The following is a 144,179-nucleotide window of genomic DNA, read 5'->3' as shown; positions in this document are numbered from 1 at the left end:
GGGCATCACGATCGCTCGATTTCAGTGCCGTGGTCAGACAGCAGCGATCAGAGATGGCTCCGATCGCTGCTGTTAGAGGCAGGTACCGGCTGTGTAACTCAGGCAGCACCCGCCGTAAAGAGCGGTGCGATGGGTCTGCTCGGCAGGGACCTAGCACTGATGATGTGGGTTCAGTGCCTCTTGTTCCGGGCACTATAAAACCAGAGTGTTACTTGATATGAACACTTTGGGGGGCGACGGCCAGGAGCGCAGGTCACACCCCACGTGTCACATACAATCCGGATCTTGATGTCTGCCTTTTTTTTTCTTTCAGATTATTCGCACTTTCAAAATTGAAACCCGTAAAGCGTCCAAAGTGGTGGCACGCAGGAAGGTGAGTGCAGGGAGGACATAAAGGCGCTCTCCGAGATGATCACATGACCTCTAGAGCCCTATATAGAGGTATGCCAGGGGGCTGACCTTATGGGATCCTCAGGAGGAAGGGGCTGCACTCATGTAGCCGTTCACTGTTGCTCCTAGCCACCGGACTGTGCAGGCAAGCCAACGCTCAGACCCCATTCAGGGGACTTATTGTTAAATTTGCGCTGTATCCCCTTATTCCAGGACTGGTGGGACCCCCACAGATCAAAAGGTGAGGGCAAGACCCCTTTAATCAGCTTTCTTTTTTTTTTTGTCTTCAGAATTGGAAGAAGTTTGGAAACTCCGAATTCGACCCACCAGGACCAAATGTAGCCACCACCACTGTCAGCGATGACGTCCTAATGACCTTCATCACCAATAAAGAGGTGAGAGCAGTGACCCTAATTCTCCCTCGCAGAGGCAGAGGGGGGACACTGGATTAGGAACTCGTATCTTGGATGATGACCACCACCACAACAGGATGTGGCGAGTAGAGGAGAGTGAGGATTTTCCCTTCCTACTTATGGAGACATCACCAGTATCATGGGAGAAGTTCTGGGACATTCAGTCTGAGCTTTGTTCAGAGGATGACCCTTTGTGTGGTCATATAATGTCACATTCTGCCCATTTCCGAGCTTTGAATGGTCCGGGTCGTGTATCCATGTGGCTCGGGTCCTGTACCCATGCGGTCCGAGTTCTTAACCCGTGTACACAAATGTGAGGTTTAGCTGACACTATATCTTTTGCCTTTACAGGATCTCAACAATCAGGAGGAGGAAGACCCAATGAACAAGCTGAAGGGGCAGAAAATCGTCTCTTGTAGAATTTGCAAAGGAGACCATTGGACCACAAGATGTCCCTATAAAGACACGCTGGGTCCCATGCAGAAGGAACTGGCCGAGCAGCTGGGTCTATCCACCGCAGACAAGGAGAAAGTGCCGGGGGCTGGTACGTACTGTGCGCATTTCCTGACCCCAGATGGGGAGGACCCTAGAGAGGAAATCTCGGATTAGGGTATGTGCACACGCTGCGGATTCTGCTGGGGATTCGCAGTGGATTTGGCCCTGCGGATCCACAGCAGTTCCGCAGACAGTGTACAGTACAATGTTAGCCAATGGGATTTCAAATCCGCAGTGCACATGCTGCAGATTTTTCCGTGCGGTTTTGCTGCAGTTTTAAATCCGCACCATGTCAATTCTTTCTGCGGATTCCTCTGCGGTTTGCCACCTGTTCCATTGTCCAGGTGTCAATCCGCAGGGGAAAACCACAGATAAACCGCAGGTCACTTTACCTGTGGTTTTAGCTGCAAATCTGGTCGGAAAAATCCGCAGGTGAATCCGCAGCGTGTGCACGCAGCCTTACACGGTGCCCACTGCCATCTGGTGTCACTGGCCCATGGACGGGGGGATTGTCTGCTGGGGAACATCACTAGGAATTCTATTCTTTACTCTGTTCTTGCCTTTTTCCACAGAACCAGAACCAGCGCAGGCTCCAGTCAGCAAGACAGGAAAGTATGTTCCACCCAGTCTGAGAGATGGAGCAACCCGGAGAGGAGAGTCCATGCAGCCCAACCGCAGAGGTACAGATAGTATCGGCTGGATATGGCCGTCGTATATGTTCTCCTGGCATCGGGATTCCTCACGATCCTGACTAGCACACTGCCTACATTAACTCACACAACACTGGCTACCTTAACCATCCCCTTGCAACACTGCCTCCCTGGGGGCCCGTGTGACCCTGCCTCCCTGGGGGCCCGCGTGCAATTCTGACTTCCACCCTGTCTAAAATTCTGACTACGGCTATCTTAACCCTTGCCACGCTGACATATTTCCTTTGCCTTTGTTCATACATTGCACTGTGAACAAGACCTTGAAGGCATGAGGGTGTCTATGGAGAACTGCGGTATTATAAGGACCTTCAGACTTAGAAAATGGGAGGGTAGTACAGTTATATATGGGGGCCCAGTATAAATAAGGGTCCGGACCTGCTCTCTTTGGGGTTGAGGTGACTTCCCTGGATGTCCATGTTCTCTTTGTAGCAGATGACAACGCTACTATCCGTGTTACCAACTTATCTGAAGACACCCGGGAGACCGACCTCCAGGAGCTCTTCAGGCCTTTTGGATCCATCTCTCGCATCTACCTGGCTAAGGACAAAACCACCGGACAGTCAAAGGTAAACCATCCTAAATCTTATTTTCAGATACATCTAAGGGTTAACCATCTTCCTGATCAATGGGACCCCCACCGATCCGAAAGAATTGGAGGGGATGCCAGGGTTGTATATTGGAGGGGGGGTATGCTAACTGTACAAAATGGATACTGTGCTATTCATAGTGCAGGACCTGAGGAGGTGAATCCATGTCATACAGCGCCCCCTCAGGCCAGTAGTAGGAACAGCAGTGATGGTTTCAGATATTGCACCTCATTATGTTTTTTTCCAACATAACTGGTGTCTCCCATTCTTCACCACCAGGGTTTTGCCTTCATCAGTTTCCACCGCAGAGAGGACGCAGCCCGCGCCATCGCTGGCGTTTCTGGCTTTGGTTACGACCATCTAATTCTCAACGTGGAATGGGCCAAGTAAGTCTGACCACAAGGTTTCCTTTTCTGCCATTTTCTTAGGTTTATGACATTTTTTTGCTCCATGAAAAAAGTTGCAAATATTCTCACATGCACAACATTTTGAGACCTTCTTTTTTTTTTTTTTTATATTGCAGAGATATTTACACCCACTTTTTAAACGTGTCAAATGTTTAAAAAGTGGGTGTAAATATCTCTGCAAAAAAAGGTTTAAGTAGGAATTGCAACTTTTTAAAAAGTCACAAACTCTCCAATAGGGGGTTGGGGTAAAATAACATCAAGCAGCCACTATCAAAACGGACCTCGGATATTCCCCTCGGCCGGAATTTGCCTTCAATGAGACGTGGTTATTAGTAAGGGATGAAAAAATGCAGATTGACCCCGTAACGACATCGGGAGTACATTTACGGCAATGTCGGTATCCCCCTGCTTTGATGTGGGCTCCAGCGGTGAGCCAAAAAGTCAAACCGCCAGAATTATGTTTTTTGGTTGCAGCAATATTGCATTAAAATGCAATAATGGGCAATCAAAAGATCATATCTGCACCAAAATGGTATCATTAAAAACATCAGCTCGACACGCAAAAAATAAACCCTCACCCGACCCCAGATCACGAAAAGTGGAGACGCTACGGGTCTCAGAAAATGGCTCAATTTTTTTTTGGTTTTTAGCAAAGTTTGGAATTTTTTTTTCACGACTTAAATAAAAAAGAACCTAGACATGTTTGGTGTCTATGAACTCGTAATGACCTGGAGAATCATAATGGCAGGTCAGTGTTAGCATTTAGTGGACAAAATAAAGAAGCCAAACAAAAAACAAGTGTGGGATTGCACTTTTTGCAATTTCACCACACTTGAAATTTTTTTTCCCGTTTTCTAGTACACGACATGGTAAAACCAATGGTGTCGGTTCAAAAGTACAACTAGTCCCGCAAAAAACAAGCCCTCACATGGCCATATTGAGGGAAGAATAAAAAAAAAGTTATGGCTCTGGGAAGAAGGGGAGCAAAAAAACGCAAAACCGAAAAAAGCTCCGGTCATGAAGGGGTTAAATATGGAGTCTGGGACTGTCCTATAACAAAGGGACTGCAGTCTCTTCCGACGTCTCCACTCCTGGGGCCTCTAAGTATAAATGTGTCGTCAATGCCTTTGTAGGGGAGCATCCAGATAATCAGAGACAGAACGGCTCCTATGGATTTTCTTGCTATGATTGGGTTTTAGGTGAACTAAAAGGAAAAAAAAGTACCCAAAAAGAAAAATTAGAGAAGACTTGTATAAATCTTTATTCAGAATTTTAAAAGACATAATATAAAAAAAACACCTATCGGGAAGGAGAATTTGTAGAAAGAATAACTGTGATATCTTAGTTATACAACCCAGAAGAACAAATAACAGTTTGGCTCCTAAGTAGACATGAAAAAACTCTGTACCATAGAGCAAATACAGTGCAGAGGTCATATAACACCCATATGATAGACTGATGCCCTGGGTCATTTAATATAGAGAACTCTGTAGTAATGTAATAAAATACATCATTGCACAGATATCTAGAGTAATAGCACCACCTAGAGGATGGGGCTGAAGTCACATGTAAGCCAGTTATGACTATAAAGTGCTATAAACAGTGCGTAGTGAAAAAATGGGGAATTCGTTTCTGGGTAATCCACATACGAAAAAAGTCCGTTTTCTCTATCGCTTCATTGGGGGACACAGGAAATGTAGCTCTTTCGATCTTGCTTTTCAGCGGCAACACACGCAAGGATTTCTAGTTTGTTAGGCAATCCCCCTGCATTTGTTGTGGCTGTCGAACAGCAGGGACTCGAGCAATAGTATTTGAGCACCGAAGCATGCTGAGATAACACCTTATCTGAGCACTTTCGCTCATTACTGATGGTTAACGCTGAGCTTAGTATTTTTGTTTTTAGTAATTAACCTTCTGCATCATTCTTCTTTACTCGCAGACCGTCAACCAACTGAGGGGAAATCGGCGCATGCGATTAGAAGACGGGACACTTTTCTTATCTGTCGCTTTATGCTAATAAATCAATTGAACACCGAGGAGTCTCTGCTGTTTCTTGTACCCTCCGCTCCTACCCTGGATTTTGGCAATACAAAGCAACCATGCTAATCGCTGATTCTTCCCCTGTTCTGTTCATATTTTACTATTCAGAGTGGCTTAACACATCAACCAGGTTGGCAAATGGCTGACTACTGACAAAGGAGAATAAAAGGACCACATCAATGTAAACCCCTTCGCCCCCAAGGGTGGTTTGCACGTTCATGACCGGGCCAATTTTTACAATTCTGACCACTGTACCTTTATGAGGTCATAACTCTGAAACGCTTCCATGGATCCCGGTGATTCTGACACTGTTTTCTCATGACATATATATTGTACTTCATGTTAGTGGTAAAATTTCATTCAAATAACTTGCGTTTATTTGTGAAAAAAACGGAAATTTGGCAAAAATTTTGAAAATTTCGCAATTTTCCAACTTTGAATTTTTATGCCCTTAAATCACAGAGATACAGCACACAAAAAACTTGCTAACTAACATTTCCCACATGTTTACTTTACATCAGCACAATTTTGGAACCAAATTTTTTTTTTGTTAGGAAGTTATAAGGGTTAAAAGTTGACCAGCGATTTCTCATTTTTACAACACCATTTTATTTTTAGGACCACATCACATTTGAAGCCACTTTGAGGGGTCTATATGATAGAAAATACCCAAAAGTGACACCATTCTAAAAACTGCACCCCTTAAGGTACTCAAAACCACATTCAAGAAGTTTATTAACCCTTTAGGTGCGTCACAGGAATTTTTTTGAATATTTAAAAAAAAATTAACATCTAACTTTTTTCACAAAAAAATACTTCAGGTTCAATTTTTTTTATTTTACCAAGGGTAACAGGAGAAATTGGACTGCAATAGTTATTGTGAAATTTGTCCTGAGTACGCTGATACCTGTTATGTGGGGGGGAACGACTGTTTCGGCGCATGGCAGAGCTCAGAATGGAAGGAGCGCCGTTTGACTTTTTCAATGCAAAATTGGCTGGAATTCAGATCAGGCGCCATGTCACGTTTGGAGAGTCCCTGATGTACCTAAACAGTGGAAACCCCCTACAAGTGACCCCATTTTGGAAACTAGACCCCCCAAGGAACTTATCTAGATATGTGGTGAGAACTTTGAACCCACAAGGGCTTTACAGAAGTTTATAACGTACAGCGGTACAATTAAAAAATCATATTTTTTCCACAAAAATGATCTTTTCACCCCAATTTTTATTTTCCCAAGGGTAACAGGACCCTAAAAGTTATTGTGCAATTTGTCCTGAGTACGGTGATACCCCACATGTGGGGGTAAACCACTATTTGGGCACATGGCAGAGCTCGGAAGGGAAGCAGCGCCATTTGACGTTTTTGGCTGGAATTGAGATCAGACACCATGTCGCGATTGGAAAACCCCTGATGTACCAAAACAGTGGAAACCCCCCACAAATGACACCATTTTGTAAACTAGACCCCCCAAGGAACTTATCTAGATGTGTGGTGAGTAGTGTTGAGCATTCCGATACCGCAAGTATCGGGTATCGGCCGATACTTGCTGTATCGGAATTCCGATACCGACTTCCGATATTTTTTCAATATCGGAATTCGGAATCGGAAGTTCAGTTGATTGACAGCCTGACGTCATCATGATGCGCGGTGTGTGCGCATCATGATGCGCCGTCATTTCGGGCCTTCCGAGGGTCTCTGCCGGCCTGCCGGGGGGCTGTGCCGGCCTGCCGGGGGGCTGTGTGGACTGCCCGGGGTCTGTACCGGCCTGCCGGGGGGCTGTGCCGGCCTGCCGGTGGTCTGTGCACCCTGTGGGGGTCTGTACCGGCCTGCCGGGGGGCTGTGCTGATGTCCGGGGGTCTGTGCAAGCATCGTCCGATGGGACTTACAAGTCCCATCGGGCGATGCCTGCTACCATGACAGTGATTGACACATTAGCCAATGATGGGACAGTAGTAGTCCCATCATCCGGCTAATGTGTTAAATGTTAAAAAAAAAAAAAAAAATACTACATACATACTACATGCATGCTACATACATACTACATGCTACATACATACTACATATATACTACATACATACTACATGCATGCTACATACATACTACATGCTACATACATACTACATATATACTACATACATACTACATACATGCTACATACATACTACATGCATGCTACATACATACTACATGCATGCTACATACATACTACATATATACTACATACATACTACATACATGCTACATACATACTGCATGCTACATACATACTACATACATACTACATACATACTACATGCATGCTACATACATACTACATATATACTACATGCATGCTACATACATACTACATGCTACATACATACTACATATATATTACATACATACTACATACATGCTACATACATACTGCATGCTACATACATACTACATACATACTACATGCTACATACATACATGCATGCTACATACATACTACATGCATGCTACATACATACTACATGCTACATACATACCACATACATACTACATACATACTACATATATACTACATGCATGCTACATACATACTACATGCTACATACATACCACATACATACTACATACATACTACATACATACTACATGCTACATACATACTACATATATACTACATGCATGCTACATACATACTACATGCTACATACATACCACATACATACTACATACATGCTACATACATACTACATATATACTACATGCATGCTACATACATACTACATGCTACATACATACCACATACATACTACATACATGCTACATATATACTACATGCATGCTACATACATACTACATATATACTACATGCATGCTACATACATACTACATGCTACATGCATGCTACATACATACTACATACATACTACATGCTACATACATACCACATACATACTACATACATACAATACATTCATACAATACATACATAGACATACAGTACATATAACATAGAGTAACATACTTACCAATACTTGTCACATTGTTCCCCGAAGCCATTGTCTTTTCCGGAATAAATATTAACATAACAAACCACAAAAATACTCACCCACGATCCGAAGCAGTCCACGAGTGTGTCCCACGACGATCTTGGGTAGAGAACTGCAGCATCAGATGATGCTGCCGTTCTCTACGGGCTGCAGGAATCCAATGACGGAAGGTAGGTATCCTTCCGCACTGTATTCCTCCGCCACTTAAAAAAAAAAAAGTCCCTAGTCTCACTTTATGCCATTGCTGTGTGGGAATTTCCCACACAGCAATGGCATAAAGTGAGACTAGGGACTTTTTTTTTTTTTAAGTGGCGGAGGAATACAGTGCGGAAGGATACCTACCTTCCGTCATTGGATTCCTGCAGCCCGTAGAGAACGGCAGCAACAGCTGATGCTGCAGTTCTCTACCCAAGATCGTCGTGGGACACACTCGTGGACTGCTTCGGATCGTGGGTGAGTATTTTTGTGGTTTGTTATGTTAATATTTATTCCGGAAAAGACAATGGCTTCGGGGAACAATGTGACAAGTATTGGTAAGTATGTTACTCTATGTTATATGTACTGTATGTCTATGTATGTATTGTATGAATGTATTGTATGTATGTAGTATATATGTGGTATGTATGTAGCATGTAGTATGTATGTAGTATGTATGTAGCATGCATGTAGCATGCAGTATGTATGTAGCATGCATGTAGTATATATGTAGTATGTATGTGGTATGTACAGTGCCTACAAGTAGTATTCAACCCCCTGCAGATTTAGCAGGTTTACACATTCGGAATTAACTTGGCATTGTGACATTTGGACTGTAGATCAGCCTGGAAGTGTGAAATGCACTGCAGCAAAAAAGAATGATATTTCTTTGTTTAATTTTTTTTTAAATTGTGAAAAGTTTATTCAGAGGGTCATTTATTATTCAACCCCTCAAACCACCAGAATTCTGTTTGGTTCCCCTAAAGTATTAAGAAGTATTTCAGGCACAAAGAACAATGAGCTTCACATGTTTGGATTAATTATCTCTTTTTCCAGCCTTTTCTGACTATTTAAGACCCTCCCCAAACTTGTGAACAGCACTCATACATGGTCAACATGGGAAAGACAAAGGAGCATTCCAAGGCCATCAGAGACAAGATCGTGGAGGGTCACAAGGCTGGCAAGGGGTACAAAACCCTTTCCAAGGAGTTGGGCCTACCTGTCTCCACTGTTGGGAGCATCATCCGGAAGTGGAAGGCTTATGGAACTACTGTTAGCCTTCCACGGCCTGGACAGCCTTTGAAAGTTTCCTCCCGTGCCGAGGCCAGGCTTGTCCGAAGAGTCAAGGCTAACCCAAGGACAACAAGGAAGGAGCTCCGGGAAGATCTCATGGCAATGGGGACATTGGTTTCAGTCAATACCATAAGTAACATACTCCATCGCAATGGTCTCAGTTCCAGACGAGCCCGTAAGGTACCTTTACTTTCAAAGCGCCATGTCAAGGCTCGTCTACAGTTTGCTCATGATCACTTGGAGGACTCTGAGACAGACTGGTTCAAGGTTCTCTGGTCTGATGAGACCAAGATCGAGATCTTTGGTGCCAACCACACACGTGACGTTTGGAGACTGGATGGCACTGCATACGACCCCAAGAATACCATCCCTACAGTCAAGCATGGTGGTGGCAGCATCATGCTGTGGGGCTGTTTCTCAGCCAAGGGGCCTGGCCATCTGGTCCGCATCCATGGGAAGATGGATAGCACGGCCTACCTGGAGATTTTGGCCAAGAACCTCCGCTCCTCCATCAAGGATCTTAAGATGGGTCGTCATTTCATCTTCCAACAAGACAACGACCCAAAGGACACAGCCAACAAAACCAAGGCCTGGTTCAAGAGGCAAAAAATCAAGGTGTTGGAGTGGCCTAGTCAGTCTCCTGACCTTAACCCAATTGAAACCTTGTGGAGGGAGCTCAAGATTAAAGTCCACATGAGACACCCAAAGAACCTAGATAACTTGGAGAAGATCTACATGGAGGAGTGGGCCAAGATAACTCCAGAGACCTGTGCCGGCCTGATCAGGTCTTATAAAAGATGATTATTAGCTGTAATTGCAAACAAGGGTTATTCCACAAAATATTAAACCTAGGGGTTGAATAATAATTGACCCACACTTGTATGTTTAAAATTTATTAAAATTTAACTGAGCAACATAACTTTTTGGTTTGTAAGATTTATGCATCTGTTAATAAATCCTGCTCTTGTGTGAAGTTTGAAGGCTCTAACTTATTTGCATCTTATCAAACCTGCTAAATCTGCAGGGGGTTGAATACTACTTGTAGGCACTGTATGTAGCATGTAGTATGTATGTAGCATGCATGTAGTATGTATGTAGCATGCATGTAGTATATATGTAGTATGTATGTAGCATGTAGTATGTAGCATGCATGTAGTATATATGTAGTATGTATGTAGCATGTAGTATGTATGTAGCATGCATGTAGTATATATGTAGTATGTATGTAGCATGTAGTATGTATGTAGCATGCATGTAGTATGTATGTAGCATGCATGTAGTATGTATATGGTATGTATGTAGCATGTAGTATGTATGTAGCATGCATGTAGTATATATGTGTTATGTATGTGGTATGTATGTAGCATGCATGTAGCATGCATGTAGTATGTATGTAGTATGTATGTAGTATATATGTAGTATGTATGTAGCATGTAGTATGTATGTAGCATGCATGTAGCATGCAGTATGTATGTAGCATGCATGTAGTATATATGTAGTATGTATGTAGCATGTAGTATGTAGCATGCATGTAGTATATATGTAGTATGTATGTAGCATGCATGTAGTATATATGTGTTATGTATGTTGCATGTAGCATGCGTGTAGTATATATGTGGTATGTATGTAGCATGTAGTATGTAGCATGCATGTAGTATATATGTAGTATGTAGCATGTAGTATGTATGTAGCATGCATGTAGTATATATGTGTTATGTATGTTGCATGTAGCATGCGTGTAGTATATATGTGGTATGTATGTAGCATGCAGTATGTATGTAGCATGCATGTAGTATATATGTAGTATGTATGTTGCATGTAGTATTTATGTAGTATGAATGTAGCATGTATGTAGTATGTAGTATGAATGTAGCATGTATGTAGTATGCATGTTGTATGTATGTAGCATGTAATTTTTTTTTTTTTTTTTTTTTTTTTACATTTAACACATTAGCCGGATGATGGGACTACTACTGTCCCATCATTGGCTAATGTGTCAATCACTGTCATGGTAGCAGGCATCGCCCGATGGGACTTTTAGTCCCATCGGACGATGCCTGCACAGACCCCCGGAGCCTGCACAGACCACCGGCAGGCCGGCACAGCCCCCCGGCAGGCCGGCACAGCCCCCCGGCAGGCCGGCACAGCCCCCCGGAGCCTGCACAGACCACCGGCAGGCCGGCACAGACCACCGGAGCCTGCACAGACCCCCTGGCAGGCCGGCACAGCCCCCCGAAAGGCCCGTACAGACCCCAGAGAGGCTGTACAAGGGCAGGAAAGGGTTTTTCTTATTCCGATACCGGAAGTCCCATAGACTTGAATGGGACTTCCGGTATCGGAATCGGCGATACCGATACTTTTTTTAAAGATCGGCCGATACCATCCGATACGATACTTTGAAGTATCGGACGGTATCGCTCAACTCTAGTGGTGAGCACTTTGAACCCCCCCCCAGTGCTTCACTGAAGATTATAACGCCCGGGCGTGAAAATAAAAAATTCATATTTTTTCCACAAACATGATCTTTTAGTCACCATTTTTTTATTTTCCCAAGGGTAACAGGAGAAATTGGACCCCAAAAGTTGTCCAATTTGTCCTGAGTACGCTGATACCCCATATGTGGGAGAAAACTACTGTATGGGCACACGTCGGGGCTCGGAAGGGAAGTAGTGACGTTTTGGAATGCAGACATTGATGGAATGGTCTGCGGGTGTCATGTTGCCTTTGGAGAGCCCCTAATGTACCTAAACAGTGGAAACCCCCCACAAATGACCCCATTTTGGAAACGAGACCCCCTAAGGAACTTATCTAGATGTGTGGTGAGCACCTTGAACCCCCAAGGGCTTCACAGAAGTTTATAATGCCCGGGCATGAAAATAAAAAAATCGTATTTTTTGCACAAACATGATCAATTAGTCCCCAATCTTTTCATTTTCCCAAAGGTAACAGGAGAAATTGGACCCCAAAAGTTGTTGTCCAATTTGTCATGAGTATGCTGATACCTCATATGTGGGAGAAAACTACTGTATGGGCACACGTCGGGGCTCGGAAGGGAAGCAGTGACGTTTTGGAATGCAGACATTGATGGAATGGTCTGCGGGTGTCATGTGCGTTTGGAGAGCCCCTAATGTACCTAAACTATTGAAACTCCCCACAAGTGACCCCATTTTGGACACTAGACCCCCCCACGGAACTTATCTAGATGTGTGGTGAGCACTTTGAACCCCCAAGTGCTTCACAGAAGTTTATAACGCTCGGACGTGAAAATAAAATAATCTTTTTTTTACACAAAAATTATATTTTTGCCCCCAATTTTTTATTTTCCTAAGGGTAACAGGAGAAATTGGACCCCAAAAATTGTTTTGCAATTTGTCCTGAGTACGCTGATACCCTACATGTGGGGGTAAAACACTGGGTGCATGGCAGAGCTTGGAAGGGAAGGAGCACCATTTGACTTTTTCAACGCAGAATTGGCTGGAATTGAGATCAGACGCCATGTTGCGTTTGGAGAGCCCCTGATGTGCGCAAACAGTGGAAACCCCCAATTCTAACTCCAACCCGAACCCCAACACACCTCTAACCCTAATCTCAGCCCTAGCCCTAATGGAAAAATGGAAATAAATACTTTTTTTAATTTTATTATTTTTCCCTAACTAAGGGGGTGATAACGGGGGGTTTGATTTACTATTTATGGCGGTTTTTATGTTTGGCAGCTGTCACACGCTAAAAGACGCTTTTTATTGTAAAAATAGTTTTTGCATCACCACATATTGAGAGCTATAAGTTTTCCGTATTTTGACCCACCGAGTTATGTGAGGTCTTATTTTTTGCGGGACGAGTTGACATTTTTATTGGTACCATTTTCGGGCACGTGACATTTTTTGATCGCTTTTTATTCCGATTTTTGGGACGCAGAATGAACAAAAACCAGCGTTTCATGAATTTCTTTTGGGGGGGTGCGTTTACACCGTTCCGCGTGCGGTAAAATTGATAAAGCGGTTTTATTCTTCTGGTCAGTACGGTTACAGCGATACCTCATTTAGGTCGTTTTTTTATGTTTTGTCGGTTTTATGCAATGAAAACTATTATATAAAAAATAATTATTTTTGCATCACTTTATTCTGAGAGCTATAACTTATTTTTTCGCTGATGATGCTGTGTGGTGGCTCGTTTTTTGCGGGACAAGATGACGTTTTCAGCGGTACCATGGATATTTATATGCGTCTTTTTGATCGCGCGTTATTACACTTTTTGTTTGGCGGTATGATAATAAATCATTATTTTTTGCTTCGTTTTTTTTTATTTTTTAAGGGGTTCGCTAAAGGGGTTAACTAATGGGACAGTTTTATAGGGCGGGTCGTTACGGACGCGGCGATACCTAATATGTGTACTTTTATTTTTTTATTTCCAAAAAATTGATTTATTTGGGGGAATATATTTTTTTTTTTCTAATTTATTTGACGATTTTTTTTTTAGTTATTTTAACACTTTTTTATTTTTTTTTTAAATTTATTAAATAGTCCCAGGTGGGACATCACTGTCCTGTGACAGATCGCTGATCTGTCACATCACAGATCACTGTGACAGATCAGCGATCTGTCACAGGCATTGAAGAAGACTTCCTCTTGCCTGCGCTTTGCAGGCACTGAGGAAGCCAGCTTCCTGCAGGCCCCCGTCGCCATCTTGGATTCGGGGGCCTGCAGGAAAGGAGCCCCCAGCAGCAGCGCTGCACATTGCGCTGCCGTGGGGGGCTCAGGGAAGCACGGAGAGAGCCCCATCCCTGCCGATGCTTCCCTTTAACCCCCGGTACACCGCGATCGTGTTTGATCGTGGTGTGCAAGGGGTTAACGTGTCGGGGGCGGTCCGTAACCGCCCCTGACACATTGTGCCGGGTGTCAGCTGTGATAATCAGCTGACACCCGGCCGCGATCAGCGGCACTCACCACGTGGGCGCCGCTGATCGTGGTAGAAGTACTATCCCGTCCATGGACATAGGGGCCCGGGTCCCATGGACGGGATAGTATGTCTGATGTCAGGAAGGGGTTAATGCTTATGCTGGGAAAAGCTTTTTTCAACCGTCACCCAGAAACCAGTCTTCACCCTCCTGACTAGGCCAATCTACAATTCTGACCAGTGTCACTTTGGGGTTATAGGTCTGGAACGCTTCAACGGATCCCGGTGATTCTGACATTGTTTTCTCGTGACATATTGTACTTCATGTTAGCAGTAACATTTCTTTGATATGACTTGCCTTTATTTGTGAAAAAAAATTGGAAATTTGGCAAAATTTTAAAAATTTCCAATTTTTAAACTTTTAATTCTTATGCCCTTCAATCAGAGAGATATGAAACAATGGTTTATTTTGTTAGAAAGTTATTAGGGTTAAAAGTTGACCAGCGATTTCTCATTTTTACAACACCATTTTATTTTTAGGGACCACATCACATTTGAAGTCACTTTGAGGGGTCTATATGATAGAAAATACCCAAAAGTGACACCATTCTAAAATCTGCACCCCTCAAAGTGCTCAAAACCATATTCAAGAAGCTTATTAACCCTTCAGGTGCGTCACAGGAATTAATGGAATGTGGAAGGAAAAAAATAAACATTTAACTTTCACAAAAATTTTCCTTTACACCTATTTTTTTTTTTTTTTACTTTTGCAAGGGTAGGGCTGTATGCACACGCTGCAGATTTTTCCGCACGGACTTTGAAAAATCCGCAGGTAAATCCGTGGATTAGCCTGCGGTTTGACACCTCTACAATGGAAAAGATGTGAAGCTGCTGCGGATTCCGCACAAAAAAGTGACATGCTGCGGATTGTAACCCGCAGCAAATCCACGAGGAAAAATCCGCACCGTGTGCACTGCGGTTTTTGTTTTTCATAGGTTATAATGGTACTGTACACCGCAGCCCGCAGGGCCAAATCCGCTGCGTATCCGTAGTAGAATCCGCAGCGTGTGCACAGAGCCTAACAGAAGAGAATGGACATAACATTTGTTGTGCAATTTCTCCTGAGCATACAGATACACCCCATATGTGGGGGAAACCCACTGTTTGGGCGCTTGGAAGGGAAAGAGCGCCATTTGTCTGCATTTTGAATGCAAAATTTTGTTGGAATAATTAGTGGATGTTGAGCACTGAAAAAAAAAAATCGAATTTTTCCCCACAAAAACCTTTTTTAGTTCTAAATGTAGCATTTTCACAAGGGTAATAAGAAAAAATGCTCCATTCAATTTGTTGTGCAATTTCTCAGTATGTCGATACCCCGAATGTGGAGGAAAGGAACTGTTTGGGCGCATAGCAGGGCTCGGAAGGGGAGGAGCGCCATTTGTCCTTGCAAAATTTGATGGAATAATCACATTTGCAGAGCCCCTGATGCGTCTAAGCAGTGGAAACTCCACCACAAATTACACCATTTTGGAAATTAGACCCCTTTGGGGCTTTATCAAGATGTGTATTGAGCACCTTGAACCCCTAGGTGCTTCACAGAAGTTTATAACGTAGAGCCGTGAAAATAAAAAAACACTTTTTTCCCACAAAAATCTTTATCTCCAAATTTTGTATTTTCACAATGGTAACAGGAGAAAATGGACCCCAAAATTTGATATGCAATTTCTTCTGAGTTCACCGATACCCCATATGTGGTCAAAAACTACTTTTAAGGCACAGTGCAAAGCTCAGAATGGAAGGAGCGCCATATTACAGTGCAGATTTTGTTGCACTTGTTTGAGTGCGCCATGTTACATTGGCAGAGCTCCTGAGGTGCCAGAACAGCAGAACCCCCCATAAGTGACCCCATTTTACAAGCTAAACCTCAATGAATTCATCTAGGGGTGCAGTGATTATATTGACGCCACAGGTGGGCCACAAACATACCATTGGGCAGTGGAGAAAAAATCATTTACATTTTACTCTTTGCCATAACAGCACCCACTTGGAGAGAGGGATCCGCCCATAGGAACAGGAAACCTACAGAGATGAAAGAGGGCGGTCCACCTCTCCTCAGTTGGTTTCCTGTTCCTATGGGAACCACAGGATTCGCTACAGTCTTACCTGGGCCAAGGAACCGCCTGTTCAGTATCTGCCGGAACGGCAGGGGTTCCGGTCTGGAAGCAGCGACGGGGGAGTGCTGGCATTCGGCTCCCTCCTCGTCTGACACAGCAGCAGTGTGAGCAGAAACTCCGGTGCCGGGTGAGGCCGACCAGGGGTTCCCCTGCAGGGTCACACGCCACCGGGATTGCGGGAGGATCCATCCCAGTCCGTGTGGGAGCGCGGGAACGGGAGGAGAGGACGGTAACCTCTGGTGTCCCGACAGGAAGGGGTAAGGAGGAACTTCCGGGTTACCGGAGGTTCCTCAGCTCAGGGCGCACGCGCGGCTGCAAGGGAAATATTGCGAGCGCACAGGCATGTAGGAGCGCTCCCCGCCCCCTCCAAAGAAAGGGAAAAAAGACTATTTAATTTGCAGAGCGCCGGCGGTGGTATTCCGGGCCGGGCGCATACTAATTAGCCGCAAGCAGGCGCACCTGGAGGGGGAGGTACCAATCTAATGAAGGGGCTTACAAAAGGCCGGGGGTGATATGGGTACGGCGTGCAATCATGTCTTCACCAAGACAGGATACGCATCCCCAGGCAGGCGATACAGCTGCAGTCAAGGATCACTCACGCTGAGGTTCCTCGGATAGAAGCCACTCCAACAAGACTCCTTCTCAGCCTCCTGAACCGGTACCTACAGCTTCTATGGTTGAGTGGACGACTCTCTGCCTATCAAGCTGATATATATCTCTCTTTCTCTCCCCCGCTACGTCTCCACCTCAGGCTAAGAGAAAGGAAAAATAAAAAAATAATGTGCCCTTTGTACACGTCCCCTACTGGACTTACACAAAAAGGCTGTGCAAAAAATGCATTAATGAAACAGCAAAACAGGCATCAACATCAGCCACAGACATAAGGGCTATAATAAGGGAAGAATTACAGGCCCTAACCCAGTCCAGCATACCTATAAATACTAAGGCTAACAAGCCAGCTACGGTTAGCATAGAGACTGATGAGGACGAAGCGATACTCTCTGATACTTCCAATGCATCCACATCATCATCTTCCACAGATTTGGAGGGGCATTCGTGTTTTCCTTTAGATAACATAGACAACTTGGTGAAATCCATGAGGAACACCATGGGGTGCACAGAGGCAAAAGAGCCGCAAACGACACAAGAAATTATGTTTGCGGGGCTAACAGACAGGAAAAGGAGAGTTTTTCCTGTTATACCAGCTATAAAAGCTCTGGTTAAGAAGAAATGGGAGAAGCAGGACCAGAGAGGTTATCTCCCCTCAACCTCAAAAAGAAGGTGCCCCTTCAGCGACGAAGAACTGTCATCATGGTCTAAGGTCCCGAAAGTGGATGCAGCAGTCGCCTCCGCCTCAAAACAATCGGCCTTACCAGTGGAGGACGCAGGGGTTCTAAAAGACCCACTTGACCGAAAAGCTGATGGCTCATTAAAAAGGGCATGGGAGGCGGCTACCGGCAATAGCTAGTACTTGCACAGCTCGTTCTATGCTGGTCTGGATTGATCAACTAGACCAGCAGATAGACCAAAAGATCTCCAGAGACAAGCTACGAGCCGCTATACCACTGATCCGTGGCGCAGCGGCATATATAGCAGATGCTTCGGCGGATTCATTACGCATGGCAGCCAGAACAGCAGGCTTACTTAATAACGCCAGACGCAGCTTAAAAGCTGGAGAGGTGACACCTAATCCAAGGCAAAGCTTCGTGCCATTCCTTGCGAGGGTGAGTTCTTGTTTGGAAAAGCCTTAGATGAAATCTTGACTAAGGCAAAGGAAAGAAAAAAAGGGTTCCCTAACCCCTCTCTCCCATTTTATAGGAGGGCGTTTAGGAGACGACCATTTGGCAGAGGAAGACCAGCAGAAAATCAAAATCGCTGGGCCACGAAGGAAGAAAAAGGCAAAGGTGCCATGTTTAGAGGATCCTCCTTCCGCAGGGACAAGAGCTAAGGAGCCAGCCCCTCCAGTAGGAGGGAGACTAAAATTTTTTCTTCAGGAATGGGAGAAGGTTACGGCCAGCCGTGGGGTCTGGGTATTGTTAGAGAAGGGTTAAAGATAGAGTTCCATCACGTACCCCGTAACTCAGTTATCATAACATCTTTCAGCTCACAAATCCAACAGCGGGCCCTGGAGGCTGAGATTTTGAGTCTGTTGGACAAAAAAGTTTTGGTGCATGTGCCTAAAGGGCAGGAAGGCAGAGGATTTTACTCCCCTCTTTTTCTGGTACCTAAACCAGATGGCTCATTCAGGACTATAATCAACCTGAGGAAGCTAAATTCATTTATAATCATAAATTTAAAATGGAATCTATTAGATCTACAATTAAGCTCCTCTTCCCCAAATGTATGATGGCAGGCTTGGATCTGAAAGATGCTTATTATCATCTTCCCATCCAGTACAGATATCAGAAATACCTCAGAGTGGCGGTCTTCCTCAAGGGTACCATACAACATCTCCAGTTCACAGCCATGCCATTCGGCCTCTCCATCGCACCACGAGTCTTTACAAAGGTGATGCTGGAAGTGATGGCCTTCTTACGCCAGAAGGACACACTGATAATACCCTAACTGGATGACTTTTTAATAATAGGGAACGCAACTCGACAATGTAATGGACGAGTTGCTGACTCAATCTTGTCTCTACAGGCTCTATGTTGGATAATAAACTTCAAGAAGTCCAGAATCGAGCCGCAATCCGTTCAGTCCTTCCTGGGTCTCCAACTAGACTCCATAATTTCAAAATGTCTGCTGCCACAGGTAAAAATTTCAGCAATTAAAATAAAGATCAGGTCAGCAATAGACAGGCCACACATATCCTTAAGGGATGCAATGTCCCTCCTGGGGTCCCTGGGTCCCTGACTTCCTGCATTCCGGCAGTTCGATGGGCACAGTTCCACATGAGGGAATTACAGCATCAAATTCTCTTAGAAGAAACCCATGACCGTGGGAATTTGACAATGAAAATTACTTTATCCCAGACGGTCCTAACCTCCCTAGCATGGTGGCTAGAGGATGATAATCTATCGGGGGGAGTACATGGGTGATAACACCCTCCCGTATAATTACTACCGATGACAGCCCCACAGGATGGGGGGCTCAAATGGGAGACACCTTCACCCAGGGCCTATGGGATATAAGTGAAGATTAGGATTCTTCAAACTTGAAAGAGCTAAATGCGGTTAGTCATGCATTATATCATTTTCTTCCACAGTTACGAGGGGAAAATGTGAGAATCCTTTCAGACAACACCACAGTGGTCGCATATCTGAACAGGCATGGCGGGACTCGATCAGTCGCCTTAATGTCTTCCACAAGAAAGATCTTGTCCTTAGCCGAAAAACATTTTTTGTCTCTCTCGGCCCTCCATATAAGAGGGAGAGAAAATTCGGAAGCAGACTTTCTAAGCCGCCATACACTACGGCAAGGAGAGTGGTGCCTGAGCCAGCAGATATTCACACGCATCGTGTCACTATGGGGTCTTCCTCAGATAGATCTCTTCGCCACCGGGAAAAACAAGCAGGTGCGAAGATTCGCCTCTTTGAACGTGACAGACAGTCCGGAAATCCCATGGCGGTTCAAACTAGCATATGCATTTCCCCCAATCATACTATTGCCGCAGGTGATCAGGAAGATCAGGGCAGAAAAGGCACGAATAATCTTGATAGCGCCATTCTGGCCCAGGAGGCCATGGTACTCTTGCCTCCAGGCAATGTCAGTGACAGACCCTTGGGTACTTCCTTCAATCCCCAAGCTCCTCTCGCAGGGGCCATTCTTCCATCCTCAAGTGGACAACCTCCACTTGACGGCTTGGAACTTGAAAGGGAAATGTTGAAGGCAAGAGGATTCACGGAAGGGTTATTCAATACTCTCCTACAGAGTCGAAAATGGACGACAAAAATTTACACCAGGGTATGGAGGAAATTCCTAGAGTTCCACACAGCTCCCGACTCTAGAAAAATTCCGATAACATCGATCCTAGAGTTTCTGCAAAAAGGGAAAGAGTTGGGACTATCTGTTAACACACTGAAGGTCCAGGTGTCTGGTCTAGGAGCCCTCTATAGTTATAATGTGGCAGGCAATAGATGGGTAGCCAGATTCATCTCGGCCTGTTAGCGAAGCGAACCGGTACACATACCTAGAGTTCCTCCCTGGGACTTGAATCTCGTACTAGAGGCCCTTACACGTTACCCCTTTGAGCTATTAGACTCGATATCCCTTAAGCACCTATCTCTCAAGACAGTGCTACTAGTTGCACTAACCTCAGCTAGAAGAGTTAGCGACATACAAGCACTCAATAGAACCCCCTTTTCTATTGACATTCCAGGATCAGCTAATATTAAAACCAGACCCCTCATACCTACCAAAAGTAGCAGGGAAGTTTCATAGGTCACAAGAGATTCACCTCCCCTCATTTTTTAGTAACCCTTCTACTCAAGAAGAAAAGTTTCATACACTAGACGTTAGAAGAGCAGTATTACAATACATCGAGAGGTCTAGCAGCTGGAGGAAGAGTAGGGCTCTATTTCCTTTCAGGGCCAAAAGAAGGGATATGAGGTCACAAGGGGTACCCTGTCTCGATGGATCAGAGACGCGATCAGTCTGGCATACTCCGTGAGCAATGAAAATCCTCCGGATGGTATCAGGGCACATTCCGCCAGAGCTATGGCTTCCTCATGGGCAGAGAGTGGAGACGTCGCAATCGAGTCTATATGTAAGGCTGCAACTTGGTCAACGCCCTCTACTTTTTATAACCACTATAGGCTTGATTTATCATGCTCATCTGGAGCGGTCCTCGGCACGGTGGTCCCTCCCAGGTGAAGGTCTCTGAAAGTCTCTCCAAGTGGGTGCTGTCGTGGCGAAGAGTAAAAAGCCGGATTACTTACCGGTAATGCTCTTTTAATGAGTCCACGACAGCACCCGTTCACTACCCTCCCTAGAAGTTAACAATGTATATACACCTTCTTAGATGTAAAATAAATAAAATTTGAATATTGAATAATATAATGGCCTAATAATTGGCGGTCCCCCGGGTACTCTGAAATCCAACTGAGGAGGAGAGGTGGATCGCCCTCTTTTATCTCTGTAGGTTTCCTGTTCCTATGGGCGGATCCCTCTCTCCAAGTGGGTGCTGTCGTGGACTCATTAAAAGAGCATTACCAGTAAGTAATCCAGCTTTTTTGCCACCAAGATTGTGTGTTAGCCCCAAGTTTTACATTTTCACACTGGGAAATGGGTAAAAATGGCACCAAAATTTGTCCCACAATTTCTGCCGAATATAGAAATACCCCATATGTGGATGTACAGTTCTACTTTGCCATATGGAGAGACGGAGCGCTGTTTGCCTCCTAGAGCACAGATTTTACTAGAATAGTTTGCGGACTCCATATACAGAGCCCCCTAAGTGCTAGAAGAGTAGAATCCCCCCTCTAGTGACCCCATTTTGGAAATTATACCTCTTTAGAAACTTATCTACAGATGTAGTGACGATTTTGACTCCAAGGGTGTTTTCCAGAAGCAGGCAGCAGTGGGTGTTGCGAGTGAAAATTGCAAACTGCCGTTGTAGTGACCAGCATCTTATGCCTCTGGAGACACGCATCTGTAAATTGGGAGGGCTCTCATCACTACAGAAATGCTAAATGTGGTTTAGACACACTGGGGAACAGAAGGGAGAGTGTTGGGGTTTGGGAGTGCAGAATTTACTGAATTTCTTTTGGGGAGCGAAGAGCCATTTAGCTTTCTCGCTTCATTGGGGGACACAGGTTACCATGGGTGCATGCTGCTGTCGCTAGGAGGCTGACACTATGCAAATAAGAAAAAGTTAGCTCCTCCCCGTCAGTATACACCCACCGACAGGCCCAAATTTCCCCAGTTTAAGCTTAGTGTCTGTAGGAGGCGGACCTGGATCTAACGCAGTGTTTTTTCTTCACAGGTTTTGTGTGTGTTTATTAATAATTTCCCCTTTGTTTTTCAGATACAGCTCATCGGGTAACAGGGTGCAGATTTCTTACCCTGTTTTCCCACATTTATGCGACCGAGAGAGCAGTGTGGTATCACCCACATCGCCCACTCTCGGACCCGCTGGCAGCACTTTGTCCCCTGTCACCCTTAGGGGTGTTTCAGGGTGACTATTGGTGGCAAGTCCTTGCCTTTTCCCCTCCTCACCCCTCTCCTCGGAAAGGGCTGAGAGGAAGAAGGTGGTCACCGGTGGTGGCCTTCCCCCTTTTTAATAAGGGGTCTATACCGTCTTCTGTACCATCCGGAGACGGTGCGGGAAGGAGAATCTCTGTACCAGGACCCTCTCTCCCGAGGGATCCTGATGCGATTCTCAGAGATGAAGAGGAGCCGGACTCTAACAACGGAGGTATATACCCCTAAAACTCTCCCCTACCCCAGGCGGCAGCAGCGCTCACCGATCACAATAGACCCCCTGCTTCTTGCACCTTGTTTTCGAAATCCGCGCCTTTTTTTCCCCCTTCAGCGCGCGGTCTCCGCCATTTTTACAGGCTTCTCTTTCCCAGGTGAAGACTTTTCTTCAGGGCGTCGCTCACATAGCGTCTCCTTACCAGTCTCTTGTCGAGTCATGAGATCTAAATCTTGTTTCGAGCGCCCTCCAGCGTGTGCCCCTTTTGAGCCGATTCAGGATATTTGTTTTTCCCTCCTCTCGTGGAAGGTGGCCTTCCTAGTCGCCATATCATCTATTGGGAAGGTTTCAGAGTTGGCAGCATTATCCTGCCGTTCTCCCTTCCTAGTTTTGCACCAGGATAAGGTAGTTCTCAGACAGGTTCCTGCCTTTCTGCCAAAGATAGTCTCTGTCTTTCACATCCATGAGGACATCGTCCTCCCATCTCTGTTCCCCTCTCCAACTCATCCTTTGGAGAGATCCCTCCACAAGCTGGACTTGGTCAGGGCAATTCGAGTCTACCTTGCTAGGACTGCTTCCTTCCGTCAGTCCGATTCCCTGTTTGTCGTCACTGAAGGTCGTCGGAAAGGATTTCCAGCCTCCAATTTCACCATTGCTCGTTGGATTCACTCAGCGGTTACGGAGGCATACCGTATCCAGGACAAAAAGCCTCCACCGGGAGTGAGGGCTCACTCTAACTGGGCTGTAGCAGCTTCCTGGGCCGTTCGTCACCAGGCTTCGGCCTTGCAGGTTTGCAAGGCTGCTACTCTCCATACTTTCGGGGATTTTACAAGGTAGATACGCCTCTGCTACGCAGGCTCGGCTAGGAAGATACTGCAGTCGGCGGTCTTCCACCGGCCGACCTAAGTACCCTTCTCTCAGCAATTCTTTCCCACCCTTGGGACTGCTTTTCGACGTCCCATGGTAACCTGTGTCCCCCAATGAAGCAAGAGAGAAAGAGGGATTTTTGGTACTTACCGTAAAATCTCTTTCTTGGAGCCTTCAATGGGGGACACAGCACCCTCCCTTAATGTTGTACCGTGTTGGCCAATGTGCCGTTGTTTGGTTGGTACATAGGTTGAGTTCTTATGTTGCTCCTACTACTGCTTTAGCACCAACTGAGGAATTTTGGGCCTGTAGGTAGGTGTATACTGCCGGGGAGGAGCTAACTTTTTCTTATTTGCATAGTGTCTGCCAACTAGCGACATCTAGTAACCTGTGTCCCACAATGACGGCTCCAAGAAAGAGATTTTATGGTAAGTACCAAAAATCCCTCTTTTCCAGAGCCTTTGTGCTACCAGTAACAAGGAAGCCCTCTATATTTCCGTTAACAGATGCCAGATCTGAGTGAGGACTTGTTTTTTTTTGTGAATTGAGTTGAAGCTTTTATTGGGAACATTTTACATAACATTTGGGATCACATTTATCCTGCACTGCGATCTTTGGTAGGCAGAATGAACAAATCAACAGCAGGTGAAGATTTGGTTTTATCTATTTTTTACACCGTTCCTCATGCGGTATAAGGGATTAGATGACTTTGACTTTATTCAGGTTTTTAAGTTTGGCTGCTGTCACACACTAAAAGAGGCTTTTTATTGCAAAAACTAATTTTTGCATCCCCATATTTAGACGGCTATAATTTTTCCATATTTCATCCGACAGTCATGTAACACTAACTGCTTATTTTTTGTGACGTGAAAGTTGACGTTTTTATTGGTACATGACATTTTTTGATCGCTTTCTATTCCGATTTTTGGGAGATAGAATGGACAAAAACCAGCAATTCAGGAATGGTTATTTAGGAGTTTTATTTATACCGTTTCGCGTAAATTGATCACATTTTCAGACAATGCAAAGCTAGGAGTGATAGCTAACACTAGAGAAGACAAAGAAAGGATTCAGAAGGATCTAGATAAGCTTGAACAATGGGCAGCGACTAATAGAATAGTATTTAATGGAGAAATGCAAGATTCTACATCTGGGCAAGTAAAACGAAAATTACATCTATAGAATGGGATGAATAGAACTAATCAACAGCGCGTGTGGAGAAGACTTGTGTGACGAACGAGAGCCAGGGGGATACAGATATCCCACCGCCATCACTAATCTGTGACGGAGCTTACACAGTCATAGCTCTCTGGCGCCCCCTTACCCTCATGTCAGGGAACTGAACCTAGGATAAGTAGTCACCGGAGAGGCTGCTCTGTTATGGACTGTTATCAAGGCACTCTGCGGTGAGGGCGGTATATATATCGCCAAGCTGGGAATATATACACTGCTCAAAAAAATAAAGGGAACACTCAAATACCACATCCTAGATCGGAATGAATGAAATATTCTCATTGAATACTTTGTTCTGTACAAGGCTGAATGTGCTGAAAACAAAATCACACAAAAATCACAATGGAAATCAAATTTATTAACCTATGGAGGCCTGGATTTGGAGTCACCCACAAAATTAAAGTGGAATGTAATGTCTTTAAAACAAGTCAAAATGAGGCTCAGTAGTGTGTGTGGCCTCTATGTGCCTGTATGACCTCCCTACAATGCCTGGGCATGCTCCTGATGAGGTTGTGGACGGTCTCCTGAGGGATCTTCTCACAGTACTGGAATAAATCATCCGCCAACTCCTGGACAGTCTGTGGTGCAACGTGATGGTGAATGGAGCGAGACATGTCCCTGAAGTGCTCAATCGGATTCAGGTCTGGGGAACGGGCAGGTCAGTCCATAGCTTCAATGCTTTCATCTTGCAGGAACTGCTGACACACTCCAGCCACATGATGTCTGGCATTGTCCTCCATTAGGAGGAACATAGGGCCAACCGCACCAGCATATGGTGTCACAAGGGGTCTGAGGATCTCATCTCTGTACCTAATAGCAGTCAGGCTACCTCTGGCGAGCACATGGAGGGCTGTGTGGCCCTCCAAAGAAATGCCACCTCACACCATTACTGACCCACTGCCAAACCAGTCATGCTGAAGGATGTTGCAGGTAGCAGATCTCTCTCCACGGCATCTCCAGACTCTGTCATGTCTGTCACATGTGCTCAGTGTGAACCTGCTTTCATCTGTGAAGAGCAGAGGGCGCCATTGGCAAATTTGCCAATCCTGGTGTTCTGTGGCAAATGCCAAGAGTCCTGCACCATGTTGGGCTGTGAGCACAACCCCCATCTGTGGACGTTGAGCCCTCATACTGTACCATCCTCATGGAGTCAGTTTCTACTGTAACCGTTTGTGCAGACACATGCACATTTGTGGCCTGCTGGAGGTCATTTTGTAGGGCTCTGGCAGTGCTCCTGTTCCTCCTTGCACAAAGGTGGAGGTAGCGGTCCTGCTGCTGGGTTGTTGCCCTCCTACGGCCCCCTCCATGTCTCCTGGTGTAGTGGCCTGTCTCCTTGTAGCACCTCTAGCCTTTGGACACTACGCTGACCGACACAGCAAACCTTCTTGCCACAGCTCGCATTAATGTGCCATCATGGATGAGCTGCACTACCTGAGCCACTTGTGTGGGTTGTAGAGTCCGTCTCATGCTACCACTAGTGTGAAAGCACAACCAACATTCAAAAGTGACAAAACATCAGCCAGAAAGCATTGGTACTGAGATGTGGTCTGTGCTCCCCACCTGCAGAACCACTCCTCTATTGAGGGTGTCTTGATAATTGCCAATAATTTCCATCTGTTGTCTATTCCATTTGCACAACAGCATGTGAAATTGATTGTCAATCAGTGTTGCTTCCTAAGTGGACAGTTTGATTTCACAGAAGTTTGATTTACTTGGAGTTACACTGTGTTGAGTAAATGTTCCCTTTATTTTTTTGAGCAGTGTATATAAACCTCTGCTCTGTCACTGCCAGGATCCCCTAATAACACCAGAACGGTATACTGCCACCAGTTCCTCGTTATGTATAAGCCCGGTCCATTAACAAGCTTATATCAGGTCAGGCCGCAACCGGGGGATGGCAGCAGCCGGGAGAGGGAGCGGACAGGCTGCGGCGGGCTCGAGCTCAGCGGTAACGGCCAAGGATGACCGGGGGCGGATCATAACCCGGGATTGGGGTGAAGAGGCAGTCCCCTGTCGGTAAGCTCAGCGCCTCTTTCCTGAGGGCCACTGCGGATCTACCCTCTGCTGCTGGTCTCTTCTCTCAACTATCAGTGTCCTTCCCGCTCTCTCACGCCCCCTCCGTCTCCTGCTCCGTGTCTGACGTATCACCAACTGACTCCTCTGCGCGCTCCCTGTCCCTTTTATACTCGCCACTCCCCTTGCTGTCCTGTCACTCTCAACAGTCCACTCTCCTCCTCTGTTCCCCGGGTACTGTTTCCTTAGGAACTCAGATGGCGGCCCCCTTGGTTCCAGCCCAGACACTCTGTGGGGGTCCTCCTCCCTACAGTATATTGGACTTAACCCCGAGATGCACAGTACTCTCATAATTCATTTGTATGCGTCAGTGCTTAACTGTCTATGCCTTCCATTGATTGATTTCTGTACAAGGCAGCCGGCTGACAGCAGGGGGAACTTGCTCTTTTCCTCACATTAATTAACTTGTGGCCTCTAAAGCCCCCGTTACACACTGCGATATCGCTAGCAATATCGCTGTAAAGTCACCGATTTTGTGACGTAGCAGCGATATTGCTAGCGATATCGCTGCATGTGATACTTACCTCCGACTGGCTCCCCCGCTGGTTATTGCTGGTTGTGTGAGAAGGTCCTGGATCATTTCTCGTCGGGCGCTTCCTGTGGCGCCGACTAGAGACGCGTGGACGCGGGCGGGAGGATGTCAGGATTGCTGCGTCTGACAGGTAAGTAACGACCCCCGACCCCTGCGATGTCGCTGGTGAGATCTACCTGTGTGGCAGCTCACTAGTGACCACTTAGCGATGCACCAGCGATCTATATAGTTGTCGGGATCGCTGTTGCATCCCTAAGTGCAACGGTACCCTAATTCTCTGGCCATATAGAACATTCCTGTTCTTTTGTGAATTTGTGTACTTATCTCAAGGGTGGGGGCCACAGTTCGGGAGCAGAGTTAGATCTCTGGATTACATATTGAGCCGGAAACTAATAAATCAAAATGGAGTCTCCCTCATCCCTCACAATTTGGGTATACTAATAGATCACAAACTGCACGAGTCAACAGTGTAATGCAGAAACAAAAAAAAGGCAAACAGTTTTAGGATGTATTAAGAGAATCATAGAGACTAAATCACATGAAGTAATTATCCCCCTCTCCTCATTCGTGGTCAGTAGAGTTGAGCGAAACGGGTCGAAAAAATTCAAAAGTCGGGTTTCATGAAACGAAACCCGACCCTAGGATGAGGTCGGCCACGAGGTCGGCGACTTACGCGCCAAAGTCGCGTTTCAAAAGTTTGTTTTGCGCTCTTTTTCAGCCAATCAGGATCCACGGACACTGTGGGCAACGTGATGACATAGGCAGGGGTCACCACCATCTTTCAGAAGGGCATGCAAGTGATTGGCTTGCTTTGGTGGGCGTCACAGGGGGTATAAAAGGGCGTGCACGCCGACCGCCATTTTACTTCTGCCGATCTCAGTATAGGGAGAGGTTGCTGCTGATTCTGTAGGGAGAGCGTTAGGCAGGGAAGAAGACAAAAAAACTGCTTCTGCTGCTAGCGATTTGGCCTGCACAACACACCAGTCACTGTGTGTGCAGTGCAAGGGGAGGCTATATAGTGGTGTATCAGTGGTGTTGGTTGTTGGGCTGCCTTCTAAGGCTTCCTGACATTCCTGCATTGCTGTTTACCCACTGCTCCGCAAACTGCTTTTTTAAAAGCAATCCCAATTTTTTTTTTTTGTCCTGCTGAGAAGAAAAAAAAACTGCTTCTGCTGCTAGCAATTTGGCCTGCACAACACACCAGTCACTGTGTGTGCAGTGCAAGGGGAGGCTATATTGTGGTGTATCAGTGGTGTTGGTTGTTGGGCTGCCTTTTAAGGCTTCCTGACAGGCTGGCATTGCTGTTTACCCACTGCTCCGCAAACTGCTTTTTTAAAAGCAATCCAATCTCCCTTATCCTCTAGTCACTTTTGTCACAGCTGTGCCATCGAGCCTGTCACATAGCGCTCAGATATCAGTGGGCCTCACACAATCCAAAAGTGTCCAGTGTCCAAAAGTGTGTGCAGAGATTCAAAATCTCCCTTATCCTCTAGTCACTTTGGTCACAGCTGTGCCATCGAGCCTGTCACATAGCGCTCAGATATTCATTGGGCCTCACACAATCCAAAAGTGTCCAGTATCCAAAAGTGTGTGCAGAGATTCAAAATCTCCCTTATCCTCTAGTCACTTTGGTCACAGCTGTGCCATCGAGCCTGTCACATAGCGCTCAGATATTCATTGGGCCTCACACAATCCAAAAGTGTCCAGTGTCCAAAAGTGTGTGCAGAGATTCAAAATCTCCCTTATCCTCTAGTCACTTTGGTCACAGCTGTGCCATCGAGCCTGTCACATAGCGCTCAGATATTCATTGGGCCTCACACAATCCAAAAGTGTCCAGTGTCCAAAAGTGTGTGCAGAGATTCAAAATCTCCCTTATCCTCTAGTCACTTTGGTCACAGCTGTGCCATCGAGCCTGTCACATAGCGCTCAGATATTCATTGGGCCTCACACAATCCAAAAGTGTCCAGTGTCCAAAAGTGTGTGCAGAGATTCAAAATCTCCCTTATCCTCTAGTCACTTTGGTCACAGCTGTGCCATCGAGCCTGTCACATAGCGCTCAGATATTCATTGGGCCTCACACAATCCAAAAGTGTCCAGTGTCCAAAAGTGTGTGCAGAGATTCAAAATCTCCCTTATCCTCTAGTCACTTTGGTCACAGCTGTGCCATCGAGCCTGTCACATAGCGCTCAGATATTCATTGAGCCTCACACAATCCAAAAGTGTCCAGTGTCCAAAAGTGTGTGCAGAGATTCAAAATCTCCCTTATCCTCTAGTCACTTTGGTCACAGCTGTGCCATCGAGCCTGTCACATAGCGCTCAGATATTCATTGGGCCTCACACAATCCAAAAGTGTCCAGTGTCCAAAAGTGTGTGCAGAGATTCAAAATCTCCCTTATCCTCTAGTCACTTTGGTCACAGATGTGCCATCGAGCCTGTCACATAGCGCTCAGATATTCATTGGGCCTCACACAATCCAAAAGTGTCCAGTGTCCAAAAGTGTGTGCAGAGATTCAAAATCTCCCTTATCTTCTAGTCACTTTGGTCACAGCTGTGCCATCGAGCCTGTCACATAGCGCTCAGATATTCATTGAGCCTCACACAATCCAAAAGTGTCCAGTGTCCAAAAGTGTGTGCAGAGATTCAAAATCTCCCTTATCCTCTAGTCACTTTGGTCACAGCTGTGCCATCGAGCCTGTCACATAGCGCTCAGATATTCATTGGGCCTCACACAATCCAAAAGTGTCCAGTGTCCAAAAGTGTGTGCAGAGATTCAAAATCTCCCTTATCCTCTAGTCACTTTGGTCACAGCTGTGCCATCGAGCCTGTCACATAGCGCTCAGATATCAGTGGGCCTCACACAATCCAAAAGTGTCCAGTGTCCAAAAGTGTGTGCAGAGATTCAAAATCTCCCTTATCCTCTAGTCACTTTGGTCACAGCTGTGCCATCGAGCCTGTCACATAGCGCTCAGATATTCATTGGGCCTCACACAATCCAAAAGTGTCCAGTGTCCAAAAGTGTGTGCAGAGATTCAAAATCTCCCTTATCCTCTAGTCACTTTGGTCACAGCTGTGCCATCGAGCCTGTCACATAGCGCTCAGATATTCATTGGGCCTCACACAATCCAAAAGTGTCCAGTGTCTAAAAGTGTGTGCAGAGATTCAAAATCTCCCTTATCCTCTAGTCACTTTGGTCACAGCTGTGCCATCGAGCCTGTGACATAGCGCTCAGATATCAGTGGGCCTCACACAATCCAAAAGTGTCAAGTGTCCAAAAGTGTGTGCAGAGATTCAAAATCTCCCTTATCCTCTAGTCACTTTGGTCACAGCTGTGCCATCGAGCCTGTCACATAGCGCTCAGATATTCATTGGGCCTCACACAATCCAAAAGTGTCCAGTGTCCAAAAGTGTGTGCAGAGATTCAAAATCTCCCTTATCCTCTAGTCACTTTGGTCACAGCTGTGCCATCGAGCCTGTCACATAGCGCTCAGATATTCATTGGGCCTCACACAATCCAAAAGTGTCCAGTGTCCAAAAGTGTGTGCAGAGATTCAAAATCTCCCTTATCCTCTAGTCACTTTGGTCACAGCTGTGCCATCGAGCCTGTGACATAGCGCTCAGATATTCAGTGGGCCTCACACAATCCAAAAGTGTCCAGTGTCCAAAAGTGTGTGCAGAGATTCAAAATCTCCCTTATCCTCTAGTCACTTTGGTCACAGCTGTGCCATCGAGCCTGTCACATAGCGCTCAGATATTCATTGGGCCTCACACAATCCAAAAGTGTCCAGTGTCCAAAAGTGTGTGCAGAGATTCAAAATCTCCCTTATCCTCTAGTCACTTTGGTCACAGCTGTGCCATCGAGCCTGTGACATAGCGCTCAGATATCAGTGGGCCTCACACAATCCAAAAGTGTCCAGTGTCCAAAAGTGTGTGCAGAGATTCAAAATCTCCCTTATCCTCTAGTCACTTTTGTCACAGCTGTGCCATCGAGCCTGTGACATAGCGCTCAGATATCAGTGGGCCTCACACAATCCAAAAGTGTCCAGTGTCCAAAAGTGTGTGCAGAGATTCAAAATCTCCCTTATCCTCTAGTCACTTTGGTCACAGCTGTGCCATCGAGCCTGTCACATAGCGCTCAGATATCAGTGGGCCTCACACAATCCAAAAGTGTCCAGTGTCCACAAGTGTCTGCAGAAATTCAAAATCTCCCCTGTCCTATAGACACCTTGTACCTTGTTTTACATTACTATATAGTTTGTTGGATTTTGTCTACATTTCTACCAAAAATGAGGAAGGCTGGTGGAAGAAGCCGTGGAATTGGGCGGGGGTTGGCAGCTGGTAATGATGGTGTTGGTGGTGGATCTGATGGTAGTGGCAAGAGCAAAATAGGACCGAATGCAGGAGGTGTTGAGCCTGCGTCATCGTCTGGCTACATAAGGCCTCGAACGCTTAGTTTTCTAGGAGTTGGCAAACCGCTTTTAAAGCCAGAGCATCAGGAAAAAGTTTTGTCTTACATTGCTGACTCAGCCTCCAGCTCTATCGCCTCCTCTTCTTCAGTTGTAAAAAGTAAAAGCACTGAGTCGTCATTGGAGGCTCATGTTCATGAACCACACCTTTCCTTGTGTCCTTCACCCCAACCAAGATTGAAGGATGACGCAGGCCATACTACTGATTACTCCATGGAGCTGTTTTCACATACCATGCCTGGATTATCAAGTCAAATGGTGAATTACCCAGGCCAAGATGAATCTGACATGGAGTGCACTGATGCACAGCCGCTGATGGATGATTCTGCTGGTACATTCACTCAGAGCACTACATTGTCCTCGCAGTGTACAGAGCCAGATTCTGACCCTGATGAGACTCAGGTGCCCCTTCCCGCACACTATACCACCATACACGGTGACACAGAGGAAGGTGCACATGACATAGAAGAGGAGGTGATGGATGACCCAGTTGTTGACCCAGATTGGCATCCATTGGGGGAAGAGGGTGCTGCTTCCAATAGCTCAGATGAGGAGCATCCACAGCAGACATCGACATCGCAACAGCTGTTATCTGGCAGGCCCTAAGCACTCCAAAGACAGGTTCCAAACATCAAAAGAGTTGCTGGACAGCTTGTCCAGAGGGTCAAAAGATCACAGCGTGCTAGGCCGCAAAATGTCTGCCAAAGTAGGAAGAGTGCAGTGTGGCACTTTTTTGAACAAAATCCTCATGATCAGGCCAAGGTTATCTGTAAGAAGTGCGCAAAGACCTTTAGCCGAGGGAAAAATCTGAAAAATTTGAATACCAGTTGCATGCTTAGACATTTAACCAGCATGCACTTGCAAGCGTGGACACAACACCAAACCTCAAGTGCCACACGTGCAACTGATCACAACGAAGGTAGTCAGCAACGCTACATTGTTTCCCCCACTGTAAGCCCACCGGTTAGCACAGCAGCAAATGTTGAGGTGTCGTTGCAAGGCCACAGCAGTCAGGGAATCCCACTGTTATATCAACGAAAGACTGATTCTAGGCCATCAGAAAGAACACCAACTCCATCACCATCATCAACCCTCTCTCAGTCCGCCCTGTCCACCGCTACTTCCACCATATGCAGCTCTCAAGTCCAGCTCACCCTCCCAGACACTATGAGTAGGTCAAGAAAGTACTCAGTCTCTCATCCGCGTACACTGGGTTTGAACGCCCACATTGCCAAACTAATCTCGTTTGAGATGATGCCCTTTCGGTTGGTGGAAAGCACAGCTTTCCGCGAACTCATGGCCTATGCAGTACCACGCTATGACCTACCCAGTCGCCACTTCTTCTCTCGCAAAGCCATCCCAGCCCTCCACCATCATGTGAAAGACCGCATTGTCCATGCACTCAAGCAGTCAGTGAGCGGAAAGGTGCACCTCACAACTGATGCATGGTCCAGTCGGCATGGCCAGGGCCGTTACGTGTCCATCACTGCGCACTGGGTTAATGTGGTGGATGCAGGGTCCACAGGGGACAGCGGTGGTGGGACAGTGCTGCCTAGCCCACGGTATAGGAAACAGTTGGCTGTAGGCGTTCGACCCTCCTCCTCCAGAAGCGAAAGCTCGTCCACAGAGCGCAGTCGTACGAGCACTCCATCTGCAGCTGCCACTGTTGCACACGATGTGTCCCCCTATCGAGCAGCTAGTGGAAAGCGTCAGCAGGCTGTGTTGCAGATGATGTGTTTGGGCAACAGACACACCGCCAAGGTGCTAGCCGAGTACTTGAAGCGACAAACTGAGTCATGGCTGGGCAGTGTACATCTTGAGGCAGGCAAGGTAGTTAGTGATAACGGCCATAATTTTGTGGCAGCCATAGCCCTTTCAAAACTCAGCCACATACCTTGCTTCGCTCACACCTTGAACCTGGTGGTGCAGTGCTTCCTCAAAAATTATCCGGAGTTAACAGCCCTGCTCCAGAAGGTGCGAAGACTGTGCGCGCACATCCGCCGGTCGCCTGTACACTCCGTTCGTATGCAGAAGCTGCAGCGATTGCTCCACCTTCCCAACCACCGCCTCATTATCGACATTGCAACAAGGTGGAACTCCACCCTGCACATGGTGGAGCGGCTGTGCGAGCAGAGGCAGGCCATAATGCATTTGTGGGAGGATACACGGCCAGGCACTTTGAGAGCAGACATGGAGTTGACAGGCGTGCAGTGGTCGAAGCTGAAAGACCTCTGTAAAGTCCTTCAGTGTTTTGAGGAATGCACACGGCTGGTAAGCGCAGACGACGCCATCCTAAGCATGAGCATCCCACTTATGCGTCTGCTCATGCAAACTTTGACGCACCTTAAGGAGCAGGCGTCTGCAGCCAATGTTGATGAGGAGGAAGAGGAGGAGGGAATCCTTGATGACATTCAGCCATTGTCTGCTCAGGGACCTCTCCTGGACGAGGTGGAGGAAGAAGAGGAGGAGGAGGATGATGGGGATGATTACTCAGGGGAGGAGGATGCATCTCGTGGGGCAAGTGAAAATGTTGGCGTGGCAAGGTCTGGTACAGGGTTTGTGCGTGACTGGAGGGATGTGGATTTGCCAGAAAGTGCTCCTCCACCCAGCACTCGCAGTGCATCATTGACACCGGGAACATTGGCCCACATGTCAGATTATGCCTTGCAGATCCTAAAAAGGGACCCCCGCATTGCCAAAATGATGAACGATGACGACTACTGGTTGGCCAGCATCCTGGATCCACGCTATAAAGGCAAATTACAAAACATCATGCCACAGGAGAACCTTGACCTAATATTGGCTAATAAACAAGCAACTCTGGTAAATCGGTTGCTTGAGGCATTCCCAGCACACAGCAGCAGTGATGGTTCTCGCACGAGCCGTACGGGCCAGGGGCAGCTTGGCAGAGGTGTTCGTGGTGCACACAGCAGAAGTGGCGTTGGAGACAGGGGTTTCATGACAATGTTGTGGACTGATTTTTCAAATACCGCTCACACAACTGGTAATACTGCATCGATGGAAAGTGACAGGAGACAGCAGTTGTCAACTATGGTTACAAACTACTTTTCCTCCCATATCGATGTTCTCCCACACAGGTCATTCCCCTTTGACTATTGGGCCGCTAAACTGGACACCTGGCCTGAATTGGCCCAATATGCCTTACAGGAGCTCGCTTGCCCAGCTGCAAGTGTGCTATCGGAAAGAGTCTTCAGTGCAGCTGGATCAATCCTGACAGAAAAAAGGACCCGTCTGTCAACCCAAAATGTGGATGATCTAACCTTCATTAAAATGAACCATGCATGGGTTTCCAAGGATTTTGTCCCACCTTCCCCTGATGACACATAGGGTGACAGAAAAATGGCTTGCTTTGGTCCACCTCTTCCTGGGACTTCACCTATTTCGCCTTTTGCATCAGCTGAATGTCCAACATCAACATATGCCACTTTCTAAAACTCCCTAACTGTGCTGCCTCCCCCCCCATGGCCGTGGTCACCACCTAGCGCACGACACCGTGCGAGTGCCGTTGCCCTGGACAGGTGGGTAGGCCGACTCTTGGGCGCGGGCACTGGCACAGGGTCCCTCATAGTGCAATCAAGTGTCTCTGACGGTGGTGGTGCACACCCGCCGTCAGACACACCGCCGTACTATGAGGGGCCCAGTGCCAGTACCGACGCCCACGAGTGGGCCCCCCTTGCTTGGGCAGGGCCCCAGCATTTGCAATCTTTACCTCTCCCTGCTCCTCCGCTGTGTAATCTGGGCCGTCAAATCCATACTGTGCCTGACACCGTCTGAGCCTGCCTCCTGATGTATAGACATATATTTTGAATGTGTACGCTATCCATACATGTTATCCAGGGATACGGTACCCTTTCTAACCTTTGTGCAATCACGTGCAATCCATACTGGGCCTGACACCGTCTGAGCCTGCCTCCTGATGTATAGACATATATTTTGAATGTGTACGCTATCCATACATGTTATCCGGGGATACGGTACCCTTTCTAACCTTTGTGCAATCACGTGCAATCCATACTGGGCCTGACACCGTCTGAGCCTGCCTCCTGATGTATAGACATATATTTTGAATGTGTACACTATCCATACATGTTATCCGGGGATACGGTACCCTTTCTAACCTTTGTGCAATCACGTGCAATCCATACTGGGCCTAACACCGTCTGAGCCTGCCTCCTGCTGTATAGACATATATTTTGAATGTGTACGCTATCCATACATGTTATCCGGGGATACGGTACCCTTTCTAACCTTTGTGCAATCACGTGCAATCCATACTGGGCCTAACACCGTCTGAGCCTGCCTCCTGATGTATAGACATATATTTTGAATGTGTACGCTATCCATACATGTTATCTGGGGATACGGTACCCTTTCTAACCTTTGTGCAATCACGTGCAATCCATACTGGGCCTGACACCGTCTGAGCCTGCCTCCTGATGTATAGACATATATTTTGAATGTGTACGCTATCCATACATGTTATCCATGGATACGGTACCCTTTCTAACCTTTGTGCAATCACGTGCAATCCATACTGGGCCTAACACCGTCTGAGCCTGCCTCCTGATGTATAGACATATATTTTGAATGTGTACGCTATCCATACATGTTATCTGGGGATACGGTACCCTTTCTCACCTTTGTGCAATCACGTGTAATCCATACTGGGCGTGAGAATGGCTGGCGAGCTGTTAAGCAAGCTATAGCACCTGTGGTTTGCACACGTAAGTTTTTCATTTTTTCAGGAATGACGGTTAGGCCTAATTCCGGAACTGCGGTTGACCTGCACTTACTGGGAAATCATTGTTCGCGGGTAATAATTGTAATCAGTGATCCCCATCACTAACGTTGTTCAGCGGGTTATCTGCACCTGTAAGCGACAAACGCTGGCCTTTTCAGTGTAGCGCACATGCAGCCACGGACATGTAAGGGCATGACACACCAGTTATTGGCCAATCTCATGTGCCAGAGCCTCACGTGTCCCTCTAGTAAGCCGGACTCGGACCGCGGGGCATGACGGAGTCTCGTTCGTTAACGGAATTAAGCTTGCAATGTGTGCATCTGTTCTGTAGCTGGCATGGTTGAGGTTTCCCAGGTGGAGTCGAATTTAACCGTAGGCTCCACTCCTGGTGGTGCCCTTCTGGACATTCCTTTAAGGTTCAGCTTTGCAACCATACTGCCCACGTAAAACAAACACTTTGCCTTCATGAACGCTGTTTGGAGGGTCATGACTCGTGGGAATAACGCCGCCCAATCAGTTAACCTGCTAGAGAGATCCTTTGTTGCTCCCAAGCATGACATCACACTCCCTAGGAAGAAGGTAATGCCACTGTGGCGACCGTACTCCTGGGGGCGACACAAGTGCACTGATGCCCAGCCACTGCTCGATGAATCTGCTGGTACATTGACCCAGACCACTACATTCCCCTCGCACGCTACACGACCTGAATCTGACTCTGATGAAACTCAGGTTACCCTTCCCATATACAGTTCCATCTTACACGGTGACAAAGAGGAAGCTGCAGATGAAAGTGCAGGTTCGGCCCACCCGCCATCAGACACACCACCGTACTATCAGAGGCCCTGTGCCAGTGCCGTCGCCAACGAGTGTGCCCCCCCTGCTTGCTCAGGATCACAGCACTTGCAAAGTTGAAATACTGTGCAGTGAGATGGAAGATGGGGACGACGAGGAATCCAGACAAGTACAGGGATTCCCTAGCGAGGAGACTTATTTGATTGTTTTCAATGTTGGGACAGCAATTTTTGGGGAGCGCTATACTCTGGAGAATGATAGATGGGGCCCACCATACACTGGAACATTCCAAAGGTGGACATCAGACACTGGAGCAGCATTTACAGGGCCCATTATACACTAGAGCATTAGAAATGGGGCCCATTATGTTTGGAGCATTATTTGGGCCCATAAGACAGTGGAGCTTCATCCATGGGGACCAACATATACTGTAGCATTATGTGGAGCTCATCATATACTGTTTCAAACATTATCTGGGACCAATGATTCTGTATGGAGAAATAGATGGGCCTCGTCATGAGATGTAAAAAGTGAGGTATTTTTCATTGTACTATACCGCTATTTCTCTGCCGTATCGGAGCATGATGAGTTGTGGTATGTGTTAAAGGGGCGCTCTTTCGCCCAGGGCACATGATAACCTGCAGCCAGCCCTCCCCCCCCCACAACTTTAGCCAAATAACCCCCATTTTTCAGTGCGTAACTTGTATTATGAAGTTAATTAAGGTTGACAAGCTTAAGTAAGAAGAATTGATGCTTTTGGCATTCAAATGGGCACTGTAGGTGTGTTTCCTGTCCTCCTCTCACTGCCGACTTTTATTCCCCATTGACTTACATTGGGTTTCGTGTTTCGGGACGACCCCGACTTTTCCCTATAATCGGACGAACTTGCTCGACCCGGGTTTCACGAAACGAAACTCGACCCTAAAAAACCAAAAGTCGCTCAACTCTAGTGGTCAGGCCTCTTCTGGAATACTGTATCCAGTTCTGGGCAGACATTGAAAAATTGGAGCAAATATAGAGAAGAGCTACCAGGATAGTGAGCAGACTGCAAAGTATGTACTATGGGGAACGGTTAAAGGATCTGGGAATGTTTAACTTGCAAAAAAGAAGGCTAGGAGGAGACTTAATAGCTGTCTACAAATATCTAATGGCTGTCACAGTGTAGAGGGATCATCATTCTCATCTGCACATGGAAACATGAGAAGCAAAGGAAGGAAACTGAAAGGGAGACGATACAGATTAGATATTAGAAAAAAAAACTTTGACAGTGATGGAGATCAATGAGTGGAACAGACTGCCACGAGAGGTGGTGAGTAGAGGTGAGCGAATTTGCTCAGGTTCCTGCTTATTCAGCAAGCTATAGCGCTTACCGAATAAGCTGCAGAGGGAACCTGGCTTCCTGGATTGCGCCAGCTGAGCAGCTGTTCGTCTCCGCAGCTGCATGTGTCACGACTGTGTGACAGTCACAGCACATGCATGGAGAGCCCAACACACAGGCTCTTTCGCAAAGCAGAAACGCATCGGGGTGGACGCCGCCTGGACTGAGTTACCTGATCTCGCATGTAAGTTGAGCGCCCTTTTACCCCCTTTAATAGCACTTTACCTGGTATAGTATTATTGGTACCGCATGCATATAGACTGCCCTATTATAAACCACTAATGTCACTTTTTGTATGCATATCAATATGTGTCTTATTTCTTGGCCATTTGCACTGCACTTTACTGAGATATTAAGATGGCGATTTCCTGCTAGCACATCAGTGAGATACCTAGATGATAAATTGGTATATTTTGTGCACTTTGCACTTTATATTTTATAATTTTTTATGTTAATATAGTAGTGATTATTTTCTTTTTTTTATTTATAAATAATTGCTTTATATAGTTTTTATATCTTTGGACAGAATTTATTTATTTATCTTTTTGTGCACTAACATGTATTGTACCGGCTGGGTTTATATGGCAATATCTTACTTGTGTATGATTACACTTTATGAGATTTCTTCATTTATGAGGCTTCTCTACTAATTTTCTTAGTCCGTGTGTGCGTCCTCGTCTATGTTTTTAATTGTTTAGGAAATAAGATTTTTTCATAGATGTTTCCATTTACTAATTAAATAATAAAGAGTATATTATTGGTCAGACTGTGGGATGTTTTTGGTTGTTTTTTTTCCTCCTTTTCTTGTTCACACTTAAATGTTTCAGATCAAACAAATGTACATATTAGACAAAGATAATACAAGTAAACACAAAATGCAATTTATAAAATGAAGGTCTTTATTAAAAGGCTAAAAGAAATCCAAACCAACAGGAATCTGTGTGAAAAAGTGATTGCCCTGCCCCTCCTTAAAACAAATCAACTGCGGTTTATCACACCTTTGGGAGGCGGAGATCAAATTCCCTAGCCAAACGTAGTCCTGATTACTGCCACACTTGTTCTCAATCAAGAAATCACTGAAATAGGACCAGCCTGACAAAGTGAAGTAGGACCAAAAGGTCCTCAAAAGTTAAACATGCTGCACTCTAAATAAATTCAAGAAAAAATGAGAAACAAACTAAGTGAGATCTAACAGTCTGGAAAAGGTTATAAAGCCAGTTCTTAAGTTTTGAAACATCAGCAAACCACAGTGAGAGCCATTATCCACAAATGGTGAAAACATGGAACACAGGTGAACCTTCCTAGGAGTGGTCGACTGACCAAAACTATCCCATGAGCACAGCGATGACTCATCCCAAAAGGTCACAAAAGACCCCACAACAACATCCAGACAACTGCAGACCTCACTTGGCTCAGTTAAGTCAGTGTTCATGGCTCAACCATAAGAAAGAGACTGGGCAAAAATGGCCTGCACGGAAGAGTTCCAAGACGAAAGCCACTGCTGAGCAATAAGAACATATAGGCTTGTCTCGGTTTTGCTAGTAAACATCTTGATTATCCCCAAGACTTTGAGGAGAATACTCTGTGGACTTATGAGACAAAAGTTGAACTTTTTGGAAGGTGTATGTCCAATTACATCTGGCATAGAAATAACAGCATTTCAGAATAGGAGCATCATACCAACAGTAAAATATGGTGGTGGTGATCTGAAACATTTAAGTGTGACAATCATGCAAACGAATAGGAAATCAGGAAGGGGCAAACACATTTTCACACAACCGTATGTGTCTGCATGTTCTGGAGGTATTAGGAGATAAGGACTGAGCATGAGGCAGAAGGGTATTTGGGGGGTAGATGTTACACACCGACAAGGGGCCGAATGTTTTACACCAGGAATGAGGGGGGAAAAAAGAAGTTACACAAGGGGGGCAATAGGACCAGATGTTATACATCAGGGGCTTCGGTGCTGGGTGTTATACATCGGGGGCAATAAGGCCAGATATTTTATGTCTGCTGCTTATCTACCAGTTCTCTGAATGCTGAGCCCAGTATGACCCTGCCCGCACCACTGATTGGCAGCTGTTTACACTGTGGAGAGGCAGAAAGCTGCCAGTGGTGGGGGCAGGGTTATACGTTGATCTGGATTATGGAAGACTACATGGCGGCAGGTTGATTAGTTCTCTAGTGTGATAAAGCAATGGTTTTACAAAAACTACATTAAGCAGCCCAGTAAGTGACACATCGCAGGAATCAGTGTCTCTGACCCTACAACACTCTGCACTTAGATTAGGTGGCAAAAACCTGGCGATTGATTTAACTTTAAAAGAGAAGGCACCATCACAAAATACATTACACTGCACAGCAATAGCAAATAAAAACTTCAAGAAACCTAGCAGAGAAAGGGCAAATCTATTTAGCAACATGAGTCACAAAACTACTGCACTTACATCCTGCAGCATCTTTGTGAGCTGTGTTGGTAAATAGAGCTCTCTTTTTTATCTGCTAGTCTTTTTATGTGAAATGTATTTGTAAATTTTTGATATTTTTCTGCCATTCCATATTATCAATAATAAAAAGACACAAATTTTGAAGTTTTCACACTGGCCACTAAGCCCAATATTAGACTTGTGCTTTCTGTACTTTTCAGAAGCCACGTGAACATATGTAGCAAACAAAGAGTAGGAAAAGAACCTGTATAAATACCCATACAATAGATTTTATTAATTAAAGATAAGCAAATACAAACTATGCATCTTTCCCAAATACATACTAAAAAAGAAGGGCTAAGATTAAAATATTACACTTACATGTATGTCACAACATCTGCTGTAGTGTTCCCACCGCCCCAACGCACGTTTCGTTAGGTCTTCATCAGGAGACATGTGTAGAATTTAATTTTAATCAATAGATCTTGGAATAATAATGATTTCCACAATTTGATGTGTTGCATAAAATGTTCCTGTGCTGAGATAATCTTATAAATGTGCCCCTGCTGTGTATTGTGTAATGGCTGTGTCTGACCATACAGGGACATGGTCTGATCATACCACAGCTCCTGGGCAGGGGAGGAAGCAAAAGAATATACAGACAGTACAGCACAGGATCGAAGCTGATTCTTTTTGAGGCAAAACTTTTTGCTGCCTATTTTTAAAAAAATGTTTTACTTCAAAGAAAGAATAAGCTGTAATTCGTATTGTAATGTCTGTACACTCCTTTACTTCTTCCCCTGCCCAGGAGCTGTGGTGTGATCAGACCATGTTCCTGCATGGTAAGCCACGGCCATTACTCAGTACACAGCAGGGGCACATTTATAAGATTATCTCTGCACAGGAATGTTTTCTTATTTAAACACATTCAATTGTGGAAATTATTATAAATCCAAGATTTATTGATTAAAATGTACTTTTGTTCATGGGAAAACCCCTTTAAAAGGGAAGGTGCCATCCAAGAAAATTTTTTGCAGCAATTGAAAAAAAGGTGAAGAATTAAAGTTTACATTTTCTTAAAAAATATCATTTGTTTTTAATTTTGTAACATATGAAAAATAATTTTAAAAAGTTTGGCATTTCCACTTGTTAACACTAGGGGGAGCAGCTACTGAAATTTGGCACAAAAACCTAGTGTACAACTAGCTCACATTACTGCCCTGCAGTAATTATGGGCGGAATCTGCTGACATGGGTGTGATGTCACTCCTCTCCTCCCCTTCTGGGTGTTTGCTAAGGGAAAAGAGAGGATGACATCTAGGGTATGTGCACACGCTGCGGAACCGCAGCGGTCTTGGCTCTGCGGGTCCACAGCAGATTCTGCTGCGTTGTACAGTACCTTTATTTCCTATGGAAAAAACACTGTGCACATGCTGCACATTTTTCCGCAAGTTACAATCCGCAGCATATCAATTCTTTGTGCGGATTCCGCTGCGGTTTCACACCTTATCATTATGAGGTGTGAAACCGCAGGCAAATCCGCAGATCCAACAAAATCCGCACAACCAAAAAAACTGTACTTACCCTAAGGAACACAGTGAGCAGCCATATTGATGGGGCCTGCAAAGTTACTGTCTTTACATGCAAAGTCTGGATCAGAACAGGTCATCAATCAGCAGATATGTTTCCGGGATTTCTGTGGAGCAAACAAGAAGACGGTCCATCCATGTGTATATAACACAGTGCTCTATGTACAATCCCTGGCACCGAACAGGGCGCCCCCCATAGACCAGCACACTGCTCTCCTGAAATACTCTGTGCTGCTGTCACCCTGCTCCTCCACCATATATCTCCCTCTGTGCCCCCCATAGACCAGCACACTGCTCTCCTGAAACACTCTGTGCTGCTGTCACCTTGCTCCTCCACCATATATCTCCCTCTGTGCCCCCCATAGACCAGCACACTGTTGTCCTGAAACACTGTGCTGCTGTCACTCTACTCCTTCCACCATATATCAGGCCCCTGTCGCCTCGCTTTCACACATCGCCAGGACAGGATCTGAGGTGAGGAATGGGGTCTTCAGTCACCGAGGATGGCAGGCAGCAGGGATTCTGGGAGCAGGGTGACAGCAGCACAGAGTATTTCAGGAGAGCAGTGTGCTGATCTATGGGGGGCACAGAGGGAGAAATATGGTGGAGGAGCAGGGTGACAGCAGCACATAGCATTTCAGGAGAGCAGTGTACTGGTCTATGGGGAGCACAGAGGGAGATATGGTGGAGGAGCAGGGTGACAGCAGCACAGAGTATTTCAGGAGAGCAGTGTGCCGATCTATGGGGGGCACAGAGGGAGATATATGGTGGAGGAGCAGGGTGACAGCAGCACAGAGTATTTCAGGAGAGCAGTGTGCTGGTCTATGGGGGGCACAGAGGGAGATATATGGCGGAGGAGCAGGGTGACAGCAGCACAGAGCATTTCAGGAGAGCAGTGTACTGGTCTATGGGGGGCACAGAGGGAGATATATGGTGGAGGATCAGGGTGACAGCAGCACAGAGCATTTCAGGAGAGCAGTGTACTGGTCTATGGGAGGCACAGAGGGAGATATATGGTGGAGGAGCAGGGTAACAGCAGCACAGAGTATTTCAGGAGAGCAGTGTACTGGTCTATGGGGGGCACAGAGGGAAAAATATGGTGGAGGAGCAGGGTGACAGCAGCACAGAGTATTTCTCTAGTCACCTTCCATGACAGCCACCTTGGAGGTTGTCTCCCCACCCTAATGGGGGACAGGAAACACAAAGAGGTTAAATAACCCTCCCCTTCCTGCTACCTCCAGTGTTTTTCCTGTCCCCTATCGGGGCATGAAGAGGTTACAAGGGGCTGCCGTGGCCAGCAAGTGGAGGCTCTATATACTTACAGCTGGGCAGCCAAGGTCAGGGGGTTCGCCTCTCCTCAGGGCGCTGCTCCCGTCTCCACCGCTGGTGTGACTCGGGACGTCCTCCGTCCCTCCCGCGCCCTCCGGGGTAAAGCGAGGCGGTATGGTGCCTACCGGGGTCCTCCAGCAGCTCCTCTGCTTCCTCCTTCCTCCCACGCTGCGGCTCAGAGGCCGCGCGCACGTCGGGGGGGCGGGCTCTCGACCGGAAGTGACGGCGGTGCGCACTTCCGGTTTGCGTCCCCCAGCGTTCCTGTGATGGGAAACGCGCGCCGGCAACCGAAGACCCGGGGGAGACCCTCACAAAGGATCCTATGGCAGCAGGGGTCAAACGATAGTTCCTCCCCAGGGACAGGAGGAAGGAGGAGCACCAAACAACCCGACGCTGCAACACCCACATAAGGGTGCCACTGCTCCATGTAAGCGCAGTGTGTCTGTGGTGTGACTGCAGACATGGATGGTGAAAAGCCCTCAACTGCTGCATCTGCGGAGCCCAGCGTTCCACCTCCTACAGTGAGTAGCAGGGCCGGTCCCTTATCTGTCAAAATTGGTGGCACGGGTCTGAGAAGCCTTCTCTCTCTTCTTGCAGGAGGACAAGGCCTCTGCCCCAAGAAACCCCTGCAAGTGTGGTATATGTGGTGCCAGGTTTCCTTCTGATTATAAAAAGAAGTTTTGCCAACCCTGTACGCAGAATATCCTGCGCACCGAGCAACCCTCCCTGTTTGACAGCATAAAGACTCTCATTAGACAGGAGGTTCAGACCTCCATGGTAGCCCAGACCCCGGTGACCCAGGGCCCTCCTCCAAAAAAGAGGAAAAGGGTGCCTACGGAAGCCGACTCAGATTCGGGGGAAGTCCGTTCTTCAGGGTCGGAGGATATTTGGGAGAATGAGGGCTCCACTTCCACCTTCAAACATGACGCAAAAAAATACTATTTCTCCTCTGAAGATATGGAGAAGTTAGTCTCCATGGTGAGAAATACCATGGGAGTGGAGGAGGAGGAGGTCAAGCTCTCAGTCCAAGATGAGATGTTTGGGGGGTTGAAACCCAGAGGTAGGAAGGGTTTCCCGGTTCATGAAGTTATACAGGATCTGATAGCTCAGGAGTGGTCCTCCCCTGAGAAGGCACTCAGTGTGCCCTCTGAACTAAAAAAAAAAATCGCTTTCCCCTCGAAGGTGACAACTATGTGGGAGATCCCTAAAATAGATGTTCAAGTCTCTAAAGTTGCTAGGAAGACGTCCCTTCCCTTTGAGGATTCTTCCCAGTTGAAGGATAATATAGAACGCAAGATAGAAAGTCATCTTAAAAAATCCTGGGAAGCTTCTGCGAACCTGCTCAAATCAAATATTGCGTCCACTTGCGTAGCCAGATCTCTGTTCTTCTGGCTGCGTACGCTGGAGGACCACCTCTCAGGGGGTACCCCCAGGAAGGAAATCTTAGATTCCCTTTCAATCCTTCACAAAGAAACAGGTTATTTAGCCGATGCTTCAGGAGAAACAGTGCGGGTAGCAGCAAGGTCCCTAGTCCTTTCAAATTTGGCCAGAAGAGCCTTGTGGCTGAAGTCATGGGAAGGCGACATCACCTCTAAGACAAAACTCTGTGCCATCCCCTTCCAGGGGCGCCACATGTTTGGGCCAGTCTTGGATGACATCCTTGAAAAGGCTTCCGACAAAAACAAATCACTGCCGGAGCAGAGAGCCACTAAAAGACGATTTTTTTCGTCCCTCAAGAAAGCAGACCCCTCAGAAGGAATTCAGAGGGAAAGGCAAGACAGGACGATGGAGCTACCCGAAAGGGGGTAAAGGGAGAAACATCCTTGTGCCCAGCAGCAACAGCCCCCGGATAAACAGTGACTCCCAGGTCAGGGATCATCTCACTCAGTTTCTCGCCCAATGGCAGGCCACGACCTCGAACCAGTGGATCTTGCATACTATACAATTTGGGCTGAAACTGGAGTTCGAGCACCCCCCCCCCCCAATGCTCTAAGAATCACCCCTGCACAGTCCCCAAGTCTCCAAAAGGTCCTACTTCTTCAAATAGAAGATCTATTACGGGAAAGAGAGTGATCTCGTATGTACCTCCACAAGAGGTTGGAAGAGGACATTACTCCTGCCTGTTCCTGATAAAAAAGCCCTCAGGAAAGCACAGGCTTATCGTAAATCTGAAACCCCTGAATCGCTTCACCAAATACCGAAGGTTCAAGATGGAGTCAGTGAAATCGGCAATTCCTGTTATCGGATGGGGCTGGCAGATGGCTACAATAGACCTAAGGGACGCTTATTACCATGTCCCAATTCATCCGGATCACCGGAAGTGCCTGAGGTTTGCGGTCTCCCACGACCAGGGGATCAGCCATCTCCAGTTCAACGCCCTGCCATTTGGCGTATCCCCGGCACTAAGGGTATTTATGAAAATCATGAGGGAAGCAGTCATTTCTATTCGTCTTCAGGGGATATGCATTGTGCCACATCTAGATGATCTGCTGATCGTCGCTCCGTCGGTATCCAGGATGAACCAGGACGTATCGAAGGCCCTGCAGATGCTCGAATTCCTAGGGTGGATACCGAATCTCCAGAAGTCGGCCCTCTATCCCTCCCCAAGGAAAAAATTCCTGGGGATCCTCTTGGAATCAGAAAAAAGGTCGTCCTTTCTCCCCGAAGATTGTCAAGCAGACCTTCCTCAGAGAATAGCCCGATTCAGAGAGCAAAGGGCACTGACGCTGAGGGACGCCATGCCTGGGTTCCCTGACATCGTGCATTCAGGCGGTATCCTGGGCACAAGCACACACACGAGTCCTCCAGTCATACATCCTGGTAAATGCAAGGAAGTATCCAAACAACCTGTCAAAAAAGGTTCCACTTACAGGACATGTAAAATCAGCCCTCTTGTGGTGGCTGAATTACCGAAAATTGAGGCGAGGAATAAGCTTGGACCAGCTTCCACTAAAAATACTGTGTACCGATGCCAGTCTGAGAGGTTGGGGAGCCGTGGTGGAGGAGACTTACTTCCAGGGACAGTGGCCCCAGGACATAAGATCCAAATCCTCGAACCTAAGGGAATTGAAGGCAGTGGAAGAATCACTGAAAGCCACATCTTCCCTTATCAAGAACCATCACGTTTGGATATACTCCGACAACGTAACCACGGTGGCATATCTCAAACACCAGGGGGGCACGAAGTACGCCAGTCTAAAGAAGGTGGCAATAAGGATCTTCCTCTGGGCAGAGAAGCACCTGTTATTCATCTTCGCGGTACACCTGAAGGGGTCGGAAAACATCCAGGCGGACTTCCTAAGCAGGAAAGACGTCCATCCGGGAGAGTGGTGTCTGAACCAGGAGGTCTTCCAGGCTCTAGCCTCGAGAATAGGAGACCCAGAAGTTGACCTATTTGCAAGTGCGCAAAATGCTAAGACGACAACCTATTTCTCCCTCAGTCCCATGTACGGAGCCCGGGGGACGGATGCATTCGCTCATCCATGGGTCTTCAAACTGGCCTACGCCTTTCCCCCAATCCCTATGCTGGCAAGAATATTACAGAAGATCAGAGTAGACAGGGTCACGACAATCCTGGTCGCTCCTATGTGGCCAGGACGAAGCTGGTACAGCGCCCTGTTGGACATGGCCCAGGAAGGTCCCTTGCTTCTACCCCAAAAGACCGACCTTCTTTTCCAGGGTCCCTTACTGCACCCAAACCCCAGCAAGTTATGTCTAGTGGCTTGGTTATTAAGGCCAATATTCTAAAAGTCAAGGGGCTATCGGATGAAGTAATCCGAACCCTTCAAAAAAGTAGAAAGCCGGTAACCAACGCCATTTACGGCAGAACGTGGAAAAAATTTTCTTCCTGGTGCTCTCCAGGGGCCCCTGATCCCGCCCATCCCAATATTTCCCAGGTCCTAGATTTCCTACAAAAAGGGTTAGATCTAGGACTTACTCCAAGCACACTAAGAGTACAGGTATCTGCCCTTAGCTCCTTTTTTGACCATGACCTAGCCAAACACCGCTGGGTCAAACGATTCATGACCGCTGCAGGCAGAATTCACCCTTTGCTCCCTAGTCGAGTTCCCCCCTGGGATCTTAATATAGTGCTCAATAGCCTAACACAGGCCCCGTTTGAGCCCCTGTCAGAAATTCCATTAAGAATTCTCACACTCAAAACAGCCTTTCTTGTAGCAATCACCACGGCTAGACGGGTGGGGGAGCTACAGGCCCTATCGGTACAGGAACCATACCTCCTGCTCAATTCGGACAGTATAGTACTGCGCCTAGACCCCTCCTTTATGCCCAAAGTGCTGTCAGACTTCCATAGAGGTCAGGATATCGTGTTGCCCTCATATTGCCCAAATCCTTCTAACTCGAAGGAAGAGAAATTTCATACCTTGGATGTCCGCAGAGTGGTTCTCCACTACCTCGAATCAACCAGGGACTGGAGAATTGATCGGAATCTGTTTCTTCAATATTCAGGACGGAATAAAGGGAAGAAAGCGGCAAAAAACACGATAGCGGGTTGGATCAAACAGTCCATCTCCCTGGCATATTCTTCAAGAGATCTCTCTCCTCCCGAGTCGCTAAAAGCCCACTCCACTCGATCAGTCGCTACATCCTGGGCAGCAAGGGGGAACGCGTCTTCGGAACAGATATGCAGAGCTGCTACCTGCCCCTCTGTACACACCTTTACCAGACACTATAGGTTACATTTCAATAGGGATCTAACATTCGGCAGACGCGTCCTGCAGGCCGTAGTCCCTCCCTAAGAAATTTGCATTGGTATAACTCCAAATGGCTGTCGTGGAAGGTGACTAGAGAAAATACAGTTGTGGCCAAAAGTATTGACACCCCTGCAATTCTGTCAGATAATACTCAGTTTCTTCCTGAAAATGATTGCAAACACAAATTCTTTGGTATTATTATCTTCATTTAATTTGTCTTAAATGAAAAAACACAAAAAGAATTGTCCTAAAGCCAAATTGGATATAATTCCACACCAAACATAAAAAGAGGGTGGACAAAAGTATTGGCACTGTTCGAAAAATCATGTGATGCTTCTCTAATTTGTGTAATTAACAGCACCTGTAACTTACCTGTGGCACCTAACAGGTGTTGGCAATAACTTATCACACTTGCAGCCAGTTGACATAGATTAAAGTTGACTCAACCTCTGTCCTGTGTCCTTGTGTGTACCACATTGAGCATGGAGAAAAGAAAGAAGACCAAAGAACTGTCTGAGGACTTGAGAAACCAAATTGTGAGGAAGCATGAGCAACCTCAAGGCTACAAGTCCATCTCCAAAGACCTGAATGTTCCTGTGTCTACCGTGCGCAGTGTCATCAAGAAGTTTAAAGCCCATGGCACTGTGGCTAACCTCCCTAGATGTGGACGGAAAAGAAAAATTGGCAAGAGATTTCAACGCAAGATTGTGCGGATGTTGGATAAAGAACCTCGACTAACATCTAACATCCAAACAAGTTCAAGCTGCCCTGCAGTCCGAGGGTACAACAGTTTCAACCCATACTATCCATCGGCGTCTGAATGAAAAGGGACTGTATGGTAGGAGACCCAGGAAGACCCCACTTCTTACCCCGAGACATAAAAAAGCCAGGCTGGAGTTTGCCAAAACTTACCTGAAAAAGCCTAAAACGTTTTGGAAGAATGTTCTCTGGTCAGATGAGACAAAAGTAGAGCTTTTTGGGCAAAGGCATCAACATAGAGTTTACAGGAGAAAAAAAGAGGCAAAGAAAAAAACACGGTCCCTACAGTCAAACATGGCGGAGGTTCCCTGATGTTTTGGGGTTTCTTTGCTGCCTCTGGCACTGGACTGCTTGACCGTGTGCATGGCATTATGAAGTCTGAAGACTACCAACAAATTTTGCAGCATAATGTAGGGCCCAGTGTGAGAAAGCTGGGTCTCCCTCAGAGGTCATGGGTCTTCCAGCAGGACAATGACCCAAAACACACTTCAAAAAGCACTAGAAAATGGTTTGAGAGAAAGCACAGGAGACTTCTAAGGTGTCCAGCAATGAATCCAGACCTGAATCCCATAGAACATCTGTGGAGAGATCTAAAAATGGCAGTTTGGAGAAGGCACCCTTCTAATATCAGGGACCTGGAGCAGTTTGCGAAAGAAGAATGGTCTAAAATTCCAGCAGAGCATTGTAAGAAACTCATTGATGGTTACCGGAAGCGGTTGGTCGCAGTTATTTTGGCTAAAGGTTGTGCAACCAAGTATTAGGCTGGGGGTGCCAATACTTTTGTCTGGCCCATTTTTGGAGTTTTGTGTGAAATGATCAATGTTTTGCTTTTTGCTTCATTCTGTTTTGTGTTTTTTCATTTAAGACAAATTAAATGAAGATAATAATACCAAAGAATTTGTGTTTGCAATCATTTTCAGGCAGAAACGGAGTATTATCTGACAGAATTGCAGGGGTGTCAATACTTTTGGCCACAACTGTAGAATTAGACTTACCGGTAATTCGGTTTCTAGGAACCTTCCATGACAGCACTAATTTCCCTCCCAATATAATATGTTTACCGGGTGATTCTTGCTCTACTGGCGGTAACTATTCATGCTAGTATGTCCAGAAAAAACACTGGAGGTAGCAGGAAGGGGAGGGTTATTTAACCTCTTTGTGTTTCCTGTCCCCCATTAGGGCGGGGAGACATCCTCCAAGGTGGCTGTTGTGGAAGGTTCCTTGAAACCGAATTACCAGTAAGTCTAATTCTATTTTCAGGAGAGCAGTGTACTGGTCTTTGGGGGGCACAGAGGGAGATATATGGAGGAGGAGCAGGGTGACAGCAGCACAGAGCATTTCAGGAGAGCAGAGTACTGGTCTATGGGGGGCACAGAGGGAGATATATGGTGGAGGAGCAGGGTGACAGCAGCACAGAGTATTTCAGGAGAGCAGTATCACACGGGATAGGATTAGATACACGGCTCAGCAGTCAGTATTACACTGGAGGGGATTAGATACACGACTCAGCAGTCAGTATCACACAGCATAGGATTAGATACACGGCTCAGCAGACAGTATCACACAGGATAGGATTAGATACACGGCTCAGCAGTCAGTATCACACAGGATAGGATTAGATACACGGCTCAGCAGTCAGTATCACACAGGATAGGATTAGATACATGGCTCAGCAGTCAGTATCACACAGGATAGGAATAGATACACGGCTCAGCAGTCAGTATCACACAGGATAGGATTAGATACACGGCTCAGCAGGCAGTATCACACAGGATAGGATTAGATACACGGCTCAGCAGGCAGTATCACACAGGATGGGAATAGATACACGGCTCAGCAGTCAGTATCATACAGGATAGGATTAGATGCACGGCTCAGCAATCAGTATCACACAGGATAGGATTAGATACACGGCTCAGCAGGCAGTATCACACAGGATAGGATTAGATACACGGCTCAGCAGACAGTATCACACTGGAGAGGATTAGATACACAGCTCAGCACACAGTATCACACAGGAGAGGATTAGATACATGGCTCAGCAGTCAGTATCACACAGGATAGGATTAGATACACGGCTCAGCCGACAGTATCACACAGGAGAGGATTAGATACACGGCTCAGCAGTCAGTATCACACAGGATAGGATTAGATACACGGCTCAGCACACAGTAACACACAGGAGAGGATTAGATACACGGCTCAGCAGTCAGTATCACACAGGATAGGATTAGATACACGGCTCAGCTGACAGTATCACACAGGGTAGGATTAGATACACAGCTCAGCAGTCTATCACACTGGAGAGGATTACATACACGGCTCAGCACACAGTATCACACAGGAGAGGATTAGATACACGGCTCAGCAGACAGTATCACACAGGATAGGATTAGATACATGGCTCAGCCGACAGTATCACACAGGAGAGGATTAGATACACGGCTCAGCAGTCAGTATCACACAGGATAGGATTAGATACATGGCTCAGCCGACAGTATCACACAGGAGAGGATTAGATACATGGCTCAGCCGACAGTATCACACAGGAGAGGATTAGATACATGGCTCAGCCGACAGTATCACACAGGAGAGGATTAGATACACGGCTCAGCCGACAGTATCACACAGGAGAGGATTAGATACACTGCTCAGCAGTCAGTATCACACAGGAGAGGATTAGATACACGTGTCAGCAGTCAGTATCACACAGGAGAGGATTAGATACACGGCTCAGCCGACAGTATCACACAGGAGAGGATTAGATACACGTCTCAGCAGTCAGTGTCACACAGGAGAGGATTAGATACACGTGTCAGCAGTCAGTATCACACAGGAGAGGATTAGATACACAGCTCAGCAGTCAGTATCACACAGGATAGGATTAGATACACGGCTCAGCAGTCAGTATCACACAGGATAGGATTAGATACATGGCTCAGCCGACAGTATCACACAGGAGAGGATTAGATACATGGCTCAGCCGACAGTATCACACAGGAGAGGATTAGATACATGGCTCAGCCGACAGTATCACACAGGAGAGGATTAGATACACGGCTCAGCCGACAGTATCACACAGGAGAGGATTAGATACACGTGTCAGCAGTCAGTATCACACAGGAGAGGATTAGATGTCCAGCAGATGGCCAAGTGTTTTGAAACAGCAGGGGCAGCAGCTGGTCGGGGGTTTTGGAAAGCGCAGCTCGGTCTCCAGGAGCTCGTCCTATATCCTCTCCTGCAGCTGGTATGTGCAGAGTGAACATCCAAGCCCTGTTATGGTGGAACAGTACAGCATCAGTGATAACAGGGCTTGCCATAGAGTGTAAATGGAGCTAAAAGGAAAGCACTGGGCTCTAATAAGATGGCGCCAGGCCACACCTACAGCTGTGAATTGAGCTGCCCACAGAGGCGTGGCCAGTTCACTCCTGATGCAGCTGCAGTGAAAGAGCAGCGGATTTTACCGCGCAGAAACGTTGCATATCCGCATTGTGATGTACAGTAGCATGTTAATCAATAGAAAAAAAAAACGTTGTGCAGACGCTGCGGATTTTCCGCGCAGTTTTCTTGTGGTTCAAAATACACAGCATGTCACTTCTTTTGTGTGGTTTTCCACCTGCTCCATTCTCCAAATCCGCAGGGGAAAACTGCACAAAAACAGAGAAGAAATCCGCAGGAAAAATGCAGATCATTTGACCTGCGGATTTCTTCAATTCTGTGCGGAAAAATCCGCAGGGCAAAAAAGTACGTGTGCACTTAGCCATAGGGTCGGGAGCCGACTGTTATGTCTTATGCCTAGGGACTGCCGTAAATGAGCATGGAAAGTGTCGTTCAGCAGCCAGAGAGGTAAGATGGCAGCCCCCAGTGGCTGCATTACTACAGAAAAAAAAAATCCATACACATCACTGAGTCAAGCTTAGGGACAATATCTTTTTATACTATTTTCTTTTTTACATTAAATTATGAAAAAACACGCCACCTTCCCTTTAAGTAGTAAATGTCTCCCAGCTATTGGCTGGAGACACTTTAGGAGAGTGTGCACTGTCTCTAAGAGACAGGGAGCGCATGCGCGCACCCTAAGGGTGTGTGCACACGCTCCGGAGTCTGCTGTGGTTTTTTTCTTCACATAAACCGCAGCTCTTGCCAGAAAACACATGTGCGTTTTTTTGAGCGGTTTGGGGGATTTTGGTGCGGTTTTTCTGGGGTTTTTAGTGCAGTTTTTGGTGCAGTTTTGTCAGCAGTTTTCAAAGCAAAAAACATTCATAAAGTTTGTCAAACTTGACTGAGGAAAAAAAAAAATGTAATTTCCTTGTCCAACCCCGCCCCCCCTTTCTCCATTTTGGTATCCAAAAGCAAGTATGAGTAGTACAAACATCCAGCATTGGAGCGCCCACCATGCCGCGCAGCGGCCTGAGAACCAGATCACACAGCGATGCCTGCTCCGCAGGCCATATAGAATCCTTTTGATGTGGTTTATGCTGCAAAACCTTTATCGGCACAGAGAGGAGGTAAGGCTGGTTTCACATTAGCGTTTTATCACGCAGCGCATCGTGCGCTATAGATCGCATGCGCAATGGTCCCCTATATTTAACATTGGCGGACGCGGGGTCTAACGCTTTCACGCGTTCATCAGCGTTTTTGTGCCCTGCGCATTTTCCAGGCGTGCGCCCAGACGTGCTAGACACTACATGTATTTTTGGTACCGCCCAAACTCTTTAAAAAAAACCCCTCCTATGCACTCCTATGGTATTTCATATTGATAGCGGCAAAATACGCAGCATGACCATTCTTTTAGCGTAATCGTGGCGATTACGTCGCCATAGGAATGCATTGAAACGGTAACGTTACGCATGCTGCTATGGCCACCATGCGTAAATTTAGTGCTTCATGTGCGGATGGTACCCAGGGTCTGGAGTAGTGGATACTGTGTTCCAGGCCCAGGATAACATAATCCGGTTAACAATAGAATAAATAAAAAAAGGAATATACTCACCCTCCGGCGGACAGCGGAGTCCTTCCAGCCTGTCACCACGCTCCCGGCATCTTCCGTTCCCATAACGGTATGTGCAAATTAGTTCTGATGACATTGCGTTCTCGCAAGCGAGACGTCATTTCAGATCATTTGTGAAAAGGATTGGGAGACGAACATGCCGGAGCGCCGTTGAGCCTATTCAGGGCCGTTGGAAGGTGATAATAACAATTTTTATTGTTTGCATTATTTTGAACATGCTGTGTTTTAGTACTGATGCAGAATAGGCAGCGGCGGGAGTTTATGAATTTTTGATGAACTTTGCCCAGCTGTTACGCTACGTGTGCACATCGCCTTAATGTTTTTTGTCATTAACATTTATTTATATTTTAGTTGCAGGGGCGACGAAGGCGGAAGCGAAACAGAAGAATGTGGGTGCACCCGCTTGTAGCTGAGCGACAGGAGAAGCGGCATTTTTATGTCCTTTACCAAGATTTGAGGAGGTAAGGTCACAATATCTTTAATCCGTGTCAAAAAAAAATATAAACAGGAAAGAACCATTGTTTTCATGTTCTAATTTCAGATTTCCGGACAAATTCATCTTGTTCTGCCGGCTGTCCATCCCAGCATTCAACCGATTGTTAGATATATTAGCACCACATCTGACCTTTGCGGATACCATAATGAGGAAGGTGATCATTGCTGATGAAAGGCTGCTCATCACCTTGCGGTAAGTGTACAGTTTTTTGTATGTATGTGATTCGGCCTCTTTCACACGTCAGTGTGTCCGGTCCGTGTGAAGAAAGTTTTCACATGTACCTGAGACACTGACACACGTACACCCACTCCAATTAATGGGTCTATGCACGTCAGCCTGTTTTTGTGGCCCGTCTGTCCGGGTGTAAAAAACGCTGACATGTCGGATTTAGAACAGTTGCACGGTCCACAAAGTGTCACGCACACATGTATACAGACAACACACATTAATGTCCTCTGTGTGACACGCATTGAACAGGTGAACAAGCGCTGCATAAAGCGCTGTTCCCTGGCATCAGGTGCTGAAGATGCTGCCATCATTCTCCCCTTCTCTGCCGGATTTCATTGCCATCAAGGAATAATGGGCTTTTTCTTCACCACCTGACACTGTGTCTTTGCTTCCTGTTGCACTTCTTCCCTGGCAGCCATCCGTGTGGGAATGATACAGCGCATGGGCAGCAGACGGTTGACATATATCTGCCGCACGCACACTGACACATAGATGGACATGGATATCTTTTGGACAGTTTTTCATGGTATCTCAAATATCGGGATATGTAAAATACGCACGTAAACGGTCAGCATTTGGTGCTGCTGTAAGATGCGGCCACTGGCTTTAATGAAACCCCACGGTTAATGCCATACCACTATCATACTTTCTTCATCGCTCTACTGCGCAGGCGGACTTTTGTGTCCTGATGACGATAGGCCAAAGTCCGGAGGTGTGCATGCGCTGGTCCTCTCAGACCTTTCTTGCCGCTTGCTCAATACATAAATTTGGTCAGCCATCAACTGTCCACATAAGTACGGGTGAGCAGTAGAGCGTTGAAGAAAGCAGGAGGGGGGAAGTGGTGCAAAAACATGGCCGTGTCTGGACACAGACCTGCAGCTCCCATGTGACATTACCGCCCAACGCCGTTGCGTGAATTTGTGACCATTTGTGTCACCCCAGTCTTTGCTGGTGACACAGTTGGGGATTTATTCAAAATTGAAGGCATACTGAACCAGCATGGCTACCACAGCATCTTGCAGCGGCATGCTATTCCATCCGGTTTGCGTTTAGTTGGACCATCATTTATTTTTCAACAGGACAATGACCCCAAACACACCTCCAGGCTGTGTAAGGGCTCTCTGACCAAGAAGGAGAGTGATGGGGTGCTACGCCAGATGACCTGGCCTCCACAGTCATCAGACCTGAACCCAATCGAGATGGTTTGGGGTGAGCTGGACCGCAGAGTGAAGGCAAAAGAGCCAACAAGTGCTAAGCATCTCTGGGAACTCCTTCAAGAATGGTGGAAGACCATTTCCGGTGACTTCTTCAAAGCAGCCATGAAAATAAAGAAAACTCTTTGAATGAGAAGGTGTGTCCAAACTTGTGGTCTGTGCTGTTTTTTGTTTTTTTCAACTTACCTCCGCAATGTCCGGCTGGATATGAGAAATTGGAGCTCTGCATAGTAGGGGAAGGTTCGGCTGGTTGGAGATGCCCCACTTTTTTGGCAGCTTGCCAGGAATTTGTTAAAGCGGTCACGAACCGCCAGAGTTTACCGGAGTTGGATTACTGCAGACCAGGTTTTTTTTTTTTTTTATATATAACACCGAGGGGAGCGAGGGCTTCGGGGAACAAGATGGCCGGGCCTGTATGGCGAGTATATAGAATATGTTTTCTGTTGTATGTCATGTCTGTTACATGTGTTGTATGTAATGTATGTCATGTATGTTACATGTATGTTATGTGTTTTGTTATGTGTTTTTCACTGTACAATTGTGCTCGGTCGCCGCAGGGACTACTCTCCCATCCGATAGCCGGATGGGAGCAGCAGTCCCATGCGGCGATTGAGCACAATTGTCGCACTACCGTCGCATGGAGACACACACAGACAGACACACAGACAGACACATACATACAGACATACATACCATGTCAATCAAACGTCAGACGTCCATCTCCATGCGACGGTAGGCCTCCATCTTCCTGCAAATATGGTGACTGGACACTACACTTCCTCCCGCCTGACATAATTTCCCCCCATTCTGCAGCGGTTTTTACACCCCAATCCGCATTAAAAACCGCAGATAATTTTCTCTCTGCGGTTTTTCGGTGGATTTTCCGAAATCAATGGAAGTCAATGGGTGCAGAACCGCAAAAAGAATTGACATGCTGCGGAAAATAAACCGCAGCATTTCCGCACGTTTTTTTTCCGCAGCATGTGCATAGCGGTTTTCAATTCTCATTGATTTAAATGGTACTGTACACCGCAGCAGTTCTGCTGCGGTTCCGCAAGGCCAAAACTGCTGCGGAACCGCAGCAGAATCCGCTGCGTGTGCACACACCCTAAGCCTGCTGCCAAGAGAGCTGCCAAGGGTGGCAGACCCTGGAGAGGGGAGCAGAGGCAGGAGACGGATGGGGTGGTAAGTCAGCGTTCTTGCAGTGGAAGGGAGCAGATGCACGCTAGAATGCCGGCGCTACATAGGCCTAGAAAATTGCAAGATTTCTGAACTAATAGTTATTTTAGAAATTGAATAAAGTATTAAAATTTAAAAATATATTTTACATAAAAACAGATTTAATAGCTCATTTTCTGATGACACATTCCCCTTAAGCCTGGACTAATAGGTCACAATGGCTCTGGAAATAAGCACCTCCCCTGAGAAACCATCTGCTTTGGATATAGAAAATGTAAACCCACCATTTATGTGGGCAGAAAATTCACTAAGCCTCGGACAACTGTACTGTGCACAAGTTGCTGGAGGGATAAAAAAAAAATTAAAATTAATGCTAACTCAATAAAAATGCAAACATTTATTTATTTATTTTACTCGGCTATATAGCGACATTAATTTCCTCAGCTCTTTACAGACATTACAGTTTAATAATGGATAAAGGTCCCAATAAAATTAATTATAATCATTTATCATTAGACATCAATCACATAAACAAGATGACAAATAAATGTAGATGAAGAGGTTGTCCAGGATTAGAAAAACATGGCTGCTATCTTTCAACAACAGCGCCACACCTATCCCTGTGTTGTGTCCGGTAGTGCCTTTTCCCCCTCTAAATAGAGCTTGGCTGCAATACCCGACCCAACTTCTAGACAGGGGTGGTGCAGTTTTTAGAAAAAGAATAAAATAATCCAAGGGTAATCCAGCTCTGATCACTCACGCATCACATGAGTGAGTGGAGTTGGTGATGGCACATCTACAGGTGTTTACTGGCAAGTGACGGGCATTCATTCGCCTGCGAGTGTACAGGGATCTCTAGACGTGACATGACCAGCCGATGCGGAAGTGATCTTAGCCAGATTACTCCTTCAGTGCAGTGTGAACCACTAAACAAATTTTGTGGCAACAACAATTTCAGACTCACATATACAAAAATACCATGGCTTTACAAGCCTCCTACTGACATTGGTTGCTCGACTTTGCCTTAGATACATCTAATGATCAAGAATATTTTTCGGGAATTGTGTTTAATTTCTACGTTCTGCTCAACGACAGTCAAGTCCCTTGACTTTTTCTTCATCCCTCTCCTCCCCACCCATGTTCCTTCCGTCCACCAGTTGTCTCGTCCTTGCATCCGTAAGGTTTGAGGCGGAGTTCTTGCCTCTTCCACCTTACAAGATTTAAGGTTTCCTAAATGGATTCATATTACAGTCGGATTTCCTCTGGTTTTTTCTCTACATGTTTTTGGCAGCATCCGAGCCTCGCCCTAACATTGTCCACGACGGAGGTATACAACAATGGATGAATGCAAGGGTTCAAGGCCACCAAACCTCGGGTTATCTGGAAACCCGAGTGGACGTAAGATGACCACGCACAGGATGTTGGCTTCAGTCTGTTTGCGAGGTTGAGGTTCCTCAGAATGTGATAAGGCAAAAATGAGATTGAGTAAAGGGCCACCACAATGCACACCATAGTGACCACCTTCCTTTTATCTCTTGACTCGAGCCCATGGCTTTTACAGACGGCCCTCGCGATGCCAATGTATGAAAAAAGAGTGATCACAAATGGGAGGCCACAGCCGAATGCGGCCAGAAACAGGCTATATGGCAAGTAAGTGGGCAACATGCTATCAACAGCCGTTCCTATGCACTCCGTCACATGAAGTTCATGCTTTGTGGTGGAAAATTTAAAGACCGGGGAAGAGATGGTGGCTACGATCAGCCACACAATCACACTGGCCACCTTGGCATGCTTACTTTCTACCTTTCCTCTGGCATAGAATGGGTACACTACACCCAGGCATCGGTTGGCGCTGATACAAGTTATGAAGAAGATACTTCCGTAGAGATTACAATTGAAAAGAAACCGCTCCACTTTACACAGGGCCAGGCCGAAAACCCAATTTTTGCCCATAGCGTAGTAAGCAATTAAAAGAGGCAACGACAATGCATAGGCCAGGTCACTGACTGCAAGGTTCAGGGAGAAGATGATGCCGGCGTGGCTTTTTTTGGATCCTCGTGGCACCAGTAACCAGATGGCAAATCCATTTCCGAGCAAAGCTAGAAAAAACTCCACCCCATAGACTGGGGCCAGGTACGTAATCTGGACGTGGGAATAGGAGGTGTTACACTTGAGGGTCTCCATATATCAGCAATCTTCTGTATAACTAGGGGAGGCCTGCAATGCAGAGAAAACAAAAAGGACACCATAAATCATCGAAACATATACAGTGCAGTGTGATTATTATCAGTATATATAGATATATCATTATACAGTACGGTGTGATTATTATCAGTACATATAGATATAATAATCACACCGCACTGTATAATGATATATCTATATGTACTGATAATAATCACACCGCACTGTATAATGATATCAGTGTATATAGATATATCATTATACAGTGCGGTGTGATTATTATCAGTATATAAAGATATATCATTATACAGTGCGGTGTGATTATTATCAGTATATATAGATATATCATTATACAGTGCGGTGTGATTATTATCAGTATATATAGATATATCATTATACAGTGCGGTGTGATTATTATCAGTATATATATATATATCATTATACTGTGCGGTGTGATTATTATCAGTATATATAGATATATCATTATACAGTGCGGTGTGATTATTATCAGTATATAAAGATATATCATTATACAGTGCAGTGTGATTATTATCAGTATAGATAGATATATCATTATACAGTGCGGTGTGATTATTATCAGTATATATAGATATATCATTACACAGTGCGGTGTGATTATTATCAGTATATATAGATATATCATTACACAGTGCGGTGTGATTATTATCAGTATATATAGATATATCATTATACAGTGTGGTGTGATTATTATCAGTGTATATAGATATATCATTATACAGTGCGGTGTGATTATTATCAGTATATAAAGATATATCATTATACAGTGCAGTGTGATTATTATCAGTATATATAGATATATCATTATACAGTGCGGTGTGATTATTATCAGTATATATAGATATATCATTATACAGTGCAGTGTGATTATTATCAGTATATATAGATATATCATTATACAGTGCGGTGTGATTATTATCAGTGTATATAGATATATCATTATACAGTGCGGTGTGATTATTATCAGTATATATAGATATATCATTATACAGTGCGGTGTGATTATTATCAGTATATATAGATATATCATTATACAGTGCGGTGTGATTATTATCAGTATATATAGATATATCATTATACAGTGCGGTGAGATTATTATCAGTATATATAGATATATCATTATACAGAGCGGTGTGATTATTATCAGTATATATAGATATATCATTATACAGTGCAGTGTGATTATTATCAGTATATATAGATATATCATTATACAGTGCGGTGTGATTATTATCAGTGTATATAGATATATCATTATACAGTGCGGTGTGATTATTATCAGTATATATAGATATATCATACAGTGCAGTGTGATTATCGGTATATATAGATATATCTATATATACTGATAATAATCACACCGCACTGTATAATGATATATCTATATATACTGATAATAATCACACCGCACTGTATAATGATATATCATTATACAGTGCAGTGTGATTATCGGTATATATAGATATATCATTATACAGTGCGGTGTGATTATTATCAGTATATATAGATATATCATTATACAGTGCAGTGTGATTATCGGTATATATAGATATATCATTATACAGTGCGGTGTGATTGTCGGTATATATAGATATATCATTATACAGTGCGGTGTGATTGTCGGTATATATAGATATATCATTATACAGTGCGGTGTGATTATTATCAGTATATATAGATATATCATTATACAGTGCGGTGTGATTATTATCAGTGTATATAGATATATCATTATACAGTGCGGTGTGATTATTATCAGTATATATAGATATATCATTATACAGTGCGGTGTGATTATTATCAGTGTATATAGATATATCATTATACAGTGCGGTGTGATTATTATCAGTATATATAGATATATCATTATACAGTGCGGTGTGATTATTATCAGTATATATAGATATATCATTATACAGTGCGGTGTGATTATTATCAGTATATATAGATATATCATTATACAGTGCGGTGTGATTATTATCAGTATATATAGATATATCATTATACAGAGCGGTGTGATTATTATCAGTATATATAGATATATCATTATACAGTGCAGTGTGATTATTATCAGTATATATAGATATATCATTATACAGTGCGGTGTGATTATTATCAGTGTATATAGATATATCATTATACAGTGCGGTGTGATTATTATCAGTATATATAGATATATCATTATGCAGTGCGGTGTGATTATTATCAGTATATATAGATATATCATTATACAGTGCGGTGTGATTATTATCAGTATATATAGATATATCATTATACAGTGCGGTGTGATTATTATCAGTATATATAGATATATCATTATACAGTGCGGTCTGATTATTATCAGTATATATAGATATATCATTATACAGAGCGGTCTGATTATCAGTATATATAGATATATCATTATACAGTGCAGTGTGATTATTATCAGTATATATAGATATATCATTATACAGTGCGGTGTGATTATCAGTATATATAGATATATCATTATACAGTGCGGTGTGATGATTATCAGTATAGATAGATATATCATTATACAGTGCAGTGTGATTATTATCAGTATAGATAGATATATCATTATACAGTGCGGTGTGATTATTATCAGTATATATAGATATATCATTATACAGTGCGGTGTGATTATTATCTGTATATATAGATATATCATTATACAGTGCGGTGTGATTATTATCAGTATATATAGATATATCATTATACAGTGCGGTGTGATTATTATCAGTATATATAGATATATCATTATACAGTGCGGTGTGATTATTATCAGTATATATAGATATATCATTATACAGTGCGGTGTGATTATTATCAGTATATATAGATATATCATTATACAGTGCGGTGTGATTATTATCAGTGTATATAGATATATCATTATACAGTGTGGTGTGATTATTATCAGTATATATAGATATATCATTATACAGTGCGGTGTGATTATTATCAGTATATATAGATATATCATTATACAGTGCAGTGTGATTATTATCAGTATAGATAGATATATCATTATACAGTGCGGTGTGATTATTATCAGTATATATAGATATATCATTATACAGTGCGGTGTGATTATTATCTGTATATATAGATATATCATTATACAGTGCGGTGTGATTATTATCAGTATATATAGATATATCATTATACAGTGCGGTGTGATTATTATCAGTGTATATAGATATATCATTATACAGTGCGGTGTGATTATTATCAGTATATATAGATATATCATTATACAGTGCGGTGTGATTATTATCAGTATATATAGATATATCATTATACAGTGCAGTGTGATTATTATCAGTATAGATAGATATATCATTATACAGTGCGGTGTGATTATTATCAGTATATAGATATATCATTATACAGTGCAATGTGATTATTATCAGTATAGATAGATATATCATTATACAGTGCGGTGTGATTATCAGTATATACAGTGGGGAAAAAAAGTATTTAGTCAGTCAGCAATAGTGCAAGTTCCACCACTTAAAAAGATGAGAGGCGTCTGTAATTTACATCATAGGTAGACCTCAACTATGGGAGACAAACTGAGAAAAAAAAATCCAGAAAATCACATTGTCTGGTTTTTTTTCATTTTATTTGCATATTATGGTGGAAAATAAGTATTTGGTCAGAAACAAGCAATCAAGATTTCTGGCTCTCACAGACCTGTAACTTCTTCTTTAAGAGTCTCCTCTTTCCTCCACTCATTACCTGTAGTAATGGCACCTGTTTAAACTTGTTATCAGTATAAAAAGACACCTGTGCACACCCTCAAACAGTCTGACTCCAAACTCCACTATGGTGAAGACCAAAGAGCTGTCAAAGGACACCAGAAACAAAACTGTAGCCCTGCACCAGGCTGGGAAGACTGAATCTGCAATAGCCAACCAGCTTGGAGTGAAGAAATCAACTGTGGGAGCAATAATTAGAAAATGGAAGACATACAAGACCACTGATAATCTCCCTCGATCTGGTGCTCCACACAAAATCCCACCCCGTGGGGTCAGAATGATCACAAGAACGGTGAGCAAAAATCCCAGAACCACGCGGGGGGACCTAGTGAATGAACTGCAGAGAGCTGGGACCAATGTAACAAGGCCTACCATAAGTAACACACTACGCCACCATGGACTCAGATCCTGCAGTGCCAGACGTGTCCCACTGCTTAAGCCTGTACATGTCCGGGCCCGTCTGAAGTTTGCTAGAGAGCATTTGGATGATCCAGAGGAGTTTTGGGAGAATGTCCTATGGTCTGATGAAACCAAACTGGAACTGTTTGGTAGAAACACAACTTGTCGTGTTTGGAGGAAAAAGAATACTGAGTTGCATCCATCAAACACCATACCTACTGTAAAGCATGGTGGTGGAAACATCATGCTTTGGGGCTGTTTCTCTGCAAAGGGGCCAGGATGACTGATCCGGGTACATGAAAGAATGAATGGGGCCATGTATCGTGAGATTTTGAGTGCAAACCTCCTTCCATCAGCAAGGGCATTGAAGATGAAACGTGGCTGGGTCTTTCAACATGACAATGATCCAAAGCACACCGCCAGGGCAACGAAGGAGTGGCTTCGTAAGAAGCATTTCAAGGTCCTGGAGTGGCCTAGCCAGTCTCCAGATCTCAACCCTATAGAAAACCTTTGGAGGGAGTTGAAAGTCCATGTTGCCAAGCGAAAAGCCAAAAACATCACTGCTCTAGAGGAGATCTGCATGGAGGAATGGGCCAACATACCAACAACAGTGTGTGGCAACCTTGTGAAGACTTACAGAAAACGTTTGACCTCTGTCATTGCCAACAAAGGATATATCACAAAGTATTGAGATGAAATTTTGTTTCTGACCAAATACTTATTTTCCACCATAATATACAAATAAAAAGAAAAAAAAACAGACAATGTGATTTTCTGGATTTTTTTTTCTCAGTTTGTCTCCCATAGTTGAGGTCTACCTATGATGTAAATTACAGACGCCTCTCATCTTTTTAAGTGGTGGAACTTGCACTATTGCTGACTGACTAAATACTTTTTTTCCCCACTGTATAAAGATATATCATTATACAGTGCGGTGTGATTATTATCAGTATATATAGATATATCATTATACAGTGCGGTGTGATTATTATCAGTATATATAGATATATCATTATACAGTGCGGTGTGATTATTATCAGTATATATAAAGATATATCATTATACAGTGCGGTGTGATTACTAGCAGTATATATAGATATATCATTATACAGTGCGGTGTGATTATTATCAGTATATATAGATATATCATTATACAGTGCAGTGTGATTATTATCTGTATATATAGATATATCATTATACAGTGCGGTGTGATTATCAGTATATATAGATATATCATTATACAGTGCGGTGTGATTATTATCAGTGTATATAGATATATCATTATACAGTGCGGTGTGATTATTATCAGTATATATAGATATATCATTATACAGTGCAGTGTGATTTTATCAGTATAGATAGATATATCATTATACAGTGCGGTGTGATTATTATCAGTATATATAGATATATCATTATACAGTGCGGTGTGATTATTATCAGTGTATATAGATATATCATTATACAGTGCGGTGTGTGTTATGATTGAGTCACCGTAGGAGGCAGACAAAAATAGAAGCTACGTCCAGAAAACCAGAGAAGTTTGCAACTATCAGATTGCAGACCCCTGAACCTATCAACACAACTAGCAGTAGCTGTGGGGGGTTCCTACGATGCCCTAGACCCCTCGATCACATCCGGAGCGCTAAATAGTCTAAAGACAGAAAAGGAAATCTAAACTGCCCCAGAGCAGACCCCAAAGTAAAAGGCAGCCCCCGACATATAATGACGGTGAAGGAAGATGAAAAAACACTCACACAGATAGAAAGATAGGCTGAGCAAACGATGGGGCCCAAGCTAGCTAAACAGAACAGGAAAGGAAGGTTGCTGTCTGCAATCTGCCAAAACCCTATCAAAGACATAAGCCAACAAGCTGATATGAAAAAGACCCTGAAGCAGCTAGGCTTCAAAAACTAAATCAGCACTCAGGTATTTTCAGAAGACAGAGCTAAAGGAATTCAGCACACCCCAGCAGGGAATGGCAGAAATCCAGAAAAACAAAGCAAAACAAAGTCTAAGCACAAATGCAAAAGGCCGAGCAGAAAACTTAGCTTTAGAGGAGCAGGAATTCAGACTGGTCTCCAAGGATCCCACAGAGAAATCACCCGCAGGGCAGAAGGGCGTCGGCAGCCTTATATCCAGTCAGTAACTCCACTCAGCCAGTCATCATCATCAGACTCAGGTGTTTGATAATCAGGCTCACCATCTTTCTTTACCAGAAGAGGGAGTTCCTCGGGCCTCAGTAGTGAAGGGGAAAATGAACTCACAACAGGTGTGATTATTATCAGTATATATAGATATATCATTATACAGTGCGGTGTGATTATTATCAGTATATATAGATATATCATTATACAGTGCGGTGTGATTATTATCAGTGTATATAGATATATCATTATACAGTGCGGTATGATTATTATCAGTTTATTTAGATATATCATTATACAGTGCGGTGTGATTATTATCAGTATATATATATATATATAGATATATCATTATACAATGCGGTGTGATTATTATCAGTATATATAGATATATCATTATACAGTGCGGTGTGATTATTATCAGTATATATAGATATATCATTATACAGTGCGGTGTGATTATTATCAGTATATATAGATATATCATTATACAGTGCGGTGTGATTATTATCAGTATATATAGATATATCATTATACAGTGCGGTGTGATTATTATCAGTATATATAGATATATCATTATACAGTGCGGTGTGATTATTATCAGTATATATAGATATATCATTATACAGTGCGGTGTGATTATTATCAGTATATATAGATATATCATTATACAGTGCGGTGTGATTATTATCAGTATATATATATATATATATAGATATATCATTATACAGTGCGGTGTGATTATTATCAGTATATATAGATATATCATACAGTGCGGTGTGATTATTATCTATATATATATATATATATAGATATATCATTATACAGTGCGGTGTGATTATTATCAGTATATATAGATATATCATTATACAGTGCGGTGTGATTATTATCAGTGTATATAGATATATCATTACATAGTGCGGTGTGATTATTATCAGTATAGATATAGCATTATACAGTGCGGTGTGATTATCAGTGTATATAGATATATCATTATACAGTGCGGTGTGATTATTATCAGTGTATATAGATATATCATTATACAGTGCAGTGTGATTATTATCAGTATATATAGATATATCATTATACAGTGCGGTGTGATTATTATCAATATAGATATATCATTATACAGTGCGGTGTGATTATTATCAGTATATATAGATATATCATTATACAGGGTGGTGTGATTATTATCAGTATATATAGATATATCATTATACAGTACGGTGTGATTATTATCAGTATATATAGATATATCATTATACAGTGCAGTGTGATTATTATCAGTGTATATAGATATATCATTATACAGTGCGGTATGATTATTATCAGTATATATAGATATATCATTATACAGTGCGGTGTGATTATTATCAGTGTATATAGATATATCATTATACAGTGCGGTGTGATTATTATCAGTATATATAGATATATCATTATACAGTGCGGTGTGATTATTATCAGTATATATATATATATATATATATATATATATATATAGATATAGATATATCATTATACAGTGCTGTGTGATTATTATCAGTATATATATATATATATATATATATATATATATATATATATATATATAGATATATCATTATACAGTGCGGTGTGATTATTATCAGTGTATATAGATATATCATTATACAGTGCGGTGTGATTATCAGTGTATATAGATATATCATTATACAGTGCGGTGTGATTATTATCAGTGTATATAGATACATCATTATACAGTGCGGTATGATTATTATCAGTATATATAGATATATTATTATACAGTGCAGTGTGATTATCAGTATATATAGATATATCATTATACAGTGCGGTGTGATTATTATCAGTATATATATAGTAGATATCATTATACAGTGCGGTGTGATTATTATCAGTATATATAGATATATCATTATACAGTATGGTGTGATTATTATCAGTATATATAGATATATCATTATACAGTGCAGTGTGATTATTATCAGTGTATATAAATATATCATTATACAGTGTGGTGTGTTTATTATCAGTATATATATAGATATATCATTATACAGTGCAGTGTGATTATTATCAGTGCATATAGATATATCATTATACAGTGTGGTGTGATTATTATCAGTATATATAGATATATCATTATACAGTGTGGTGTGATTATTATCAGTATATATAGATATATCATTATACAGTGCGGTGTGATTATTATCAGTATATATAGATATATCATTATACAGTGCGGTGTGATTATTATCAGTATATATAGATATATCATTATACAGTGCGGTGTGATTATTATCAGTATATATAGATATATCATTATACAGTGTGGTGTGATTATTATCAGTACATATAGATATATCATTATACAGTGCGGTGTGATTATTATCAGTATATAAAGATATATCATTATACAGTGCGGTGTGATTATTATCAGTATATATAGATATATCATTATACAGTGCGGTGTGATTATTATCAGTATATATATATATATATATATATATCATTATACTGTGCGGTGTGATTGTTATCAGTATATATAGATATATCATTATACAGTGCGGTGTGATTATTATCAGTATATATAGATATATCATTATACAGTGTGGTGTGATTATTATCAGTGTATATAGATATATCATTATACAGTGCGGTGTGATTATTATCAGTATATATAGATATATCATTATACAGTGCGGTGTGATTATTATCAGTATATATAGATATATCATTATACAGTGTGGTGTGATTATTATCAGTATATATAGATATATCATTATACAGTGCGGTGTGATTATTATCAGTATATATAGATATATCATTATACAGTGCGGTGTGATTATTATCAGTATATATAGATATATCATTATACTGTGCGGTGTGATTATTATCAGTATATATAGATATATCATTATACAGTGCGGTGTGATTATTATCAGTATATATAGATATATCATTATACAGTGCGGTGTGATTATTATCAGTATATATAGATATATCATTATACTGTGCGGTGTGATTATTATCAGTATATATAGATATATCATTATACAGTGCGGTGTGATTATTATCAGTATATATAGATATATCATTATACAGTGCGGTGTGATTATTATCAGTATATATAGATATATCATTATACAGTGTGGTGTGATTATTATCAGTATATATAGATATATCATTATACAGTGCGGTGTGATTATTATCAGTATATATAGATATATCATTATACAGTGCGGTGTGATTATTATCAGTATATATAGATATATCATTATACAGTGCGGTGTGATTATTATCAGTATATATAGATATATCATTATACAGCGCGGTGTGATTATTATCAGTATATATAGATATATCATTATACAGTGCGGTGTGATTATTATCAGTATATATAGATATATCATTATACTGTGCGGTGTGATTATTATCAGTATATATAGATATATCATTATACAGTGCGGTGTGATTATTATCAGTATATATAGATATATCATTATACAGTGTGGTGTGATTATTATCAGTATATATAGATATATCATTATACTGTGCGGTGTGATTATTATCAGTATATATAGATATATCATTATACAGTGCGGTGTGATTATTATCAGTATATATAGATATCATTATACAGTGCGGTGTGATTATTATCAGTATATATAGATATATCATTATACAGCGCGGTGTGATTATTATCAGTATATATAGATATATCATTATACAGTGCGGTGTGATTATTATGGTTCCATGACAATTGTGTACAAGATAATTGTGTACGGACAATTGTGTACAGACAATTGTGTACAGGGCAATTGTGTACAAGGACAATTGTGTACGGACAATTGTGTACAGGGCAATTGTGTCCAAGGACAATTGTGTACGGACAATTGTGTACGGACGATTATTTACAGACAAGTATAGGGAAAACAAAAAATTAAACGTCCAAAAAAAGAAAATACTATATTCATCATTGATTTTAACTTAAGATTGCTTATTGAATAACAGTTTCAAAGCTTCTTCTATTCTTATTCTACAAATATTGCTGGTCTTGTCTATCGTGCCTGCATGTTGCTGATCGCTCGTAGATACCGCAGCTTGTCTCCTTGATTGTGATAATCAGCCACTTTCACACGCAGTCGTTCAGCTAGCTGGACATACTTGCTTCGTGGATGCTCAACATTCAGTACCTCAGCATTCTGGGCTGTAAGTCTATGAATTGCCATGTCACTAATGAGTCCGTTGAACAGTTTCCACACGGTAGGATGAGCACAAAGAAAGAGTGCTTGTAAGGCGTTATGAAACCCCTCGCAGCAATTCGTGGTCTTGGGAGCAGAGGCCAAAGCGTCAGCATAATGATTCCAGACCTCTGGAGTAAACCTTGCGTTTCGAAAGCGTCCATCTACTCCTGGCCCCCTAACGTAGGTATGCTCAAAGTAGGAGAGGAGCTGATTGGTAGCATCATCATCAGGGAAGATTTGGGCTAGTTCGTCATACCTTGCACTTACTTCGGCTGGTGGGACAAACGCCAAGGAGGCCAAAGATTTTACCTTGAGATTGAACTCTCCATCCTCAGCCTCAAATTCAGCCTTTAGGCCCAGCTCATTGACCTTTCGAATAATGGACTGGCTCAGATGAAAGAAGCAGCCAGAAATCGCTGCAGCTGGAAACTCATCTTGGAAAGCTGACATTGCTGCCATCTCAAAGTCAAGAAGAATTTTCTGGGGATTTGCACCTGGCATCAACCCTTTGAGCGCCGTGATCATTCGACGATAGGTTGGACCAGTCTTGTTTGGCAGCAGGCAGTAGATCAGGGGAGGATAGGAGTTGCCGACTTTTGCATGGAGAGAATACAGCTGAAAGAACATGGTTGGCTCCACCTTGAACGTTCCATCGCCAAACCATGTGTCTCCTCTTTCGAAATAAGGCAACAGTTCATTGCTACCAATGACAAGAATCCTTTGGGGGTCATCTCTTGCAGAGTCATATAAAATGATGTCGCTGTATTCCTGGGGGATAGCAAAATTGATGCTTTGAGGAGGAGCCAGCATGGTGTTTGCTCGCTGCCTGACCCGACGTGTATTTCGCTCAACGTCACTTCGCTTGGGCATTCGAGACAACACGTCATCAGACCTGTCTCGAAGAACCTGTCCAACAATGCTTCTAGTAGATGCTTGAGAGCTGATTGCTTCTTGCCTCAGAGCAGCCATTGTAGCTCTGACTTCAGCTTGAACTGGATCTGCAGAGTGACTGTGCTCAGTCGGCTGTTTAACAATCGCGGCTCCAGATGTGTGCATGCGTGCGGGACACTTGAATTTGTTGACTTGCCTGCACCGCCATTCTTTGATGCTGTCATCACGTGTCCTGTGCAGGATATACTCATGTCCCCCAAGCCTAAGGACATCTTTGTCTTTTTCAGACTTGCTCATAGTAAAAGTCATGGTGAAAGTTGCAAGGGGTGAGTAATGAAACCGAAAGTAAGCGTCAGTGTGAAAGTGGCCTGTACAATTATCTTTGTCTTTTTCAGACTTGCTCATAGTAAAAGTCATGGTGAAAGTTGCAAGGGGTGAGTAATGAAAGTGAAAGTAAGCGTCATTGTGAAAGTGGCCTGTACAAGTGGCCTGTACACAACAAGTAAAAGTCATGGTGAAAGTTGCAAGGGGTGAGTACTGAAACCGAAAGTAAGCGTCAGTGTGAAAGTGGCCTGTACAAGTGGCCTGTACACAAATAATTGCCTTGTACACAATTGTCCGTACACAATTGCCTCTTGTACACGGTTCCATGACCTTGTACACAATTGCCTTGTACACAATTGCCTTGTACACAATTGCCTTGTACACAATTGTCCGTACACAATTGCCTTGTACACAATTGCCCGTACACAATTGCCTTGTACACAATTGTCCGTACACAATTGCCTTGTACACATTTGCCTTGTACACATTTGCCTTGTACACAATCGCCTTGTACACAATCGCCTTGTACACAATCGCCTTGTACACAATTGCCTTGTACACAATTGTCATTGTACACAATTGGCCTGTACACAATTGTCTGTACACAATAGTCCGTACACAATTATCTTGTACACAATTGTCCTGTCACCATTGGGACATGGAGGAGGCACATGACACCTCAGACGTTCCAGTAAGTCCACTTTCCCCACTCTCCAGTACCATTCTCCATCTGTACATGCAATATGCACGTATATACCGAGACTTGACCTCAGGTATAATGTGTCTTTTCCTTTTGTGTGAGATTCATCATGAGTGTGCAAAAATGGAAAGTAAAATGTAGCACATTGTGCCAACAATTACATCTACTGATCACAACCCCATCACATCCTGAGACTAACTCCACAAAAGCAAATCTGCACTTTACATGTTATACAACTGAAAATAAAAAAAGCCCTTAATATGTACTGTGACATAGGCGTGTTATCCCTGTACTGTGACATCACCGTATGTGTGCCAGCTCTGTGACCTCTCTGCATGTGTTATCCCTGCACTTTGTCTCTTCAGAGAGGAAGAGGACTAGAACTCTAGATCCACCTATAGGAAGTAGAAATCCTAAAAGTCAATATCGCCCCTCTAATAAGCCTGGTCACATGACTTATGATAAAAGCCCCAAACAAAATCTTAATTTGCCGACACTGTTTCGGAGTACTGCCCCTCATCAGTGCAAAGTGTGAGATCAAGTTTGGCTGGATGAGAGGCGTCTGACCAGAATCCAAGGGGTAATGTTTCTCCTTACGGAGAGTGACTTGTCAAGCTTGACATGCCAAGGCGAGGAGATTTTTAAACTGCAATGCTCCTCTGGGAATTATACAAATTGTCTCTTCAGGCAGGAAGAGAACTACGGCGCCACCTATAGGAAGTAGTAATCCTAAAAGTCAATATCGACCCTCTAATAAAGTCTTGTGTATATTGACTTTTAGGCTCATTATCCTGATCTCTGTACTGTCTTCTCATATATTTGTACAGTGTAATAAGATCGCCCCTAAAGCCCTCTTCACACATAGCGATATCGCTAGCAATAACGCTAAAGCGTCACCAATTTTGTGACTCAGCAGCGATATCGGTAGCGATATCGCTACATGTGACACTTACCTCCGACACAGCTCCCCGCTGGATATCGGTGATCGCGCGAGATCAGCCTGGTCCATTCCTCGCCGGCGGCTTCCTGCTGGCACCAACGAAAGACTCCATGGACGCGGGGGGAGGACGTCATCATCGCCGCGTCTGACAGATAAGTAACGACCTCTGCTGCATTGCTGGTGAGATCTGCCTGTTTGGCAGCTCACTAGCGACCATTTAGCGATGCACCAGAGATCCTGACCGGGTTATATCGTGGTCGCGATCGGTGGTGCATCGCTAAATGTAACGGGACCTTTAGCCTTCGTTTTTCCAAACTGAATAACCCCAAACATGATAACCTGTCTTGTTCCTGCAGTCACCCATTCCCTTAATAACCTTGGCTGCTTTTCTGGGCACCCGCTCTAGTTCAGCTACGTCTTCTTATACAATAGAGACCAAAATTGTCAAAATTGTCCCCAGTATTCTCAGTGTGGTCGCACTAGTGACTTTTATAGAGGCAAAACTATGTTCTTGTCATAAGCTTCTAAGCCTATTTAATACATCCCATTATTTTATTTGCCTTGGCAGCAGCTGCCTGATACTGATCTCTAAAGTGGAGCTTGCCATCCATCCAGGTCTTTTTCAGCTACAGTTTTACTGAGTGTTTTACAATTTAGTACGTAATTATGCATATAATTTCCTCCACAAAAGTGCATAACCTTATATTAAATTGAGATTTCTCAGTCCAAGTCTCCAGCTTACGAAAATCCTTCTGAAATATTAAGTTATCCTCCTCTGCAGGGTGCAGAGTTTAGTATAATCGGCAAATATTGTAATTCTACTCTGTATGCCCCCTACAGGATAATTAATAAATATGTTAAAAAGAAGAGGGCCCGATACTGACCCCCTGCTAACTGTGACCCAATCCCAGTGTGTTCCATTAATAATCACCCTCTGTTTCCTATCACTGAGCCAATTGTTAAACCACTTACACATATTTTCCCCTAGTTTTGTTTTTCTCATTTTATATACCATGCTTTTGTGTGGTGCCACATCAAACCATTTTGGAAAGTCCATATAGACAAAATCCATGGCGTTTCCCTAGAACTTACGCCCTCATGTTATCCTTGTACTGTGGCCGTGTATGTAAAGTACATACCAGCCATGTGAGGCAGCTGACAACTTTGGGAACTAGAGAAACTGTCAAGAACAAGTAACAAGTGCAGCCTCTCCCACCATCAGCTGGTTGCTTTTATTAGGGGGCCTTCAAACTCCAATTTTTCACAGAGATGTGAAGCCAAAAAGTAAAAATATTAAAAGGGGTTTTCTAGGCTTAACATCATTTTCTGTAGTCAGCATGGGTGTAAAGATCGTGGTCACAAAGGGTGTAACCGAGACCGGGCCAGTGGGAGTGCGGGACCCGTTGCAGTCAGCTCTAGAGGACACACCTGCAGTTGAAGACTGGCACTGACTCTCTGCCCCTCACTTACTCTGCAGCCACAGGCCTATCGGAGGTCCACAGCTGCAGGGCATGCTGGCATTATGCCCCCTGTGGCACCAAAGTGCTCTGCAGCTGCAGAACTCTGATAGACCTTTGACTGCTGAGTAAGTGGTGGGCAGAGAATCATTCGGGAGGAGAAGGAGCATAGAGCTGCTCTTCAGAGGACAGAAGAGAGATTGGTTTGTTTTCTTCAATAGTAGTGTGGGGGCAGACCATGGCAGCACACTAATTTATAGGGATCACGTTATCACTTTATATAAGTTGCATGGGGTGACTAATATATGTGGGCCACATTATTAATTTATGAGGGCCAGAATTGAGGGGCATTACTATAATATGGGCAGGGCCAGCATTTGGGACAGGCAGACCAGGCAGATGCCTGGGGCCCCACCTACAAAAGGGGCCCCTGCATCTGCCCAGAAGGAGTACAGCAGTGAATAACGCTGTGCGTCCTCTGTAGTCCCGGAGTTTCTCTCACACACCCCCCTGCAGCCCCCCTTTCATCCTCCCTGCAGTCAGGTCAGGTTAGACGTTGAGCGTGAGAGGGAGGGGCCGATTACAGCACAGCAGACAGAGGTCAGAGCCCGGCCAGACAGGAAGTTGCCTGCAGCCCTGTGTGTCTGTTATCTACTCCTGAGTCCTCATCATGGCTGCTCCTAGCACTGTCCTGAGAATGGATCTGTACAAGTGAAGCCGCAGAACCTGGTAAGTATATGTATATCTGTGTGTGTACATGTGCATTATATAGTGTGTGTGTCTGTAAATGTGTATGTAGTATGTGTGTGCATATATGCAGTATATATTATGATTGTGTATATCTGGTGCATGTGTGTGTGTGTGTAATAGAATATATATTTAGCTATGAGCCTGTTCTACGCCCAGCTGGCGAGCATTTTTATTGGTATATGGTCTCCTATCCTGGTATGTGCTGCCATCCTCCTATCCTGGCATGCATGGCACCCCTCATTCCTATCCTGGTATGCATGGTCCCCTCACCCCCTATCCTGGTATGCATGGTCCTCTCACCCCTCAATCCTGGTAGGCATGGTACTCCCTCATCCCTATCCTGGTATGCATTGTCCCCTCACTCCCCAATCCTGGTATGCATGGTCCTCTTATCCCCTAATCCTGGTATGCATGGTAACCCTCACCCACCTATCCTGGTATGTATGGCCCCCTCACCCCCCTATCCTGGAATGCACGGTACCCCTCATCCCCCAATCCTGGTATGCATGGCCCCCCTCACCCCCTATCCTGGTATGCATGGTACCCCTCATCCCCCAATCCTGGTATGCATGGTACTCCATCCCTATCCTGGTATGCATGGTCCCCTCACCCCCCTATCCTGGTATGCATGGTCCCCTCATCCCCCTATCCTGGTATGCATGGTACCCCTCATCCCCCAATCCTGGTATGCATGGTACCCCTCATCCCCCAATCCTGGTATGCATGGTACCCCTCATCCCCCAATCCTGGTATGCATGGTACCCCTCATCCCCCAATCCTGGTATGCATGGTCCCCCCGCATCCCCCAATCCTGGTATGCATGGTCCCCCCGCATCCCCCAATCCTGGTATGCATGGTCCCCCCGCATCCCCCAATCCTGGTATGCATGGTCCCCCCTCACCCCCCTATCCTGGTATACATGGTCCTCTCACCCCCCTATCCTGGTATGCATGGTCCCCACACTCCTATTAAGACTACACACATACAAAAAAAAAAAAACATTTATACTCACCCTTCTTTCCTGTCACGTTCTGCTGCAGGCAGGGGCAGCAGTGAGGCCGAAATCACGCATGCCCATAGCACTGTCCGGCGCCATATTGCTGAAGACACACACTGCAAATGTGTCTTCAGTAAAATAGCGCCGGATCGCGCTATGCGCATGCGCGATTCCAGCCACACTCCTGCCCCGGTCTTCGGCCGAAGAGAAGAGCCGCGGCAGCGCTCCTCCCGGTCAGGTAAGTATGTAAGTATGGCGTCAGAGATGGCGGTATGCAGTGTGTACGGTACCACCATCTCCGGCGCCATACATACTCCTCACCGCTGGCCGGGAGCATCGCTGAGGCCTGGAGACGCTGCGTGGGATGCCGGAAGGTGAGAATATGACGATTTTTTATTTTAATTCTTTTTTTAACAGAGATATGGTACCCTGGGCCTGGAGGAGTGTCTCCTCTCCTCCAGATGCTAGGGGTACCATCTGCACATTTTCCGCTTAGTTTGCGCAAGGTAGGCACAGCCACATGTGGAAAGTAAGCTCAACAATGAATTCCTATGGGTGCGGAATTCCCGCGATTCCACACAAAGAATGAGCATGCTGCGGATTTTTCCGCCGCAGAAAAATATGCAGCATTAGCACAGCATGTGCGGAATGCCATAGGATTGTATGGTATGCTTTTTTTTTTTGCATTTTCTCGGCAAAACTGCATGTTTAAAAATGCAGCGAAAACACAAAAAAAACTCTACATGTGCACACAGCCTGGAAACACTGGTGACACAGACATCAGTGTAACATGTACGTGTTTTATATGGACGGGCCCCACTTTGAATTTTGTCTAGGGCCCCAATTTGTCTAAAACCGGTCCCGAATATGGGGTTAATATAGTGGGATATCATTCATTTATGGCGACCACAGAGGATTATCACTACTTTGTTGGGGCCATGGTGAGAGATGTAATATCTGTAGGGGGAATCTTCACGTCGCTCCAGTCCTCATGCTAGCCGTGAGGCGTCGCTCCGGTCTCCATGCCATTGGCGTTACACTATGACCACATATGAGGCTTGGTAAATTTGAGTTGGGAGTTCTGCGGTCAGCCCACAGATTGCCGACCACATTCAGACTATGAAACACGCCTCTCACGCCTCTCTGAACCAGACCTTAAAGGGAAGTTGTCACCATAACCTGCAGATTTGGGTTAATCTGCAGGTTAACAACATTATAATGCTGCCAGGCGCATGCACGCAGCCAAACGCTTTGGGGAGAAAATTAACTTTATTCTCCTTGGCAGCGTTCCCGTTACAGTCACGGGAGCGGCACTGGTTCAAGTACAGCTCAGAGAGTACACCGTGCCCTCGACATTAGGGCTGGCCATGCGTCAGGGGACTCGGATAGAGCCGTTGAGCAGTGAGTGACCATCGCCGTCCCTTGACTGAAGCGGGAATGCTGCCGGGGAGAATAAAAGTTTGTCTTCTCCCCGAAGCGTTAGACCAGTGTTCCCCAAATCCGGTCCTCAAGAGCCACCAACAGGTCATGTTTTCAGCATTTCCTCAGTATTGCACAGGTGATGGAATTCTTGCCTGTCCAGGTGATGCAATTATCACCTGAGCAATACTAAGGAAATCCTTAAAATATGACCTGTTGGTGGCTCTTGAGGCCTGGAGTTGGGGAACACTGCGTTAGACTAAGTTCCGGCGCCGGGCAGCATTATAGCCTCCAGATTAACCCCATAGCTGCAGGTTAATACAGACTTTTCCTCGTGACAGGTTCCCTTTAAATAACAGGACTTACAGAAAGCTCTAGATATCGCTCACGCACCAGCACTACTTTCTTTCATTTATCTTCAACACTGAGAAAAACCAGAAGAACCTCATACGTAGGTGAGAGTGATCGGGGTCCCAGGACATTCTCCCAGGGGCCCGCTAATAACGTGACACCAACCGGAAGCGAGCCAGAGTAAGAGGTGTGTGCACACACTGCAGATTCTGCTGCGTTGCATAGTGCCCTTTTAGCCTATGGAAAATGAAATCCGCAGTGCACACTGTGCGGAATTTTCAGCGCGGATTTGCTGCGGTTTCAAAACCGCAACATGTCAATTCTTTGTGCGGATTCCACAGCAGTTTTACACCTGCTCCATGGCAGGTGTCAAACCGCAGGGGAAATCCACAGGCAAAAACGCAGAAAAACGGCAGATAAACCGCAGGTTTTTTTGATCTGCGGATTTACCTGCGGTTTTTCTAAAATCCGCACAGAAAAATCTGCAGAGCAATCCGCAGCGTGTGCACACAGCCTCAGAGTTGTGATTGCAGGGCTCCCGGGATGTGAAAACTATTGTGTATAGGGAAGAGCTCTGCTTGCTGTCATTGAATAGGAAAACCATCTGAAAACACGCCGGCTTATAGTCATTGGCTTCAGGTATGAGACAGTTAACAGCTGTGGTTTTGTTACACTTGCATCCAATTCTCTGTTAGCTTAGGACATTCAGTCCGGATAGTTTGTTACATCCGATCGGTGCAGGTAAAATGGATCAGCCAGGAGCCCATACTGGTGGGATTAGGTTTTGTAGAGTTTTTTAGCCTCTGGACATTAAAAAAAAAAACCTGAGGTCCAGAAACAGCTGAGAACTTTCAGAATACGCCTTTATGCCAAGTTCGGATGGACAAATGTCATGGACCATGAAATACGTCCATCATCGAGACATTCTGAGAGTTGTACTGTAGTTTTCCAATTTCTACATCACTCAAGTTACTCTTAACATTAGGGAATTGTTTTCTAAGCAATGCAGACATGCAGCCGCGGGAACTGGAACATAATATTCGAGCACGCCGAAGATACTCGGTTAGCACCCGAGCATGCTCAGATAACACCTTATCCCAGCATGCTCACTCATTATTTATCATATAGGACCAAAGACGACTTACCTGGGTTTCAGCGGCGTCTCCTGCAGAGTTGTAAGTTCCTTTTAGTTGCCACTTTTAGGTTTTCTTCGTTTTCAAGTCACCACATTCCTCCTCCCTGTGTGTTTGTGAGTGTGATTCCTCTCCACCCCCTCACAGTACAGACTCTACGCTCTCACCCGCCCTCCTTTTCTTCAACCTCCTCCACATTTGGGCACATAAGGTTCCTCCTGCCAGACACACACACACACAGGATGGAGCACAAATTACACATTTATTTTTCATTCAGTATTTTCATTCCGTAGAATTATATACCAATAAGTGATGGAAAGAGAGAGAGGAAAAAAAAAAAGATAGAACAAATTAATTAATAACAAATTAAATAGAGTATTAAAACATATCAAAGAAATATATATATATTTATATAACTAAATTGAAAATTGAGAAATAACAATAACAACATATAAAAAAAACGTAAAACAAATGGAAATAAAAATATGAACGAAAAATGAAAAGCCTAAAACAAACAAATACTATAATAAAATTTAAAAGTAAACACAAAAATGATTAAAAAAAATTAGGAATAAATTGATAAATTAAAAAACATCATCCCCAAAAATTCTGTTTTTGTGGTCTTTTTCTCCATGAATTTACTTCTTTTGTTTGGGAGGGACCTCTAAAGTCGGAGGATTCAGGCAAACCCTGTGGCTCCATAGAGAAAAATCTAACCATTATTACACCGGAATCCCTGGCTCTTATTTTATAGCCGAGCTCGATAAGGTATTGTTTGGCAGCTTTTGGTCCAGATTCATCATTGCTGTTTCCCCACTTTTCTGCAGAAAATTGCTCTCTATTAATGGCTTTAGTAATTGCACCTTATTTTTTTTTTTACACGTTTGGCTCCATTTTTTATGTTGTCTTTCTTTTTTTAAGGGTATGTGCACACGCTCCGGATCCGCAGCAGTTCCGCAGACAGTGTACAGTACAATGTTAGCCAATGGGATTTCAAATCTGCAGTGCACGTGCTGCGGATTTTTCCGCGTGGATTTGCTACAGTTTTAAATCCGCAGCATGTCAATTCTTTCTGCAGATTCCGCAGCGGTTTGACACCTGCTCCATTGTCCAGGTGTCATTCCGCAGGGGAAAACCGCTGGCAAATCCGCGTGGAAAAATCCGCAGGTGAATCCGCAGCGTGTGCACTCACCCTAAGTATTTTTTTTTACTTTTCCTCAACAGCTTCGCGTTTCCATATTTTCGGCACAATCGTGAAATTATGCGACTTTCACAAAATGTCGCATTTTGCTTGGTGCATCCTACTCCAGTCCCTGCCTGGAGCAAGGTTTCTGGAGGAGACTAATGTGTGACATTTTAAAGGATGATGTGACTTTTTGAGTTAAAAAGTCCCCAAAAACGGTTACAGACAAAAATAAAGAGCATTTCTTTAATTTTACACAGGGGTCTAAGGGGTAACGTTTCTCCTTATGGAGAGTGCTAAGCCTGGCATGTCAGAGTGAGGCCATATATGCTCCTCTGGTAAATTAAGACCACCTATTGGAAGCATCAATCTTAAAAGTCAATATTAACTCTTTAATGAGCCTGGCAATATGACATAGAATAAAAGCCAAACCAGAATCTCAATTTGCAGACACAGTGTTTCTGGGTTTTGCCCGTCATCAGTGCAAAGATTGAAATCTGATTTGCCTGGGTGAGAGGCTCTGGACTGGTGTCTAAGGGGTAACGTTTCTCCTTGTGGAGAGTGAACCCCTTTAAACCCTCACCTTGCCAAATCAGATTTCACATGCTGTCCCCACCCTGAAATGGATAGTCATCAGGGACCACCTATTTAGGGGATGGGCTATTCTCTGCTATACTGAGCATGTACCGGTTGCCAATACTGACACATGCTCAGTATGCTATCCCTGGTCACCACTGTGTCACTTTCATTGCACTCCCTCGCTGGCTATAGAGAGAAGTTGATCAGCTGGCCAGCTTATCACTTCTCTTTATAGCTGCCGAGGGAGCGAACTATCAGTCACAAGCTGGCAAGAGAACTCTAAAATTTGGATTCACTACTGGAAAATGTGTGACCCTTCATAAACTGATCATTTGTTAGGTTCTTAAAAGAGGAGTTCATTATGCCTGTGCTTTTCCCGAGCTCCTGTTTTGTTAGAAGGGTACCCTAAAAATAAGCTCATGATAGGATATCCAGATGCTGGGATCTCTAGTGATCGGCAGGACCTGGCATCAAGTATGTACTTTCCTTGCAGTGCCACCTCTGGGCAAAGAAGGTATTACATAGTGCCTATTGCTATCACAGGTATTCTTTAATAATAATAATAAATATTATTTCTATAGCGCCGACATATTCCGCAGCACTTTATATTTCAGAGGGGACTTGTACAGACAATACAAGCATAACAATAATCACATAGATCATAACAGATACCAACAAGAATGAGGGCCCTGCTCGCAAGCTTACAGTCTATGCGGAAAAAAGGGAGACACGAAAGGTGGGTGGTAACAATTGCCCTGATTGTATGGACCAGCCATAATGTTAAGTGTGTATCAGTACAGACACAGAGGGCTAATGGATACATAAAGCATGTGGAAACATGATGCGGGGAACCTGGTTATGGTAAAAACTTTTGGCTGTGCCACATAGGGATAGATTAGGTTAATGTGTTGAGGCGGTAGGCCAGTCTGAATAAATGAGTTTTCAGGGCACGCTTAAAATTGTGGGGATTGGGGAATAATCGTATTGACCTGGGAAGTGCATTCCAAAGAATTGGCGCAGCACGTGTATAGTCTTGGAGACGGGAGTGGGAGGTTCTGATTATTGAGGATGCTAACCTCAGGTCATCAGCAGAACGGAGGGCGCGGGTAGGATGGTATACTGAAACAAGGGTGGAGATGTAGGGTGGTGCTGAGCCATGAAGAGCTTTGTGGGTGAGGGTAATAAGTTTGTACTGGATTCTAGAGTGGATGGGTAGCCAGTGTACTGACTGGAACAAGGTAGAGGTATCGGTGTAACAATTGGTGAGGAATATGATCCTGGCAGCAGCATTCAAGACAGATTGGAGAGGGGAGAGTTTGGTAAGAGGGAGACCGATTTGAAGAGAGTTACAATAGTCCAGACGAGAATGAATAAGAGAAACAGTAAGAGTTTTTGCGGAGTCAAAAGTAAGAAAAGGTCGAATTCTAGAAATGTTTTTGAGGTGCAGATAACAAGAGCGAGCCAGTGATCGTATGTGGGGGATAAAGGAAAGCTCGGAGTCAAGCATGACCCCAAGACAGCGGGCATGTTGCTAGGGAGTAATAGTGGAACCACATACGGAAATGGCAATGTCGAGTATAGGTACATTAGTAGCGGGAGGAAACCCAAGGAGTTCAGTCTTTGACAGGTTCAGTTTCAGATATAGTGAGGACATGATGTTAGACACAGCGTTTAGACAATCGCCGGTGTTTTCTAGAAAGGCTGGCATGATGTCAGGAGAAGAAGCGTATAATTGGGTGTCATCAGCATAGAGATGGTACTGGAAACCAAATTTACTGATTGTTTGACCAAAAGAGGCAGTGTACAAGGAGAAGAGGAGGGGACCTAGGACTGATTCTTGAGGAACCCCAACAGTAAAGGGAAGGTGAGAGGAGGAGGAACCGGCAAAAGATACAGTAAAGGAGCGGTCAGAGAGATAGGAGGAGAACCAGGAGAGAACGGTGTCCTTGAGGCCAATGAAACGGAGCATAATGAGGAGGAGCTGATGATCCACAGTGTCGAATGCTGCAGAGAGATCCAAGAGAATTAACATGGAGTAGTGACCATTTGATTTAGCTGGTAGTAGATCTTTAGAGACTTTAGTGAGGGCAGTTTCAGTAGAGTGTAAAGAGCGGAAACCGGATTGGAGAGGGTCGAGAAGAGAGTTATCAAAGAGATAACGGATAAGATGGGAGTGGACCAGGCGTTCCAGGAGTTTAGAGATGAAGGAAAGATTAGAGACAGGTCTATAGTTAGTGGCACAGTTTTGGTCGAGGGATGGTTTTTTAAGTAGTGGATGTATGACGGCATGCTTAAATGAGGAAGGAAAGATACTAGAAGATAGAGAGGTTAAATATTTTAGTTAGGTGAGGGGTGACAGCAGGGGAAAGGGACTGGAGGAGATGTGACGGAAATGGGTCACTGATGCAAGTGGTTGGGCGAGAAGATGCAAGGAGACTGCTTACTTCTTCTGTGACTGGTTCAAAATCAGAGAGTGAGCTAGATGCAGTGGGGGAAGGAAGACAGTGCATGGTATGAGGTGATTGGGAGATAATTTCCTGTCGGATCTGGTCAATTTTTTCTTTGAAGTAATTGGCCAGATCGTCAGCTCGAAGCTCTGTGGTTGGGGCCTGTACTCTTGGTTGAGTAGAGAATGAAAAGTGTCAAAGAGACGTTTAGGGTTATTGGACAGTGAGGTGATGAGGGTATTGAAATAGGTTTGTTTTGAGAGGTGAAGGGCAGTGTTGTATGTTCGAAGCATAAACTTTCAATGGATGAAATCTTCGTGTAGATTGGATTTTCTCCAGAGACGTTCGGTGCACCTGGAGCACCGCTGCAGGAAACGTGTTTGCAGGGTGTGCCAGGGTTGTCACCGTCTGTGTTGTGGTGTTCTATGTATAGGAGGTGCAAATTCATCCAGGGCACTTTGAAGTGTTTCATTGTAATGCTTCAATGCAGAATCAGGACATGAGAGGGAGGAGATAGGGGCCAATGAAGAATGCAAGTTCTTCATAAGTTTCTGGGTGTTAATGGCCTGTATGTTTCTATAAGTCTGGACAGAATGTAATACATTATACACTGTTAGGAGTCGGATTTCTGCGTTTACTCCGCAGGGATCCAGACCCTCACATTCTGCAGTCTCCTGCTGTTTATCTACTGCAGAGGAGATTGCAGAGGAGATTGCCTTGCAGCAAAATCTCTCCTGAGGCTAAGTCCTTCTGTCCTCCTACTGAGCATGCTCATGGGACGATCTCCCATTGGAGATCGGGAGTCATGTGCTCAGGTCCCGCTCCAGATCTCATTGGTCCATATCAGAGATCTGGAAGCTTGCGGAAGGTCCCGGCTGCTATAAAAGGCACGCATGGCTGTTCCGCCATGCGCTAGTATAGACTTACTTGCTGCTGTGTGTATGAGGACGGATGTATGATTCCGGTGAATGACTCATTATGAAACCCCTTCCCTCTGATTATTATTATTATTATTATTATTTATTATAGCGCCATTTATTCCATGGCGCTTTACATGTGAGGATTCTGATGAATGACTCATTAAAAAACCCCTTCCCTCTGATATTATGGGTCGCCCTCCCAGGGCAGTGGGGTACTCGGTACCGGGCTGGTGTCAGGGGGATGTGTCACAACAGCAGTGACCCGGTCCGTGGCCCTGGGCGCCCAAGTAATGGGGGGATGTAGTTAATGGAATGGAATAGTTTGTGACGCCACCTGTGGTGTTCGGCAAGGGAGATGTTAAGCCGACGCTGCGGACAGCTACGCTGGGACAGATGGTGTGGTGCAGCAGTGATGGTATAGCCCTCCACAGGCAGGGCTAATGTCCCAGGGCAGTGTAGCAGTGGTTGGCATGGTGCTGAAGCAGTGCCGTAAGGGTGGGAAGCAGACAAGACACAGCGGGGTGCAATTTCTGTACCTTTACTTGATAACTGCAGTCCAGGATCCTGATTACAGATGGTATTGGAGCAGGCTAGCCTGGAAGCAACTCAGGGATTCTCTCTCACAGACGGGCTGTGCAGTCTCCTTCCTAGCGCCTTGTGGTGTGAAGCACTCCAGTACTTAGTTACTCTAGAGTTCCTCCTGTCAGAACCTCACTTGCACGGCAGACAGCTGTAGCCTCTCTCGGGGACTTCTCTTTCTCTAGTCCTGGCTCTCTATCCAAGCTGATGTTGTGCCTCAAGTCTTAGATGGGAGTAGGGCATTTACAGCCTCCTACTCCTCTGGTATCTGCTGTAGGACCGTTGGTATCCGTACAGCCGTGGAGACCAGGCTCCAGTTCGTGCGCTCTCAAGCTGAGGGAGCTCTCCTTCCAAGCTCAACCTCCAGCTTCCTTCTACCCATCTGTACACTTCACCCTCCGCAGACTAACTGACCACTCCTTCCTCCTGGCCCTCAGAGAGCACCCCTCCCCTCCATCCTGGTTCAGAGTTCCCCCTGGTGGCCTGAAGTGGAACTGTGTTGCATGTATGGATTGACTGCGAGAGAGAACCATCATTGCCTCCAAGCCTGGTATTACCCTCCCCTGGAGGAAGGCAAAGCCACTGTGGCGACCATACTCCTGGGGGCGCCACATTCCCCCTAGTGCAAGTCAGCACTCCTGGGCTGAACAAAAGAAAACATGAATAACATATAAACAATTGAAAAATAATAATTGTACAAGATTTGAAAAAGGGAAAAATGTACAAAAACCAAGAGCTCAAAAATGGTCCTATGATGATAAGGCCAAGCATCAATGTCCATGGTCCATTCCTGGGCAAATGGTAAAAGTTTTTGACCACACACAAGTCCTGTCGTTCAGTGTCCATAAAGAAAACTCCAAAGGAACTCTTACAGGTTACCTGTAGGCACAAAACTTGAAAAAACAGTTACATATTTACACAATTTCAACAATTACATTACTTTATATATGGTATCTAACTGGTAGTATGCCTTGTGTGGTGCGGGTAGACCTGCGTACTACTGTTGTAGACGTAGTGGTTAATGTACTGGATACACTACTGGGGGTTCTATGTAACACAGGGATACTAGACTGACTGTGACCTCTTAGATTCACCAAAGGTACAACAGGTTCACCACTGGCAGGGCAAGGGTTCTCTAGCTCCACTGCTGGTGTGGCATCTGCTACCCGATTTTCCTGATTCTCTAGAGTCACATCTTCCTGTGCTACCAATTGGGGAAACAGCAACACTGGCACCACTATAGCATCGTTCACTCTAGTCCAATTCGCAGGGAATTCCCTAAGCACTGTGCTGACCTTCTCTTCTTCCACCATGGGTTGGATGTTATCTAGTACTTCTTTCCTTTCCTTCAACTGGTCAGGACACAACTTCAAATGATCTCTTGATACCGCTGCTGAGGTCTCTCCTCCATCTTTACTCACAAGGCAATACTTAGTATTATCAAAGTTCAAGGGCAGAATGGTATAAGGTTCAGCTTCCCACTGATCATCCAATTTGTGCAATCTTCTCTTTCTTTTCAAGACCTGTTCTCCAGGCAACAAAGGACTGGCAGGTGCATTTTGATTGTAAAGCTTCTCCTGCTTCTGCCTTGCCTGGGCCAGACTCTTCTCCACACATTCTTGAACCCTCCTGTACTGTTCCTGCCTTTCCGTGTCCCAATCAGCATCTGGGACGCTACTTCAGGTGTTAGGACTCCCATGTCTAAGTCAATAGGCAGCTTACCAGGTCTTGCTCTCATTAAATAGGCTGGGGTACAATTGGTGGAGTTCACTGGGATATGGTTGTAGAGGTCCACCAGATCGGGCAACTTCTCTGGCCACAGATTCCTCTCCTCCAAGGGCAAAGTCTTCAGGAGGTCAATCACTACCTGGTTCATCTTCTCGCACATGCCATTGGTCTGTGGGTGGTACGGTGTTGTCCGGATCTTCTTACAACCATACAGGTTACACAATTCTTGGAACACTTCTGCTTCGAAAGCTGGACCTTGATCTGTGAGCACTCTTTCAGGATACCCATGTGGTCTACAGAAGTGCTGCTGGAATGCTCTGGCTGCTGTCCTGGCAGTCTGATCTTTGACAGGCGCAACTACCAGGAATCTTGAGAAGTGGTCCACAATGGTAAGTGCATAGATATAGCCTGACCGGCTTGGAACCAGCTTCACATGGTCCAGGGCTACCAGCTCAAGGGGCTGTTTGGTGATGATTGGCTGTAGGGGAGCTCTCTGGCTGTCTCGATCCTTTCTGTGCAGGTTACACTGTCCACACTCCCGGCACCACCTCTCAATGGCTTTCCTCATACCAGCCCAGTAGAACCTCTCTCGGAGCAATACTTCCAACTTCTTCCATCCGAAGTGTCCAGCTCCATTGTTGCATGCTTCCAGGACCATTGATGCCTCCCTCTTCGGGATTACCACCTGCCAAACCAGCTCATGAGTGCGGGCATTGATACTCCTCCGACACAGCTTCCCTTCATAAATGAACAGCCGGCCTCTCTCCTTTCACAACTGCTGAGTTTCTTCAGGAGCATCCGACTCTGGACGTGAGTCAGCTCGTGTCAGCAGCTCCTTCACCAGGCAGACTGCAGGGTCACTATCTTGCGTTTCTGCCCAATCATGATGGGGCAATGGGTTCAGGGTGACCGCCTTCACGCCAGACCGTCTGTTTCTCACTCCTTGAGCATGCTGGGCTGCAAGTGGCCGGTGGAAGGGAGGTAGCTCTATCTCTTCAAGAGCCTCAGGGTCTTCTCCGGCATCTGGTAGGTTAGGCATCCTGGACAGCGCATCAGCATTGGCATTCTTGTGCCCTGCCCGGTACTTGATAGTAAACTCATAGTTCGATAGCCATCCATCGCTGTTCCAGTGCACCAAGTTTTGCAGTGTTCAAATGCGTCAACGGGTTGTTGTCCGTGAAGATAGTAAACTTGGCAGAGGCTAGGTAATGTTTGAACCTTTCGGTGACAGCCCAGACTATGTCAAGGAACTCCAGCTTGAAAGAACTGTAATTATTAGGGTTCCTTTCAGTGGGGCGCAGCTTCCTGCTGACAGGAGATCACTCTTTCTTTCCCATTCTGTACCTGCGACAGTACTGCTCCTAGTCCCACGTTGCTGGCATCTGTGTACAGCACAAAGGGTTTGTCATAATCTGGGTAGGCCAGAACTTCGTCTCCTGTGAGAGCCATCTTCAATCTGGTGAAGGACCTTTCCAACTCTTCAGTCCATTCAAAGGTGGAATTTTTCTGTTTGGTCTTCTTGGACTGCCCCACCAGGAGATTTTGCATAGGGGTGGCTATTTCAGTAAAGCCTTTGATGAATCTTCGGTAGTAGCCTACCAGTCCAAGGAATTGGCGTACTTCATGGAGGTTGCTGGGCTTCGGCCAGTCCCGGATGACTGTGACCTTATCAGGATCTGGTGCCACACCTTCTGCACTGACCACATGACCGAGGTACTGCTCCTTGGGCTTCAGGAGGTGACACTTGGAGGGCTTCACCTTCAGGCCGTTGAAATGTTCCTGGAGCAGTGCAGAGCCCAAATGGCATATAATTGAACTCACAGAGACCCATTGGAGTGGTAAATGTGGTTTTCTCCTTGTCTGTATCTGCCACAGGAACCTGCCAATACCCGTGAGATCCAAGGTGGAAAAGTAATTAGCAGTTTTAAGTGCAGGCAATGATTCCTCAATTCTAGGTAATGGGTAGGCATCTTTATGTGTAATGCTGTTAATTTTCCTGTAATCAACACACATTCTCATGGTACCATCCTTTTTCTTTACAAACACTATTGGAGCTGCCCAAGGGCTACAACTGTCTCTGATAACCCCAGCCTCCTTCATCTCTCTCAACATACTCTTAGCACACTGGTACTGTGTTGGGGGTATAGGTCTGTATCTCTACTTTATGGGTGGATGGTCTCCCGTGAGGATATGATGTTGAACCCCTTTTGCCTGCCCAAAATCTAGTGGGTGTTTGCTGAATACTCGCTCATACTCTTGTGTTACTCTGTAAACCCCATTTTTCTGGTATGAAGGTGTAGAATAAGTTCCCACCTGCAGTTGCTGACACCACTCCCCTGTCTGCTTCACAGAGCCATTGTCCTCCGCCTGATCAGATGAGACCAAGGGCTCTGCTGCCTGCAAAGAGTTGTTATTGACAGTGAGCAGCTTGGCAACTATGGCGTACCGAGGTATTGTGGCTTCCTCTTCCCCACAATTCCTCTTCCCCACAATTCAAAAGACGTACAGGTACTCTTCCTTTTTGTACATCAACCACCCCTCTGGCTGTCAGGACAGTGGGCCTGCTCTCAGAGTATACTGGTTCTACCAACGCCTGGTAATCTCTCCCTCTAAGAACTATAGCTACCCGACACCAAACCAACATTTCACATCTGGGGGGTATTGCAATGGGGAAGGCATCACTCACTCTGACGCTGCCAATCTCTCCGCCAGAGAGTTCCACCTGTTGTCTTTGCATAAGGGCTCGGATCTCCTTATGCAGGACTCGTTGTTCTCCGGAACCAGCAGTCTCAGCCACCTGTTGCAACAAGACAATAACCTCGGACAGACAGTTTTCAATTACATTTGTACCAAGAGTCATCATGGGATTACATTCACGTCTATCAATATCGACAACTATCAGGCCCTGAGATTTCAGCTCTACCCGACCCACTTTGACAGTAATCTCTTTACACCCAATCTGTGGCAAAGACTGACCGTTACTGGCAACTACTCTCAGTTCATCAGTTGGGCCACGGGTAAGCTCTGAATCAGCCAAATATCTCTTGTACAGAATGTACGGAATAGTGGTCACCTGGGAGCCAGTGTCCAGCAAAGCGTTCATCGGGATGCCGTCAATCACCACAGGAAGGATTGGTCTCCCTCCCACATACTTGGCTCTCCAGTTTCTTGGGCCTGGGGATCCTACTCCTGGGGGTTGGCCCTCTGCCCCAGGGGTTGCTCGTTTAAAGGACAATATCTTGCAAGGTGACCTGCCTTGTGACAGCGACAACAGATGGGACGTCCATCCTGGTCATAGCGATCATTGTTCCTTCCTCGAAGTGGCGGGGCTCTCCTCCTCTGGAGCCACGGGACATCCTCTGGACTGGAAGCAAGCTGGATCTTGTCTTTGGAGGACACTTGCAGGGACTGCACAGTTTTGGTGAGTGCAGCCATTCCTTTGGTCAACTCCTGGACCTGAAGACGCAGCTCCTCAGTGGGATCTTTATCCAGAGTTTGGGCATCAGCCTCCACAGGGATGGAAGGGAAAGATGGGGCTTCCTGATGGTAGGTGATCGCTAGGCGCCTAGGGGGCGCTGGACCGCTGTCATTGGATTCCTGCAGTACCCAAATAGCCCTGTCTTTAAATTCAGCAAAGTCCAGATCAGGGTTTTGCAAGGTGATGATACGCAACTGTCCTCTGTGGGTACTGGACAGGAGTCCTTCAATGAACTGCTCCTTCAACAGTTTATCTTCTTCCTTTACGCTGTCAGGATCAACTTGCTTAACTGCCCGCAGCACCTCCTGCAGGTTGAGAGCATAGTCCTTGATACTGTCCTGCGCCTTCTGTTTACAGCCAAAGAACCTCATCTTGATTTCAGCTGCAGTGCCGGTGTCAAAGGTGCTCTTCAGTTTGGCCAGGACCTTTGCAACAGTCTCTTTATCAGTGTCCTGCCAGGCTTTCACTTCTCTCAGCGCTGCACCCGTTAGCTGCCCAATCAGGATATTCACTTTCTGGCTTTCAGACAGAGGGTAGACTTTGAACAAACTGCACAGTCTCTCTTTAAATTCACTCAGGGTGTGTGACTCACCCGAGTACTGCGGTAGCCAGGACATTCCCGGTATGTAGGGCATGGATATCGGCATTATGGGGACCGCTGCGGCGGGCGCTCCTCCTAGCGGTGCAGCGGGGTTTGCAGCGGCGTCCGCCGCTACATTGGCTTTTGGCGCAGACATTCTCTCCCCCCTAGTTAACGTTAGCCAGGGCCGGGGGTTGCAGGAGCTCACCGGCGGCCGATTCGCATGCCCGACGCTCTGGGTTGTAGGCCTCAGCTCCTCCTCCTCTCGAGCGCTGTCCTCTCTTCCCGCGTGGCACTTCACTTCTTCACGCTCTGCGGCAGACTCCGCCCACAAAGGCCCGCCTCTTTCTTCCCACGCGTGCCAGCGCGGCAATGGCGGCAACTGGCGCCAATTTTCACACACAGTTCACAATCACAGTCTATGGCACACAGGACCCGGGGATACCGGGCTCCGTAATCCTGTTCGTGATGCCAAATTGGGTCGGCCTCCCAGGGCTGTGGGGTACTCGGTACCGGGCCGGTGTCAGGGGGATGTGTCACAGCAGCAGTAACCCGGTCCGTGGCCCTGGCGCCCAAGTAATGGGGGGATGTAGTTAATGGAATGGAATAGTTCGTGACACCACCTGTGGTGTTCGGCAAGGGAGATGTTAAGGCGACGCTGCAGACAGTTCTGCTGGGACAGATGGTGTGGTGCTCCAGTTCATGCGCTCTCAAGCTGAGGGAGCTCTCCTTTCTAGCTCAACCTCCAGCTTCCTTCTACCCGTCTGCACACTTCACCCTCCACAGACTAACTGACCACTCCTTCCTCTTGGCCCTCAGAGGGCACCCCTCCCCTCCATCCTGGTTCAGAGTTCCCCCTGGTGGCCTGGAGTGGAACTGTGTTGCATGTATGGATTGACTGCGAGAGAGACCCATCATTGCCTCCAAGCCTGGCATTACCCTCCCCTGGAGGAAGGCAAAGCCACTGTGGCGACCATACTCCTGGGGGCGCCACAATTACGTATGTGGTTAGGGACTGAGTTAGAATCAGCGCCAGCGCTCCTCTGCTGCAACATCCACAGCGGCTAGCGTCCGACATTGCGCTTGCGACTTAGCCTTGTCATTTGGAGGCAGTGTCCATGCCGCACTGCAGTAGCAGCCCCTTTGCGCCCGCAGTTGCGACGCTCCGCACACGGTAGGTCTAGACGGACATAGTGCCGCCGTCTTGGGCTACTCCTGTGACCCTATACCGTGTGTGCGTTTTTACTGAGTACTGTGACCTCAACAGGCTCAGTCTTTTGTGTTTGTACTTATTTGGCGTCTCTGTGAATTAACTGAGATTGCTCTGCGCACCTGGGTGAAGTTTAACCCTGTGCGCATTTCCGCGATATTGCTCCTGCCACCACTCAGCAGCGGTTATATCACCTACTGCACGGTGGACCCCGAGCGGCGAACGCACTTTATTATTATTTTTATTTAGTGCGTTCCGCCGTTCCTAACATTATACTAGCGCCAGGGTCTGGCTAGTGATGGCAGAACAGCAGCAACTGTTACAGTGTATTCGGCAGCTTGAGGGCCGCTTGGCCACTCTTGAGAGGGCTCTCTCAGCTGCACAATCCACTGAAGCTGCTGTAAAGGCAATCACAGACGCGGTTTCCCGTATGTCCACGTTCTCCCTCGCGCCGACAGTTACCCGCCTCCCGTTGCCCGATAAATTTTCTGACGATGGCGCCTCCTGTAGGGGTTTCGTCAGCCAGTGCTCTATTCAGCTGGAGCTACTGGTTGCGCGATTCCCTACGGAGCGGGCCAAGGTGGGGTTTATTGTTTCCCTTCTGTCGGGCAAGGCGTTGGAGTGGGCTACGCCATTATGGGAGCGTGGTGACCCAGAGGTTCGGACTGCTGCTCAGTTTCTAACAGCTATTAAGCAGGTCTTCCTCGGTCCATGGGTCATGCACGACACCTCTCTTCAGCTTCTTGCTTTGACTCAGGGTTCTCTCTCGGTTAGTCAGTATGCTGTCTGTTTTCGGACACTGGCTTCCGAGCTGGAGTGGTCCGATAAAGCCCTCATCCCTGTGTTTTGGAGAGGTTTGGCAGAGCATGTTAAAGCTGCTCTCTCCACCAGAGAGGTTCCTGCATGTTTGGAAGAGCTGATTGCCATTTCCACTTGCATTGACCTTCGTTTTTCAGAGCGCGGTATGGAGCGTGCTCAATCCAAACGGAAGGTTACCTTGGCTCCCAATTTTTTTGAGCCTTTGGAACTACCCGAGCCAGAGGTTCCACCCCCAGAGCCCATGGAGGTGTCGCGCGCCGTTCTCCAGGCGCGTCCGGCACAAGACTCCAGTTGCGGTTGTATTTGTCACCACGCTGTTTCTCAGAACAACAGTGCCCCGCAACGGAAAGAATCTGTGCTGCCGGGCAAGACCCTTGTTCCTCCCCGCCTTCAGCCGAAGCTTCTCGCGTGGGCACACGTGTCCAGGAGGAGTGGTCACTGTGGCTATATGCAGACCACAAAACTCCTGGCAGGGTCTTACTGGTGGCCGCACAGGGCTCGGGATGTTAAAAAATATATTCGGGCCTGCGCCTTTTGTGCTCGGAATAGCCTCCTTAAACGTAGGGTGGAGACGCCTGCCGACACACGGTGGCGTTCCACTTTAACTTCTGCTCCCGTTGTCTCCCACGGGTCTCTTCTCAAACCTGGCGATCTTGCCACCATTTGTCCCGGGTCTCCCTGTCACTTACCGGGACATCAGACTTACCTTCGGACGAGTCTGAGGCCTATATCTCTGATGGGCACAAGTTGGTGGATTAGAAGGCTCAGGGAGGGGGAAGCCCTAGGAGGGGGGGTAATGTTAGGCGTCGGATTTCTGCGTTTACTCCGCAGTGATCCAGACCCTCACATTCTGCAGTCTCCTGCTGTTTATCTACTGCAGAGGAGATTGCCTTGCAGCAAATCTCTCCTGAGGCTAAGTCCTTCTGTCCTCCTACTGAGCATGCTCATGGGACGATCTCCCATTGGAGATCGGGAGTCATGTGCTCAGGTCCCGCTCCAGATCTCATTGGTCCATCTCAGAGATCTGGAAGCTTGCGGAACGTCCCGGCTATAAAAGGCATGCATGGCTGTTCCGCCATGCGCTAGTAGAGACTTACTTGCTGCTGTGTGTATGAGGACGGATGTATGATTCTGGTGAATGACTCATTATGAAACCCCTTCCCTCTGATTATTATTATTTATTATTATAGCGCCATTTATTCCATGGCGCTTTTACATGTGAGGAGGGGTATACATAATACATACAAGTACAGTAATCTTAAACAATACAAGTCACGACTGGTACAGGATGAGAGAGGACCCTGCCCACGAGGGCTCACAATCTACAACGGGATGGGTGAGGATACAGTAGGCGATGGTAGAGCTGGTCGTGCAGCGGTTTGGTGGATCGGTGGTTACTGCAAGTTGTAGGCTTGTCGGAAGAGGTAGGTCTTCAAGTTCTTTTTGAAGGTTTCCATGGTAGGCGAGAGTCTGATATGTTGTGGTAGAGAGTTCCAGAGTAGAGGGGATGCGCGGGAGAAATTTTGTATGCGATTGTGGGAAGAGGAGATAAGAGGGGAGTACAGTAAGAGATCTTGTGAGGATCGGAGGTTTCGTGCAGGTAAGTACCGGGAGACTAGGTCACAGATGTATGGAGGACTCAGGTTGTGGATGGCTTTGTATGTCATGGTTAGGGTTTTGAACTGGAGTCTTTGGGTGATGGGGAGCCAGTGCAGGGATTGACAGAGGGGAGATGCCGGGGAATAGCGGGGGGACAGGTGGATTAGTCGGGAAGCAGAGTTAAGAATAGATTGGAGGGGTGCGAGTGTGTTAGAGGGGAGGCCACAGAGCAGGAGGTTGCAGTAGTCAAGGCGGGAGATGATGAGGGCATGGACTAGGGTTTTTGCAGATTCTTGGTTGAGGAATGTACGGATCCGTGAAATATTTTTGAGTTGAAGTCGGCAGGAAGCGGAAAGGGCTTGGATATGTGGTTTGAAGGAGAGATCAGTGTCAAGGATAACTCCGAGGCAGCAAGCTTGTGGGACTGGAGAGAGGGCAGCCGTTTTCTTTAACGATATTACGTATGTGGTTAGGGACTGAGTTAGAATCAGTGCCAGCGCTCCCCTGCTGCAACATCCACAGCTGCTAGCGTCCGACATTGCGCTTGCGCCTTAGCCTTGTCGTTTAGCGGCAGTGTCCACGCTGCGCTGCAGTAGCAGCCTCCTTTGCGTTTGCAGTTGCGACGCCGCACACACGATAGGTCTAGACGGATGTAGTGCCACCGTCTTGGGCTACTCCTGTGACCCTATACCGTGTGTGCGTTTTTACTGAGTACTGTGACCTCAACAGGCTCAGTCTTTTGTGTTTGTACTTATTTGGCATCTCTGTGAATTAACTGAGATTGCTCTGCGCACCTGGGTGAAGTTTAACCCTGTGCGCATTTCCGCCATATTGCTCCTGCCACCACTTAGCAGCGATTATATCACCTACTGCATGGTGGACCCCGAGCGGCGAACGCACTTTATTATTATTTTTATTTAGTGCGTTCCGCCGTTCCTAACAATACACTATGCCCTTTTACATTATGCCCTCATGGTGGGGAACATTACACATAAGCCAAGAGGGTGGAGAACCTTACATACAATGGCCACAATGTGCCACTTTCCCTTTTGAATCCCAATTAGTTGGCTAAATTTACTTTAAAAAGTGACACAAATAGGAAAGGACAATGTACATACAGGGAAGGTCTGGCCAGGATATCCCCAGGGGGCTAAATTCCGCACATAACTCTCACTTTTGGGCCCCTTCCCCCAGCATTCAGTGTTTACTCCCCCCATGTTACAGCTGCTGATTGTGTCCACATGGAGATGTAGAGTGATAGGAGATGTCTCCTGCTATACACTGGGGGAAGGAGGGAAGCATAACATTGGCTTTATTAGTGACCTCCCTCCACCATCCTGTCTTTGATCATAAAACACAGAATGTCATACCTTTAGGCTATGTGCCCACGTAGCGTTTTTCAAGCGATTTTTTCCTGAGCAGAAACGCATGACCTTGCCAGGAAAAATGCATGCGGTTTTTGACACGCGTTTTTGACGCGATTGTCAAGCGTTTTTGCATGCGTTTTCCCATGCGTTTTTGCCCATATAATTGATGGTATTCGGAATCGCGGGCGATTCAGCAAAATTAATGAACATGCTGCGTTTTTTAATGGTAAGCGATTCCGCAGCGGTAAAAAACGCACCATTGGCACAACATGTGCGTTTTCTATTACAAATGCACGGAATGCTTTTTTTAAGCGTTTCCGCAGCAGAATCGCGCGTTTAAAAATGCCGCGGAAACGCTTAAAAAACGCTACGTGGGCACACAGCCTTAATCAGTCCCAGGGCCCAGTTAGGGGTCACAGTCCGAGGGGAGGGCTTACAAAGTGACTCATATATAATCCTTACCGACTCTGCAAACTTTGCACACATAGGCTATACTATCAAAGCGACAGTTAAAGACCGTCCATTACTTCTGAGAGACCCCTTTGATATAGTATTTTCATCTCAGAGATGCTCTGTGTGTTTGATGGATTTGGGTCCTACCTCGGGATCAGGGTTGGGGAAAAAGAGTCCCAGGGAGCCTCTCTTCCATTTTGGTTTTTTTTTTTCTTCAATTTCCAAGATCTATGACTTTTTAAATTTTTGGTTGTTGGAATTGTATCAGGACTTGTTTTTTTTACGGTACAAGATGTAGTTTTTATCACTGCTATTTTGAGGTCCATATGCCATTCTGATCATTTTTATTCCAGTTTTTAGGAGAACAAAGTGACCAAAGACAGCAAATCTGCCATTTCCATTTCTTTACATTTTTTTTTATTAATTCTCCCAGGGAACTTAAACCTGCAATCACTTTTACAATACACTGCAATACTGTAATATTGCAGTGTAATATAAAATTACCTATCTCGTATGAAGCCCAGACACAGGTACACATGGGTCTACAAACATGGCATTCATAGGCTCTATAGTAGGCTCCTCCTGCTGCCATGACATTGGCACCCCACAATCATGTTGCGGGGAAGAACTGGCATGTTTGCTGGATGAGACACCTTTTCCCATTTCTAACCACTTGAATGCTGCTGTCCTGATTGATTGTGGCATCTAACAGGGTAAATTGCTATGATCAAAGTTAGCTCCAGTCATAGAATCAAAGAATGGTAGAGTTGGAAGGGACCTCCTGGGTCAACGTGTAAAACCCCCTGCTCAATGCAGGATCCACTAAACCATCTCAGACAGATGTCTGTCCAGCCTCTGTTTGAAGACTTCCATTGAAGGAGAACTCACCACCGCTCGTGGCAGCCTGTTCCACTCACTGATCAACTTCACTGTCAAATTTTTTTTCTAATATCTAATCTGTATCTTATCCCTTTCAGTTTCATTCCATCATTGCGTCTCATGTTTTCATGTGCAAATGAGAATAAGGATGATCCCTCTAAACTGTGACAGCCCTTCAGATATTTGTAGACGGGTCCTCTTAGCCTTCTTTTTTGCAAGCTAAACATTCCCAGATCCTTTAACCGTTCCTCGTAGGACATACTTTGTAGTCCGCTCGCCATCCTGGTCGCACTTCTTTGAACTTGCTCCAGTTTTTCAATGTCTTTTTTAAAATGTGGTGCCCAGAACTGGACACAGTATTCCAGATGAGTCCTGACCAAGGAGGAGTAGAGGGGGGAATAATTACTTCATGTGATCTAGACTGTATGCTTCTCTTAACACATCCTATAACTTTTATGGACCCGTAGAAGCGCCAGCAAGGTGTGAAACGGACGTAGTACAGCAGGTCTCACTGTTCATGAAAAAACTCCCCTGAAAAAAACTCCCCTGACACCTCCGTAAATATCAATGTAACCAATTTTATGGATTAAAACCATCATGAAAGAAGGATCAGGTGAGTGCTATTTTTCTTGCTACCTTTTCCGATATAATCCATCCTAGAACTGTGTTTGCCTTTTTTGCTTCTGCATTACACTGTAGACTCATATGCAATCTGTGATTTATTAGTCTTTTTCACACGTGCTGTTGCTTAGTTCTATTCCTCCCATTCTATAGATGTAATTTTTGTTTTTGTTGCCCAGATGTAGAGTCTTGCATGTCTCCCTGTTAAATACCATTCTATTAGTCGCTGCCCATTGTTCAAGCTTATCTAGATCCTTCTGAATCCTTTCAATCTTCTCTAGTTTAACTATCCCTCCTAGCTTTGCACCATCTGTAAAGTTGATTAGTTTACTTTCAGTTCTCTTATCTAGATAATTTATAAAAATGTGGAACAACACTGGGGCCAGGACAGAGCCTTGTAGTACCCTACTTAAAATACTTTTCCAATTGGATGCTCAACCATTTATTACCACTTTTTGAGTACAATCACTGAGTCAGTTATGAATGCACCTAATGTGCAATTGTCGATCCCATGCTTGGTCATTTTTTTCAATAAGGATAGTATGAGATACTTTATCAAATGCTTTGCTGAAGTTGAGATATGCTGTCATAACTCATTTTTGGAGTTCTGACAGCTCTGGTTCTGCTTTAATTTAAACATGGTTTATACTTTTGGGCCAGCAAGGGTTAATGTCAGTTTCCTTGCTGGCAGCTGCTGTGTTGCTGGTCAGCTGATGTGGGTGGTGACCACTCCCATCATCCTTTAAATAGTCACATGATGTCAACTGGCTGTTGGTAATAGAGTTTGCCTCTGAAGACCAGCCTAGGAGTTTGGAGCTTTCTGGTGCCAGCAGTTTATCAGCTGCTTTGATGGAGTTCGAGGTCCTGGTTCCGTATCTTCTGCTATGTGGAGTTTTGCAGCAGAGGCTTGAGCTAAGTTTTCATTGTTCCTTTCCTCGTCTGTCTCGTACTTGTTACTTCCCCCGTGTTGATACCATCTGCAGTGGTGAGGCTAGCATCCTTGCTTGCCAGTGCACTATTCAAGGTATATAGTGAGGTGAAAGTTAGGCATGTGATGTCGGTGGGGGGAAGGACCCAAATAGGGCATTAGGGATGTTTAGGGATAGGCTCAGATTGTTGTTTGGAGGTGCCCCATCCCTTGCTCCCCACTGCTAGGGCCTTCCTCTTCCTTTTTCCATCCCGTTGTGTGTGTGTTTTACAATCCGCTGGACTTTCCCATCCCTAGCATGACATATACTATATCTACCACATTTCCCTGATCCACCCAGTCAGTGATTCCATTATAGAAGGAAATTAGATTAATCTGATGACTTGTTTCCTACAAACCTAAGCTGGCTCTGGTTAATTATCTCAGCAGCATGACTTGGTACCAACTGTGTCACACAGCTCTTGTGCCCGCTTGCTACATTCATTGTGCACATCAATGGGCAATGTGGGCCCCCCATGCACTATAGGCACTTGCCCAGGTTTGGCGAGTGTTGGCTCCCGCCCTGTCTGAGACCTGAACCAGTCTCTAGAAGAAGGTTTCCCCCGACTTTGTGGTTGATGTGCATGGAGAAGTAGCGGTGCATGTGTGTCTCTCCATCCACTTCTACAGGAGTTTTATAGATTGCATGCGCAGTGACCTCTGCTTACAAAACACCGTAAGCCCTAATGTGGGTCCCAGAGGTGAACATTTATGACATATCCTGAGGGCAATAATAGATGATCAAAGAATAGATGATATCATGAGGATTGATTGTGGTCTGACCACTGTGACTTCCCCTCCACCAATCTAAGCTAACCTGCTGGAATGGAGGTAGCTGCAACTATACACCACCACTCCATTAATTCTCTATGGGACTGCCACTTCATGGGTGGCCACTGCTCTATTTCATAGGCACTCCTGGACCATTTTATCTGGATCGGTGGTGTGCAGGATTTACCTGTCTCGGGCATGCACAGCCACCACTCTACTTTGACAGGCATTTCACAGACCCCTTCTCGGGATATTTGGGGCACTTCACTATCTCTGGCATGTGTGGCAACTGCTCTACTACTCATATGGAGCATTTCAAAGTTCTGTTCTTGGTATCGGGTGGGGGTGGGGTGCTATACTTGGCTATCACTGGCGTGCGACCCACTGCTCCACTCTTAACAGGGTATTTCAGAGTATCATTCTCGGGATTGATGGGATACTGTATTCAGCTATCAATAGCATGCAGGGCCACTACTCTATGCTGATGAAATATTTCTGAGTCCCATTTATGGGATCATTGGGGCTCTGTACTTGGCTATATCTGACATGTGTGGCCACCATTCTACACTGATTGGTCATTTCAGAGACCCTTTCTCAGCTATCTGTGGAAGGGCAGGACAACCGCTGTACTCTGATAGGGCATTTCAAAGGTCCATTCTCAGGATCGGTGGGGTGCAGAACTTGTGTATCCCTGGCGTGGAGGACCACTGCTCTATACTAATGTGGAATTTCAGAGTCCCTTTCTTGGGATCATTGGTGTGCTGCAATTGGTTCTCTGGCAGAAGTGGTCACCACTCTATGCCGACATGTGGTGTCGCCACTCTATACTGGTGATGAGGCATTTCCATTTCAGAGTCCCATTCTCAGGATGAAATAGCTGAAGCCATAAAAAGGCATGTACTACCTGGATCGCCCTCACCCAGGGCGGCGGGGTAATCGGAGCCGGGTCCGGTGGATTTCAATGGGAGATGTCACGATAGCTGTGACCCGGTCCGTGGCCCTGGGCGTCCATTGTAAAAGGGGAATGTTGAGTGTGTGGATTATGCTTAAAGTTTATTAGTGAGTGATTCGTGACGCCACCTGTGGTGTTTGGCAATGAAGATGTTAAGCCGACGCTGCAGACAGATCCTCTGGGACAGAAGGTGTGGTGCAGCAAGGATGGTGTAGCCCTCCACAGGCAGGGCTGTAGTCCCAGGGCAGTGTAGATGAAGTGACGGTGAGGGGAGACGTGGATGGTGCATTATTAGGCACAAAGGTGTAGCAGTGCTGAGTGGGTTGGCGGAGGAATAAGTGGAGGACACCAGGGCATGCAGTTCCAAAGCTTTACTCACAGTCTGTTGTGCATACAGGTGCCGGCATCCGTACCATGTCCTCCGGGCCAGAAGCTCAGTCAACCTTCAGGCAAGATGAAGTACTCCGTTCCAACACTCCGCCAACATATGTGCCTTTTCTGAACGTCTCCCTTCTTGCACCTATAATGAAGTACTCACAGTACTGAGTTACACTGGAGTTCCTCCTTTCAGATGTTCTTAGAACTCTACTTGTACGGCAGACAGCTGTAGCCTGCTTCGGGGACTCCTTACTACCTAGTCCTGGCTCACTCACGTTGCTGTTGTGCCCCCAAGTCTTGTGTGGGAATAAAGTGGTGACAACTTCTATTCCTCCGGTGTCTGTCGCAGGACCATTAGTATCCATACAACCTCGGGGACCGGACCCCGGCCTTGCGCTGTGAACTTGGGAAGGGTTCTGCTCTAACCCTAATCCTTAGTCCTCTTCTCCTTATGTTGCGTACTAATCCTTCTTCCTTATGGAGAGAGTCAGGCTTTCTCTCAATGTTCCTTTTCTGTGCCAGCGGACCCAGGTCACTGAGGTCGGCTGCAGCACTTCCTTCATCCATCCCACTCAGGGGATCTTCACTCTCCTCTGACTCTGTCAGACTGACTAAATCCTAAACTCTTCCCACTCTTTTGGTGCAGACTAAACTCCACCCGCCTCCCAGCGCGCTTCGTGTTCCAAGCAGGGAGCCACCAAAGGGTGCTTTGCTACACTAATGTGTTGTGTGGGATGCAGGTGTTGGAGCGTGGGCAGGGGTCTCCACCTTACCTGAATTGTGGGGTACCACACCTCAGGAGGAGGTGCAGTACCTCTGTGGTGACTGAACCCTCAGAGGCGCCACATACCCCCCCGTTAAACACAGCACGTCCGCGGGCTGCAAGTGAAACAAAGTTAGACAAAACAAGGAACATACAAAAATTTTTTGAATGCTTATTAAACAATACTTATCTAAACTTCCCGATGTGGGAGGCACTCACTCTTGAACGTTGCAAACAATTTAACTAACTATCTATGTCAAAATATAGTACCTAATTAAAGTGCTATGGGCAGTAAACTCACTACCAGTTCAAGTATTATCATTAACACATTTCTTTCATTTTTTTATCATCACTTCTAGACCCTAGGTGACAACCGCCGATGCCTGGTTCGTCACCTGCATTTTCAAATCTTCATTCAAATTTTTCATCTTTATTCACACATTAACATGAGTCTAAACTCTGTAGAACATTCACTGTTCCTAGATAAAATCTGTTCTATTTCTTTATTAAACATTACCACTATTTACTTTTTCTATCAAAATGCTAAACATTATTATTAAGTGCAATTACGTAAAGTAGACATTGATGCAGCCAAGATGTCTTGAAATGTCCCTATTAAAGCAGGTCTATGTAAAACCAAGAGAAGACACCTTAAGAGGTGCAACTATTTACAGGACAGTTCTGGATCATTTATAGCCCATGATCTCCACAGTTCAAATATAATAGGCTGCCTAAAAAATTGGGCAAACTAGAATCAAAAGAAAAACAACATGATGAACAAAACAAGAAAATGAAAAAGGCATAACGGTGCCTATACCCTCCTGGGTAACAGTAAGTTATTACTTCTTAGTGCTGGTCCCCTCCCAGGGTGGTGGAAGCTGGTCTCTTGGGCTGCTTCCAGGGGAGAACAGAAGGACATCCTCTTCTTGCTGATTGTCCACAAATTGCAGGTATTCCCTCTCCTAAAGAGTTAGGTTAGTGGCTGCCTGTGTAGACAGACTGGCAGCTGGTGGAACTGCTGCCTGTGAGGGTGGCTCTTCAGCTGCTGCTGGTGGTAGCTCTGCTGCCAATGATTCTGCAGGAGTTGCAGCTGGGACCAATGGATGTTGTTCCCCAGTTTCAGGTGGCACCACAGTTAGCAGTGCTGCTCTCGGTTGCTGTTGGCACGGCGCAATTTGGGTGCTGCTACTCGATATCCGAGCAATCACGGGACCATTTCTGTCCATGGGAGTAGTCCCCAACACCAGGATCATGGCAGGGGCAGTGATCCTACCTGGTGATTCCTGATGACGTTCGGGCTCCTGCGCGGGTACGGGAGGGTGGATGGTGGCAGCCACCACCTCCGGGGCTGCCTGATGAGCGTCCGACAGCTGGGTCGAAGCTGTTGCCGGATCGGCGCCTGCCAAAGCATCCGGGATGGACCTGTGCGGTTGCGCCAGGTCCAAGTAGGGCCTCAGCCCCTGCTCTACCGCTTGCTCCAGAACTCTCATATACCTCCTCCTGGCAGGCCTCATCCAGTGGCAGCATCGGCTTGGAGGTGGAGGTGGGCGCTGTAGATGGTATCGCATCGGCCTTACGCCCCGCAGGGGCAGCTCGGGAGTAAGTGGTTTCTCTCCATTGCATTCTCCTGTCCTCCGTCCTTCTTCCTTCAAGGTGTTCTGGCGTTCTTCCTCCTTCCTGGGCTCCTTTCCCGCCACCGGGTCTCGCTCCTCCTTCTGGGGGCGGCGTCTTCTTCCTACTCCTCCATACCAGGCCAATATACAAACCCCTCGGGGGGTGGGCCATGTTGCAGTTGCATAGAAGTTCAGGCAGGGGAGGCCCAGGACTGTTCGCGGTCTTTTCTTAGGACCACCCATGTTGTCACGCCCTTCTTCACTGCGCTGGTGGCCATTTTGAGAGTCCATTTTACAGTCTATTAATTTGGTTATTCTGCACATTCTCAGCAATGTTCAAGTCCAATAAACTCAGGCACACAGAACCCGGTGGCACCGGGATTCGTCATCCTGTTCGTGACGCCAAAAATGTATTGCCCTCACCCAGGGCGGCGGGGTACTCGGAGTCGGGTCCAGTGGATTTCAATGGGAGATGTCACGGTAACTGTGACCCGGTCCATGGCCCTGGGCGTCCATTGTAAAAGGGGAGTGTTGAGTGTGCGGATGATGATTAAAGTTTATTAGTGAATGATTTGTGACACCACCTGTAGTGTTCGGCAATGAAGATGTTAAGCCGACGCTGCAGACAGATCCTCTGGGACAGATGGTGTGGTGCAGCAAGGATGGTGTAGCCCTCCACAGGCAGGGCTGTAGTCCCAGGGCAGTGTAGATGAAGTGACGGTGAGGGGAGACGTGGATGGTGCAGTATTAGGCACAAAGGTGTAGCAGTGCTGAGTGGGTTGGCGCAGGAATAAGCGGAGGACACCAGGGCATGCAGTTCCAAAGCTTTACTCACAGTCTGTTGTGTATACAGGTGCCCGCATCCGTGCCGTGTCCTCCGGGCCAGGAGCTCAGTCAACCTTCAGGCAAGATGAAGTACTCCGTTCCAACACTCCGCCAACATATGTGCCTTTTCTGAACGTCTCCCTTCTTGCACCTATAATGAAGTACTCACAGTACTGAGTTACACTGGAGTTCCTCCTTTCAGATGTTCTTAGAAATCTACTTGTACAGCAGACAGCTGTAGCCTGCTTCGGGGACTCCTTACTACCTAGTCCTGGCTCACTCACGTTGCTGTTGTGCCCCCAAGTCTTGTGTGGGAATAAAGTGGTGACAACTTCTATTCCTCCTGTGTCTGTCGCAGGACCATTAGTATCCATACAACCTCGGGGACCGGACCCCGGCCTTGCGCTGTGAACTTGGGAAGGGTTTTACTCTAACCCTATTCCTTAGTCCTCCTCTCCTTACGTTCCGTACTAATCCTTACTTATGGAGAGAGTCAGGCTTTCTCTCATTGTTGCTTTTCTGTGCCAGCGGACCAAGGTCACTGAGGTCGGCTGCAGCAGTTCCTTCATCCATCCAACTCAGGGGATCTTCACTCTCCTCTGACTCTGTCAGACTGACTAAATCCTAATCTCTTCCCGCTCTTTTGGTGCAGACTAAACTCCACCCGCCTCCCAGCACGCTTCGTGTTCCAAGCAAGGAGCCACCAAAGGGTGCTTTGCTACACTACTGTGTTGTGTGGGATGCAGGTGTTGGAGCATGGTCAGGGGTCTCCACCTTACCTGAATGGTGGGGTACCACACCTCAGGAGGAGGTGCAGTAACTCTGTGGTGACTGAACCCTCAGGGGCGCCACATACCTTTATTAATAATAATAATTGTATTTCTATAGCGCCAACATATTCCGAAGCACTTTACATTTTAGAGAGGACTTGTTCAGACAATAAAAGACATTACAGAATAATAATCACATAAACAACAGATACCAAAAGGAGTGAGGGACCTGATCACAAGCTTACAATCTATGAGGAAACAGGGGAGACACGAGAGGTGGATGGTAACAATTGCCTTCATTGTTCTGATGAGCCATAACGTAATAAATCGGGTGTTCATCTAATGCTGCATGAACCGGTTATCAGCCAGAAGGTGTAAAAGTACAGACACAGACGGCTATTAAATGCATAAAGCGTGTGAGAACCTTTGCTCTATGCTAAAAACCCAAACAAAGAAAATATATCAATCAGTCCACAAAAAACGCTGCACATGTACCAGAAGGGATGGCCTGATACAGACAGCTGACGGTTTAAGAAGAGCCCATGGTGAAAAAAAGCCCACAAAATGTTTATCACTGGTGAGGAGGAAACATTATGATCGCAGATGGGTATACGTGGTGAAAGATAAAAATGACAGCTAATAAAAAGTGTATAGAAAGTACACAGACTCTTCAAAATCCTGGGGTGGATATAAAATCAGGCTGCTTTCAATAAGAAAAAAATGATTGAAATAATAATAATATCGGTGGGGCATTTCAGAGTCCCATGGTCAGGATGAGTTGGGTGCTGTATTCGGCTGTCTCTGACATTGGGGCCACCACTCTATATCGGTGGGGAATTTTAGAGTTCCATGGTCAGGATGGGTCGGGCGCTGCATTCGGCTATCTCTGACATGGGGGCCATCACTCACTATCGGTGGGGCATTTTAGAGTCCCATTGTCAGGATGAGTTGGGTGCTGTATTCGGCTGTCTCTGACATTGGGGCCACCACTCTATATCGGTGGGGAATTTTAGAGTCCCATGGTCAGGATGAGTGGGGTGCTGCATTCGGCTATCACTGACATGGGGGCCATCACTCACTATCGGTGGGGCATTTTAGAGTCCCATGGTCAGGATGAGTGGGGTGCTGCATTCGGCTATCACTGACATGGGGGCCATCACTCACTATCGGTGGGGCATTTTAGAGTCCCATGGTCAGGATGAGTCGGGCGCTGTATTTGGCTGTCTCTGACATTGGGGCCACCACTCTATATCAGTGGGGCATTTTAGAGTCCCATGGTCAGGATGAGTGGGGCGCTGTATTCGGCTATCTCTGACATGGGGGGCCATCACTTGCTATTGGTGGGGCATTTTAGAGTCCCATGGTCAGGATGAGTCGGGCGCTGTATTTGGCTGTCTCTGACATTGGGGCCACCACTCTATATCAGTGGGGCATTTTAGAGTCCCATGGTCAGGATGAGTGGGGTGCTGCATTCGGCTATCACTGACATGGGGGGCCATCACTCGCTATTGGTGGGGCATTTCAGAGTCCCGTGGTCAGGATAGGTGGGGCTCTGTATTTGACTGTCTCTGACATGGGGGGCCACCACTCTATATCAGTGGGGCATTTTAGAGTCCCATGGTCAGGATGAGTGGGGCGCTGTATTCGGCTATCTCTGACATGGGGGGCCATCACTTGCTATTGGTGGGGCATTTTAGAGTCCCATGGTCAGGATGAGTCGGGCGCTGTATTTGGCTGTCTCTGACATTGGGGCCACCACTCTATATCAGTGGGGCATTTTAGAGTCCCATGGTCAGGATGAGTGGGGTGCTGCATTCGGCTATCACTGACATGGGGGGCCATCACTCGCTATTGGTGGGGCATTTCAGAGTCCCGTGGTCAGGATAGGTGGGGCTCTGTATTTGACTGTCTCTGACATGGGGGGCCACCACTCCATGCCGATTTGCCATTTCCAATCCCCATTCTCTGCAGTTATCCCATATCGGTGTCCTTTGCTTTGCGGTAGCTTGGATTCTCACTACTCCCAGGATAATATTTGTAGATACTCCCAGTATTATGCAGTCTGTGTAGTTTTACGTATCAGGTCAATAAAGATATTTAAACAAGGATTTGACAAGGATCATGTCGCAAAATTCACGAGTGAGACCTGCTTATCTTATATGGAGAATATTTACATATAGGTATAAGGAAACACCTTAATAAATAAAGTGAGAGAGTGACACGGCCGCTGGGCTCCACACCAGTCTATATAGTCTGAGGATGATAAGAAAGGATGAAGATGGAAGCTCCAGGGTTCACAGGTTGCAGAGATAGAACAATGTGTTTCCTGGAAGGACTGAGGTGACAATCCCAGGGCCTTAGTCACGAAAACGGTCTGTTTCTCTTATCAACCAATCACAGCTCAGCTTTCATTTCAGAAACTGCTTCGGAAGACTGATAGCTGCGCTGTGATTGGTTGCTAATGGCAACAGTTTTGCTGAATTTGCCATACTTCATTGTATTTGCATGGCTGGGCCTTTTTTTTTTCACAATGTAGAGACACTTTTGTTTTGACCTCGTCTCACACCAACCAGAAATACTTATATATGATCGGGGATTTTGTAAACTTAACTTTTAGGCCCAAAACACTACAAATTTCCCTGCACAATTTCTTAAAAATCGGGAAGTTAAAAGCGAACTCCCGCCATTCCTATATTAATGACTGATGAGTAACGTGGGCATCGGTGGCAGTTTCGGCCTTCTGATGGATGCTGCCCTGTGCTGTACCTGGCATGGTTAGAAAGAAACATTTATTAAAGCGTTGGGAGACTCTGGTGTCATCTGGAGCCGGGATGCCGCATGAAGGAGCAGGAGTTGGTTGTGCTTTATCTGCACTGCTTAAATCTGATGGAGCTGGCCGGTCACTTTCTATGGGGAATTATCAAAAGAGCAAATTGCGGTATGAAGCAGAGGAGTTTCTGCCAGCAGCTGCTGGCAATAAGGCTGGTTTCACATTAGCGTTTTTTAATGCAGCACATTGTGCGCGTCCTTGCGTATGCGCCCCTATGTGTAGCATGGCGGGCACATGGTCTAGCACGTATGCGTTTTCGCGCGCATGCGTTCTTTTGTAGTGTGCGCCTAGGCACGCCCGATGCATTTTTGGGTCCGTCCAACGGCGTAAAAAAAATGCATGCGCATGGAATGCGCAAAAATAACACATTGCAGTCTATGGGAACGCAGGCGTGCGTATGGACATGCGCACGCCTGCGTTTGAAATCGCATGCATTTTAAGCGTTAACAAGGCTACAAACTTTCTATTGCGCACGAAGCGCAACGCTAAAAAACGCTAATGTGAAACTAGCCTAATAGTTAACGGAATTAAGTGTGACAAAAAAGACCAAATAGATCAGTTTAAATACCTATATGGAAAAAGATACCAACAATAGAAAAATATATAATCAAAAAACTCAAAATATCAAAAAAGATATAAAACCAAAACCAAAGATATTCAGAGTGCTGACTATTTTTATTATTATAGTACACATCCAAATAAAAGATACTAAAGACAATACATTGTCACAAGAATTTTATTTGTATCTCACAATTTTTGATATAAAAATATAATTAAAAACCAATGAACAAATGGTGTGCAGAGGGACGAACAAAGAATAGTCAGGTCACAGGCAGAGGGTCATACACAGAGAGGTAGCGCAGTACAAGAGGGACAGGCAGAACTCGTAACAGGGACAAAACTGGGTCAAAACCACACAAGCAAGCAAGATATCAGGCACAAGGCACACGTACGCACGAGGTCAACTAACTCAGCCAAGGGCAGGAATATAACTGACACCGGACCTAGGTCAAGTGAGCATTAAATAGCCGCCCTCTGTCAGAGAGAGGCAGAAACAATTAACCCCTGTCTGACCAGGACGGACCAAAGACAAAGCCCATCCTGGATCATGACAGTACCCTCCTCTCAATGGGGGCCCACTGGACCCCCGGGTCTCTCAGGATACTTGGCGTGAAAGGCCCGGACCAACTGATCCGCATGAACCGATCAAGCAGGAACCCACGACCGGTCTTCAGGACCATAGCCTTTCCAATGTACAAGATATTGAAGGGCACAACGGACCTACCTAGAGTCAACAATTCGTTCCACCTCGTACTCAGACTGCCCGTCTACCAAAACCGGTGGTGGGGAAGACGATGAGCCCTCCCCACAGGACCTCACAGGTTTCAAAAGGGCCCTATGGAAAACATTGGGGATCAGTAGAGATGGCGGGAGACGCAACCGAAAAGCCACCAGGTTAACCGTTTCGGTAATTTCATAGGGACGAATAAACTTAGGTCCAAGCTTCGCAGAGGGGACCTTGAGCCTTATATTCTTGGTAGATAACCATACCTTATCCCCAATCTGGAACACCGGCCCCGTGGACCTTTTTTTGTCTGCAAAAAACTTATATTTATCCTGGGCCTTCGTAATGTTACTCTGGACCTCCCGCCATACCTCCCCCAACCGCTGGATAGTCTCATCCGCCCCAGGACACCCAGAGTCCAAACGGGAAAACTCTCCGAAATGAGGATGAAACCCATAGTTGCAGAAAAAGGGAGATGTTCCTGTAGACTGGTTAATGCGGTTGTTAAACGCAAACTCGGCCAAAAGTAATGCAGTACACCAATCATCCTGTCGGGCTGAGGTCAAGCAACGCAGAATTTGCTCCAGAGACTGATTGGTCCGCTCGGTCTGCCCATTAGTGTTGTGAGCTCATTTTCGGGTTTGCCTCTGGCTTCTGGTGAGGGTTATGGAGCTGGCTGTGCTGACAGAGGAGTAGTGAGTTCTCTATCTGGACTCCCTCTGTTGGTGAAGGAAGGTAATGAAGCTGATCTAAACGGCAGAGACCGGCCACCTGTGGAAGAGGACTGTGATTGGATGTCAGGAGTTTCTGACTGGATTTAAGGCAGCCGACTCCCTAGTTTCTTGCTGGTGATTTCTCCTGACTGTGGCTTCTGGTTTCCAGTTTGGTTCCTGCCTTCTTAAAGCTAAGGTTTCTCTGCTATTGTTCATATGAGTTTTTGTCTGGTTTACTTAGTTTTTGTGTTCAGCCAGCCCTGGCTGGGACTGGGCTGAATCCCCATTTTGTCTCTGATCACTTGATCTCTTTTGCTCTGTCTTCAGAATATACCTGAGTGCTGATATAGGGAATTGAAGTCTAGCGACTTCAGGGCCTTTTTTTTATCAGACGTGTTGGAAATTTTTTGGCAGGGTTTTTTGCGCGATTGCAGACAGCAGCTTTTCTTTCCTGTCCTTTCTAGTTAGTGAGGGCCCCATCATTTGCTCAGCCTATTTTTCTATCTGTGTTTGTGTTTTCATCTTGTTTCACCGACAATACATGTTGGGGCTATTGCTTTGGGGTCTGCTCTGGGGCAGTTTAGATTTTCCCTTTCTTTCTTTAGGCTTATTTAGTTCTCCGGCCGTGACGAGGTGTCTAGGACCACCGTAGGCACGCTGTCATGTCGGACGCTGTTCACACCACAGCATCCGGCAGGCAGAGGTAGTTCCACCTCCAGCCACTATAGCCTCAGTGGCGCCGGCCTGATCTTCAGGCTCTCGGGGGTTAATCCTGCTGGAGACCAGGTTGGATGGTTAGTCACGCCCACGGTCTTTAAATAGTCATGCTGGCCTATGGGCGTCGCCGATTATAGCTTGTGTTTCATACCAAGTGGTTCCGGTCTGGAGTGGAGGTGTTCAAGAGAGAGAGATTCATATCTGGTGTCGTATGATCCGTCGTTATCCTTTCTCCTTCCCATATTTGTGTTTAGTTGTGCCCTGTTCACATTACTGTTTATTCCCGTGTGTGTGCGGCGCAGTGCAGTTTAAGTTCTCCCTGTCTGTCATTATTTGTGTGGGAGCATTAATGGTCACCACCTGTATGGGGTGAAGGGCACCTTAGAGCTGGTATCGCGTCGTTTCTGGTGGCCCAAAATCCGGCAGGACGTGGTCTCGTACGTGGCAGCTTGCATCACGTGCGCTAGGGCTAAGTCACCCCGAACCCGTCCTGCTGGCACGCTACAGCCTCTGGGGGTACCCAATAGGCCATGGACAGAAATCTCCATGGATTTTATCACTGACTTGCCAGCCTCGGCAGGGAACACAGTCATCCTGGTGGTGGTTGACCGTTTTTCAAAGATGGCGCATTTTGTGGCGTTGTCCTCTTTGCCCAATGCTAAGACGTTGGCTCAGGTATTTGTGAAGGAGGTGGTCAGACTCCACGGAGTACCGTCTGACATAGTATCTGATAGGGGTACGCAATTTGTGGCGAGGTTTTGGAAAGCTTTTTGCTCAAGGTTGGGGATCAAGTTGTCACATTCATCGGCGTTTCATCCACAGTCTAATGGACAAACTGAGCGCATGAACCAAAATCTAGAACAGTATTTACGATGCTTTGTGTCCGACAACCAGGAGTAGTGGTCTACTTTCCTTCCTCTGGCCGAATTCGCATTAAATAATCACCGCCAAGAGTCATCAGGAGAGTCTCCATTCTTTTGTGTGTACGGTCAACATCCTCAGTTTTGTACCTTACGTCAGGGTGACTCCGGGGGTGTCCCGGAGGAGGATCAGCCAGGAGACCCAACTGAGCGTATGCATATCCTCCATGATGGTATCTCAATGTATGCTCCCTGCCAAGGTTATTGTCGCCGGCAGAGAGCTACCTATATCAGTGTTTGTGGATAGCGGTTCCGCCACCAATCTCATAGATGAGGAGTTTGCACACACCGCCGGGTTTAAGATTGAAAAACTTCCTCACCCCATACAGGTGGTGACCATTAATGCTGTTCCCCTCCCTCAAGGGGAGATTACTGAGTTTGTGGCAGAGGTGAAACTCCACATTGGGGTCCTACATTCTGAGTCGGTTACATGTAGGGTCCTCCGTAATCTCCCAGCACAAATGGTCCTGGGTTTTCCATGGCTGTCCAGGCACAACCCGGTAATTGATTGGAAAACTCAGGACATAGTACAATGGAGTGGTTTCTGCCAAGACAATTGCTTGGCCACATGTGTGTCCGCCGTGACGCCCAGCCTGCCGGAGGCTTTGCAGGATTTCGCGGATGTTTTCTCTGAGAAGGGTTGCTCAGAACTGCCTCCACATAGAGCCTATGACTGTGCTATTAGGTTAAAACCCGAGGCCCAAGAGGAGGTACCACCAGGACTTCCCGCCAACAAATCATTTGTACCCCTGCATCTTCGGCCTAAGGTGTTGAAGGAACACCACGATTCGGTACTGGCTGGTCACCCAGGGGTGAAGGGCACCTTAGAGCTGGTATCGCGTCGTTTCTGGTGGCCCAAAATCCGGCAGGACGTGGTCTCGTACGTGGCAGCTTGCATCACGTGCGCTAGGGCTAAGTCACCCCGAACCCGTCCTGCTGGCACGCTACAGCCTCTGGGGGTACCCAATAGGCCATGGACAGAAATCTCCATGGATTTTATCACTGACTTGCCAGCCTCGGCAGGGAACACGGTCATCCTGGTGGTGGTTGACCGTTTTTCAAAGATGGCGCATTTTGTGGCGTTGTCCTCTTTGCCCAATGCTAAGACGTTGGCTCAGGTATTTGTGAAGGAGGTGGTCAGACTCCACGGAGTACCGTCTGACATAGTATCTGATAGGGGTACGCAATTTGTGGCGAGGTTTTGGAAAGCTTTTTGCTCAAGGTTGGGGATCAAGTTGTCACATTCATCGGCGTTTCATCCACAGTCTAATGGACAAACTGAGCGCATGAACCAAAATCTAGAACAGTATTTACGATGCTTTGTGTCCGACAACCAGGAGGAGTGGTCTACTTTCCTTCCTCTGGCCGAATTCGCATTAAATAATCACCGCCAAGAGTCATCAGGAGAGTCTCCATTCTTTTGTGTGTACGGTCAACATCCTCAGTTTTGTACCTTACGTCAGGGTGACTCCGGGGGTGTCCCGGAGGAGGATCAGCTAGGAGCCCAATTGTCATCAGTCTGGAGGCGGGTGAAACAGCGTTTGTTGAGCATGAGTGCCAGGTACAAACGGGTGGCTGACAGTAGACGCGTGCCAGGTCCGGACCTGTGTGTGGGTGAATGGGTGTGGTTAGCTACGAAGAACATAAAACTCAAAATCCCTTCTTTAAAACTGGGTCCAAGGTTTATTGGGCCTTTTAGGATTTCTGCCATCATTAACCCAGTAGCTTATCGGTTGGAACTTCCCGCGGTGTACAAGATACACAACGTGTTTCACAGGGCTTTATTGAAAAAGGTGGTAGGCTTGGTGGACACGACGCCGATGCCACCTCCAGTCATGGTGGATGGCGAGTTAGAGTTCGAGGTCGCCAAGGTAGTGGACTCTCGAGTAGTACGCCGTACTCTTCAGTATTTGGTGCACTGGCGGGGGTATGGTCCAGAGGAGAGGTCTTGGGTTCCAGCCTCAGACATACATGCGGATCGGCTGGTCAGTTCTTTTCACCGTCGTCATCCAGACAAGCCGGGTCCTATGAGTCTTGAGGGCCCTGGGGTCCCTCGTAGAAGACGGGGTACTGTCATGTCGGACGCTGTTCACACCACAGCATCCGGCAGGCAGAGGTAGTTCCACCTCCAGCCACTATAGCCTCAGTGGCGCCGGCCTGATCTTCAGGCTCTCGGGGGTTAATCCTGCTGGAGACCAGGTTGGATGGTTAGTCACGCCCACGGTCTTTAAATAGTCATGCTGGCCTATGGGCGTCGCCGATTATAGCTTGTGTTTCATACCAAGTGGTTCCGGTCTGGAGTGGAGGTGTTCAAGAGAGAGAGATTCATATCTGGTGTCGTATGATCCGTCGTTATCCTTTCTCCTTCCCATATTTGTGTTTAGTTGTGCCCTGTTCACATTACTGTTTATTCCCGTGTGTGTGCGGCGCAGTGCAGTTTAAGTTCTCCCTGTCTGTCATTATTTGTGTGGGAGCTTTGGTGGTGACTTCTCACTGGGTGGAGGGTTAAGTGCAGGGCTGAGCAGGAGATAAGGAAAGGTCGGAGGCTCAGGCATTTGCACCTTCAGCAAAAACCCTGGGTTGAGGGTCAGACAGGGTTTCCCCTAGTAAAGGGACACCACAGGGGCCCCGGGTATTTCAGCCTTAGTTGAACTAAGCCCCCGTGACACACGCTCCACAGCTACTGCTAGTTGTGTGGATAGGATCAGGGGTCTGCAATCCGCTAGTTACCAACCTCTCTGGTTTTCTGGGCTTAGCTTGCTTTTTGTTTTTTCCTCCTCGGTGACTCATTCATAACACATTAGTCTCTGGATGGTAAGCGGATGAAAAGGACAGACCAATACCCAACCTCTTACAAAATGCCCTCCAAAATCTGGAAACAAATTGTACTTCTCTATCAGACACCACATTCAAGGGTACCCCATGCAACTGCACCACATGCTCAGCAAACAATCTGGACAACGTTTCCGCATTACGTAGAGCTGCCAATGGTACAAAATGTGCCTGCTTACTAAACCTGTCCACCACAACCCAAACGACGGTATTACCCTTGGAGGGGGGATGGTTGGTGAGGAAATCCATGGTCAAATGAGTCCATGGTCTCTCAGGAATTGGCAGTGGTACCAATTCCCCGGACGGCCGGTTATGGAGGATTTTCGCATGGGCACAAACATCACACGCAGACACATATTCCCTAACATCAGAGGCTAAAGAAGACCACCAGAATATTCTAGCAAGGGCATTCCGGGTAGCCGAGATCCCTGGATGTCCACCCAGAACTGAGTCATGGAACTCCCGGAGGACCTTGAGACGAAACTGAGCTGGTACGAAAAGTTTATCCTCCGGCTTAGCCGGAGGTGCAAGAGACTGGGCTTCCCGAATCTCCAGTTCCAACATATTAGAAATACCTGCCACCACCACCCCAGGCTGAAGAATGGAGGATGGAGGTTCGGGGGGGGAAACCGGATCTAGACTGCGTGACAAGGCATCAGCTCTGACATTTTTGGATCCTGGCCGAAAAGTGATAGAGAAGTGGAATCGGGAAAAAAAAAGTGACCATCTAGCCTGTCTAGGAGTCAACCTTTTAGCTGACTCAATGTAAGCTAGGTTCTTGTGGTCTGTAATTACGGTTATAGGATGGACAGCCCCCTCCAAAAAATGCCTTCATTCTTCAAAGGCCAACTTCACGGCCAGAAGTTCTCGATTCCCAACATCATAGTTTCTCTCCGCAGGGGAGAATTTCTTCGAGAAAAAGGCGCAAGGTCTCAAACTAGTCAAAGTGGCAGGTCCCTGGGAGAATACCGCCCCCACCCCCACCTCTGAGGTGTCCACCTCAACAATAAATGGTTCAGACGGGTCCGGTTGAATAAGAACCGGAGCAGACTTGAAACATTTTTTTCAAAACTGAAACGCCGCTATCGCTGCAACTGACCAATTCTTGATATCGGCCCCCTTTTGAGTCATGTCTGTGAGGGGTTTAACCACCTGTGAGAACCCCCATATAAATTTGCGATAATAATTGGCAAATCCTAGGAAACGCTGCAGAGCTTTTAATCACAAGGTTGGACCCAATCGACAATGGCTTGCACCTTATTAGGATCCATGCGATACCCCTCAGCAGACACAATGAACCCCAGAAGACAGTTCCTGTACAAAAAATAAACATTTCTCTAGTTTAGCAAAGAGACAGTTCTCCCGAAGCCTTTGGAGGACTGCTCGAATATGACCAATGTGAGCCTGTTTATCAGGAGAGTAGATCAGTATGTCATCCAAATATACCACCATAAACCGTCCAATAAAATCAGAGAACATGTGATTTATGAAATTTTGGAAGACCGCTGGAGCATTGGTCAGACCAAAAGGCATGACCAAATTTTCAAACAACCCTTCAGTAGTGAGAAAAGCAGTTTTCCACTGATCTCCTTCCCGGACTCGGATAAAGTTATACGCTCCCCGTAGATCTAGTTTCGAAAACCACTTAGCTCCGGACAACTGGTTGTACAAATCAGGAATAAGTGGGAGGGGATACGTATTTCTCACAGTTATCTTATTTAACTCTCGAAAATCGATGCATGGGCGTAAACCACCGTCTTTTTTCTTTATGAAAAAGAACCCCGCCGCCACGGGAGAGACAGAAGGACGAATGTGTCCATTACGGAGACTCTCGGAAATGTATTCCTTCATAGCAGCCCGTTCGGGACCCGAAAAGTTATACAAGCGTGCCTTGGGCAATTTACCACCTGGAACCAGGTCAATGGCACAATCAAATGGACACTCCCACAACAAAGTTCCACTTGCAACAACATTTTTGAAAATGGAGACGAAGGTACCTGAGAGCCTGGGTGACCTCCACAACAATCACCCGGGCTCAGTCGCTTGATGGTCAGAGGACAGGAGGGGCAATCCTTTTTCCAATGTCCGGAATCACCACAGTGAAAACATCATTTTCCCAAGCGCCGTTGTCTCTTTTCTTTCTCCTTGACGTCGATGGTTCCCATCTCCATGGTTTCCAATATAGGACTGGCTCCCCTACCTTGGGAAAATAGCGGGGTTTCAATCTGCATCACTCCCCTGGCCCATAGCATGCGATCCATTCGGACGGCTTGTGTCATAGTGTCCTCCAGGGAATCAGGCGGAGGGTGGAGAGCCAAGGCATCCTTCAGACGTTCAGACAGGCCTCTACGGAACAAACCCTGGAGGGCAGCATCATCCCAGCAGACCTCAGCAGCCCAGTGTCTGAACTCTGAGCAAAACCACTCGGCTGAGTGCTTTCCCTGGCACACACTCATCACCCTGTCCTCAGCCATACTCATCCGATCAGGCTCATCATAAATATGCCACAGGGCCTCAAAAAATGCATCCACAGTCATACGCTCAGGGGCAGTGGTCGGAAGGGAGAAAGCCCAAGCCTGGGGAGCTCCCCTTAACAGAGACATAATGACCCCCACTCTCTGACTTTCATCCCCAGAAGAGTGTGGTCTCAATGAAAAAAAAGCTTACAGCCCTCCTTGAACACTTTGAATTCCCTTTTATCTCCAGAAAGGGTATCTGCTAACTCAACCGGAGACTCAGGGGAAATTAATGTAACATCCCGAGCCCCCGATGATAAACCCCCTGCAAAGTGTCAGCGATCAACTGCTGAGACTGAGCCAGGGCGAGTTGTTCCTCCAGGAGTCTCTGAGACATCTGAGTCAGGTGCTTTACCTGCTCAGAAAGAGCGTGCATAGCATCCATCACACACACAGGAGAAAGGGAGCAGAGAAAAAAAAATGGTGACGGTCAGTTATGATGTCAGGACTCTAATGTCTGGACCCTGTCGGCGTCGGCAAACTGCCACGCCAAGCAGGGTGACTTACTCACACTATGGGAGAGCGCGGGGTCCAATACAGTAATAACGGTTCAAGCAGACAGGACCTGCGGCACTGAAAATAGTAAGGAGTCCCAGGACCTAGATCATGTGACGGCAGGGGGCGGGGCTTAGCGTCCTACTGCTGCAGATAATATAATGTACCTACTGCAGGGAAACTGTAGAAGAGGAGAGGAAAACGCAGGTCAGACAAGCGAGGGTTCGTACACGGAGAGAGGGCTGTGCGGTACCAGAGGGACGAGCAAAGAATAGTCAGGTCACAGGCAGAGGGTCATACACAGAGAGGTAGCGCAGTACAAGAGGGACAGGCAGAACTCGTAACACGGACAGAACCGGGCCAAAACCAAACAAGCAAGCAAGATATCAGGCACAAGGCACACGTACACACGAGGTCAACTAACTCAGCCGAGGACAGGAGTATATCTGACACCGGACCTAGGTCAAGTGAGCATTAAATAGCTGCCCTCTGCCAGAGAGAGGCAGAAACAATTAACCCCTGTCTGACCAGGATGGGCCAAAGACAAAGCCCATCCTGGATCATGACATTGTGTCTCTTCGTGCCCCCTGCACACCATTTGTGCATTGGTTTTTAATTATATTTTTATATAAAAAATTGTGAGATACAAATAAAATTCTTGTGACAATGTATTGCCTTTAGCATCTTTTATTTGGATGTGTACTATAATTATAAAAATAGTCAGCACTCTGAATATCTTTGGTTTTGGATTCAAATAGATCAGTTTGACTCTATCCATCCCCTCATATCTAGAATCAGATACTTCTTCTGATTCGGTAGAAGAGCTAGAGAGTGTCCACTCGGATGAGTTCACTGAAGGGATGGATTCTTCTGAAAACAAAGGAACGACTCTTTTAATGAGATAGATTCAGACGAAGCTTCATCTTTGTAGTCATCTTCAGAGAGCCCTACAAATTATGAGGATTCTGAGTTTAAAGGAAAATCTTTTCTACAACCAGGTACAGTTAACTTGGACCAAAAGGAACTCGGTAAAGGTCTTGGGGAACGTACCTCTGATAATTTTTTATTGGACAATATTTCTGCCTCTGATGATTTCCCAACGGAATGTTTTATGATCAACGTATGTAAATCTTTTTCAATATCAATGGCTACTTTGGGAAAGGGCACCAGCAACATGGATAATTTAATCAAATTAAAAATAGAAGACCCCCCCAGCAACCAAATAAGGTCAAAATATCTGAAAATTGTATTAATATTTTTTTTAAGGATATAATATCAGTAATGGCTGAGGATGCTCACGCAAAATCTAATAGTATAAGCAACATCTTTCCTCAAGACTCAAAAATAACTGAATCCTATAACAAAAACTATGAAATCTCGTATTCAAGTGACGCTCCAAGTCTCCAGGAACTCACAGAATATTTGGTTAAAATCCAGAAGGATATTACCTCCTTTAGAAGTTGGTGAAGATTTCAGAAGGAAAAATAATCTGAAGATCAGGGGAATTCCGGAAGCGGTTCAATCCTCTCGGTTAAAGGACTATATTTCATCAATGCTACATCATCTAATTCCAGATACCAAGGGGATAAATCGAGAGAGTATTCAGGATCCGCAGGTCACTCTCTTTACCACCTGAAAAAGCTAGAGATGTTGTCTCTTTCTATCCCAATTGGATAAGAAATGAGCTGCTTGGTATGTCTAGGGAGCCAAGCTTTCCATGATACCACAAGAGAGCTCCAACATGCCGGAATATTATATAACTGGTCCCAAACTTCTACGCTTCTTGAGAAGTTTGCCTCTAAGAAAATAACCATTTCATCTCCGGAGGATGGAATTGATTTTCTTAAGTGTGCTGGAATAATCTCTTCATCGGACCCTCCTGAGACCTCATATCCGTATTCACAGGAACTCCATCCTGCTTGAAAGCCTTGGACTACTACAGTTGTTATATCTTCTGCAAATCATTCTTCTTTCTGGATTATAATTAATATTTTATTTGGAATAAGGAATCTAATAGTAGTCTTTGAATATTTTATTTTTTAGATTTTATAGAAGTATATTCCATCAGTTCAGTCTGAGAAATGAGCCGAACTTTCCCTCCACTCGGTCTTAGGGTCACATTTAAGTGTACCGGGACGCGACAGGCTTAGGCTAGTTTCACACTAGCGTTCTCGGGCGCAGGGCTGCCGCTTAGCTCCGCCCCCGGCTGCTCCCCCTCTGGTCAGCTCCTCCTAGGATCGCACGACGCTGCATGCGATCAGCGTACCCTATACTTAGCGTTGGGTACGCTGACCGTGCGCTGGTTGTGCGCTGGAATGATTTTGCTGGCGCAGCGCCCTTTTGGCACGGTGCCCAGCGCACAAAAATGCGCTGTGTTGCATTTTTGTGTGCTGGGCGCAGTGCCAGCAAAATCATTCCAGCGCACGACCAGCGCACGGTCAGCGTACCCAACGCTAAGTATAGGGTACGCTGCGATCCTAGGAGGAGCTGACCGGAGGGGGTGCGGCTGGGGGCGGAGCTAAGTGGCGGCTCTGCGCCCGAGAACACTAGTGTAAAACTAGCCTTATATATATTTTTAAAAGCAAGTTGGCATACTAGGTATTCTTCATGATATAACGTGTAACCTTTTATTTTTATTTTGAGGTGCTGAAAATTAGCAACTTGTTCTGATATTCTTTGTATATTGCTCATACATTTTGTAAAGCTAATGGACACATTGGTTTTTGCAATAATCTTCTAATGTCCTTTGTACTTTCTATTGTTTTTTTAAGCTTTTCTATAAGGATCTTTATATTCTGTTGTTGATATGTAACATTTTCGCTTATGTAAAATTTAACCATTTGTATGTTTGCCTGTCTTTCCTCCTTTTAACCCCTTCACTACCAAGGGTGGTTTGCACGTTAACTCCCGGGCCAATTTTTACAATTCTGACCACTGTACCTTTATGAGGTCATAACTCTGGAACGCTTCCATGGAGCCCGGTGATTCTGACATTGTTTTCTCGTGACATATTGTACTTCATGTTAGTGGTAAAATTGCATTCAAATAACTTGCGTTTATTTGTGAAAAAAACGGAAATTTGGCGAAAATGTCGCAATTTTCCAAATTTGAATTTTTATGCCCTTAAATCATAGCGATACGGCACACAAAAAACTTAATACATAACATTTCCCACATGTTTACTTTACATCAGCACAATTTTGGAACCAAAATTTTTTTTTGTTAGGAAGTTATAAGGGTTAAAAATTGACCAGCGATTTCTCATTTTTGCAACACCATTTTATTTTTAGGGCCCACATCACATTTGAAGCCACTTTGAGGGGTCTATATGATAGAAAATACCCAAAAGTGACACCATTCTAAAAACTGCACCCCTTAAGGTGCTTAAAACCACATTCAAGAAGTTTATTAACCCTTTAGGTGCGTCACAGGAATTTTTTGAATATTAAAAAAAAAATGAACATTTAACTTTTTTTCACAAAAAAATACTTCAGGTTCAATTTTCTTTATTTTACCAAGGGTAACAGGAGAAATTGGACTGCAAAAGTTATTGTGCAATTTGTCCTGAGTACGCTGATACCTGATATGTGGGGGGGAACCACTGTTTCGGCGCATGGCAGACCTCAGTAGGGAAGGAGCGCCGTTTGACTTTTTCAATGCAAAATTGGCTGGAATTCAGATCGGACGCCATGTCGCGTTTGGAGAGCCCCTGATGTACCTAAACAGTGGAAACCCCCCCAAGTGACCCCATTTTGGAAACTAGACCCCCCAAGGAACTTATCTAGATATGTGGTGAGAACTTTGAACCCACAAGGGCTTCACAGAAGTTTATAACGTACAGCGGTACAATTAAAAAATCATATTTTTTCCACAAAAATGATCTTTTCACCCCCAATTTTTATTTTTCCAAGGGTAACAGGACCCTAAAAGTTATTGTGCAATTTGTCCTGAGTACGCTGATACCCCATATGTGGGTGTAAACGACTATTTGGGCGCATAGCAGAGCTCAGAAGGGAAGCAGCGCCATTTGACGTTTTTGGCTAGAATTGAGATCGGACACCATGTCGCGATTGGAAAACCCCTGATGTACCAAAACAGTGGAAACCCCCCACAAATGACACCATTTTGGAATCTAGACCCCCCAAGGAACTTATCTAGATGTGTGGTGAGAACTTTGAACCCCCAAGGGCTTCACAGAAGTTTATAACGTACAGCAGTACAATTAAAAAATCATATTTTTTCCACAAAAATGATCTTTTCACCCTCAATTCTTATTTTTCCAAGGGTAACAGCACCCTAAAAGATATTGTGCAATTTGTCCTGAGTACGCTGATGCCCCACATGTGGGTGTAAACCACTATTTGGGCGCATGGCAGAGCTCGGAAGGGAAGCAGCGCCATTTGACGTTTTTGGCTGGAATTGAGATCGGACACCATGTCGCGTTAGGAAAGCCCCTGATGTACCAAAACAGTAAAAACCCCCCACAAATGACACCATTTGTGAAACTAGACCCCCTAAGGAACTTATCTAGTTGTGTGGTGAGAACATTGAACCCCCCAGTGCTTCACTGAAGTTTATAACGTCCGGGCGTGAAAATAAAAAAATCGTATTTTTTCCACAAACATCATCTTTTAGTCCCCATTTTTTTATTTTCCCAAGGGTAACAGGAGAAATTGGACCCCAAAAGTTGTTGTCCAATTTGTCCTGAGTACGCTGACACCCCATATGTGGGAGAAAACTACTATATGGGGACACGTCGGGGCTCGGAAGGGAAGTAGTGACGTTTTGGAATGCAGACTTTGATGGAATGGTCTGCGGGTGTCATGTTGCCTTTGGAGAGCCCCTAATGTACCTAAACAGTGGAAACCCCCCACAAATGACCCCATTTTGGAAACTAGACCCCCTGAGGAACTTATCTAGATGTGTGGTGAGCACTTTGAACCCCCAAGGGCTTCACAGAAGTTTATAATGCCCAGGCATGAAAATAAAAAAATCGTATTTTTTCCACAAACATGATCAATTAGTCTCCATTTTTTTTATTTTCCCAAGGGTAACAGGAGAAATTGGACCCCAAAAGTTGTTGTCCAATTTGTCCTGAGTACGCTGATACCTCATATGTGGGAGAAAACTACTGTATGGGCACACGTCGGGGCTCGGAAGGGAAGTAGTGACGTTTTGGAATGCAGACTTTGATGGCATGGTCTGCGGGTGTCATGTTGCTTTTGGAGAGCCCCTGATGTACCTAAAGAGTGGAAACCCCCCACAAGTGACCCCATTTTGGAAACTAGACCCCCTAATGAACTTATCTAGATGTGTGGAGAGCACTTTGAACCCCCAAGTGCTTCACAGAAGTTTATAACGCCTGGGCGTGAAAATAAAAAAAACATTTTTTTCTGCAAAATTATATTTTTGTCCCCAATTTTTTATTTTCCTAAGGGTAACAGGAGAAATTGGACCCCAAAAGTTGTTTTGTAATTTGTCCTGAGTAGGCTGATACCCTACATGTGGGGGTAAAACACTGTTTGGGCGCATGGCAGAGCTTGGAAGGGAAGGAGCACCATTTGACTTTTTCAACGCAGAATTGGCTGGAATTGAGATCAGACGCCATGTTGCCTTTGGAGAGCACCTGATGTGCCCAAACAGTGGAAACCCCCCAATTATAACTCCAACCCTAACCCCAACACACCCCTAACCCTAATCTGAGCCCTAACCTTAACCCTAGCCCTAGCCCTAACCCTAGCCCTAACCCTAGCCCTAACCCTAGCCCTAACCCTAGCCCTAACCCTAACCCTAGCCCTAACCCTAACCCTACCCTAACCCTAGCGGGAAAATGGAAATAAATACATTTTCTTTTAGTTTTATTATTTTTCCCTAACTAAGGGGGTGATAACGGGGGGTTTGATTTACTATTTATGGCGGTTTTTATGTTTGGCAGCTGTCACACGCTAAAAGACGCTTTTTATTGTAAAAATAGTTTTTGCATCACCACATATTGAGAGCTATAATTTTTCCGTATTTTGACCCACCGAGTCATGTGAGGTCTTATTTTTTGTGGGACGAGTTGACGTTTTTATTGGTACCATTTTCGGGCATGTGACATTTTTTGATCGCTTTTTATTCCGATTTTTGGGACGCAGAATGAACAAAAACCAGCGTTTCATGAATTTCTTTTGGGGGGGTGCGTTTACACCGTTCCGCGTGCGGTAAAATTGATAAAGCGGTTTTATTCTTCGGGTCAGTACGGTTACAGCGATACCTCATTTAGGTCGTTTTTTTATGTTTTGTCGGTTTTTTGCAATGAAAACAATTTTATATAAAAAATAATTATTTTTGCATCGTTTTATTCTGTGAGCTATAACTTTTTTATTTTTTTGCGGATGATGCTGTATGGCGGCTCGTTTTTTGCGGGACAAGATGACGTTTTCAGCGGTACCATGGATATTTATATGCGTCTTTTTGATCGCGCGTTATTGCACTTTTTGTTCGGTGGTATGATAATAAATCATTATTTTTTGCTTCGTTTTTTATTTTTATTTTTTAAGGGGTTCGCTAAAGGGGTTAACTAATGGGACAGTTTTATAGGAAAGGTCGTTACGGACGCGGCGATACCAAATATGTGTACTTTTATTGTTTTTGTTTTTTTTTATTTTGAAAAAATGGATTTATTGGGGAATATATATATTTTTTTTGTGACAGCGATCTGTCACAGGCACTGCTGCAGACTTCCTCATGCCTGCGCTTTGCAGGCAGTGAGGAAGTCAGCTCCCTGCAGGCCCCCAAAGGCCCCCGTCGCCATCTTGGATTCGGGGGCCTGTAGGGAAAGAGTCCCCCGCAGCAGCGCTGCACATTGCGCTGCCGTGGGGGGCTCAGGGAAGCACGGAGGGAGCCCCCTCCCTGCCGATGCTTCCCTTTAACCCCCGGTACACCGCGATCGCGTTTGATCGCGGTGTACAAGGGGTTAACGTGTCGGGGGCGGTCCGTGACCGCCCCTGACACATTGTGCCGGGTGTCAGCTATGATAATTAGCTGACACCCGGCCGCGATCAGCGGCGCTCACCACGTGGGCGCCGCTGATCGCTGGGACGTAATATTCCGTCCATGGTAGTTATGTCCAGGGTCACATGGACGGAATATTACGTCCTTTGTAGGTAAGGGGTTAATGGGGACTTCCCGTCTTTACAGGGATTTTTCTTCCCTATCCCTCTTTCCTTTGTTTTACCTTCCTTTCCTTCCAATACTTTACTTCCCCACCTCTCTTTCCTCACCCTATATCCATACCCTTTAAAAAATTGAAACCATCAATAAAAATTATTGGAAAAGAAATAAACATTTATTTTCAGTTGCCTAAAAAATAATGTTATACAGCATTACCACCGCCATACTGTGCTGACATAATGTACCATATAGTGCCTGCGCAGCAGTGACACAATGCCTGTCATGGTCACGTGTGTCTGGACACAGCGAGTACCGCAAGGCGAACCCATGTGACGCACGTGACCCTGGATACACCGCCTCCAGTGGGGCGAATTTAAATAATAAACATGTGCAGCTGGATACACCGCCTCCAACTGGCGAATTTAGACATTACACGTATATACAAGTCTGGAAACCCCGCCTCCAGTAAGGCGAATTTAAACAATAAGGGAAACCTGGGAAACATTAACAATGGTGGGCCCTGTGATAGGGAATAGGGAAGTGGAGACCTCCTGAGCTCCCCTGAGCCAGTGTCCCTGCACTCCTAACGTTCCCTATGCCGGTTCCACACCGGGCACGCAACAGGAGCCTAAAAACCCTAGTTCGCCCTGCACCTAAACCCTCACTAGGGAATTAGTCCGTGCGGAAACTAATCCCACCACTGCACTAAAACACACATGAGGAAAGATGACAAAACAGGAGAAACCCCACTTAGCTTTGCTCTGTTGCGTACGCTCCTAGCAACAGAGCCCACCACCTGCGTGAATCTTCTCCTCCACCCGGATCCATCACCATAATCGGATCCATCACCATAGTGCAGCCCTGAAGCAGAGTCCACGACCAATTGCAGCTGTCCAGTAACAGAGTCCCAATGATGAGTTCAGCTTCCGCCCAAAAAGTCAAGCATGCTTGAGTCCAGCTCTCAGCAACAAGGTCCAGCATGGTGAGTGCAACTCTCACCATCGTCGCCACTCCACCAAGCCATGCAAACACCTCATGCCAACACCATAAACTGTGACTCCACCACGCCATGCCAGCCCTTCTTGCAGACCACATAGCTGCCACTCGTCCCCTCTGGCTGGGCTGCGCAGGACTCATGTTCAGCTCCTTCATTCACCCAGGCTTCCTTGTGAATGACTAACACACAATATCACCAACAGTGATTGAAACCACCTGACTCTCTTTTATAGAGCCTAACACCTGATTTGTAATTAAGTGCACATTAAACCAAAGAAACCAAGGTGCACTACCACTCACCACCACCGGGCAACCCAGAATGAAACACCACGTGTAATAATTCTAATGGCCACCAGGGGAAACCACACCACTTCGGCACCCAGCAAAAGGAAAAAAAGTTCACTTATCCATCCAAACTGTCAGATCCACACTGGATCATGACAATGCCTAAGTATATACCGCCATTTATTGCTCCATATATACCACCATAACACAACATGAATGACATTGTCGCGGCATTATAGTCATCATCCCCTTGTAATTTATACCTTATGAGTCGGTGTCCCATCAGGTGCCCATACAATGCTTTACTTAGTGCCCCCCACAGTATCATAGTAACATAGTAACATAGTTTTGAAGGCTGAAGGAAGACCTTATGTCCATCTAGTTCAGCCTATTTTTAGTGCAGCTGTTCTGCATTGTGGATCCTGGGGAAGGCAAAAAACCCACAGAGTAGAAACCAATTTTCTCCATAGGGAAAAAAATTCCTTCCCCCTAAGCTGGGTCAGCCATCTACCTATAATATTCTGTTATTCGTAACCTTCTATACTGTTACTCACAAGAAAAGCATCCATTCCTTTCTTACATTCATTCATTCAGTGAGTTGGCCATCACCACTTCCTCAGGAAGAGAATTCCAGAGCCTCACTGCTCTTACCGTGAAGAACCCTCTTCTATGCTGGTGCAGAAATTGTCTTTCCTCCAAGCGAAGAGAATGCCCCCTTGTTCTTGCCACAGTCCTTGGTACAAACAGTTCATTGGAGAGGTCTCTGTATTGCCCTCTGATATACTTGTACATATATATTAGGTCTCCCCTAAGTCTTCTCTTTTCTAGAGTAAATAGACCTAATTTTGATAACCTTTCTGGGTATTGTAGTGAACCAACTCCATTTATCATTTTAGTAGCCCGCCTTTGAACCCTTTCAAGTTCAGTAATGTCTTTCTTGAGCACCGGCGTCCAAAATTGCACACAATACTCCAAGTGTGGTCTGACGAGTGATTTGTACAGAGGGAGAATGATGTTTTCATCTCGTGTCCCCAGACCTCTTCTAATGCATCCCATGACCCTATTTGCTTTGGTGGCAGCTGCCTGACACTGGGCACTCCAATTTAGCTTCTTATTGACTAAGATGCCTAAGTCTTTTTCCATGTCTGATTTCCCCAGCAGTTTCCCATTTAGTAAGTAATTGTAGCATCTGCTTCTCCTTCCCATGTGCAGAACCTTACACTTATCTGTCTTAAACCTCATTTGCCATTTTTCAGCCCAATTCTCCAATTTACTCAAATCTGTCTGTAGTTGCAAACTGTCCTCCTTTGTGTTAACTACCTTACATAGTTTTGTATCATCTGCAAATACTGATATTTTACTGTGTAAGCCATCCACTAGATCATTAATAAATATATTAAATAGTAGGGGGCCCAATACAGACCCCTGTTGTACCCCACTAGTAACCCTGGCCCAATCTGAGGATGCCCCATTAATAACCACTCTTTGTTTTCTATCACTAAGCCGGCTCCCTACCCATCTACACACATTTTCCCCTAGCCCAAGCTTTCTCATCTTACTTACCAATCTTTTATGTGGGACAGTGTCAAATACTTTAGAGAAGTCGAGATAAATGACATCCAATGATTCTCCTGGGTCCATTTGAGAGCTTACATCCTCATAGAAGCTGACAGGAGCGATCCTTCATAAATCCATGCTGATATGGAGTTAAACATTTAATAACATTGAGATATTCCATAATGGTATCCCTTAGAAACCCTTCAAAAATTTTACCCACAACAGATGTTAAGCTTACCGGCCTATAGTTTCCAGGTTCCCTTTTACACCCCTTTTTGAATATTGGTACCACATTTGCTCATGTATCCCCTGCACAGCAGATGGTGTACACGGACACTGGACATGGAGCTGATAACAGCGAGATTACGGTAATTACCAGACACAGGAAATTCCAGCATTTGCTTTCCCGGAGATGGAGGAATTATCTGTAATGAGATTTCCTGTAAGGACTGAAGTGAGAATCATACATACAGTGCCGTAAAAAAGTATTCATACCCCATGAACTTTTGCTCATTTTTCACCTTACACCCACAAACTTAAATGTATTTTATCGGTATTTTATGTGATACCATCACTAAGTATCAAGTATTTGTGAGGTGTAAAGGAAATGATACAGGGTTTTCTAATTATTTGAAAAATATAAATCTGAAAATTGTGATGTTCATTTGTATTCAGTCAATACTTTATAGGACCGTCTTACTGCCAGTCTTTTGGGGGTCTGTCTTTACCAGACTGCCCATCTAGAGGTGACATTTTGCCCAGTCTTCTTTGCAGACTCACTCTCGGTCAGTGAGGTTGGATGGAGACGTCTGTGATCAGCAATTTTCACGTCTTGTCTCAATGGGATTTATGTCTGGACAGTGACTGGGCAGCTCACACATATGAATATGCTGTGATCCAAATCATCCATTGTGGCTCTGGCAGAATGTTTAGGGTCGTTTTCCGGCTGGAAGGTGAATCCACGCCCCAGTCTCAAATCTTTTGCAGCCTCAGGCTGTGTGCCCACGTAGCGATTTTTAAGCATTTTTGCCGCAATTTTCGGCGCGAAAACGTTTAAAAATCTTGTACATGATGCACCCCATGCATTCCTATGGCATTCCGCACATGCTGTGCTAATGCTGCGCTTTTTTCCGCGGCAGAATCGCATCGCGGAAAAAAATCGCAGCATGCTCATTCTTTTGTGCGGAATCGCAAAGAATTGCCGCGATTCCGCACCCATAGGAATGCATGAGAATCGCTTACTTCCCGCATGTGGCTATGCCCACCATGCAGGAAGTTAAGCGTCTCATGTGCGGTTGGTACCCACGGTGTGGAGGAGAGGAGACTGTCCACCAGGCCCTGGGTACCATACCCCTGTAAAAAAAAGAATAAAAAATCGGGGTATATTTACCTTCCGACGTCCCACGCTGCATTCCCGGCCTCAGCGTTCCCAGTAATGCCTTGCGGCAAGGTCCTGTGATGACGTAGTCTCGCGTGACTCTAGCGGTCTCGCGAGATCGCTATAGTAACGCGAGACCAACATCATCACAGGTCTCGCAAGGCATCGCTGGGAACGCTGAGGCCCGGGAATGCAGCGCGGGACGTCGGAAGGTAAATATACCCCGATTTTTTATTTTTTTATCATTTTTAACATTTTATCTTTTACTATTGATGCCGCATAGGCGGCCTCAATAGTAAAAAGCTGGTCACACTTGTCAAACACTATGTTTGATGAGTGTGACCAACCTGTCAATCACTTTCCAAGCGATGCTTCAAATCGCTTGGAAAGTGCTTGAAAAAATCGCGGTAAAATCTCGGTGAAATTGCGCGGAAAAAAACGCGCGATTTCTGGGCAGGAGTTCGGTTTTCACTGTGCGGTTTAAAACGCTACGTGGGCCCATAGCATCAAATGGGTTTTCCTACAGTATTTTCCTGTATTAGCTTCATCCATCTTACCATCAACTCTGACCAGCTTCCCTGCCCCTGCTGAAGAAAAGCATCCCCACAGCATGATGCTGCCACCACCATTTGTGATGGTGGAGATGGTGTTTTCCACCACACATAGCGTTTCGCATTTAGCCCTAAAAGTTCTACTATGGTCTCATCTGACCAGAGCACCTTCTTCCACATGCCATGTTGGGGACACAGCTAGTATGTAGAACAAGGTGCTCTGGTCACATAAGACCAAATAATAACTTTTTGGGCTTAATACAAAAAGTTATTACCTTAGCTATAAACCTTACCCTAGATCCTAGTTGGGTATGGAAAAATATTCCAAAATATTAAACTCAATATAATGTTAGAGCGTTGTTTTGTTAAGATTTTTTTTTTTGGCAAGGGATATTTTTTTTTACTGTTGGGACAGCTGTCTCAGCACATCTCCAGATCTTCCTTCCCTATTATAACATTACAACTGAGAGGAAAACACAGCGCACAAGACTAAACACTGTTTTGATCAGCCTTTGTCACCCCAGTTGCTGCCTGAGCAGAGTGTAGTACGTGTGCCGACTGGGGGGTGGTCCTTTTTCGGCCGCGAACAGACTGGAGACAGAAACCAACGTGCGTTTAAACAGGTCCTCTTTATTGGCCGTCCTTCCGACGATCACAGCAACACAACAGCTTCTACGCACAGGCACTGGTACCTTTCACCTCCTGCTTTCCTCTAAAGTGACGTCCTTCGCGGTTCTTTCACTGTGGCTGCCTTAGGCCCACCACCACAGCGCTTCCCCTTACTGAGTCCGTCTGTCTGGTACCCCTGCGGCTATCCTGTCAGGGCCACCCCCCTGACTATCTCTCCTTCCAGTCCCTCCCGGAGCTCGTCCTTCTTCCATCTCCTCCTGAACTGAGCTGCACTCAACTCCTCCTGGACTGGCATCTCTGTGGCTCTCTCTCCCTTTTTATTCAACCGTCTGAGAATTCCCCTTTCAAGTCCCCGTAACTCCGCCCACCATGACTGTGCGGTTTCTTAAGATTTAGCTTCTGTTAAGTCCTTTCCCTACTGTGATGACCATCTGCGAATATGGGCTGCAGTAGGAACAGCACCCCGAGTAACCCTGAGACCCTTAACCCCTATACAGGGATCTGGGATTGTAGCAAGGCCCAAGGGGTAGCTGTCTAGAGGAGCAGTAGACCAGAGCAGGATGGCCGCCAAGGGGTTAAAACTAAAACCCGTAATCGTGGTCCGGAGGCAGGACCCTCAAAACCCGGTTTGTCAGGGTGAAGGAGGTGAAACCTTCTAATTAACCCCTTGGCATGGATGTCACTAGCGGGGATCCAGGACCTCTCCTCTAGACCGTAGCCCTTCCAATGCACCAAATATTGGACGGGCCCTCTCACCAAATGGGAATCAAGGATACCCTGGACTTCGTACTCCAAGGCACACTTGACCAAAACTGGAGGAGGAGGGGACTGGACGTGATGAATTGGGGAGTGGTACATCTTGAGGAGGGATTTGTGGAAAACGTTGAGTATTTTAAAAGACTGAGGGAGCTTTAAACGAAAGGCTACTGGGTTAATTACCTCTAATATCTCATAGGGACCAATAAACCTGGGACCCAGTTTGCAGATGGCACCTTAATCTTAATGTTCTTGGTAGGCAGCCAAACATTGTCCCCAACTCCTAGGTGTGGCCCCTTGGACCACCGTCTATTTGTGGCTGAGGCCTGCTTGACCTGGGACCCTTTCAAGTTTGTGTTCACCTCCGACCAGATTGTCGTTAAGTGATGTATGGATTTCTCTACCCCCGGGAGCTCCGACATCTTGGCCGAAAATGAACCAAAACGTGGGTGAAAACCATGATTGCAGAAGAACGGGGTGGTTTTGATGGATTCCTGGTATTGGTTATTTAGGGCGAATTCGGCTAATGGGAGATGTTCCACCCAATCGGACTGATGTTCTGAGACATAGCCGCGGAGATACTGCTCTAGGGCCTGGTTGGTGCGCTCAGTTTGACCATTGGTCTCAGGGTGGTAAGCGGAGGAGAAGGATAATTTAATGCCATTGCGTTTGCAGAATGCCCTCCAGAATTTAGAAACGAACAGGGTACCTCGGTCGGACACGATATTCACCGGAGCGCCATGCAGTCGTATTACGCGAATAATGAACAACTTACTCAAAGTTTCTGAATTAGGTAGTCCAGACAGGGGAACAAAATGGCACTGCTTACTGAACCTGTCCACCACCACCCAGATACATGTCTTCCCTTCTGAGGGCGGTAGGTCAGTAATCCCATGGACTCTCTGGGGTGGGCAAGGACTGGAGTCAGCCGGCAGGCCGATTATGGGGGGACTTGGCGCGAGCACAGATTTCGCAAGCTAGTACGTAATCTTTACAGTCCTTAACTACCATCGGCCACCAAAAATTCCTAGTCACTAGTCTGGCGGTATTATTGACACCAGGATAGCCTGCCAGGACAGAGTCATGCGACTCCTTCAGAACTTGAAGACAAAACGGGGCTGGAACGAACAATTTCTGGGGGGGGCGTCGTGTCAGGGGCTGGTTCTGAGGACCTACGGATCTCCTCCAGAAGGTCCAGAGACACTGCCGACACAACGATCCCATTGGCCAGTATTGGAACTGGTTCCGAGTCCTCGGCCTGTGAGGGGCAGAAACTTCGACAGAGGGCATCAGCCCTTACATTTTTTGTCCCTGGACGAATCGTGATTACAAAGTTAAACCTTGAGAAGAACAAAGCCCACTTAGCCTGCCTAGGATTCAGTCATTTAGCTGACTCCAAGTAGGTCAGGTTCTTGTGATCTGTGTTCACTGTAATCTTGTGTTTAGCACCTTTGGGGAAGTGGTGCCATTCCTCGAAGGCCCATTTTATGGCCAACAATTCCCGATTCCCTATATCATAATTTTTCTCAGTAGAAGAGAATTTTCGGGAAAAGAAGGCACATGGACGGAGTTGAGTTAGAAACCGACTCCATGAGGATGGTCTGAGTGCCCATTGTCCACAGATGGTGGATGTGCTCACAGCCCAACACCATGCAGGATGCTTGTCATTTGCCACAGAACACCAGGATTGGAAAATTCGCCGCTGGAACCCTGTGCTCTTCTCAGATGAAAGCAGGTTCACACTGAGCACATGTGACAGACATGACAGAGTCTGGAGATGCCGTGGAGAGTGATCTGCTGCCTGCAACATCCTTCAGCATGACCGGTTTGGCAGTGGGTCAGTAATGGTGTGGGGTGGCATTTCTTTGGAGGACCGCACGGTGTTGGGCTGTGAGCACAACCCCCATCTGTGGACGTCAGGCACTCAGACCATCCTCATGGAGTCGGTTTCTAACCGTTTGTGCAGACACATGCACATTTGTGACCTGCTGGAGGTCATTTTGCAGGGCTCTGGCAGTGCTCCTCCTGTTCCTCCTTGCACAAAGGCTGAGGTAGCAGTCCTGCTGCTGGGCTGTTGCCCTCTTACAGCCCCCTCCACATCTCCTGGTGTACTGGCTTGTCTCCTGGTAGTGCCTCCAGCCTCTGGACTCTATGCTGGCAGACACAGCAAACCTTCTTGCCACAGCTCATATTGATGTGCCATCCTGGATGAGCTGCACTACCTGAGCCACTGGGTTGTAGAGTCCGTCTCATGCTACCACGAGCGTGAAAGCACAACCAACATTCAAAAGTGACCAAAACATCAGCCAGAAAGCATTGGTACTGAGATGTGGTCTGTGGTCCCCACCTGCAGAACCACTCCTTTATTGAGGGTGTCTTGATAATTGCCAATAATTTCCACCTGTTGTCTATTCCATTTGCACAACAGCATTTGAAATTGATTGTCAATCAGTGTTTCTTCCTAAGTGGACGGTTTGATTTCACAGAAATTAGATTTACTTGGAGTTATACTCTGTTGTTTAAGTGTTCCCTTTATTTTTTTGAGCAGTGTAGTATTATATATTTTTACTTATGAGGTCTTGTTTTTTTGTGAGATTAGCTGTATTTTTTATTTTTTTTATTTTACTAAATACGTCTGTAAGCTGTGGTAGATCGGCTCACTCAGCTGCACACAAAGGTAGACAACGGAACACTGTCTCTTTAAAAATGTCCCTGGTTTATTAGTAAAAGAATCAAAAGTGAAAGTGTAGGCCCATTAAAAAATTGTGAGGAAAGTATGGTTGTAGATGATGAGGAAAAAGTTAATATATTAAACAGCTTCTTCTCCACGGTATTCAGGGTGGAAAATGAAATGCTAGGTGAAATGCCGAGAGACAAAGAAAACCCTATATTAAGGGTCACCAATCTAACCCAAGAAGAGGTGCAAAACCGGCTAAATAAGATTAAAATAGATAAATCTCCGGGTCCGGATGGCATACACCCACGAGTACTAAGAGAACTAAGTAATGTAATGACAAACCATTATTTCTTATATTTAGAGACTCTATAGCGACGGGGTCTGTTCCACAGGACTGGCGCATAGCAAATGTGGTACCAATATTCAAAAAGGGCTCTAAAAGTGAACCTGGAAATTATAGGCCGGTAAGTCTAACCCCTATTGTTGGTAAAATATTTGAAGGGTTTCTGAGGGATGTTATTCTGGATTATCTCAATGAGAATAACTGTGTAACGCCATATCAGCATGGGTTTATGAGGAATCGCTCCTGTCAAACCAATCTAATCAGTTTTTATGAAGAGGTAAGCTATAGACTGGACCAAGGTGAGTCATTGGATGTGGTATATCTTGATTTTTCCAAAGCGTTTGATACCGTGCCACACAAGAGGCTGGTACACAAAATGAGAATGCTGGGTCTGGGGGAAAATGTGTGTAAATGGGTAAGTAACTGGCTCAGTGATAGAAAACCAAGGGTGGTTATAAATAGTATATTCTGTAACTGGGTCGCTGTGACCAGTGGGGTACCGCAGGGGTCGGTGTTGGGACCAATTCTCTTCAACATATTTATTAACGATCTGGTAGAAGGTTTGCACAGTAAAATATCGATATTTGCAGATGATACAAAACTATGTAAATCAGTCAATACAAGAGAAGATCGAATTCTTCTACAGATGGATCTGGATAAGTTGGGAACTTGGGCCGAAAGGTGGCAGATGCAGTTTAACAGTGATAAATGTAAGGTTATACACATGGGAAGAAGGAATCAATATCACCATTACACACTGAACGGGAAACCACTGGGTAAATCTGACATGGAGAAGGACTTGGGGATCCTAGTTAATGATAAACTTACCTGGAGCAGCCAGTGCCAGGCAGCGGCTGTCAAGGCAAACAGGATCATGGGGTGCATTAAAAGAGGTCTGGATACACATGATGAGAGCATTATACTGCCTCTGTACAAATCACTGGTTAGACCGCACATGGAGTACTTGTACAGTTTTGGGCACCGGTGCTCAGGAAGGATATAATGGAACTAGAGCGGGTACAAAGGAGGGCAACAAAATTAATAAAGGGTATGGGGGAACTACAATACCCAGTGAGATTAGCAAAATTAGGATTATTTAGTCTAGAAAAAAGATGACTGAGGGGCGATCTAATAACCATGTATAAGTATATAAGGGGACAATACAAATATCTCTCAGAGGATCTGTTTATACTAAGGAAGGTGACGGTCACAAGGGGGCATTCTCTGCGTCTGGAGGAGAAAAGGTTTTTCCACCAACATAGAAGAGGATTCTTTACTGTTAGGGCAGTGAGAATCTGGAATTCCTTGCCTGAGGAGGTGGTGATGACGAACTCAGTCGAAGGGTTCAAGAGAGGCCCGGATGTCTTCCTGGAACGTAACAATATTGTATCTTACAGTTATTGTTAGGTTCTTTAGAAGGACGTAGATCTGGTGATTTATTCTGACAGAATTGTATATGCGGAACTGGATGGACTAATGTCTTTTTTCGGCCTTACTAACTATGTTACTATGTTACTATTAGGAGTGCTGCATAAGCCAGTGCAGAGTTAGGCCTAAGGGAAAACAAAACAAAACATACAGCACAGTCCATGTGGTAGATGAGCGGGATTCACCCGCTCAGGGAAAAAAAAAACAGCATTCACAGGTTCAGCTTCCTTGTCAGGACATCTAGCCCTGGAGTTCCTCTCTCCAGGCCTCCTGAACATTGACTGCCTCTGGAGGCCGACTATTTAAACCCCAGGGTGTGGCCCTGGGGTGGAGATAAGGTGGATAACCTCCCACCCGCTCTATGGTTGTCCACAAAAACCCAGCCCTTCAAATGGCTGATTAACCCCTCTTAACATTTAGTGTGCTGGAGGAAACTTCAGGCTAATAGCCTCAGTGAAACATATCTCCCTTCCAGCCCTTTGCCAGTCACTTTGTCACAAAGTGTTACATTACTATTTTATATGGATTTAATTGCGAAAAAAAGACATCTAAATTTTTTTATGCCATTTGCCAATCATCATAAATAATTTGTTCATTTTGTAGTACAGGTTGTTATAATTACATGGATGTCAAAGTTATTTACTGGTTTGTGACATTTATTTTTAAAAAGTATTACTTAATTTTTTTAAATGTATTAAAAAATATGATTACTATAACTGTGTAAGGAGAAGCACATCTTGCCCATGTTCCCCCTTAATGAACAAGTATAAGGTTGTTATTGTTTTCTGCCCGACGGTAGGGAGAGTTAGGGTTGATGTGTGGGACTAGCCCAGAGTAGGAGGAGCTAAGTTGAGGGGACAGCGACAGTTTTCTGTCAGATAGGGTCCAGTATGCCTCTGAAGTAGACCTAAGTTCTAGAGAGCAGCATTGCAGCATGATATCAGTGTCCTGGAGCGAGGGGAGACCAACACGGTGTATAGTGTGAGCCGGGGCCAAGAGGAAAGGAGAAAGGATGGAAGCACAGAGTGGTTAATCAGAGACAGGTCCCAGGAGTGGACAGCTAGCAGTACGGCTCTGAGTTTATAACTCTGAGAGGTAACGGGCCAGGACGGGACAGAGTACTTGAGGTGAAGAGAGTGCTCCTGGTGGGAGTACCAAGGTGTTGGTGACAGAGAAGTTAAGTAACGGCTATACTAGCAACATAGTTCCATTGATGAAGAAGAAGATGGAACCGCGGGTTCAGAATAGCACTGTAGTGCTGAGGTGAAGGAGAATGAAACAGTGAAGATAGAGAAGCGAGTAAAGAGGAAGAAATTGGAAAAGTGTGTGGAAAATGTTGCATATTGTGAAGGAAATGTTCATCAAGTTGTGTACCCTCCATCTACTGTATAGAATCCCCACCAAGTTATCGTTTAGTAAAAAGTTTATTCATTGGAGGTCTACCTCACTGAACTGTCTAACATCTGGTCCTGGCCAACCAAAGTCATCGTTAATATACGGCCTGAAAGGGTGTATCGCACACATAGCACAAGTACACACACCCAACAAGGACCCCCACCTTCATTTAAAGTGCCTGGGTGTAAGAGACGAATACCTCGACCACAGCTACTGCCCTGTGTCACGCTACACTTGTGTAGTCAGCAGGATTGAGTCTTGCAGCTGGAAGAGGAAAAGCAGAATGATGCGGGTAAGACTCAAGCTATGTGGATGGTGGAGGCCAATACGCAGTCTAAAATGGTGCCAAGCACAAACTTTGTAAAGGCAGTTAGTGACATAGAATATTGTGGATGTAGAAAGAACAAAAGGGAGAGAAGAGCTGTCCAGCCCTCCTGTGGAACTGGAAGTGTCATCCCAGAGCGGTGAGCTGTCTCTTCAGTAAAATAAAGTGGAAGGAAAAGGCCCGCCCATTAAGGTGTGACTGTGGAAATTGCTCTGAGATAGAGAAACGGAATGGTGAGCTGAAGAGAACCCCACCCATTAAAAGGCAAAGCAGTGACATAGGACGCCGAGTCACGAGGGAGACGGTGCCATTAGTCTACTGGAGGTTGAGGAAAGTGCAGCCGTCTGATGAAAGGATAGGGCATGGTCGATTTCGGCAATGATGCTGATGGAGGAAGAGGTAAGGCTGAGTGGACTGGAGGAAAAGGTGACCTGGTCCTCTGAAGGAGAGCTCAAGGCCAGTCATGAGCCAGAGGTTGAGCCCCTGACCATGACCTAGTTCATAGCCTGCGGAAGGGCCAAACCGATGGAAGTGTTACGGGCCCAGGTGCTGGTGGGCTCCCCAGAGATGCCAAAATAGTTCCCACCCCTGATAGCGCACCCCCTACCACCAAAGCGCAGTGGATCTGGGACAAAAAGAGGAGGGAGGAAAGAGTACAGGCCCAGCTGGACAGCCCTAGAGGTGAGAACTTAGTTCAACAAATGACAAAGAGGATGGTTCTGTATTTTAACTGAAAATGAGGGTATGGCTGCCAGGAAGAGGAGCAAACCAAAAACATTATATATGTGAACACTTGTACCGTCAGCACGGTCCAGTTCCCTCCTACACGCAGAGCTTATAGCCTGGGAAGTGGGTGAAGTTTCTAAAAAAAGACGGTCCGAGAGGGTGGTTCGCTGTGGCCATTTCCAAGGTGAAGATGGGACCCAAGAACAAGGAACAGCCCGCAGCAGTACAGCCACGGGTGTAGGTGCCCATACCAAGACTTTTGGTTCCCCATTCCCAGGGATCATATGGAGGAGGAAACTAGAGAAGCAGTCTCCATGGTTCCACAGAGGAGTTAGGACTCCCAGTGATGACGGCGAATTCGGCCTTCATGTATGTTGCCTATGGCGCGCACTCGGCTGTATATGTACAGGAGGCTGGATCAAAGAGGAAAACATGGGTCTAAACGCAGTCAGGAGAGAACCAGTTGAGAAAATAAGAGAAGATAGAGTCCGAGGCTGAAACAGGCCATGTTGTGCTCATTGCACCTGATAATTGGGACAGTTTTAGGTTCCTGAAGGTCACAGTTCAGCAGCTCCAAGACCCATATGTATCCGGGACTTCCCCACGTTGTTATCCACGGATGCCCAAAGTGCGTATGTTTTTTTTTCTCTCAGAGTGCTTCTTTAGAATTCATGGTGGTCACAGGTCATGGATGCCAGGAAAGCCACAATGCTCTCCACAGCAGTGGAGACAGATGCTTCCTGTGTTACTAAACAGGCTGGTCCTCATCGGTGACTTGAAGGGGGTTTCTATGGCTGGCAAATATAGAGACCATCTGCCTGAAACATGGGCATTGGTGGTTGGCACAAAGCTGCATGAAATCCTGGCATAATAGCTTCTCTTGCTGGCATAATTGAAGTCATCTGCCTGAAATAATGGCATTGGTGGTTGGCAAAGGGGTTTATTAAAATCTGGGATAAGAGTGACTGATTTTTTGGGGGGGGTTAACTTTGGCTGGTATCATACAGGGCATTTGCCTGGAATGTGGCATTAGTAAATAGAATTATGGGGATTTAATTGCCGGTAGCTGGAGTATATGTGGATGTCTTTGGCATCCTTGGCTGGAATCTGAGTTTCCGGGGCAAGGATATGGTTATTTGTGGAAAGCATGTGGAGGGCACACACTATTAGGAGAACCTCAGTGGCATTTTATCATAGGTAGTAGGTCCATGGCTCCCAAGGATAGGTGATCACAGCTTCGTTTTCATGTGAGTTCACCACGAAAGGTCATTGAAAAGTTTCAGAGAAAATGCTCAAAATAACATCTACATTTCTACGTAAAACAACTTACTGGTCATATACTATAAGTCTTGTGAGTGGTCGCTCAAATGGCGCTCAAGTTTTCAAAGACGCCAAGCAGTTATAGAAGTGTGCTGACCATTCTTCAGGCGTCGCCTGCTCGGAAAACGCTCTACAATACGAGTCAATGGAAAGGCTCAATAGACACCTGGGCGTCTTTTTGAGCATTTTCTCAGCATTTTCAAATTGTTGAATGGGTCAAAAAACAAAAAGACAACCAAAAATTATGGAAAAATGCTCGTAAAAAATCACTGAAGGTCAAAAACTACAAAGCAGGTGCTCAGGAAACTACCAAAAAGACGCTTCAGGACAAAAAACGTTGATGTGTCCTGAAGTATCCTCCTCTTGGAAAACCCGGTGGGTTGCCTGAGTTTAAGGATACGTTCACAAGTTCAGAATTTGGTCAGTATTTTTTATCAGTATTTGTAGGCCAAAATCAGGAGAGGAACAATCAGAGGAAAAGTATAATAGAAACCCGTCAACACTTCTGTATTTATCACCCACTCATGGTTTTGGCTTACAAATTCTGATGTTAAATACTGACCAAATACTGAAAGTGTGAACATGGCCTTAAAGCTGCTGTGTGCACATTCCCTAAGAGTGCCAGGACATGGCACATATAGCAGATTACTTTATTGTCAGCAGGCTGCACAACTTAAAAAGCAAAGAACTTACAATTTCATAGAGAAGTGGGCAGGAAATTTGCAGGGGCTGGAACGGAGGTTGATATTTTTAGAATTTTCACAGCTCAAGACGATGTTACCAAATAAGAAGCCCCAGTAGCTTTGCACCAAGAAATCAACCCCCTCCCCCCCATATAGTGACCAGCTAAGGCAATTGAGCCTCTATGGTCCCTCTTGGATCCTACTGTTAGGATCCCTAGTGATCGTCTGTAATCCATGGATCAACTGGTAAAAAAATGCTAGATTTTCCTGCAGTACCTTCACAGGACAAATATAGTATTGCATGGTTCCCACCGGAAACAGCAAGGCAAGTCCTCCAGATGACACTATCATGGATGACACTGGGGAGATCAGGCAGATTCCACCGCTGCCACTAGTTGTTAAGCAGAAAGCGAGGGAGTCGCACAAATCCTACTGCTGTCACCAGTTTGTCAGGGATACGGAATTACACTGCCTCCAATTGGCAGGACAATTACGCTATGAATGAGTGATGAATAAGGCAGCGGCTGCTTCCACTACTAGGCCGGTTATTGGGGAACTCACTGTGAGTGTATGGTATATACACTTCCGATTCCAAAACAAGGAATATATATATATATACCCCTGTGTGGTCACTGCCATAACAAAAAGAACTACAAGCTGCCACCACGATTCATTTATACAGGCCGATTGGACACCTGTTACAGGTAGCCTGTGGCTTCAGGGTGCGGTTTACAGAGCAAGAGGAACAGAACTATTACATTTTATGTACCGTATTTAATCCGGAAAGGTAGACAGTGTTTATACAAAATATATAAAGATGGTAAAAATGGGAACAAACAATACTGTATACAATCACATACAATAAAAGAGATAACAAAAGAAAATTACCAAACCTGTGTCACAGAAATGGCTGTTATCTTAATGGAGGGAAGCGCTCCGATTAGAAAAATGGAACGCTCTCACAGCGAACTATGTGTTTCAGAATGAACAATGACAGATACCAAAACTCTGATTTTTATTAGATCAAGGTTATGCCCATATACCTCCCCTTTGTGAACTCATATGGGGGCTGGTTGTGGGATATGCTAGATCTTTTAGAATTTTTTGAGATCTCTAACTTTTAGAATACCTTTGTCCCAGGTGGGAGATAATGTCATGTTTACTATCGCAATTTTACCTTTCTATAGAGATTAAATACACCATGGATAGCATCATCCACTGGATAAATATTAAGTTGAAAGGGTTAGAATAGCCTTACGGTGATGTAAGCGAATGCTTTATGTTTGTCCCTTCGCCATGATGACAAAAATAGATTTCCCATAAATATCGGATCTTTGCAAACTCCAATATTCATCACCGACTCCAAAAAGTCTTGGGACCTGTGCTTTGAACAGAAGAAGCTCTAGCCTGGAAAGTGTACCTCTCCACCTCTGCATACACAAATCCCAAGCTTAGTGTTTGGCTCTCAGAGCAGATCTAATTTGTAATCACCTGGTCCCCGCAGGATCTCCCTACTTCAATGGAGTTTGAAGCGTCATCCCTCTCTCACTTTCCCACTTATAAGTAATCCCACAAGTACTATGTGAGTGTGACATGTCCCCTCTCCGGAGATGACTTTATGGATTTTAATTTTTCTCTATGACAAAGACGTCTTATGACTATGTTCAGATGCCCGAACTAAAAACTAGACAGTCACGTCTGTGAATTGTACATATGACTTAATCCATACGCTCATCCGCATTGCTGATGAGTGCTGGAGTTGCCTTAACATTGCATGCTCTACTATGGTCCTCAAAACAGACCATATCATGCATGCTGCCTTTTTTTTTTATACATGTGGTCATTGGACAGTATGTCAAAATTGGCCAGGTATATAATTGGTCCATATGTAGCCTGTGATGGATAAGTACCAGATATAGGCTCATCTGAATGAGCCCTAACTAATATATGAGAATCATGGAGTTAAGATTTCGCTCATCAACTCCCTTTAAGACACTTCAAGCAATCGAAAGAGAACCCCATAAATCACGGGAGCGTTAATGCCGTCCATACTGGTGGTCACTGTATCTTACCTAAATCGTAAACAAAACTAAATACGATTTGACAAAGATGGCAACTGCTATAGAAAAAATCCAAAAATAAAGAAAAAAAATTGTTGGAGTATTCTATGGAAATAAAAAAATTCCTCCAAACTCACCCTCAACGCATCACCATGAGGAGCCTTCATCCAGGAGCTGTAGGTCATGAATGTGTAGGCAGCCGCCTGGCACTGAGGCGAAGAGTGTTGATGTGGTCACAAGGATGAAGACACATCGAGGGCTGAACCCAAGAAAGAGGAAGTAGCAACATAAGAAAAAGGATCTTCATCGAGTGGCGTGTGACCAGTCGTCATCAGTGCTACATATGTACTTTATCAGGCAGTGTCCTATTACCGGTCTTATGAACCGTTTTATAGATTCAAGCAGGTCAATAGAGGGTGCAGAGGTAGCCGTCCCATCAGCCTTCGCTGCAGACCAGTATATACGTAGCCTCTCTGGGAGGACAGCATTGTTCATCCTAATCTTCCTGGTTTTGAATATGATGCCAGAAACTATTTAATGGGGCTTATGTCATACACATATTTTTTGTGTGAATTGTGATATAGAAAAAGGTAAAAAAAAAACAAAAACCTGAAAACAAACCCTAATGGGCCCTAGAAATACAGTGTACAAAAAAAAAGAATTGCTGATGAAGAATGATCTGAGTCTGGATCTGAGTCTGCATTGGAGGATTGAATGATGGCACTCAGTGCCAGTCTGCTGCATGAAAGCTAACAATATCAAAGCATAAGTGTACCACTCGGCTACAAAGTCAAAGCAAGAAAGCACTGAGTAATAATCAGACCATGAGGGAGAAAGTATAAAGAGATCATTTCAAGGAGAGGTCATATGGATGGAGAAGTGGCCCAAAGGAAGAAGGGAAAATTAACTACTTCTGGATCACCCATAGACTATAAAGGTCGGAGAAGTCCACACATTATGCTGCACCGACTAAAATGGTTATGCAATCTCAGCAGCTTGAACAAGATTGTGCAGGTATTGTGGTGGGGAACTGCTGTCAGACACAACTAGACTTTCCAGGGAAATCTCTGTTTCTCTGTATCCAAAGCACTGAACCAGTGCTTGTGTTTATAGATTAGGAAGCAGTAGTAGCTCTGACATTGCTTCCTTCTCCAGGCCCAGTGAACATGAGATTAATGGGTGTATAGAAACTCAATCAGCTCTGTTCTAAAGCTGAAATTCCCCTGTAACTCGGGTAATAAACCAGACCCAGTTACAGGACAAATAAGCAATAAAAAAATATTTACAGTCATATGTAAAAGTTTGAGCACCCCTATTAATGTTAACCTTTTTTCTTTATAACAATTTTGGCTTTTGCAACAGCTATTTCAGTTTCATATAACTAATAACTGATGAACTTAGTTATATTTTTGGATTCAAATGAGGTTTATTGTACTAACAGGAAATGTGCAATCTGCATTTAAACAAAATTTGACCGGTGCAAAAGTATGGGCACCTCAACACAAAAGTGACACTAATATTTCGTAGATCCTCCTTTTGCAAAAATAACAGCCTCTAGTCGTTTCCTGTAGCTATTAATGAGTTCCTAGGATCCTGGATGAAGGTATTTGTGACCATTCCTGTTTACAAAACAATTCCAGTTCAGTTTGATGGTCGCCGAGCATGGACAGCCCGCTTCAAATCATCCCACACATGTTCAATGATATTCAGGTCTGGGGACTGGGATGGCCATTCCAGAACATTGTAATTGTTCCTCTGCATGAATGCCTGAGTAGATTTGGAGCGGTGTTTTGGATCATTGTCTTGCTGAAATTTCCATCCCCTGCGTAACTTCAACTTCGTCACTGATTCTTGCACATTATTGTCAAGAATCTGCTGATACTGAGTTGAATCCATGCAACCCTCAACTTTAACAAGATTCCCTGTGCCGGCATTGGCCACACAGCCCCAAAGCATGATGGAACCTCCACCAAATTTTACTGTGGGTAGCAAGTGTTTTTCTTGGAATGCTGTGGTTTTTAGCCTCCATGCATAACGCCTTTTTGTATGACCAAACAACTCAATCTTTGTTTCCTCAGTCCACAGGACCTTCTTCCAAAATGTAACTGGCTTGTCCAAATGTGCTTTTGCATACCTCAGGAGACTCTGTTTGTGGCGTGCTTGCACAAACGGCTTCTTTCGCATCACTCTCCCATACAGCTTCTCCTTGTGCAAAGTGCGCTGTATTCTTGACCGATGCACAGTGACACCATCTGCAGCAAGATGATGCTGCAGGTCTTTGGAGGTGGTCTGTGGATTGTCCTTGACTGTTCTCACCATTCTTCTTCTCTGCCTTTCAGATATTTTTCTTGGCCTGCCACTTCTGGGCTTAACAAGAACTGTACCTGTGTTCTTCCATTTCCTTACTATGTTCCTCACAGTGGAAACTAACAGGTTAAATCTCTGAGACAACTTTTTGTATCCTTCCCCTGAAAAGCTATGTTGAATAATCTTTGTTTTCAGATGATTTGAGAGTTGTTTTGAGGAGCCCATGATGCCACTCTTCATAGGAGAATCAAATAGGAGAACTACTTGCAAGTGGCC

At 45.5% G+C, this 144,179-nt stretch overlaps 2 protein-coding genes across 3 annotated transcripts in view; one reads left to right on the top strand and one right to left on the bottom strand.

Moving 5' to 3' along the window:
* EIF3G (eukaryotic translation initiation factor 3 subunit G) overlaps nt 1-5,036 on the top strand; it is a 15,841-nt gene extending 10,805 nt beyond the window's left edge. The window contains exons 4-10 of one of the 2 annotated variants that reach the window (XM_073555708.1): nt 314-373; nt 681-785; nt 1,155-1,347; nt 1,871-1,978; nt 2,441-2,574; nt 2,875-2,981; nt 4,942-5,036. In XM_073555708.1, coding sequence (XP_073411809.1) covers nt 314-373; nt 681-785; nt 1,155-1,347; nt 1,871-1,978; nt 2,441-2,574; nt 2,875-2,981; nt 4,942-4,957 — 723 coding nt within the window. In that variant the 3' untranslated portion in view covers nt 4,958-5,036. Of the gene's footprint in view, nt 1-313; nt 374-680; nt 786-1,154; nt 1,348-1,870; nt 1,979-2,437; nt 2,575-2,874; nt 2,982-4,941 lie in introns of both variants that reach the window. The other variant, XM_073555707.1, reaches the window with a different exon arrangement.
* A 53,149-nt stretch (nt 5,037-58,185) lies between these two features.
* On the bottom strand, nt 58,186-141,809 carry P2RY11 (purinergic receptor P2Y11). Its single transcript, XM_073555706.1, has 3 exons — nt 141,734-141,809; nt 79,555-79,760; nt 58,186-60,020 (listed from the first exon to the last, which is right to left on the bottom strand). Exon 3 carries the CDS (start codon nt 59,985-59,987, stop codon nt 59,049-59,051), a length of 939 nt encoding a protein of 312 aa, XP_073411807.1. The 5' UTR covers nt 59,988-60,020; nt 79,555-79,760; nt 141,734-141,809; the 3' UTR covers nt 58,186-59,048.
* Between the last annotated feature and the right edge of the window lie 2,370 nt (nt 141,810-144,179).

Source organism: Dendrobates tinctorius, unplaced genomic scaffold (genome assembly GCF_039654945.1).
Source record: "Dendrobates tinctorius isolate UK_male_01 unplaced genomic scaffold, ASM3965494v1 ptg000228l, whole genome shotgun sequence".
Taxonomy (NCBI): domain Eukaryota; kingdom Metazoa; phylum Chordata; class Amphibia; order Anura; family Dendrobatidae; genus Dendrobates; species Dendrobates tinctorius.
Note: the sequence above shows the minus strand (reverse complement) of the source record. Positions and strands in the feature narration are given on the sequence as shown.

Bases quoted from the DNA above. Each gene is read 5' to 3' on its own strand.
- P2RY11 (XM_073555706.1), bottom strand. From the start codon at position 59,987: ATGGAGACCCTCAAGTGTAACACCTCCTATTCCCACGTCCAGATTACG.